This window comes from Tenrec ecaudatus, chromosome 9 (assembly GCF_050624435.1).
Source record: "Tenrec ecaudatus isolate mTenEca1 chromosome 9, mTenEca1.hap1, whole genome shotgun sequence".
Taxonomy (NCBI): Eukaryota; Metazoa; Chordata; class Mammalia; order Afrosoricida; family Tenrecidae; genus Tenrec; species Tenrec ecaudatus.
The window spans coordinates 127141181-127285359 of record NC_134538.1 but is presented as its reverse complement, the minus strand read 5'-3'; the positions used below and the strand labels follow the sequence as shown (position 1 = coordinate 127285359).

The following is a 144179-nucleotide window of genomic DNA, read 5'->3' as shown; positions in this document are numbered from 1 at the left end:
CTGGGAGGCTAGAGGGAAGGTGAGGTAGAAAGGGGGAACTGATTACAAGAATCTACATATAACTTCCTCCCTGGGGGATGGACAACAGAAAAGTGAGTGAAAGTAGATGTCGGACAGTGTAAGACATGACAAAATAATAATAAGTTATAAATTATCAAGGGTTCATGAGGGAGGAGGACTGGGAGAGTGGTAAAAATGAGGAGCTGATAACAAGGGCTCAAGTAAAAAGCAAATAGATTGAGAATGATGATGGCAAAAAATGTACAAATGTGCTTGACACACTAGATAGATGTATGGATTGTGATAAGAGTTGTAATAGTCCCCAATAAAATGATTTTTAAAAGTTACAGTCCAAAGGGCTCAAATAGAAAGTCAATGTTTAGAAAATGATGATGGCAACATATGTACAAATATGCTTGATACAATTGATGTATGGAATGTTATGAGAGCTGTAAGAGCCCCCAATAAAATGATTAAAAATTAAATTAAATGAAAACTTTTTTTAAAAGGAATAAAGCTCTGTCTTACACTGAATTTGTTTCTCTAGTCAATCTGGCCTCATGCAATCGCACACAACAGTCTACACAGGACAGGCATGAGAAAGTTGGGGGAAGATATTTATAGAACTATGTAACTCAGTTGGGAGTGGTAAGAGGGTTAATTATGATTATAAAAATGTGGAACTCTAATGTGGAGATTGGCCAATTTTGCCTTCATTGGTCAATGAGCCAACTCAAAAGCAAGAGGGTACATTTTTCTACTGTCACTAAAGTGGAGCTAGGGAAAAGGAGGGGGGGAAAAGAGGACATGGGTCAGGGGCAAACAGGGCACTAACCATCCATGGGAGGGTATTGTTTATGTCTCCATAGGAAAGGGAGAGAAGGACCAGATCTCAACCTGGTGCACCAAGACTTGAAGGCAACATAATGGCGTGAAGTAGCAAACCATCAGAGATGTCTGCGGGGCTGGCTCCAATCCCAGCTAGGTTGACCCGCTCCCCAGAAGACAGCGCTAAAGACCCACTCCCTAGAGGACAGTGCTGAAGATACAGTTTTGCGGGAGGGGCGGGTCTGCTCTGAGCACACAGGAGCAAACTAAGAGGGAAAGAGAGAAAGAGAGTGGACCGCAACCTTCCCCACCATGCCCTGAGGATGATATTGCTGCTCAGAGTAGCCAATTAACAGAGAGGACCATGAGACATGGCATCCCCTCACTGACCCATAACACTACAGGGAACAACACTGGAGACAGTGTAGGAATTGTGCCCAGTCTGATCCCCCCACACCAGGGTGTAACATAAAGGGAGTGAAACAGAGCAGCAACAGGAGCAAAGCAATGGAGTCCCTGGGGACTCCCCAAAATAGACTTTGGGGGCTTGGCTTGGCACCTCAACAGACTTGATTGGAAAATATTCATAAAGGTCAACAGACAGACCTGGGACTATTTATAGGCTCCTCCCCCCACCATCTCTATCTATATAAGATAGGCAAGATAAACAATCCTGAGGAGAAAACAATGGGACCAATGGTTCCAGCAGGACATGGGAGAGGAGGCAGAGATTGGAGAAAGAAAGTGGGGAACCAACAAACCCAGGGACGAAGGAACAAGTTATCTAAAATTGATGGTGAGGAGAGTGCAGAGTGCCTGGTGGGGTTTGATCAAGGGCAATGTAACAAAGAGGAATTACTCAGAGCCAAATGATGATTGAACATGAAAGTGGGACAAGAGGAAAGTAAAAGGAAGTAGTGGAAATAATTAGGAGACAAAGGACATTTATAGAGGTATAAATACAGTAATGTACATATGTAAAATATTTATATATAACAATAGTGACACAGATCTATGTACATATATTTATATGTTAAGTATTAAGGTAGCAGACTTGGGCCTCTACTCAAGCACTCCCTCAACCCAAGAACACTTTGTTCGAATACCTGGCATTCAGTGACACTCACCTTCTTGACGTGATCATGATCACTGAAGACAAAATGGGTGCATAAGCAAATGTGGTGAAGAAACCGGATGGTGCCTGGCTATTAAAAATATAGCACCTGTGGTCTTAAAGGCTTGAAGATAAACAAGTGGCCATTTGGCAGGGAAGCAACAAAGCCTACATGGAAGAAACACACCAGCCTGTGTGATCATGAGATGTCTACAGAATCAGGTATCAGGCATCCAGAAGACCCCAAACAAACAATCATATCAATGCAAATGAGGGGTGGTGGTGGAGTGGAGACTCAAAGCCCATCTGTAGACAATTGGACATCCTCTCACAGAAGGGTTACAAGGAAGGGTCCAACCAGCCAGCGTGCAGAATAGAACCACCAAAACTTACAGGTTTACTCTAGTTCTTTAATGCTTCACCCAATCCCCACTACCCCAGCTCTACCTTACAAATCCAGCTACACTGGAACATGTACACTGGTACAGCTAAGAGCTAGAAACACAGGGAATCCAGGACAGATAAACCCCTTAGGAACAGTAATGGGAGTAGCGATACCACGAGGGTAGGGGAAGATGTGAGGAGAAAGGGGGAACCGATTGCAATGATTGACATATAACCCCCCACCCAGGATGACAGACAACAGAAACATGGGTGAATGGAGAAAGCAGATGGTGTGAGATATGAAATAATAATAATTTATAATTTATCAAGGGTTCATGAGATGGGAGGGTGGGGGAAGGAGGGAAAAAATGAGAAGCTGATACCAAGGTCTCAAATAGAAAAAAAAATGTTTTGAAAAGGTTACGGTAACATATGCACAGGTGTGCATGACACATGGATGTATGATTGTTATAAAGGTTATAAGAGCCCCCAATAAAATGATTTTAAAAAACAAATAGAGCTAGGAATGAAGCTTGATCTTTGGACCCAAGATTCCTGTGCACTGAATGTCCTTGAACCTGGAGACACAGCCATGACCCCAGTGGAGTAGCGGTGGCAGAACCAAGGTACCGAGCAGAAGACAGAGAACTGGATCCGTGGCCCACAGAATGAGTAAAGCCGAGAGCCTTTGGGCAGAGGGCCCCCTTGCAGAGTGGAGTATCTTCAGGCACCTAATCGGCAATTCTAGGTTTGCTGACCCATACATAAGCTGAACATATTCCGACTTAGCCTTACGATGGAGTCGCAGTGCTAAAAGTGCTTCCTACTATTGCCGAAGCAGAGCAGAAATCAAGATGCCATGACTGAAAGGCCCAGGACCTGTCAGAGGCCCACCATGGGCATGGCTGTGAAGAGGCACCCCTAATTGAAGAACTCCGTCCAGAGCATTTCTGGTCATAGATTGTATATAATTTGTTAACTTCCCTAATAATGCACATGAACATGAGTACTGTCGATGATTTCTGGATAACCTTTGCAATGAACTATCAATTCCAGATGGAAAATAGTGTGGTGGGAGAGACAATAGTATCGGAATTGGTAAGATTTGAAGGTGGAGGCATGTCTGACCCCTGCCTTATAGGAATCGGCATTGGCTGATATCAAATTTTATTCTTGCCCCCACTGCTGATGTCATAGGAGGCCAGACGCTGTCCCCACATCCTGTTACGCCTAACCGGCAACCCACTTTGTGTGCTGAGAAAAGATATCAGAAAAGATACCCAAAAATGTCAAGTATGTGCTCACACGATCCATCCTATGTTGATTGGGTTCCAAAATTAATGGAGCAGAAAGAGACTGTGTCGCTGCAGGACCTGGTCCAGGTCACACCACAGCCACACTTTTAAGCCGTTCCACTGTGTGATAGAAAACGCTGGGAAGGTGAGTCAGAAACATGGCGAGATTCTAATCAGAGGAAACAGTTTAAACATTCAGGCTGTCATTGAACCTTGGTTACTCCCTCCCGACATCTTCTCCTCCAGCTGGACGCAGAGGCCCAAGCAAAACACACATGATGCTGGGGCCCCAGATAAGCACTTAAAGGTTATTTTGATCTGCACCAGCCCATTATTGTTCCAGCCAAAACCAGCCTCCCTGATAAAAATCTCAGATCTATTCCTCAGATATGAAGGAATGCATCTTAATGAACTCTCTGTTCTTTTCATTGCTCAAAGGATTTGAGGGCCTTGTTTATTTTGAAACAAGTAACTCCCTTCCTCCAACCACAAAGGCCGGCCCTCACAGGACAGCCTGACAGGAATCAGAGCTGCCATCGAGGGGCGGCTTGGCTGAACTCTTTGTGGCTGCCCTACACCCACCCTGGCCTTGTTGGTTTGCTTCCCTGTTTGTTAAGACAGGTTAGGCAGAGGGTGGACCAGACTTCTATGGAAGTCCAGAGCAGAGGCACAGGTGTCTCTAGCAGTGGGGACAGGTGCTGCTTCTAGAGAAAGTAGGAATTGAGAGGGGTCTTGAGGGACAAGTAGAAGCTGGTCAAGTATGTATCAGAATCATAATTAAAGAAAAGGACTCTGGTCATTTTATGCAGGCAGAGAATGCATGAAAGAACACCTGACAGACACGGTTTCTGGGAAGGACGCGAATACTGCGTGCCACTGACGTGATTCCGACTCAATGCAACCTTCAAGGACAGGGTTGACCCCATAGGTTTCCTAGGCTATAAGCTTCATAGGAGAAGAGCCGTGCTTTCTCAGTGGTTAAATGCTCGGTTGCTAGCAAAAAGGCCAGCAGTTCGAACCCACCAGCCGCACCATGGGAGACAGATGAGGCAGTCTGCTTCCATAAAGAGGTACAGCCTTGAGAAATCTGTGAGACCATGTTACTCTGTCCTGTAGGGTTTCTATGAGTCAGAACGAACTCGTTGGCGATGGAATCTTAACCAAAGCAGATTGGCAGGTCTCGCTCCCACGGAGCAGGGTAGGTTTCACACCATTGTGCCTTGCAGCTCGCAGCTCAGTGATCAACCCCTGCCACCAGGGGTGCTCATGGGAAGGCTAGACAGTAAAATTTGGAGAAATGATGCTCTCTAGGTGGTGTTGACATTACATGCTGTGGTGGTTACATAATCTGTTGTCAATTTGAGAGTATTTGGCATGAAGGGGTGGAGTTTAGCCTGTTAATCAGATTGCAGGTTGATGACCTCATTTGGTGGCACTAAGGAGATAAATAGCTCGCTGGAGGTGGGACACACGCTCACTCCCTGAGAGACATTACTGACAACAAGCCTGATGGAGCTACGCTGATGTAGCCAGAGTCCTGAGAGCTGGGCAGCCACATGGAGACCCACGCCAGCACTGAGATGCTTCTCCCGCCACTGGATCCACAAGACTTTCCACCCACTGGCCTGTGACCTTCCTGGACTCGGCATTATTGCATGGCTGTGTGAGTCTAAAGAGGAATTTATGGACTAGTATTGGATATATGGGCTAATATCAGACCATGGACTTGATCTGGACTGGGCTGAGCTGTTTTCTTAATGCACAATTACTTTTTATAGAAAGCTCTTTCCCATACACATATGAGTAGCCTTGGATTTGTTCCTCTAGTCCACCAGACTATCACACACACTGTCCCTGGAAATTTCATCCTTCTATCGCCACCCCTGCAGGGCTAGAAGACAGTCTTCCCTGCCTTGATTCTTTAGATCCTGAGATCCAGTGTCAACATCACAGATAGGTGCAGCTGACGGCCATGTCTAGGTTACCTGTCTTCATCTTAGCTGCCAGGACAGCTGGGAAATTCAGTATTGAGTCTTTTTCCACTTCTGTAAAGAAAGGAACGCACTGCCTCCCAACCTGGTGAAGAATATGGAACATACCATAGACTTCCAGGAAAATGAACAATGCCATCACGGAAGAAACACAGCCCGGCTGCTCTGTGGAAGGGAGGCTGGTCGGGCTGTGTCTCGCGTCCTGGTTGTCAGGAGGGACCAGTCCAGGAGAAGGACATCATGCCTGGGAAGGTGCGGGTCTGTGAAAAAGCAGCTCCGCCAAGAGCTGGATTGGCACGATGGCTACAACAACGGACTCAAACGTGCTTACGGCTTTAAGGGCATCTTGTTCGGTGTCACCTTATCTTATGTTGTACACAGAGGCCGCCGTGCCCTGATATACTAGGGTCCATGGGAATTGTCATGAACTTGGTGGCTCTGACTCAGGGCGACCCCTCGTCGAACCGTGCTCCGTGGGGTTTCATGGGCTGGTGTTTTAGGCGTAGACCAGGACCTTCTTTCAAGGCACCTCGGAGTGTAGTCAATCTTCCAGCCTTTCAGTCAGCAGTCAGAGGAGTTGACGCTGCCCTATCCGAGAACTTCCGGGGTGGAGGAAGGGGGCGGGTGGGGGTGGGAGGAAGTAGATGCTAAGGTAGTTATGCCGTCACGGTTTGGTAGACACAGGCACATCATCAGAGCTGCCCCTTTTTGTGCCCCGCAGAGTAGGAGCCATCTTCTCCAGAACACCCTGGCCGCGCCTCTCCACTTAGAGACCAAGTCATCGCTGTACCTTCTCCACATTAAGCAATTCGAGGCGCTCAGCAGAAGAAGTTCCCAGCTCACACGCCTTTTATTTTGTTCTGTTCCTCGAGCGTTTTCCCTTTCTTAGTCCGCAGTCTGTGTCCTTGCTCTTTCCTCTTCCTAAAATGCCCGTAGCGGCAGTTTGCACAATTGGTTTCTGGGTGACACGCACATGTCAACTGCAGTGCTTCCTGCTGCTCCGCTCTGTATCACCTTTTCCTGACGTTGGTGTGCTAGCTTAGGCTGGGCTCTCGGCAGCAATAGATCCGGAGCAGTATATGTAGAAGGGGGTTTCAAAAGGCTCGTGAGAAAATTCCATTACACTTTAATGTCATGCTTCCATTCACTGTCTGAAGTTCTTTCATATAGAGATTTATTCTCCACCACTTGTCCTAACGCACATGGGAGCAGGGTCAATGAAGGCTGCTGACTCAAAAGACTAAGGAAGCTGGTGAATCTCCAAACTGGCAGGTCAGGTGTCTGGCTCACGTCCCCAGAACCAAGGTCAGAAGACAATGAGTTGGATGCAGGTTTGAGAGAGAGGCAGCTTTGCTAGAAAATCCACATATATTGCATTCAGACTGCAAACCAAAAAATGAGGAGCTGATACCAAGGGCTCAAGGAGACAGAAAATGTTTTGAAAATGATGATGGCAACACATGTACAAATGTGCTTGACACAATGGATGGATGGATGGATGGATGGATGGATGGATGGATGGATGGATGGATGGATGGATTGTGATAAGAGCTTTATGAGCCCCCAATAAAATGATTTTAAAAATCTGTCATGCAAAAAATACCACCAGAAGCAATGATGGCAAGACTTGGTCTCATGCGTGTTGACTTCACAGGCTTATCAAAAGAGGCCAGTTCCTGCTTGGCAAAGTAGAAGGCCGCTGAAAAAAGAGGAAGACCGGTGACAGGACAGATTGACAAAATGGCGGCAAAAATGGGCTTAAGCATAACAAAAATTGGGAGGAGGGCGCAAGACTAGGCTGTGTTTCAAGTGGAGGAAGGCTTATTAACAATCTGAGATGTGCAGATACCACAATCTTGCTTGCTAAAAGTGGGGTGACTGGAAGCCCTGGCTGATGGGTGCAGCCAATATGCTTGTTGTGTGGGGCTGTCAAGGCAGCTCTGCCTCATGTTTAGCAAGTAAACCTTGGTGTCCACTTGGGTTGCTAACTACGAGAGGTTGGCAGTTCAATCCCCAACTGTTCTGTAGGAAGAAAATGAGGCTTTCTGCTCCCCTGAAGATTTAAAGCCTCAGAAAGCCAGGGGGCAGTTTCACCCTGGACTCTGGGTCACTGAGTTGGAATCAACTTGATGGAAGTAAGCTTGATTTTTTTGGTAATCTCTTTAATACGGAAGAGATCAGGGTCGGTTGTTGAAGGTGAAGAAAAGTCCACGAGAGCCAACATACCACCTTGAGAATGTCTCACTGAATTTTGAGAACATCTCAAGAAGAGATGTGATGTATTGAACAATAATGACCAGAGCTGACACGCTGTGGGAGGACATCAAGAACATCACATGTGAAGAAATAAAATAGTCATTAAAAAGAAAAGATCAAAGAGGATGTCAGAAAAGACTCTGAAACTTGCTCTTGATCATAGAGAAGCTACGGCACATGGAAGAACTAGCAAAGTGAAAGAGCTGAACAGAAAATGTCAAAGGCAAATTTCAAAAACAGAAAATGTCAAAGGCAAATAAGAACACAGTCAAATATTGCAGTGAAATGTGCAAAGACCTAGAGTTAAAAAACCAAAAGAGAAGAACACACTCAGCATCTTTTTTTTAGTTAATCATTTTATTAGGGGCTCATACAACTCTTATCACAATCCATACATACATCAATTGTGTAAAGCGCATTTGTACATTAGTTGTCCTCATCATTCTCAAAACATTTGTTCTCTACTTAAGTCCTTGGCATCAGCTCCTCATTTACCCCCCACCCTCCACCCTCCCTCATGAACCCTTGATAATTTATAAATTATTATTTGTCATATCTTACACTGTCTGATGTCTCCCTTGACCCACCTTTCTGTTGTCCATCTCCCAGGGAGGAGGTTATATGTAGATCCTTGTAATCGGTTCCCCCTTTCCACCCCACCCTCCCTTTACCCTCCCAGTATCACCACTCTCACCACTGGTCCTGAAGGGATCATCCACCCTGGATTCCCTGTGTTTCCAATTCCTATCTGGACCAGTGTACATCCTCTGGTCTAGCCAGATTTGTAAGGTAGAATTGGGATCATGATAGTGGGGGGTGGGTTGGGGGAGGAAGCACTTAGGAACTAGAGGAAAGTTGTATGTTTCATCATTGCTACGCTATACCATGACTGGCTCGTCTCCTCCCTGCGACCCTTCTGTAAGGGGGATGTCCATTTGCCTACCGATGGGTCTTGTGTCCCTACTCTGCACTCCCCTCATTCACAATTATTTGTTTTTTTGTTCTTTGACACCTGATACTTGATCCCTTCCACACCTCGTGATCACACAGGCTGGTGTGCTTCTTCCATGTGGGCTTTGTGCTTATTAGCCAGATGGCCACCTGTTTACTTTCAAGCCTTTAACACCTCAGATGCTACATCTTTTGATAGCCAGACACCATCACCTTTATTCACCACATTTTCTTATACATCCATTTGTCTTCAGTGATCGTATTGGGGAGGTGAGCACACAATGATATGATTTTTTTGTTCTTTGATGGATAATAACTGATCCCTTCAGCACCTTGTGATCACACAAGCTGGTGTGCTTCTTCCATGGAGGCTCCGTTGCTTCTGAGCCAGATAGCCACTTGTTCATCCTCAAGCTTTCAAGATCCCAGACACTATATACACTCAGCATATCCTATAGCTCAAAGAATTCAAGAAAAAATTCAAGCCTTGAGGTACAATATTCAAAGTCTCCCAGGGCAAAATATTGAACAATGCAGGAAACATTCTAAGAATATAGAAAGCATAGAGCATCACTGTACCCAGAAGAGCTACTTGATAGTCAATCATTTCAAGAGGTAGTATATAATCATTGACACTGAAGGAAGAAGTCCAAGCTGCACTAACAGCATTAACTAAAAACCAGGCTCCAGGAATTGATGGAATACCAATAGAAATGTTTCACAAGCTGATGAAATATTGGAAGCTCTCACTCCTCTGTGCCAAGAGATTTTAAAGACAACTATTTAGTCAACTGACTAGAAGAGATCCATATTTGTACCCATTCCAAAGATAGGTAATCCAAAAGAATGTGCAAATTATAGAACAATGCCTTTGATGTCAAATGCAAGTAAAATGTTGCTGAAGGTCATTCAACAACAGTGGCAGCAGTACATTGACAGGGAGCTGCCAGATTTCAGGTTGGATTCAGAAGAGGACATGGAACAAGGGATGTCATGGCTGATGCCAGATGGATCTTGGCTCAAAGGAGAGAATACCAGAAAGGTGTCTGACTAGGAAAAGGCTTTCAACGGCGTGGGTCATCACCAACTCGGAATAGCTTCGAGAATGGGGATTGCAGAACACTTCACTGTGCTCTCGAGGAACTTGTACTCGGTCAAGAGGCAGCTGTGTGAATAGAATACAGTTAAAATCAGCAAGTGGAGCTACAGGGTTGTATTCTCTCATCATACTCATCAATCTGTGTGCTGAACACATAATCAGGGAAACTGGCTTCTATGAAGAGGAATGCAGCATCAGGTTTGGAGGAAGGCTGATTAACAACCTTCAATATGCAGATATCACAATCTTGCTTACTGAAAGTGAGGAAACTTGCTGATAAAGATCAAGGTCTGCAACCTTCAGAATGGATTAAAACTCAATTTAAAGGAAGCCAAAATCTTTACAAGAAGGCCTAACAGATGACGTCATGATAAGTGGAGAAAAGACTGAAGTTGTCAAGGAGTTCATCTTACTCGGATCCACCATCAACACTCATGGAACCAACTGTCAAGAGATGAAATGACACATTGCGTTGGGTGAATCTGCTGCACAAGACTTGGAAAAGTAAGGAGGTTCCTTTGAGTATTAAGATGCTCCTGACTCAAGCTATTGAATTTCCCATCACTTCATACGCACGTGAAAGTTGGACATTGAATAAGACAGACCAAAGAAGAATCGAATCACAATGCTGGTGAAGAATCTTGAAAGTACCATTGACTGCCAAAAGAAACTTGGTCAGATTGCCTCTTGGAGGCAAGGGTGGTGAAAGTACTTTGGACATGTTGTCAGGAGCGACCAGTTCTGGAAAAGGCCATCATATTTGGTTAAGTACAGGAACAACCCTAAAGGAGAAAGACCCTCGTTGAAATGGATTAACACAGTGGCTACAACAATGGGCTCAAACATAAGATCAATTGTGAGTATGGCTGAGGACTGAGCTGTGTTTCTTTCTGTAACGCATACGGTCAGACCTGAATCCAAGGCACCTAATAGCAACAACTTCCAATACAAGTAAGGGTGCTGGTTCTGTTGGCAGAAGCGAGTCAATGGTTCCAAGAAATAAGACTTACAGGGTATGGTAGTTACATAATCTGTTGTCAATTTGAGAGGATTACGAATGAAGGGGTGGAGTTTAGTCTGTCAATCAAGTTGCAGCTTGATGGCCTCATTTGGAGACCCGAAGGAGAGAGATAGTTCTCTGGAGGCAGGGCACACTCACTCCCCGAGAAACATTGCAGTTGACAAGATACATGGAATTACATGAGTTCTTTGAGCTGGAGGAGATCCATGGAGACCCCTGCCAGTGCTGAGATTCTTACAATGCCATTGGATCCACAAGACTTCTTACACACTGGCCTGTGATCTTCCTGCATTCGGTGTCATTGCATATGTTTCATGAGTCTAAATAGGACTTTATAGATTGGTATCAGACATATGGGCTAATATCAGACTTATGGACTTGATATAGACTGGGCTGGGATGTTTTCTCAATATTCAATTGCCCTTGTATATAAAGCTCTTTCTTACACACATATGAGTGTCTATGAATTTATTTTTCTAGTCAACCCGTACTTACACACAGGGTTTAAGTGACAACTTTTAGGTCTTGGATACAATATTTGAGCCTGTGCCTGAAGTTCTGAATTAATCTCTTTCTCTATGTTGTCTAGTGAAATTAAGACCAACCAACCAGCTTCCTTATCACTCTCAACCTAACCAAAGTCGAGAAAAATATTAAATCACTCAGTGTCTTGTGTCTTACAAACATTTGACCCGGTGGTGGTGATATTTTATGTATTTCTATTTCCACCTCATGCCATGCTGATGTCCAGTAATCATTGGATCGAAAACCATGGGGTCAATGGTTCAAACCCACCAGCCTCGCCTTGGGAGAAAATTGAGGTTATATGCTCTTGTAAAGATGTATAGCCTTGAACTTGACTTGATGGCAGTGAGTTTAGCCTTCCTACTGGAGACAAACCCTTTAGCTACTTTAAGATAGCCACACATTAGAACAAATTCAGGAAACTCATTCTTATTAATTTGCTTCTCTACAACCATTCTTGATACCAAATGTCTTAGGCTGGGTTCTCTAGAGGAGCAAAACCAGTGAAATATATATATATATATATATATATATATATATATATATATATATATATATATATATATATATATATATATATATATATATATATATTCCCCTAGAGCCCACCGCCATAGAGTTGATTCTGATGCAGAGCAAACCTAATTGGGATTTCCGAGAATGTAAATCTTTAAACTTCCTCTGTCATGGAGTGACTAATGGGCTTAAACTACACACTTAGTGGTTGGTAGTCCAACACTTACCTGACAGCACTATGAAGGCTTTCATAAACAGACTTTACTTGAAGTCAAGTGCACAATGTCAAGGCTGGACCCCTACTTTCTTGAGTTCATCTTCTTGTGTTTTCTCCTCCTTCCCTTGCAGTCACACTTCACTGAGTTCAGGTTGAGTAGTCCTGAACCTCTGCATGAGGACCTCACCCAGCGTAAAATCCACCGGGTGCTCCCTGTCACGCTGCCCTACACACGCTAAAGGGATTAGGGCTTCGGATGGGCGAAGTGATTTGAAAGGCAACAAAGTCAAATATCCTACTATATAGGGTCTCATGGGGTGATTCTGGGGTGAAATGAAGCAGCAGCGAATTTCCCCATAGATGTGCTCATTTTGTTACAGTCTTTGGCTGGATCCAGGCTCACGTCTGCCTGGGATAGGTCAAGGAAGCCATCAGGAAGGAAGAAAACAAACAAACAGAACAGGTCATCTGAACTGACCTTACTATAGTTTCTGTTCCCACATCACGATGCCTATGAGAATGACAGGCTTGCATCCTGTAAGGTAGTTAAAGAGCTCGGGGGCTAACTGGGACATCTGGGGCTTCAAAGAGTTCTCTGTTATTGAGACAGGTTTGCTATTTGTCAAGAACCAAACATTTGCATTTATCTAGTGTATTAGTGTAGGTTGACCACAGAAACAAATTCATCAACATTCATGTGTGTAAGAGAGCACTTTATAACAAAGAGCAATTGTACATTAAGAAAACATCCCACACAGTTTGGATCAAGTCCATGAGGTCAATATTAGCCCCTAAACCCAATATTTGCCCATGAATTCCTCTTAAGACTATTGCAACACATGCAATGACGCCAAATGCAGGGAGATGACAGGCCAGAGGGTGGTAAGACTTGTGGATCAAGTAGTAATGGCACCATCTCAATGCTGGCAGGGGTCTCCAAGTGGCTCCTCCAGCTCCAGGACTCTACCATAGCTCCATATGTCTTGTCAGCAGAAATGTCTCATGGGGAGGGAGTGTGTGTCCCACCTCCAGTGAGTTATTTATCTCCTTAGCCCCTACAAATGAGGTCATCAAGCTGTGACCTGATTCATAGGCTAAACTCCACCCCTTCACTCTTAATAGTCTCAAGCTGACAACAGATTATGTAACTACCACATCTACTGTCATCCCCTACTAATGCAAATAACCATAATCCCCAGGTCCCAATGGTAAAACCAGTGATACAGATCTCATCTGCTATGGGTGATAGGGGATGGGTAGGGGGAGGGAGAAACAGTTCTTTCTTTTTTTAAAACTTTTAAAAATTTTATTGAGGCTCTTACAGCTCTTATAAAATCAATTGTATCAAGCACATTTGTACATATGTTGCCATCATCATTTCCAAAACATTTTCTTTCTACTTGAACCCTTGGTATCAGCTCCTCTTTTTCCCCCTCCATGCCCCCGCTCCTACCCTCATGAACCCTTGATAATTTATAAATTATTTTTATTTTCATATTTTACACCTTCTGTTGTTTCCCTTCACCCATGTTTCCGTTCTTTGTTCCCCCCACAAGTGGGGGATTGTACATCAATCATAGCAACCAGTTTCCCTTTGCTCCCCTTCTCCCCCACCTTTCCCCTTTCCTCGTGGTATTGATACTCTCATTATTGGTCTTGAAGGGTATCTACCCTGGATTCCTTGTGTAGAGAGTTCTTATCTGTACTAGTGTACATGCTCTGGTCTAGACAGATTTGTAGGATAGCACTGGGGTCATAAGGGGCTGGTGGTGTGGGGGAGGAAGCATTAAAGGATTAGAGGAGTGTTGTGTGTTTTGTCTTCCTAGCATTATTTAAAATGGATATTTAAAGATTGTAATGATTCAGACATCAACATAAGAAATGCAATAAAATGATTCTTATGACTTGAAATTTCTCTGAGGTGCTGAGTTAAGAATATCTGTTTCCAGTATTATGATTACTTCATAAATGTGTGGTCCAAGAAGAGGTCTTGCCTATAGCAACCAAATCAAATCAACAGTAGCGGAAGTTGACACAGCCTTTGTGTCAACACCTCCAAAAACCAAGTACTGTGACGATCTCATGGTCACAGAAGCCTAACAGTGTTGGTGCCATGCTGAACTGCACGGGCACCCGAGCCACTGCAAATCAGAGTCTCCATGGGTGCAATTCTTCTGAGTTGAAAGGCTTCTGGGGTGACTTCCATGATGTTTGAGCCAATAGTCTCAATTGTACCCTGGCACATAAGGGTGATCTGCATGTACTCAAAAAACCTCTGCTCTGTGCGATGCACAGACTGACCCGAAGCATGGCTTCAATAGACAGAAACCTGCCTTGATCAATACATTATGCAACATCTCAGAGTCAGTTAAATTATTAATAAGTTAAAACCCTTCCTAATGAAAAGGGGATTTAAAAAGATTATTCCCTACCTGCACCATAGTCCAAGATTCAAATATTGATCTCTGCCCTGGTAACTATTGGCCTATCTCTTAACAAAGTACTTATCCTCTTTGGTAAGAAGCTATGCCTGCACGAGCCACCAAACCAAACGTTTCTTACTCAGGGTTCTCTTAGCTATAAACCATTGATTTTTATATATTGGAGCCTTTGAACCCATCATTCCCTAGGACCCCCATATCCTCATGGCTTCTACCTTCACCTCCCTTGAGACGACTCACAGGTCAGCATCTCTATAAAGCCATCCCTGGCCACTAAGATAAAAATCACATTGACCACTTTCCCAATCTTACATTCCCGTTCACCTTCCCTGTTTTTCTCCATCTGACATGCTCTCAGTGCTACGCACTTATTTTGTTTATTCTTCCCCGAGAATGTAATTTCAATGAATTCCTTCTCTGCCATTATATCCCTGAGGCCTAGAACGGTGCCTGATACATCACAGATGCCCAGCAAATCTATGTTGAGGCAATATGAACAGTTCAATACAATCTATTATACTAGCGACTAACCATTATATTAATGACAATACTCCTATCTGCTCCATGGTGTCACACGGCAGCCATAGCTCAGGAGCTGTACAAGGTTTAAGGTGGAACTAACACTTGTGGGGTACCTGCAGCCTGACATTTTCAGCAGAAGCCAAGCACGTATCAGGTGGAGGCAACATGAGGGCCAGGACTCATTAATTTACTCAGGGAAGGCTTACCTTTCTGAACTTCGATGGCCTCAACTTTAAAATGTCCTGCCTCCTTATCAAAAATAAGACCCCCTTTCTGTCCTTCCCCAATTCTTATCCCGTCTATACTTCTTCTCCCTCTGCCCTCCTCTGTTGAAAAATCTGATCAACTAATCAAGACTAATTTGCACTTAAAAACTCATTGGCATCAAGTCCATGCCAACTCTTACGGACTCTATAGAACACAGAGCTGCCCCGTGGGTTTCCTAGACATTAACTTTTCATAGGAGTTTTATAAAAACTTCATCATTGAGTTGTAGGAGCTCCCAATAAAATGATTTTTAAAAACACTTAAGGAAACCAACCAACCAACAAAAACTCCCTCATTCCGCCAAGTAGACACTGGAGGTTTCGAATTGCTGACCTGGTGGGTCACAGCCCAACCGGCACCACTCTGCCACCAGAGCTTGTGTGGGTTAACGCGCCTGAATTTTTATTGTTTTTTTAAAAATGCTTTTTTTCATAGAGATTTTAGGAGATTCTAAGCCTTAATGTGAAAGAACACTTTCAAATAAAACAACGGAGGGAAGGCTTTTAGCTAGAGTGTAGAGGAGATGGTTAATTATTTGGGGAGCAGAGTTCTTTTTGGACCACCTTAAATTTGACTGAGAATGACTCAGGGGTGATGGCTACAGGCCCTGGTGAGTTCTTGGGATTAGCAGCCCAAGGAATAACCAATCTGCCACCAGGGCTCACCACCCCCACTTCACCCCGCCCCCCTACTGGGCCGGAGAATCATTGATTGGATTCTGTACTCAGCAAAATGTCCTGAGCACCTACTATGGACTCTGGGAACAGGAGGCTGAACCTTGTCACCCTACCTTTGCTATAGACACGTGCTTTCTAATGGGCTGCTAAAGTCCTGGCATTTACAGTCCATTATTTGTCTGTTGTAATGTCAAAAAACAAGACCCCAAGGAAAAGGTGCCCCTTTCCACCATCAGTAAACGCTCTTGCTGTCTCCAAACTGGTAGGCACTGTGTGTACAAACCTGAGTCATAGCATAGACATCATGAACCAGCAGAGATACACTGATGTGGTGTGAGTGGCCATACCAGGAGGGTGGAGGGCAGCGGGCGGAGAAAGGGGGAACCAATCACAAGGATCTACATATTACCCCCTCCCTGGGGTACCCACAGAAAAGTGGGTAAAAGGAGATGTTGGACAGTGTAAGACATGACAAAATAATAATAATTTATAAATTATCAAGGGTTCGTGAGGGAGAGGTGAGTGGGGAGGGAGGGGGGAAATGAAGAGCTGATACCAAGGACTCAAGTAGAAAGCAAATATTTTGAGAATGATGGGGCAATAAGTATACAAATGTGCTCGACACACGGACGGATGGATGGATTGTGATAAGAGTTGTACAAGCCCCCAGTAAAATGATTTTTAAAAAGAAGACGCGCTGATTAAAAATATACTTACGAGCTTCTCCATTCCCACCCTTTGTGTCATGTCAACATTCTCCTTGCCTCCCCCTCCTCTCCCGATATTTCTGCTGGGAGGAGCATGCTGTGGAGGTAGTGAGCCGTGGAAACCATCAAAACTGCCTCACTCTTCCTCTGTTGACATCCCATAGCATCTGGGTGTGGTGCTGGACTCAGGGAGGGGCTTTAGCACATTCTTGGCCCATCCAGGCCATACTGCAACAGAAATGCACCAGATTAGTTTTGAAATCCGTATCGCTGGCCTTTATAAATCTTATCAACAGGAGAGTTAGAGCCCAGTTTTTCTAAAACCTCCACTGAGAGAAAGGTTTTTGGGAGAAATACAATCCCTTTCTCTTCTTCAGCCGCTAAAACTTTGCTTATGGGAGAAATAATTTTTTTCTCTCTTTTTAAACTATGATACTTGCTGTCTATCAAGACCTTTTGACGGACCCACCAAAAGTGCCATGTTCACATAAACCAGTGGCCATGGCGTCTACTCCGACTCAGGATGGGCGGCGTCCCCCTGGTGAATGTCTTCACTCGACCAGCTGGGTGGTGGAACTGGAGGAGTAACAGAAGTACCAGCCCTGCCATCTCTCAGACCCTCCTTTGGACTTGGCAAGTGTTAGCAATCCTCCTCCCTGGAGATAATCTTCAGAAAAGCTTCTCCAGCATTGCTCACACCCGCAGGGCAACTCGGGACTCCACAGACTAAGTGGAAGAAGAAAATTTTTAGTCATAAAGTTTAATCATTAATTCAAAGCCAATTGGCATGTGACCTTGAGAGCCGGTCATGGAGGATAGCCTGGTCCATGGCAAACACCAGAAAAAGAGAGCCAGATCCTGATCAAGCCAATGGGAGGCACCCACGCTTGCGTTTTCCAGCAAATATGGTTTCTCCTGCATCAGGGGAAAAGATTCCCTCCACAGCCAGCCTGGCATTCCAGGTTAGCCCTGAGCTTGGGAAAACAACAGAGCAAGTTGACTTTGACTCATGGCGACCCCATGTGGGTCAGAGTAGAAGCATGCCCTCTTGGATTTTCCATGGCTTCACTGTTGAAAGCAGATCACCAACCCTTCCTTCTGAATCCCCTTTATGTGGAGGTGAATCTCTAACCTTTTAATTAGTAGCTGTTATGAATAGAAATATGCCCTCCCTCTCCCCATGCCTGCAGTTATAATCCCATTTGGGAACAGGTTGTCTTTGTTATGTTGCTGACATACGATTTGCATAAAGTGTATTTTGAGTCAATTTCTCTCTCTCTTTCTCTTTTTAATTATGACTAGACAATCAATAAGGAAGAGCAGAGGAGAATGGGTGTGTCTGAATCATGGTGTTGGCAAAGAATGTTGAAAGTAGCACTGAAAGAACCAAAAACAAATTTGTCTTGGAAGTACAGCCAGAATGCTCCTGAGAAGTGAGGATGGAGAGAGTTTGCTATCAGGAGAGACCAGTGTCTGGAAGAAGGACATCGTGAGGGGTAAAGTGTGGCTCAGTGACGAAGAGGACGACTCCAGGTGAGATGGACTGATAGAGTGGGGCAGCAAGGGGCTCGAGTATAGCAGGTGTGAGGATGCATCTATTGCCGCAGCTCTGCGATGAGTCAGAACTGACTCGACTGCACCTAGCAACAATGCCTAGGATAGCAATTTTTGTGGTCCATTTCATTTTTGACAACTTCTGATTTTCCTAGATTCGTACTTCATGAATTTTCATTCCGATTACTAATGAATTTTCATAGGTATTTCTTCTCCTTTTGAGTCATTCCTCGTCTGCAAATGATGGTCCTGAAAACATTGCTTTACTCACATCTCTGAGCGCAACTCTACTTTGAGGAGGCAGCTCTGCCCCAGTCGTGGCTCAGATGGTCATCCTTCGCCAGTATCTCAGACAATGTTGCACTGCTAGTCACTGGCAAACTTTGAAAGGATATAAGATCACCAGGTCCTTCTTCCTAGTCTCTCTGAGTCCAGATACTTCACTGAAACCATTTGAAATGCAGGTAGCATCGCTTCCAGGATCTCAGCAAAACTATGCCAAACTGACAAATGAGTGGTAGCGTTGATGATTATAATGATAACTGGGTAAAAGGTTGAAGTTGTCAAGGATTCACTTTACTTGGAAACCAAAAACACTTTACACACTTAATGCAATTCCTGTCCAAATCCCAGCACAGTTCTTCAAAGGAATGGACAAACTAACCAACAACTTTGGATGGAAAGGAAAGAAACCAGAGTAAAGAAAACACTATTAAAAAGCACAGCCGGAAGGGTCTCACTCTGATTTTAAAACATGTTTCGTAACCATGGTAATCAAACAGAGCCTGGTACTGACACAATGATAGACATGAAGACCAATGGAGTAGAATTGAGAACCAGAAATACAGCCAGGTACCTACCAACACCTGATTTTTGATAAAGGACTAAGACACATTAAGTGGGGGAGAGATGATAGCCTTTTCAATAAGTGGTGCCGGAAAAACTGGATCTCAACCTGCCAAAGAATGAAACAGGACCCAGACCTCACACCGTGTATGAAAATGAACTGAAGATGGATCAAAGACCTAAATCTAAACCGTAGAGGCATAATGACCATCATTGAAAACATGGAGACAATCTTAGGGGACCTAAACAAGGCACAAAGACACTCCCAAACATAACGGAAAATGTCCACACTATAGAAGATGAAATAGAGAACTGGGACCTTCTAAAAAATGTGATATTAAAGGAGTTAAAAGAGAACCCACAGATTTGGAAATAACATACTTGGCAATGATACAACAGGCAAAAGGCTAATTGAAAAAATCTATAGACAGCTGCAATCTTAATAGGAAAAATACAAATGGTCCAATAAAAAAATGGGCACGGGACATGAATGATTTACTACAGCAGCCACCCCAGTGACCCAGAGCCACATGAAGAAAGGCTTATGTTCATTATCAATCAGAGAAATACAAAGAACAATGAGATACTGCCTCACATGGGAACTTTCAGCAAACTTGAATAAAAACAAAAAATCATAAATGCTGGAGAGGATGTGGAGAGATCCGAGTGGGACTGTGGAATTGCTCCACGTTATGGAAATCAGCACGGAACTTCCTTTTTCCATAATAGCAAAAAGATGGAAACAACCCGGAACCCTGATTATAGACGAATGGGTCAACACAATGACGACTCTATCAAACATCGCAGGACATGAACAAAAGAGAGCAGTGTGCTTAGCCAAGCCCGTCAGTCTTATAAAGTTAAATATTTAGTGGCACCATGAGTACAAGGAAAAAATCACTGGAAAGAAACCTGGCATTTCACACCAAAGGGTAAGCCTTTGAAGACTACTACACGAGGCCAGGGCGGGGGAGGCAGAAGGAGGAGAGCCTAGAAAATTACTGAGGAGCAGAAGGAAGGAAAAACGCACCACGTTTACGGGAGGGTTGAAGCACCACTCTCCCACATTTGACTTGAAGAGACGGCTGTGCTACACAGAATATGCTTTTCTTTAAAGAAGAAAATACATACGCAAAGTTAAAATAAAAAAACCTCGACTGTGTGTGAAATATAGAAAGAACGGCTCTTTTATCGTAAGGTTTGGTTTCGCACAGCTGACGAATTGTGCAAAGAGGAATTGTGTGTGTGAGAGAGAGAATATGTATACCCCCGCTAGTTAGGAAAGAGACCAAAAGACTTTTTCATTCTTCACTCCACGTCTGCACAGAAACCACACATGCAAGGTCTCGGAGATCTCCTAGTTGAACGTCACCGTATTAGCCGGTCGTCATAGAGCTTCCTCTTAGGTTACTGTTTCCATCGCTATACTGTGCACATATGCCACGTCTACACTCAGAATGCCCTAGCTCTGGAAGCTGGGGCAAAGCGAACTAGGACGTTAGTAGGCCACTGGTAAGTACTCCCAGGATTTCCTGCGAGAAAACCAATCAGCCCACCTCTCACATGGTTCTCAGTTTGGCCCAGAGCTCCATGAGATTACACCCTGGTGAGGAGGTCAAGAGAGCCTGGTCTAAATGGCCTTGGACAAGCCCTGCTACAGGGAAAGTCTAGTGGGTTGTTAATAAGCCTTCCTCCTGCCCCGGGCTGTGTCCTTCTTCATGGAACCCAGCTTCTCTGATGATGTGCTCATCGGGCCGAGTCAACAAATATGGCGACAGCACACAACTCTGCCGCACACCTTTGCTGATTGCACACCATGCAGTGTGCCCTTGGTCTGTTTGCACAACTGCCTCTTGATCCATGGACAAGGTCTGCGTAAACACAAGGAAGTGCTCTGGAAATTCCCATTCTCCTCAAGGTTTTTCCTATTTTTTTAGGATCTACAGTCGGATGCCTTCCCATTGTCCATAAAAAACACAAGGAAGTATCTCCCTGCTAATTGGTTTGCACTATTTTTTCTTTGACAGGCTTCCATTTCCCACAGATTTCTACTTAAGAGTCTTGGATGTGAGGGCAATCTGGCTGCGACATCTGCACCCACTGATCGCCAGGGTTGATTGGGCTGATCTGGCTCGCTAGACGGGTGTCCCCTTCCTCCCTGGCCCCGCTCCACGTTTGTCCCTCCGCAAGCTGCGCACTTGTTGAAGAGCGCGACCTTCCCCGTAGAAGGAGAGCAAGCGTAAGTAACTGCGCTTGTCGGCCACAACCTGCTAACAAGCTCTGAGGCCCGTTTATAGGAGAATGTCGGTAGTCAAACTTCCAAGACTCCAGACACCTCCAAATCGGGCACTGCAGGTGGCAGTCTGCCTTTCTTTCTTTTTCTAAACGAATAAATAAATGTCTTTAGACCTCTGTAAGGGAGATTGTGTTATTATTTCCACTTTAAAGCAGGGAGAAACCCAGTTTTGGAGAGGTTCGGTTAAAAAACTGTGCAAATGGTATGCAAATGCAGAGTCAGAATGCAAACCAGCACCAGGAATATGGTACATCCCGTCCACCAGACTGCCTCGGGGTGGGGTGAGGCAGATGAAGACTTCCTGGCTCCAGGTCCCTCTGCTAGAAGGGGCAGAGCAGGGACTGGAACGCAGCCTTGCTGACATGAAAACACATGCCGCCCACTACAGCTCAGGTGGCCTTGCTCCTGAGATTGCTGGACGGTTTCATGCTATACTTTAGAAACACATTTAGACCCTGTCCTTTATTATTTCCCTCTTCTTTCTCCTCCTTTCTAGTCCTCCCTTCCTTCCTTGCTTTCTTCATTCCTTTCTGTCTGCCTTCCTTCCCCTTGGCCCTGCTGAGGCTTCCAGTCAGCCCCACCACTCGGAACCAGCAAAGGAGATCCAAGAGGCTACTCCACGCTGACATTCATTCATTTGAAGCAAAAGCTTAAGGGTAATTGTCACTCAGTTTGGAAGCCAGTTAATAAGAGAAAAATTACATGCTTATCTCAAGAAATGTCTATATGATTAATTAGCCCAGTTGTGACAAAGGGGCATTTTCCATTTTTATTATGATGAACCTCTTGACCAATTAGATTGTGTCATGTACTGCTTACTGGCTTAATTGCTTAATAATTTGACCACAGGCTTGGTGTGCACGTGGGTGCTCCAGTTTGCCAAATGACACCATTTAACCTTAGGTCAGCTCCTAGGAGTCAACAAGCACAAGAAGTGTCTGCAGTTGCCAACTAACTTTCAGTGAGGTCTGGTGGGTGTAGAGGCACCGGGGATTTCTAAACACCCCAAAAGTCTTACAAGGAAAGGGATTTACAGAAACCATATGTGCCTGAAAGACTTCAGAAGACGCATTCATGTTTACAGACCTTTCAGTATTTATTCTGTGTGTCTTTCTCCTATTCAAGTTCTAGCACGCCCTGGGACTCTTACCCTGATCCTCTCCTCTTCTCAAATGACCTACTCACCTTCCCAGTACCTTACGTCTAGTCTCATGCTAATCACTTCCAGATCCATGTCTCCAGGAAAAACTCTCAACTGATATTTCTAAGCGTCTCTCCAAAATCTTCACTTGGCAATCTCTCACAGATCTTAAGTTCGACGGAATTCGATTCCTTAGTCAAGTTCCATCCTTACTTCATTCTTGAGTTCTCCTCCTACACCCTACATTCAGCTTAGACCAAAAAGATGTCTTTTCAATCTCTACTTTTTGTTCCTACTGCTGTTGCCTTAGTCCATTATATCTGCATCGGTGCAGAAGGAGAACAGGTCTCTGAGAAAGAGTATTACAAGGAGACTTCCAAAAGTTCATGGGAAATTCCATTATCTTTTAATTCTCTTTTCCGTCAGTTTTCAGTCCTCCTGTAATTATTTCCTTCTCTTTCTCCCCCTATCATGATCTGCAGACTCCTGAAGGGCAAGAAGGTCATCCCACCATTCATACGGCTAGAGTACTTCCCCTGCTGTCACTGGAGCCTCCCTGTGTTCTCTGCGAGGATGGCGATCTGCTCTGGAAAAGGCATACAGTCTCAGAGACTCTACATCAAGTCATTCTGAGCTGGAACCGACTTGATAGCAGTAGGGCTGTATTTCCATTAGTGCCCCATCTACAGGATAAAGGTGAAATACATGGCCGGCATAAAAGGCCTTTCAAAATCTAGCCACAATTTAACCCTCTCTCCTTATTCCCTTCCATTCCTCTAAAATGCTCTGAAATTGTGGAGTTCCAGGGCTACAGTTTCCCAAACATGCCATGCTCCCATGGATCCCTGTGCCTTTGCACAAGGAGCAGTTTTTGCCAGAATCAACCTCCCGCTGCGTTGCAGTGTGGAAAATACCTAACATTCACCATCACACTTAGCTGGCAAACACCAGCTCAATGCCTCTGTCTCTAGAACAGCAGTTCTCAAGGGGGGGGCCGGGGGTGGAGGGGCGTTGTCGAAGGATGACCATCAGGAAACACATCAACATTTCACAGTATATAATTCCATATTGTTTTGTGATTACTCATTATGCTTTAATTATGTTTAATTTGTAACTGTGAAAACACATCCTGCATACAGGGCGCTAACCCACCCAAGGGGAGGGCATTGTTTCTATCTCCACAGGGAAAGAGGGACCAGACTTCAACCCGGTGCTCCAAGATGTGAATACAAGCATGAAGCAGGGAACCAGTGGAGAGGTCTGAGGGGCCGGCCCCAATCCCAACTACGTGGACAGCACCCCCTCCCCACAGAAGAATTCACTTCAAAGGACAGCACTGAAGCTACAGCTCAGGGAGAGGGACATGTCTGATCAGAGTACACAGGAGCAAATGAAGGAAGAGGAAGAGAGAGTGGAACACATCTTGGTCCGCCAAGTCCTGAGGACGATATTCCTGCACAGAGCAGCCAATGCACAGAGAGGACCATAGGGCCAGTCCCCACTATGAGACACTACGTACCTCACTGACCCATAGCACTTTCGGGGGACAACATTGGAGACACAATGCAGAAATTGTGCCTGATATGACCCCAGCACACCAGAGGTGAAACACTAAAGGCGTGCAACTGAATAGCAAGGGGAGCAGAGCAATGAAGTCCCCGGGGAATACCAAAAACTGGGACTCTGGGGTCAGGGCATGGCACTCCATCAGACCTGACTGGAAAACACTCCTAAATGTCAGCAAACAGACCTGGAACTATTTAGAGGCCTTTTTTTGCCATTGTTTTATTGTTGTGTCATTTTGTTTTCTTTTGTTGCTTTGTTTTGCTCTGTCTTGCTTTTGTACATATTATTATCTTTTCAGGTCTATCTTGATAAGGTAGGTGGGATAAATAATATGGATGAGAAAACAACAGGACCAACAGTTCCAGGGGGCACAGGAGAGAGGGAGGTGGGGGAAAGGAAGTGGTGTTAAACCAGGGACAAGGGAACAAGTGATCCAAAATCGATGGCAAGGAGGGTATAGGAGGCCTGTCAGAGCTTCATCAAGGACAATGTAACCAAGAGGAATTACTGAAACCAAATGAAGGCTGAACATGATAGTGGGACAAGAGGAAAGTAAAAGGAAATAGAGGAAAGAATTGGGAGGCAAAGGGCATTTATAGAGGTCTAAATACAGACATGTACATGTGCAAATATATTTATGTATGATGACAGGGAAATAAATCTATGTGCATATATTTATAAGTTTAGTATTAAGGTAGCAGATGGACAATGGGCCTCTACTCAAGTACTCCCTCAATGCAAGAACACTTTGCTCTATTAAACTGACATTCCATGATGCTCACCCTCCCTCCATAATCGTTGAAGACAAAGTGGGTGCGTAAGCAAATGTGGTGAAGAAAGCTGATGGTATCTGGCTATCAAAAGATATAGCATCTGGGGTCTTAAAGGCTTGAAGATAAACAAGAGGCCATCTAGCTGAGAAGCAACAAAGCCCACATGGAAGAAGCACACCAGCCTGTGTGATCACGTGGTTCAGAAGGGATCAGTTATCAGGAATCAAAGAACAAAAAATCATATCATTGGGTGCACACTTCCATGATATGATCACTGAGGACAAACGGGTGCATAAGCAAATGTGGCAAAGAAAGCTGATGGTGCCCGGCTATCAAAAGACATAGTGTCTGGGGTCTTAAAGGCTTGAAGGTGAACAAGCGGCTATCTTGCTCAGAAGCAACAAAGCCCACATGGAAGAAGCACACCAGCCTGTGCGATCACGAGGTGTCGAAGGGATCAGGTATAAAATATCATCGGAAAAAAAAATCTTACCATAGTGAATGAAGGGGGATGTGCAGAGTGGAGACCCAAAGCCCACTTGTTGGCCAATGGAGATCCCCTCCCAGAGGGGTCAACAGGAGGAGATGAGTCAGTCAGGGTGTGACGTAGCACCGATGAAGAATACAGCTTTCCTCCAGTTCCTAAATGCTTCCTTCCCCTACCCCCCAACTACCATGATTCGAATTCTACCTTGCAAGTCTGGATAGAGCAGAGGTTGTACACTGGTGTATATAGGAGATGGAGGCACAGGAAATCCAGGGTGGATGATACCTTCAGGACCAGGGGTGTGAGGGGCACTACTGGGAGTGTAGAGGGTGAGTGGTTTGGAAAGGGGAAACCGATTACAAGGATCTACATGTGACCTCCTCCCTGGGGGATGGACAACAGAAAAGGGGGTGAAGGGAGACGCCAGATAGGGCAAGATATGACAAAATAATAATCTATAAATTATCAACGGCTCATGAGGGATGGGGGAGCGGGGAGGGAGGGGAAAAAGAGGACCTGATGCAAAGGGCTTAAGTGGAGAGCAAATGCTTTGAAAATGACTAGGGCAAAGAATGTACAGATGTGCTTTACACATTGATGTATGTATATATATGGATTTTGATAAGAGTTGTATGAGTCCCTAATAAAATTTTTTTAAAGTAAAAAAGAAAGAGAGAGGTTGCAGATGGTTGTGGGACAGATGCCCCAAAGAGAAGGTCCTACAAACAGCTGACAAATCAATTCTATTGGATCATTGGCGCCAGGGCCACCAGGCAACTTAGACCAGACTGGACTTTGTATGTCCACTAGCACATGCAGATTATGAGACACCACCAGGGAATTCAAGCAAGAGAAACAGCCAATTTGGCCCTTTCAGTTATATCTCCTCAGACCAATGCACTTGCAGCCCACAGGGTGCAGCAGTGGACAAGCAACATCATTTTACTGTATTGTATACCCCCTCCGAGTGATGACATGATAGAGAATTAGATTGTTCAGTCAGTTCTTATCCAAAATGGGGGGGAGAGCAAGGCATGAGGGGCTGATTTACACGCCTTCATGACTGTGTGCTCACACTCAACATGAGGGAGGCAAAAGTAGGATTGCCACCTGATAGAGTCCTGAATTTGTCAGGAGAGCCTGGGGAAGAGGGTGGGGGTAGAAGGGGGAGCTGGGCCCACTGTACCGTCTTCCCCACATCCCTTGAAATTGATTTTTTTTCCCTGCTAGATGCTCTGGACCCAGGACCAGGGATGCAGCTCCAAGTTCCAGAAGCAGGGGTGATCCCTTAGCAAGAGACAGTAACTGTGCCCCTAAACCTGGATGCTAGAATTCACAAGGGGAGGATGGGAGCGGGCAAAACTGGGGTTGGTTGTGAATAGTACAATACTGTCTAGAGGTAGAGCTGGTGCACTAGTCTTGTCCATCTGGACCTCCAGCCAACAAGAATGGGAATGAATAGAGGGAGAAGCACTTGCTAGGTTGCTCTTGTGAGCAGCCATCCCTATTCTCCGTTTCCAAAATGGAAAGTTTGGGGAAAATAATAGACAAATGGAAGGAAGAAGAAATAATAGCTGAAGGTAAAGGGATGGATAAATGGGTTATGCAGTGGGCAGGAGAGCAGAATCTAATATGCTTATTTCTTTAGAGAGAGTCAGAGCAGGGGAATAATTTTCTGTCGGTTCTAGTATGAATGAGTTAATGGCTAGAGGAGCCAAAAAGTGGCCTGAGGTGTCGTTGGTTAAAATGGTCCTTCTAACCATATTCCTGCTTGCCATAACCACTTGGTGATAGATATACTGTAGAGTCTAGCCTCTGCACTTGTTTCTTTACTATTGTTTTTAGATCCCGTTTTGGAGGGGGTTCTCCACCACAGGACTGGGGTGGGATGCAGTTTAGACCCTACTGTAGGGTGGGGCTCAAGTCACCATCCTTTGTTTTCCCTGGGAGAATGGTCAGCTAAAAGACACAAATTACGTCTCCAGCAAACCCTGCCCTCTGTGACCTCTGTCTCCTGCCTGGGCTTTGGGAGAAGTAAGAACAGTTTCGGCTCCTGGCTCTGGACTCTGCACTGGCTCGCCTCCACCTGACCTTCGGATCTGGGAATGAACAGCCTCCACCACCACGTGGGGCATTTCCTGAACATTTTGTGAGAAGTTGCAGCGTATTGCAGAATCCAGGGGTGTGAGGGAATATATTTCAGAGTGGTTCTCAATCTTCCTGATGCCACGACCCTGTAATACAGTTCTTCATGCACCCCAACCATAACATTATTTTCGCTGTTACTTCATAACTGTAATTTTGCTACTATGATGGATTGGGCAACCCCTGTAAAAGGATCACTCGACCCCCCCACAGGTTGAGAACCACTGCTCAAGAGGGTGGGGGGAGGGGCTTGAAAATGGAGGCAGATACCTTAACTCTCCAACTCTTTGGGACTTGTCTGGTATTAATTCTTCTCAAAGAAATGATTGCCACGACTGTCTCTTTGTCCTTTCATGTATTTCAGCCCTTTGTAGAAGACCAACTGTCCATGAGTGGCTGGATTGACTTCTGTGTCCTCCACTCCCTCCATTGTGCTACGCTTCTGGCAATGCACTGGGGCCAGGCTGTTCTGACTCTGGCTCTGGAGCAGGATTTCAGATCAGGAAGTGAGAAATCTCTTACTTTATTTTTCTTGTTCAGCTGTGCTTCATATATCTGGTATCTCTTTCCTTTCCATATAAAGTTGTTGGTTCGTTTTTCCTTCTCTTTAATGACTGATACTAACAGGTGCTCAAATATTTGACGGATGGTTGGAGGATAAATTAACTAATCATCTAACAGATATGGCCTATTAATTCATTCAACAAACCTTTACTGATGATTATTATGTAACAGATTCTACACTAAGCACTGGAGATACAGTAATAACATAAGACAAAACTGTCTCTGTCTTCTTGGGTCTTACATTTTAGTAGCGGAATCAAGCATTTTAAAGAGAGGCACACACAAATAAATATATCAGGATCGGCCAGAAGGGAATACACTCGTGGTTTCCAGGTAGAATTCTTGACTTCCCTGTGGGACATCTGGGTATGAGCCTGGCCATTCAACTCTTACATAGTCACCCTCCATCACCCGTGCAGGCTTCTTCTGTGTTGCTAAGATGCTAAACAGGTTTCCGTGGAGATTTTAAACTAAAAAAGACTATAAAGAAAGGCAATCTACTTGTGAAAATCAGTCATGAAAACCTTATGTCTCACAACAGTCAGATCCACTGCTGGTCATGGCGATGGCACGGAAGCAGACAGTGTTTCATACCACATGGAGATGCATGTAAGAGTAATGACAATAAGCAAGATGTGGGCCCAACCGGAAATATGATTTCCATTGATCCCTCAACTAATTATTTCTGGTTCAATAAAAACCAAACTCAAAACTCACTGCCATTGAGTCAACTTGGATTCACCGCGACCCTGCAGGGCATGTTGGAACTGCTTCAGTGGGTTTCTGAGTCTGTAATTCTCTAAGTGAGTAGGAAACCTCACAGATAGGGTTATCATGACTTCAGCTCCTTATTATTTATAATAAGCCAACAAACATTTCTCGAGAACCTATTACACACCCAAGCACCAGCCTAGAATTTCAGAGCATTTTAATATTTATCACTGGCAACCCAAGAAACTTGCAACACTGCCAAGTACAGTCAGAAAGTTCTCCGATTCCTGATGCATTTAATTTTGAATTATTAATTGGTCAATGCATTCCTAAATTTCCATTGTTCCCATTTTTTTTTGTGACTCCAACATTCAGTGACACAGTTTGAGAGGCTTTGTGCTAGAGAATCTATAGGCACTATCTCATTTCACCCTCAAATATCCTTTGTGGTAGAGACTGCCGACAAATTCATTTCATAGGTGAGATGTGGAATGAGAGGGCAAGGAAAACAGAGAAGACAAGATCCTCAGCCCAAGTCACAGAACAAAATCTGGCTCAGAAACCAGGCAATGCAATTCTCGAAGTCTACCCATTCAAACCACAAGATTATACTGTCTACTCCTTACTTTGAAGAAATTTATATTTTACTTGACACCTTGGTAATAAAATGGAATGCGTACCAACAAATGAATAAATCAAAATATCTTCATCTGTCTTAAAAATTCATTAATATCTTCCATTTAAAGCATTTTATGAGCATTTTAAAAGTTATTAAGATAAAACCTCAAATATTACACAAAAATGCTTGAGCCCATATTAATATACATAATCAATGGAGAAGGGATAACTCTTCCTTACAGAAGAATTCCTATTGATGATTTGAGTAGAAAGAAGGGAAGTAGGAAATCACCATTAGAACCTCAGAGTAATAATTGTTGTAAACAAGGGCCCCCCGCTAAGTAGATGCTAAGTTAAAAGGCAAATGTTTGAGAAACAAGATGTTTGTATATATTCAAAGCATTTCCTCACCACCACTACCATCCCTACCTAATATAGTCATTACAAAGGAAAAACAATAATTATGTAGTGAAAAAGCTGGCATACACGGTCTTAACCAAATGGCAAAGGTTTAAAACATCAGTAACAAACATATCCACATACATCAAGTACCCCTGACACGATGCTCTGAGAAGGGGCATCGCCTCTGTGAAAGACTGTGCCATAGAGCAAGATATCCTTTTCTCTGCTCTAGGTTCCCCTTTATGATATCACATTATATTTAGTCTTCATTGTCTCCTTAAATCCCTCTTTTCTGTGACAATAATGCATAATCCCAATCTAATCAAGCTAAAACCTCAAACAAAAACCGAGGGGCATTCTGTACAGTATCCCGCAGCACATCTCAAGGGTCCTGAGGTCATGAAAGAAGAAAAGACAGAAACTGTCATGGATCAGATGAGACTACAGAGACACGATGGCTACACGTGTGTCATTCGGATGGGCTCCATCTCAACTTTCAAATGAGGGGAAAGATCAAGGAAATCCCAAGTGGGGGGCAGTCTACAAAAATCCTGAGATTCCTCAAACCTGCCCAGGCTATCACAAGGAACACCTGAGACTGTTACAGCCGAGAAGAGACTAAGAGCATGAGCACTAAATGTAGTGGGGCATCTTGATAAGACCCTAGGATAGAAAAAGGGGCTTTGGGTGAAGAAGAAGAAGAAGAAGAAGAAGAAGAAGAAGAAGAAGAAGAAGAAGAAGAAGAAGAAGAAGAAGAAGAAGAAGAAGAAGAAGAAGAAGAAGAAGAAGAAGAAGAAAGAAGAACTTTTAAGAAAATCTGATCTTTAAAACTCACTGCCAGTGAGTAAATTTGACTCATTGCAACCCTACAGGACAGAATAGAACTGTTCCTTATGGTTTCCAATGTTGCAAACAGTTACAGAACCAGACTGCTCTCTCTTCGTACAATGGAGCAGCTGTTGGATTTGGAACACCGGCCTTCCGGTTAACAGGTAAGTGGTTAATCACTGCACACCCTGGGTTCCTTGCATAAACTTTGTTGTTAGCGGCCATTGAGTCTGTTCTGACCCATAGGACCTCATGCCCAACAGAATGAAACACTCCCCAGTCCTGTGCCAGTCTCACAATTGTTCCTGGGCTTGAGCCCAGTGTCTCACTCACTCGCTGTGTCAGTCCTTCTCCTTGAAGGCCGTCCTATTTTTCACGGTCCCTCTGATTTACCAAGCATGATGTCCTTCTTTCGTTAGTAGTGCTATATGATTTATTAATCGAAACAAATGCACCATATGCATATAAGATGCTAATGATTGGGAAAATTAGTGTCAAGTACATGGATACTCTATCTTCTCAATCTCTCTGTGAACATAAAACCTTCAATAGGATATAGCTCTCATGCCTTTAATAAAAAAATAATATAAAAAGTAATATGTAAACAAAGCATTAGCAATAACCTAATAAAAACCATGACTTATAGTAATAGTTAAGCCCATTTAAAAGATTACTGAATCCAAGGGAAAGAAAAATCATTACATGTATCACATGCATTACATGTCTCTGCATGCTATCCATAGGCGAGGACTTTCCCCACTTCTGTCCTTTTCCTCCAAGCTCCAGTGGTGCAGAGCTTATGTGCTGAGTTCAAAACTACCAGCCAGCTCTTCTGGAGAAAGATGCGGCTTTCTACTCCTGTGGAGCGTTAGCATCTAGGGAACTCACGGGAGCAGCTCTATCCTGATCGATAAGGATCACTTGCTCTAAGTCAGCATTCACTCAGTGGCAGTTAGTTTGGTTTTTGATTTGGTCTCTTTCTTCAAAGACTCACGATGCTGCCTTCTTGCCTGAATCAGAGCCGATGTGATCAAACGTGCCTAAATGACTCTATAATTTTGGACCTGGCAGAAGACAGACAGACGTAGAAGATTTTGAGTTAATGGTCGAAGTGAGGTCTGACACTCTCAGGAGGGTATTGGTGTGCAAAGCTCTAAAAAAGAAGGAAAAATACTTTCGAAGCCAGATCTTTGTACCCATTTCAGGAGGCAGAAGAAGATGTGAGATGATGGACAGATTAAGATTCAGGCAAGTTTATTGTGGTTACATGGGCACTTTAATTATACTGTATTTCTTAGTGCTCCTTTGGAATGATAAATGATCAAAGCTATTATAAAGGTATAATTTTGTATTTAAGAACCAAGTAAGAGGGACAATGAAAAGAAAATGGGGGAGAAGGGGAGGAAGCATATTAGCTTTCAGTTACTTGATGTTTTCAGGTTGTGGATTTTTGTTGTTGTTAACATATATAGGAAGGTGTCTATCAAGGAAACGACTCACACAGTTGTAGAGGCAGGTCTGTGGGTCAGATGTCTTGTACAGCTGCATGGGCTGGTGAATCCAAGATTGGCAGGTCAGACAACATGCTTCTGGCTACAAAAGTGAATGAATCCAAAGTCAGCATGCTACTGATGACTCGTGGGATCGTTAGGCAATATGGCAAGGTTGGATACATTGAATGCATCAAAGATGGACAGGTAAGACAGCAGACTGCTAATGGCTCCCAGGTAATAAGCCAGGGGCTGTCTCAAGCCCAAGAACCTAGGTCAATGATCCAATGTAGGATCCAGATCCAGTAAAAAGCAAGGAAAACCTATAGAGATAGCAAGTAGAATAAGAGTTTTAGGGGTGAGGATTGGGGAGAGGAGTACAGTGGTGATGGTGGGGGAGGGGGGCTAAAAGGGAGCTGATGTCAAGAAGTTCAGGAAGGAAGAAAATATTTTGAAACTGATTGTGATAGCAGTTGTACAATACTGCTTGATGTGATTGAACTATGGAATGATATGATATCTGTATTAACTCCCAATAATATGTGTGTGTGTTTTGTTTTTTACATTTGTGTGTTTTTTTTAAGAAAGGAAACATTTCCACAGCCTCTACTTATATGGGAAGCAGGCCACACTCGCAAGGAGATCTCATCATGGGGAATTACTACGTCTTAATTGCCAAATGATGGAGGATCTTGACCTAGCCCAGCCAAGTTGACACAAAACCTTAACAATTATATATAACTATAGACAAATGATATATCAACATCAAGTCAACATTTTAATAGTTAATGAGATGACCATCTTTTTTTAATACAAAATCCTTAAAATCTAGTGTACATGAATAGGGCGGTCTAGTGAAATAACATGGGTGAGTGCATTAGGGAACTGGGCTTCAGGGAAAACTGCCCCCCTCCCCCGACACATCAGGAAGGTGATAGTCAAGTATTTGTTAACACTACCATGTAACCGGAAAGACTGAAAACAACTCAGAGAGCACTGTCCCCAAGGAAAATCTCCACCTTCTTTTTTTCTTCAAGAAAACTTCTAAAGCAGTGGTTCTGAACCGTCCTAATGCTGCAACCCTTTAATACAGTTTCTCATGCTGTGGGGACCCCCCAAGCATAAAGTTATTTTCGTTGCTACTTCATAACTGCAATTTTGCTACTGTAATGAATTGTAATGTAAATATCTGATTTGCAGGATATATTTTCATTGTTACAAGTTGAACATAATTAAAGCATAGTGATGAATCACAAAAACAATATGTAATTAAATATTGTGAAATATTTGTTTCTAACATCAAAGAAATGAAATGTCTTAAAGCAGACGTCCTCAAACTATGGCCTGGGGGCCACATGCAGCTCTCGGAGGACATTTATCCAGCCTGCCAGGTGGTTTTGCCCTGTTTGGTTTTTTTGACTTCAAAATAAGATATGTGCAGTGTGCATAGGAATTCGTTCATAGTCTTGTTTTTTTAACTACAGTCCGACCCTCAACGGGTCTGAGGGACAGTGAACTGGCCCCTGTTTAAAAAGTTTGAGGACCCCTGTCTCAAAGTGTGGTCAGTCTTCACGCCGGGCACTCGTCTATGGGCGGACCCGCCTGGAGACCATAGAGGAGCTGTGTCTTGTTTCCTAAGACCATCAGAAAACCCGTATTTCCGACGGTCTTAGGCGACTATGTGACCCAAGGGGGTCACGACCCACCCGTTGAGAACCCCTGTTGGGGCAATGGCTAATTGTTCAGTGGCTAACGCTAACCAAAAGTTTGGCTGGTTAAAGCCACCTAGTAGCAGTGGAGTCAGTAGGGTTGGTGTCACTCAGTGGAGTAATTTAGTGTCATCCTCTGCCGCCCCCGGCCCATCATCGACCTCCTCCTGTACCAGACTATGTAGATTCCTTAGTAATGTTGATCATCAAATTTTATCAATGAATCATTTGTGATGAATATCGTTGTAAATTGCTTAAATGCAACCTTTTCATATGCTTTGTAACATGTTCCTTGCACTGAATTACAACGTAATTCATTACAGCATTGTTAGTAAGCAAGACGAAGCCTTTAAATTTTTTCTCCTTTCCCTTAATTATTATTTCATTTTCAAAAAAGTTATTATAAAAGTTTATAAATACTTCAAATGTGCTACCATATTATAGTTAAAACACCAAAAGTTTTGATAAAATCAGTAAATATAAAAACACTGAAGGGACCAAAAACAACAGCTTGTAACTTGTGTAGATGAGACCACGTGATACGAAACACATTAAAGCTGTGTGATATTGACAGTTCTAAGGTGCATTAAAAGGTTCAAAAGCAATTTAGCATAGATGTTTAACGTTATAGGTATATTGACACATGTAAGCTGGGCTTACCAAAAAAAATAAAAGAAAGAAAACAAAAAGGTTTGGGTATTATAGCTAGCTACAAGGATATTTTTATAAAATAATAAATATACTTGAAACACTGGACAAAATTTTGATAGTCATTGGTGTCACCCCCTCTGACAGTGTCCCCCAGTGTGGGATGAACCCCTTGCATTCCCCTAGTGTGTTGAAGGCCATTAAGACTCAGTCTTGAAACGGCTGAGAATTCTCATGACCTATGTGTCAGTGTTTGCTGATTTCTTCTGTGACTTAATGCTTTGAACAGACTGTCGAAGAAGAAAGTATGCAAGGGCCGGAAAAACAGGTTGTTTAATTTTCTCAAGGATATCTGGCTTGGCAGAAGATAGAGTTGCTATGTGTATCAAATGTGCTTGCTTAACAATGAGATAGTTAAGTCCGGGTTGTTTCTGCATGGATAAAAGGAGTGTGTAGAATAAACTCGAGGCTTCAGTATTCACTGTTGCCCTCCCAATACTTTCCGTCTCTCTTTATTCCTTAATCCTCACTTCCCCATTCAGGACTGTTGGACTTGTCGTCTGGCTCTGACACTAGTGATGACACTGCCAGCAGCTAGCTGTGAGGACAAAGGACCTGCTTCTGTAAAGATTAGAGACCAGAAAACCTCTGGGTCACTTCAACTCTGTCACATTGGAGCTGCTACGAGTGGGAGATTCAGTCCAAGGCTCCCAGCAGCAACAGCCAATCTGACTGGAGTCAAGCATTCCCTGGAGGGTTACAGGTGTGTGGCAGAGGCCGACAAACTCTCTCAGCGATTCCAAAATACCATTCTACATGGCACGTGTGTGAGGCTGGGTTCACTAGAGAAACAAATCCAAAGATGCTCATCTATGTGTAAGAGAGAGCTTTAATGAAAGTGATTGTATATTAAGAAAACATCCCAGCCAAATACAGATCAAGTTCATATGTTCGATACGTGTCCATAAATTCCTCTTCAGACTCAGGCAGCACACACAATGATGCAAAATGCAGGAAGATCACAGGTCAGTGGATGCAGTCTTGTGGATCCACAAGGCTTTGCATCCACTGGCGGTGGAAGCATCTCCAGGGCTCTCACAGGTCTCAGTGTGGCTCCACATGGCTTGCCAAGAGGAAGATGAAAAGGACAGAGAGGAAGTTCCCTGATTCTCCATGAGAAGATGCCACCCACAAGGAGGCATCTTCAGGGAGTGACCTGACTGACAGGCTAGCCCCCACCCCTTCACTTATTGATCAAGTTGACATGAAATTATGCAACTTCCACAGCAGGTAGTCAGCAAATCATAGCCCCAGCGCCAAATAAGCCCACTCTTGTTTGTTAGCTCTCATTTCTAAAGCCTTTTAAAAAAGAACCAAAGGATTCTATTTTATGACAAGTGAAAAGTTAGGTAAAATTTCAATTTTAGCGCCTATAAATAATTTTATTGGCTCACTCACTTATGTATTGTCTATGGCTGCCTGTGGTGACGATCACAAGAGTTAAGTCTAAAATATTTGCTGTCTGATCTTTTACCAACAAAAAACAACTTTACCTTCCCCTGGGATAGGTAAGAACCTATACATCCTCCTGATAGCTATACCACTTTGTATCAAAAGACCTTTCTCAGAAGGACAAGACTTGTCTGTGTAGGTCACAGAGTCATAATTGAATGCCACTCTGCAGAAGCTCAGGGAGCCCATTCAGTGAATGAATCATCTAAGAGATCTGAAGAGTCTATCAGACAGGCAATCTCTGCACTGTGTGCTCATTCACTACATGGTGAGAAAACGTCTACTACCTAAGCATCACAGTGCCCTTTACACCGGTCAGTCAAGACAGAATCAACATTTTTGGGAGAAGCTACGTTTGAGTCTTTCTTCCACCCCCTCCTCTCCTGCTCCTGTCGTGCTGGCCCTCCCTCTCTCCTCTCTCTCTTTCTTCCTTCCTTTTCTTCATATCTAGCTTCTCCACAGTTCAAACTAATGAATGACCCACCTTCACCTGATAAAGATAACTTTAAGCGCTCTAAGATTCTGCAGACTATGAAACTTGGCAGGAACCAAGAAGAAGCAAGACGCTGATAAAGGAATTCGGTTTAACAAGCTGGTGAGCAATAATTTCTCACATCAGCAGGATCAGTTGAACTTAATCCTGAGCAGAGACTAAAATATTAATTGGAGAATACTATGTGTAAAAGGACAGATTTCTTTGTTTGTTTTTCTGGCAGTGCACAGTATTTTGAACATTCAATGGAAAGAAAATCTATCGTGGAAGAAGCGCAGCAGAATGCTCTCTTAGAAGCAAGGATGGCAAGACTTCAGCTCATGTCCTTGGGTCATGTTGTCAGGAGAGTCCAGTGCCTGGGGAAGGACAGCATGCTGGGCAAAGGAGAGGATCCACACTAAGGAGGAAGCCCACCAATGAGATGAACTTACAAAATTGGCCTCAACAGTGGGCCCCAACATAAGAGTTATGAAGATTGGTCGAGACTAGGGAGTTTCAATCTGCTATATGTGGGTTCTCTGAGTAGAAACCAATTTGATGGTGCCTAATAGTAAAATCAATAACATGATAGAAACACTAGTACACATGTTCACATTCTAAATGTGAGTGTGTAGGTGAGTTTGTAAATGCATTCGCAGACATGTGATCAGACATATATGTTACTGATAAAATAAGAGCAGCTACTATGTGCCAGGAATTCCACGAAGTAGTTCATACCAGGGTAAGTCAACAAACATAGCTATGAGATCACAGAAACCCTTGTGATAAACAAAAATATCAAAATGTGAATGTGCTGGGTCGAGGCATATTCTTCACCTGGGCCTATCTAGACACTTCGGAAGGGAGTGTTTCCTTCTCTCCAATTCTTCTTGGAGGAGTTCTGAACTCTTTGATTTACACGACATCAAAAGGACACTGTTGGCATCCTCAAAGGACTCATTGTGTTCCTTTTAAATGGTCGAGTCTGGGAAACAAAAAGGAGTTGGAAGAGGCACATTCAGTAATGTAGAGTGGCGAGGGCAAGGTGTCCCAATGAAATTCACACAGGACAGCCCGGCACCTCCCAAAGAATGAGCAAGTGCATTGTCCGGGATGGAAACTTACTTCGTCAACTTGCCTGGCCTTTCTTTCACCAATGCAGTTCACTAATGAGTTCAAGACTACCATTGGGCTCATCCAAATCATCGGCACACCCTTCTGAGCAGAATAACTAGTCCTAGGGAGCCGCTCTGTGGGGTCGTACCTTCTTTATTTTGGAAGACACTCCAATGAAGCGAGGATGAGCGTGTGCAGCCCCATGATTGCAGAGGCAGGGTTAAACAGGTTTTGTTCAGAATAAGCCTGTACACTTATAAACTGCATCCCTAGTGGCAGTACCTGTTCTTACACATCTGTATATGTGATTCGTGCTGCCTGCCATCAAGTCAGTTCCGACTTATAGCAATGCTTTAGGACATGGTAAACCCCTATAAGTTTTCAAGACTGCAATTCTTTTTTTTCTTTCTTGTCTTTCTTTTTTAAAAAAATAATTTTACTTAGAGCTCTTACCATGCTTATTACAATCCATACATCAATTGTATCGGGCATGTTTGTACATATGCTGCCATCATTCTTTTCTAGGCAGTTACTTAAAAAATTTTTTTGCTGTTTTATTTTGATTTTGTTTTTTAAAAATACTCAAACTCTTATCACAACCCATACATTCCTCCAATGTGTCAAGCACATTTGCACATAAGCCGCCATCATCATTTTCCCACTTGAGTCCTAGTATCAGCTCCCCATTTCTTTCCCCTGCCTCCCCCACCCACCCTCCCTTATGAACACTTGATAAGTTATAGATTATTTTTTCCATATCTTACATCATCCTCCATCACCCCTCACCCACTTTTCCATTATTTGTTCCCCTGGGAGGGGGGTTCTAATTTAATACTTGTGATCAATTCCCCCTTTCTCCCCCATCCTCCCCTAATCTTCCTGGTATCTCTACTCTCCTTGTTGGCCCTGAGGGGTTTATCTGTCCTGGATTCACTGTGTTTCGGGCTCTTATCTGTAGCAGTGTGCATGCTCTGGTCTAATCTGATTTGTAAGGTAGAAATGAGGTCATGATAGTGGGGTGAAGGAAGAACCAAAGAGCTAGGGGAAAATTGTGTGTTACATTGGTGCTATCCTGCAGCCTGACTGGCTCATCTCTTCCCTAGGATCCCTCTGTGAGGGGATGTCCAATTGTCTACAGATGGGCATTGGGTCTCTGCTCCATGCCCCCTCCCATTCACCTTGGTTATGGTTTTATACTGGGTCTTAGATACCTGATACCTGATCCCTTCAACACCTCGTGATCACACAGGCTGGTGTGCTTCTTCCACGTGGGCTTTGTTGCTTCTGAAGACTGAAATTCTTTATAGAATCAGAAAGCCTTATCTTTCTCCCCTGGAGCAGACCTGTGCTTTTGAACTGCTGGCCTTGCAGTTAGAAGTCCAACGAGTTACCACAAGGCCACCAGGGCTCCTCCTATTAATAGATACATACACAGCCTTATTTCATCCTCACAAATGTGGAGATATTTGTGTGGATTTTTTCTGTGATATTTGTTTTTTCTGTGCTACAAACGAGAGAGCCAAAAGCTTAGAGATGTTGACCTACGCAGAAGCTCAACAAATAAGTAGCAGAGCCGAGATTCTCATCTAGGTTTGTCCATGTCGTGGGGTGACCCGATGGAATGTATTCCTGTGCCACTCACACTCTCCCCGCACAGACCTCTGTTCACATTGGATGGTTTTCTCTTTTGTCTATCGGTGGGACAGATGGTTAATACATTAGCTGCGAACCAAAAGGTTCGAGGCTCGGGTCCACCCAGATGTACCTGGAAGATCGGCTGACTTCCAGAAAATAAGTCATTGAAAGCCACAGGCATGCAGTTCCATGCTGCCTACATGGGACTTTCATCACTGAGAATTGACTCAAGAGCTGTCTTTTTACATGCTTTTCTTTCAGAGGCATACAACCGTTCCCCCAGGGATCCCGAAGCATCTTGAGAACTTAGATATGAGCCAGAGAGGGGGTGATGATGTAAGCTTTGGATTGTTATAGCCAGAATAATGTGTGTGTGTGGGGGGGGTAGTGGGGTGGAGAGCAGGTTAATATTCAGCTATTGACAGACAAAATAAGATTTTCAATTTCTTCCCAGGACAATAGACTTGAAAGCCAAACTTTGTGAGTAGAGAAAAGGATTTTTCTTCTTTTTTTAAAAACAGTTTATTACCACTTCATCCATGTATCATACAATTCAGTGGCATATCACAATCAGTTGTAGAATATTTTCGTCTTCCTTGTACTTATTGTTCATGTAATTATTTTTCAATTGCGGAAAAAAATATACACAAGACATTCTCCCATTCAGCAATTTCTCTATGCATAATTGAATGCCATTGATTATACCCTCCGTGTTGTACAGCCATTATTGATATCCTGTTACAAAGGGTGCCACCATCATGAAAATGAACTCCACGCCTCCAAGCCAAAGCGCTTCCTCCTTCACCCAAGGTAACCATGGGTCAAGTTGGGTGTCCTTCTTGTTTAGTAGTTTCTTGATATAATATTCACCTATCATACACTTCCATAGTTAGATTGCTTTTAAAAAGTTGTATATACACAATCACAAACAATTCTAATGCTCCCTCCCTGCTCCCGCATCCATTGATTGCTCCCCAATTTCCCCTCACCCTCCCTAACCCCATTCCTGATAAATCCGTTATTGTCTCTGTGCATCCATTCCTTCTGTCCCTCATAAACTGGGAAACTTAGCCAAAACCAAAATGGAACAGAAAGATGAAAACGATTATGATAATGCTATAAAGATAAAAATAAAGAGTAAGAAAGAAAAGAGCATTGACAATATTTTAAAAGCCAGAAAAAAGGACCTTTCTAAGTTCTGTTAGCACCATTACCATATCAAGAGCCAGACCGGGAGGACGTGATGAGAGACCTTGTTATAGGTGAAGTCCAGGCAACACAGGAAAAAACCACCAGGTACGATTCATTCAGTTCTGGTTCCTGGTGACCCCATGTGTACCAAAATACAGCCTCCAATAGCTGGGTTGTTTTTGTTTTGGAGGGGGGGAGTAAATCACCAGGCTTTTCTTTGCAGGTGATCCTGGGTGAAAGAAATCTTCACCCTTTTGGTTAGCCACTGAGCACCATCTTCAGTCCCGGGGATTCTAACATCGAGTCTTATCTCAGTGGTTTGTGGACAGAAAACATCGTGAAAGAGGCAGGGAGAGAGTTGTGTCCCAATCATCCTTCTCTGTACCAGTGTCCTTGAGAAGGGTACTACTTTACCTTGATAAGGTAAAGGCAAGGCTTAAACCTGTGGGCTTCTGCTCCACGCTCTGCAGAGTGCTCTAGGAGGCACCGCCGTGCAGGCAGCTGGGCTGAAGTTTATTCCGAAGGAAGCATGGCTAGGCAAGAAGAGGGCCAGGCTTTAGTTCTGCTAAACCATGCTCAGTTGAGAGATGTGGGCAGTACAATAGAGACATGAGTTCAGAGTCTGACTGGGGAAATTACTAAAAAACCTTTTATGAAAGTAAGACTATGACTGAGACATCTTTAAAACTAGTGAAGGTCAAAATTGGGTTGAGGTGTTAGGGAAGAGAAAACAGACCTAACCGGACCAAGAGAGAAGACCAGACCCCCACATCAGCTAGAGACAGAATGTGTTCGAGTAGTGCCTCAGAAGGAGGACCTTCCAGCTCTCCACCTCCTCTCCTCTTATCCCAGCACCACAAGAGGAGGGTGGCAGAGGGATCATTGTCTCTAAAGAAATGGCATGTAAAGAGACTATCTGTGTTAGTCTGGGTAGACTAGAGAAACAAATTCATAGAGACACTCATATGTGTATTAGAAAGCTTTGTATACAAGAGCAATTAAATATTGAGAAAACATCCCAGCCCAGTTCAGATCAAGTCCGTACGTCGGATATTAGCCCCTATCTCTAATACCAATCTATAATGTCCTCCTCAGACTCATGAAACACATGCAATGACACGGAATGCAGGAAGATCACAGGTTAGTGGGTGGGAATTCTTGTGGATCCAGTGGCGGTGTAAGTATCTCAGTGCTAGCAGGGGTCTCTGCGTGGCTCCTCCAGCTCAGGGCACTAGCGTAGCTCCATGTTTCTTGTCAGCAAGCATGCCAAGCAGGGAGTGTGGGTGTGTCCCATCTCCAGCGAGCTATTTACCTCGTTAACCCCTCCAAATGAGGTCATCTAGCTGTGACCTGATTGATAGGCTAAACTCCACCCCTTCATTCTAAATACTCTCAAATTGATAATAGATTATGTAACTACCACAGAGCCTATTGTTGCAGCCACTGTGTCAATTCATCTTGTCTCAGGACTTCTTTTTTTTGCTGTCCCTCTACTTTACCAAGTCCTTTTTTCAGGGACTGTTCTCTCCTCATAGCATGTTCAAAGAACAGGAGACTAAGTCTGGCCATCCTTGCTGCTAAGGAGCCTTCTGGCTGTACTTATTTCAAGAGAGATTTGTTTGTTTGTTTGTTTGGCAGTCCACAATACTTTAAACTTTCTCTACCAGCACAGTAATTAAATTGTATCAATTCATCTTTCGTCTTCCTTGTTAGTTATCCAACTTTCACATTCATACGAGGTGACTGAAAATACAATGACTTGGGTAAGGCACATCTCAGTCTTCAGTGTGACATCCTTGCTTTTCAGCACTGTAAAGAGGCCTGGTGGAGTAGATTTACCCAATGCAATGTGTTGTCTGATCTGTTGACTGCTGCTTCCGTGAGCATTGATTGTGTATCTAAGCAAGATGAAATCCTTGAGAATGTCCATCTTCCCTCCATTTATCATGAGGTTGCGAGGATTTTAGTTTTCTATACATTGAATTGTAATCCATATTAAAGGCTGCAATCCTGGACCTTCATAAGCAAGTGATTCAAGTCCTCTTTGCTTTCAACCAGAAAGGTGGGATCATCTGCATATTGAAGGTTGTTCATAAGTCTTCCTCCAATCCTACCTCTCTCGTTCTCTCTTGTGCAGCCCGGCTTCTCTGGCTACCTGCTCAGCATGCCGACGGGATAAGTATGGAGACGAAAGGATGCAGCTCTGGTGCATACCTTTCCTACTTTTTAGCAAATAATAATATCAAATTGGGTGGCTTTGAGACTGGAATGCTTATGCGATAGTTTATTGTGCCAGCCTGGCCGATAAACACAAATGGGATTAATTGAAGGTCGGAGAGATAAATGGCTCAGTGAGCCTCGCCTTTCTTGTCTCTCACTCTTTAATCATCGGACCAGCGTGCGGTTGCCTTGCTTCTTCTGTGCCTCAATTTACAGGGTACACTACCTGTGGGACGCCTGGCCTGTGGACTGTGTCACTGTAAATTGAGGTCCCTTTAAGCCCACACGATTGGAATGTTCATCTCTGGAGCTGGGGACCGACAGTTGGGGACAGTTGGTGACCTGCCTTGCTGTTTGCTGCCTGGGTATATATAGCCCAGCTCTCTCTACGAAAGGGGACTTGCAACAGGCGGCTCTCAAGCCTTAAAGGACTGCTAGTGTCTCACAACTCTCTCAGGGGAGTGAGTTGCACTGAGCCATTTGTACTGCTTTATAATTTAACTGTTCATTTCTTGTATTATATATCTCTCTATCTGTATATAATGTAACAGTTCATTTCTTGTGTTATATATCTATCTTTATAAATATATATAGAAAATTACTAGCAACCTGGTTTTGTCTCTCTAGAGAACCCTGTCTAACACAGCTTAGAACAAAGCTTGCCAACATGCTACATGTTTGCTTTTATTGTTATTACTCTTTTGGGTGGTAGCTGTCATAGGCGTTATTGGCGTCTCCCGAGATGTGCACATTCCTTTGTCACTGTATAACCACTTAAATGGGACGAAGTTCACCCTCAGCTCCAGGAGTAGATTCCCAAACCCATAAGGTCATATGATCTCCCTCACCGCCATAGTGATTGGTACAAAGGCAGACCCAGATGTGAAGCCGATTCAAATGGAGTACAAGTTGGTACTTTTATTTGAAGGTCTGAGGAGACAGCAACACTCTTGAGCTCTCTGTCCCTTACCTAGTGTGGTAAGTGCTTTTGTGTCCTAAAACTACCACAGCTATTTTGCTGCATTGGTTGAACTATACAAGCAATGGACTTTTGACCCCTTTGCACACTTAAAGAACTTTCCTCCAGAGCCGAGAGAGGGGAAAACCGTCTCCTGGAGCCCAGGGCTCTGCAGGTGGACGTCTAGCCTCTAACACTGTGAGGAAGGACATTGCTGTTTGTTAAAGCCGTCCAGTTATGACATCTCTGTTACAGCCACAAAAATCTCAGACAGCACTTACTAACCAAAGCCTTGTTCACGGCAAAGTTCCTTTGTAGAGCTGAAAGGACAAACTAACAGGATCAAAACAGCTTTAGCGATTTAAGAGTTCTGCGAATGTTCAAAGAAGTCAACGGTGAAGTTAGGAGTTAATAAATCATGTGAATTAAATGGAGAAGATAATGAATTTGGGGTTAAGAGTGTATCTCTGAAAGGGCATGCAGAATTCACACTGGCTTGTCCTCTACTCTTGGCTGGCTTTCCTGCTGGGTTAGTCTGAATCAGAAAGATATCAACTTGAAACATTTAAAAATGTTCCTGGAACAAAAGAGAAAAGCCAGTAGGAATTCTGTTGCCAACTTTTTGAAAGTAGCACAATGCAGAGTTCACTGCAAAGAGTCAATCATTAATTAATATTAATGACTTTTGTTGAGAAATCTTCCCTGTTCACCATAGAGAATCATTCTGCTTTCCCTTTTATGCCTAAGTGCTCCTGATTGATGTATTCCAACCTTTGTGTTTCTAAAATTCTTATGCCAGGTGAAGAATGCACCAGGTTGGCACTGCTCGTCTGTTCAATCTTTTCACAATGAATTTGACGCACCTTCCATGGTTATCAATAGCGATGGTAGGACAAGCAGTCCTGAAACTTACAATGGGCTACATTACTCAAAACACTGTAAGTCTAACCAATCAAAAGATTGTAAGTCAACTCTGATTTTCTTCAGAAACAGTACTGTACTACCAGAGATTTGTTTGTAGCTCAACGGCTGATGCTACACGTCTTTATTTCTCAGAAACGACCCCCAATCCCCTGGGGTGACACAGAACAATGGCCATGAGAATGGCGGAGGAGTGGGCAGTGTTTGTTCTGTTGTGCACGGGGTTCAAGGAGTTGAAACCAACTTGATAGCAGCCAAGAAAAGCAAATAATCACAGGTCTATCTACAGCACAATACTATCCTTTTAATGTCTATGACCAATAAGGTCCAATAACCAAGAAGAAGGATTGTATTGACATAAGAGCTTCCATGGAGAATTGGAGGATCTCTGAGGGTACAATTAATTTGCTCTCGGCTGCTTACCAAACGGTTGGTGGTTAAACCCACCAGCTATACCACATGAGAAAAGTCTGGTGTTCTACTTCCATTTAATGATTAGAAGCAAGGAAACTTTGCGTTTTGATTCTACTTTGGAACACATGGGGTCGCCAAGAGTTGGAATCAACTCCATGGGGTTTAGTTCCGGGATGATGGAGAATTTGGGCAAGATGAGTAGAGAAATGTTAAGGAAACAGTTGGCGCATTCATGTTTGGGTTCAAAAAGCAGATTGATTACTGGGAAATCATCATGGCACAGAGGCAAAACCAAAACCAAACCAAAGTCATTAGTCAATTCTTACCCTATCTTTCTCCCTAGCATTGGTTGGTGGGTTTGAACTGCTGACCTGGCGGTGAGCGGTTCAAATCACAGCCCACAACGCCATCAGGACTCCACACGGAGGAAAGCAGAGCCCCAGCAATCAGTGGCAGGAGAGGGAACAAAGTCCATGCAGCTGAGAGTGACCCTTTTGACACTCTAGAGGAACTCAAATTGTGTTCCTTTTAAATTGTGTTTGGGGAACAAAAAGGAGCCTGGAGGGGCAAGATACGAGCTGCAGAGAGTAAGGTTTCCCAACAAAATCCTCAAAGGACAGCCCCTCCAACCCCTAAAGAATGAGGTGGTCCATTGGCCTGATGGGGGAAAATAGACTCAGAGTACCTTTCCCATCCTTTAGGTCACCAAGGCAACTTTCTGAAAAACTTCTTTCCAATAAGCCCCAATGAGAGTCCTGGGCCCTTCATTAAGATTGCCCCTTTGGGTCCCCCCACCCCGCCCCAAAGACACCCACTTGAGATGCAGGTTGGGTTTATTCCTGGGGGGATTTGCCAAAACCCCTTGAACATGTTTAAGATGTTTTGTTTGGAATAAACTGCCTGTGTGAATTGGAGCCGGCACAACAATACTTTCCCACTTACCTCCGGTGTTTCTTTTCTCCTTTGAGTCTATTGATCAAACCTTCTATCTTGAGGAACTGGAACCACAGGGCATCCAGGGCGGACGATCCCTTCAGGACCAGTGCTGAGAGTGGCTATACTGGGAAGGTGGAGGGAGGGTAGGGTGGAAAGGGAGAACCAATTACAAGGATCTAAATATAACCCCCTCCCTGGGGGATGGACAACAGAAAAGTGGGTGAAGGGAGACGTTGATGGTACAAGATATGACAAAATCATAAATTATCAAGAGTTCATGAGGGAGGGAGTGGGAAGGGAGGGGGAAGATGAAGAGCTGATACCAAAGGCTCAAGTAGAAAGCAAACATTTTGAGAATGATGATGGCAACAAATGTATAAATGTGCCTGACACAGTGGATGGATACATGGATTGTGATAAGAGTTGTATGAGCCTCCAATAAAATGATTATGTTTTTTTTCTATCTTGAATTCTTGAATGCTTTTTTAAATTGTAAATTGGGGGCAGGTTTACAGAGAAAAATCAGTTTTCCTTGAAATAATTCACACGTGTTTTGTTTCATGTCATCGTTGGTAACCCTTACTCTACATTTAACACCACTTATCCCACTTTCCCTCTGTGCTTCCAGTTTCGTGCCTCCTCTTTCTTACCCTTTCTGAAGTTTGTCCTTGGGCAAATGCTGTTCTTTTGATCTCAGAGGGGCCTTTATTCTAAAGAGCTCACACCTCCCTGGTGTTCACGCTATTGACCTATGGTTTGTATGAAAATTGAGCGACAGGGATGGATTCCGTCTCAGGATTGAAAGGAGACTAAGGGTGTGTTAGGTCGGGTGAACTAGAGAAACCAATTCATTGGCACTCATATATGTAGAAGAAAGAGCTTTATATCAAGAAGTAGTTGGATATAAGGAAAACATCTCAGCCCAGTCCAACTCAAGTCAAAAAGTCCAATACTAGTCCATAAGTTCAATTCTAGGTCATAAATCCCTATTCAGACTCATGAAGCCACATACAATGATGCAAGATCACAGGCTGGTGGGTACAAAGTCTTGGGACTCCAATGGCGGTGGGCACCTCTCCAGGTCTCACTCAGGTCTCAGCTTGGCTCGCCAGCATGAAAGTAAAGGCAGAGAGAGGAAGTCCCCAGGATCCTCCTTATGAGAAGGCCTTGCCCACCAGGAGGTACCATCCGGCTGTGGCTTGACTGACAGGCTAGATTCCACCCCTCCACTGTCTATCTTCAGGTTGACACGACATTTATAATGACCACAAAGGGCCCTAGTCTCTGGGGTTCTGCCAGTCTCCATCTGACCAGTAAGTCTGCTCCTTTGTGTGATTTTGAGTTTTGTGCCACCTTTTTCTTCCACTCTATCTAGAACTTCCTAAAATACTCTCTTTCTGAGCAATTGGTAGTACTAACCGGGAACCCAACATCTAGTTCTTGTGGTCCCAGGGTGGTGGAGGCTGAAGTTTGCATGATCCATTAGCCCATTGGACTAATAGCTTCCATATATCTTCTATTTGCTTCACTCTTCTTTGCTGCTGATGGAGAGAGATCATTAGTTTTCCCTTAGTTGCATGCTCACTAGCTTTTAAGACCCCAGTCACTATTCACCGAAGTATGATGGAGAACATTGTCTCTGTGGACTATATTATACCAAACCAATCTCCAAACTCAATGGCATCAAGTCAACACTGATTCACACGGACCCTGCAGGATGGGGTGGAACTGCTCCTGTGTGTTTCTGAGACTGAGAAGAAAGTCTTGTCTTTCTCCCTCAGACCTACTGTTGGTTTCAAACTACCGCCCTTTTGGATCGCAGCCCAGCTTGTAAGCACTGCGTCACCAGGGCTCCTTGTATTAGTTGACCAAAACTCTGATCCTGAGCACCCAGATCCAGTAACTCCCTCAAGGTGTTCTGGTATAGCTAAGCAGTTTTTATAGGCTCCCTGTATTTAACTTGTAATGACCTTTGATTGTTGCCAAGTAAGAACTGGGATGCTGGAAAAAGACTTTCATCCTATACAATTGGTGTGTCTTTTTAAAATAATGTGTAACCTTTGTATCAAATAGATAAAAATAGAACATGAAATGGCAAGGATAGAAAATAAATTGAGTCATTAGAGTAAAATTGGATTTACTAGCAAATCAATGTAAGATCAAGTAGAGAATTTGGGGATTTATGTGTTTGTTGACACATGCGATCTCTACCCAAATCAGATCAGTGTAAGTTCACAAATGAGTCTCAGAAATGGGAGGGAAGGAGTTTAAGTTTGCTCCAGGGTTAACCTTCACCTCACGGCGACCTTGGCACCAGCTCTTCCTCCTTCCAGAAGAAATTCTCCAAGAGCCCCAACTGATCACCAGATATACCACTCCTTCAGTCTGAAATTCTAGGATATAATCCCAGCACAAAACCCCACTGCCATCAAGTTGATTCTGGGTCATTGCAAACCCATAAGGCAGAGAAGAACTGCTCCCTGGATTTCCCAAGACTTTAACTGATGCAGGCAACCTCATCTTTCCCCCACAGAGCAGCTGGTGAGTTTGAACTCCCCATCTTGCTGTTAGCAGCCCATAAGTGCTCCTTCATAGCACCAAGAGCAGTTAACAAAGGGATGCAATGAAAAGAACAGTTTCCTCTAAAAAGTTCCCTTACAGCAGCATATAAGCTGAATTAGAGGATTCAGTAGTAATAGGAAAACACCCTAGAGAAATTAATGGTAATAGCACTTATTGAGCACAAATTAAATGTCCTAAAATAAATACATTTTCTTATTTAAATTAATCCTAAATTAGTCTTCCATTGTAGAGGCTATTTTTCCCATTGCACCTATAGGAATGTAAGGAGCAAGCGGCTGGCTGGGGTTCTCCCTTCTAGACAGTGGTTAGGAATCCAGCCCAGGGCAGCAGTGGCCTTCCTGGAGAGGGAAGGATAGAGCTGAGAGACATTACAGAGGAGGAGAGGATTTGCTGGCTTGACAAGGAAGTTAAGAATCAACCAAGGCTGATTTCATACCCTCATGCCAGGGTGAAAAGAGAGTGACACACACACCATTTGGAAACCTAGCATATGAACATTCAGGAAAGAAAGAGGTGGGTTTGAAAAACTTTAACATGAAGACTGTATTTTCAAAGAGGGAACGATATAATATGGCATACACTGAAAAGTTAAAATCCTCTGCTAATCCCTCTCTTAAATTACAGTGATAACTAACTACTTCTTTTGCATCCTTCCTTGAAAGTTTCTTTTATGCAAATATGGCCATCCCTTACCCACTGCGTTGGGCTGCTAACCTCAAGGTCAGCTGTTCAAATCCACCTGACTCTTCACAGGAGAAAGAAAAGGCTTTCTACTTCTGTAAAGATTTACAGCCTCAGAAATCCAAATGGGCAGTTCTACCCTGTCCTATAGGGTTGCTATGAGTTGGAATTGACTCAATGGCAGTGAGTTTGGTCTTTTTGGTGCAAGTATTTCGACCGTATTTACTAGGATTGTGTCTATAACATTTTGTGGCTACTGTTGATGTTTGCCAGTACAAACTATTACAGCGATGTAAACTCTTATATGAATTTTAAAACTTATTTATGAATTTGAATCTCTAAGAGAAATTCTTAGAAGTGAATTTCATCCTTCATTCCAAGCACTGGTAAAATAATATTTTTAACGATGTTTTAGATTTCAAATATTTTCAATAATTAAGTTAAAGTTAATTTTGTCTTTTCAGTGATTAAAGTTGTCTTACAGGTTTGACAAATATTTGGTTTATTTAAAATAATTTGAGCTAATGAACAACTGCCTGTAGAACACAGAGAGACTGCTATTCACTCTCCTTAGAATGGATCTTTTCAAATGTCTGCCTTGACAGAATGACATAAGAAGATTGTTGTACTATGGTTTCAAGGTGCAATTTGAAGTTTTAGATATTTTAAGTTGAAGGAGGTCTACACCCATTTAAAAGAAGCTTTCTTTTAAAATTTTATTATTGCTAAAGTGTATACAGCAAAACATACACCAGGTCAACAACTTCTACATGTACAATTTAACAACATGGAATTACAGTTGTAAAATGTTGTCATACTTCTTTTCTGGATTGTTCTTTCCCCCTGATCATGAGCTCACTGCCCACTAAGTCTTCTTCCTCACCTTTCAAGTTGCTATTATTGATGTGATCCCACAGGTAGTTAGTTCTTCACAAGAGCACAAGGTTAAAGGCAAACATTCTTTCTGAACTAAGATAACTTATTTTTCATCTAAAGAAGATTTCAAGGAATATTTTTGGTTTACAGTTTAAAGATTATCTTGGGGCAACCGTGTTACAGGTTGATCCAGCCTCCATGACCCAGAAAGTCTGGATTGTCTGAGAATTCAGAATTCTGTTTTGCATCTTTACCCCTTTTGATCAAGATTCTTCTATTGAGTCTCTGATCAAATGATAGGTCCTTCTGGTCTCGTGGAGGCAGTTAGCCATACATTTCATATCCTCGTCCTCTTCCAAATTCTCTTTCCTCCTATGATGCCTAAAAGCGGCATTCCTATAGGCATCTGTTGATCCAGAATCTGCATTTGAATGAGTAGAAAAGAGTATTTTTGCTGACTTTTCAATCATGATCATAGAAAGAATAAAGTTTTCTGAAGATGGAGGGTTCTGTTAGAAGTGACCCTAGACTAGGATGGGGGAGAACTGCCCCATTGGATTTCGGAGGCAATCTGAACTGCTGACTCTGTGGGTAGCAGCTCAATGTATAATCTTCTATGCCACCTGAGCTAGTTAGTTAGAAGTGGGACAAAAATAAGCCTTTGAAGCCAGAGGTAATGGCAGAAAGAGGAAGAGGAATTAGCTACAAAGAAACCGATGAAAAGGGAACTGAAAAAAATAAGAACAAAGGAGGAGAATTCCAGGAAGAAAGTGAAGTGTGACATGTTACATCAAAAGTAGGAAAAGGTTGGAAAGGAGTGATTTGATTTGGTAGAGAAATAAAAATGGATTAATTTAGTCTTATTATTATACATATGTTGGGATTCATGCGGATAATAATCTGTTGGACTTTTTTTTACTAGAAAATTTCACCTTGATGAGCTGAAAGAAAATACAGACAACTCTTCAAGTTCCCCAAAAGATGAAGTTAGTCTACCACCCAAATGTTCAAGAATGTTGACCATTAAGTGGGAGGTAACTTCAAAATGACCAGTCCACCCATTCCACTTCAGTGTACTCTGCACACCCATTATTTTATTGTAAGTCTCACCTTTTAAAGGAAGACTTGAGAAATGGGAAAGAAGCCAGAAAGGATGAGGACAAAGGGCTATTCTGTTATATTTAAGCATATACAATGCCATCTTTCATTCCAATCTTCTATAAGAAGTCTTATCAGACTACTACTACACATAATAAAATGAATGAACAAGAAGCAATAAAGAAAAGGTGACGTATGCTCGGCACGAGAGTCAGGAGCTCCAGGTGACTTTTTTTAGATGGTACAAAGTGTACTTCCTGTAAATGTTTCAGCATCACCTCCCACCCACCCTCTCATTCAACCCTCTCACCTTCATATGCACCTGAGAATGGCCTGTTGTTAGGTGTCCTTGAGTCAGGTGGGACTTGAACAGATCGTATGTACAACCGGACAAAACACTGCCTGCTCGGTGCCAGCCTCACAATTGGCCAGATCGCCCTGATTTAAACTCTTCCAATGCGTGTGTTTTTAAAAAATCATTTTATTGGGGGCTTGTGCCTTATACAATTGGTGTATGTATGGGTTGTGATAAGAGTTATATGAGCCCCTAATAAAATGATTTTTTAAAAAGAACTGTGTCTTAAGTCACTCCTGATCCTGAATTACTTCTTTAATATTGCTTCTCTAATAAGCCCCATATTGTGAGTATGGTCTGTGAGTTCTGTGTGACCCCTTCACCAAATTACTGAACTAACTCAGCAGAGTAATACAGAGTGCTATGGGAGGCATATCTAGAGCCAGAATTAGTAAAAACAAAACAAAAAAGATTGGCGAGTAGATGTCTTTTTCACCTCCACTTCATAGTAAAATTCCTGGGTGATTTTCTCTCTTCCCCTTTGTGAAGTTAGACAAGAAGACCGATGACCTTTGCTACTAGGCAACAATAATCGTCTCATTTATTAACTTCTCAATGAAGAAATAAAAAGTTCTGAAGGAGTCTTTGAAAAAGCCTGGGTCTATTAGAAAAAGCAGCATGGTTGGAAGTCAAGATAGAACAATTAATCTAGGAGAGTTGAAGTTTTGTTATTATCTCTATAACTAAGAGATTTACTGCTTGGGCAATTACTCCTTCTGCCCAAGTGTAGTCAATGAAGGCTAAAAGTGTACCTGCATTATGCCAGGAAACTGGTTTTGATTTATTCATCAGAACACTGGATGGTCAACTCAGAACATAATATTAAGTGAAATATTTAACTGAGTTCACTTTTTGTTATATACACTCATTCTCATAATTGAAAGGTCAATCTAGTTACAATATTAAATCTGTTAACTCTGCTCATTAACTTCTCATATTTCTTGGCTCTTGATAATCTGATGAACACTATGGGCCATCTCCTCTAAAAAAAAGTACCTACTTGCCCGTCACGCACGTCCATACACAGATGTTGTGCTTATTTCTGTTAACTTTTCATTGTGTATTGGATGGTTCACAGAGAATATCCATTTTCCATCGAACAATTCATACACATTTTGCTTCATGTCATTGACTGGATGCCCACAACCTTACATCATATAGCCGACTTCCCCCCTTTGCTTCCCATTTTTATTCCTCATTGAGCTAATGCTGCCCATTTGGGCTCAAAAAGTTGGTTATTATAAGGAGTAAATACCTCCAAGTATTAAAAAAAACAAGAACAACCCTCACTGCCATCAAGTCAATGTTGACTCTTAGTGGGATAGCTGGTGGATTTGAACTACTGACCCTGCAGAACAAAGCACACATGTAACCACTACATCACCAGGGCTCCTTCCCTAGTGTTGCTGTTTACCTTAAAGAACCATCTGGTTCTTGATGGAGAAGTCAGTCAGAGAGGTAAGTTCAATTTCTGGCTGAAGAAATATGAATCCTGGCGGTGTAGTGGTTATACATTGAGCTACTAATCTCAAGTTTGGAACCGCTAGCCCCTCCATGGAAGAAAGATGAAGCTTTCTGATCCTGTAGAGAGTTACAGTCTTGGACTCCTTGCACCTCTTCAGCTCCAAGCAAGGGCCAACCTGACTTAAGCTCTCCCGAGATGACCAAGCAGTCAGACGAAGACCTAGAGAAAACTAAGAACAAAGCAGAACCCACCGTAGCCATGCTTCCCAATTAGCTCTCGGCCCTGCAAGCTTTCAGGAAGGCCCTGGTCCTGGCCATGCAGGTGGAAGAGCAGGCCCGCAAAGATACCAGCAGGCAGAAACAGCCCCAAAGATGACGGCAAATACATTTGAACATAATGGAGGTTCCCCACAAACTTTCTGAAGCCCCCTTGTCTGTCTGTCTGTCTGTCTGTCTGTCTGTCACACAGCTTTTGCCTGCTCAGTTATTTACAGGGTTCAGCCTCCTTGACAGCAAGGACAAGGATCTGTTTGCAAGATCCCATCCCATGACCCATGGAGTTTTCCATCACCCCGACCTCCACCCCTCTTTCTGTACACTGACCCCAGTAACCACTACTAAACTTTGGTATCTATAAAAAAGTTACAGTCTTGGAAACCCAAGGGGCAGCTCTACCCTGTCCTACAGAGTTGCTGTGAGTCTGGATCTCCTCCGTGGCAGTGGGTTTGAGTCTGCAGAGCTATAAAGAGTGTCCTCAGGTATCCTACCAGTCTCTATCTGACGGGTAGCCCAGGTCATGTTTGTGATTTTGAGTTTTAGTTCACCTTTTTCTCTTATCTGTGTAATGTGACCCCTTTCCGAGAGTTGGTAGGGTGGTCGGCACCATCTAGTTCTTATCTCAGGGTGATGGATATTGGTGTTCACGGGGTCCATTAATCCATTAGGCTATTTGTTTCATTGTCTTTTATTTTCTTATTTTCTTTCGATTGCTCCAGATGAGGATCAAACGAGATGCCACTTGTGAGTTTTTAAGACCCAATTCACCAAAGTAGGGTGGACATTGTCTCTGTGGGACTATGCTATCCCAGTTGACTTTGATCCTGAGCAGCCAGGCCCATTACGTATTCCTACAAGGTATTTGATTATTTCAAAGAAGTTTTCATAACTCTGCCCCCGATACTCTCTGTCAGACATATCATGGGTATAGTCTCACTTTCCCTCCCACAGCTGGTCAGCCTGCACGTCTGTCTCTTCCTGCAGGTACCTTCAGGCCACCGGTAGTGCTGGGCTGTACTTACCTCTTGTGGCCTTTCTCTCTTGTACTCCTCACAGGATCTTCTGCCTCCATCACTTTCTTCCTGACCTCCCACGTAATGTATCTTGCCTCCCCTTTCACCCAGGCTAATAAGTGCCCACTCTGACATCTGATGCACAGATTTGGAATCTGACTGCCTCTTCAACTGCGTGAACCATTTCCTTGATAGATATACTCTCTGTATATAGACATAAGGTAAGCCCCATGAGTTTTGCTTCTCTAGAAAACCCAGTCTAAGAAAAGACATTTCGTATATTCATTGTCATTCCTTAACATTGTGTAATGATCCTTTGTGTGATTACAAACAATTTTGCAGAGCTTGAAAACTATTACTTCCAAAAGAGGGTAACACCACTTCCTAAGGATGCTGGAACAATCTGGGGGAGCTACAAAATCAGATAAGTGTTACCATCGACTCGATGCTAACTCATAGCAATCCTACAAGACAGGGTGCAATTGCCCATGTGGGCTTCTAAGTCTATCACTCTTTATGGGAATAGAAAGCCTCATTTTTCTCCTGCAGAGAAGCTGGTGGTCTCGAACTGCTGATCTTGAAATGAGCCTCCCAGCTCATAACCACTACGCCATCAGGGCAGACACCTACACTTTATCCTGGATCGTGGGCTACAGTACAAACGTTTTTCATTCTCTGCTGAGGGTGGCAGAGACAACACTGAGTTTTTGGTTTTGGTTTCCTGTGAAGAGGAGGTAGACCAAATAAGTTAGGGAACCTATGCTCTATACTGTCACCACACGTCTCCAGGAATAGCAAAATGGCACTTAGGTGACATTTAAAATTGACTTTGAGTGCTGAAGATTTTCTCCAAAGGTGCTTACTCCTAATCAATTTCAGGACAGATGAGAACCCATGCCTTCCAGTAGCAGGGATGAGCAGCAGCTGGGCCTGCCATGCAGTACTGGTGGGGATGTAAATGGGAACCCTTTGGGGAAATTATTTGGTCTCTTCATTTAAAATTAGATCTAGCTCCATCCTACCCTATCTTGTGATTCAGCATTTCAACTAGGGATTGACCAGAAAAATTAAAGCATATACACAAGAGACTTGCACAAAAAAATGTTTGCCATAGTTCTAAACTAGAAACAGCTCAAATTCTTCTCAGCACGAATCTTTATAAGCAACTCAAGGCATAGTCATACAATAAAATACTGTAGTCAACCATGGAAAGGAGCAGACAGCCCATAGACGGAGTGATGCATCGATCGGTTCCCACTTACAACGGGGCTTCGCTTGAACAATTTCATTATAAGTTGGTTCTGACACAAGTCAAATATCCCATTGGAATTATTTTTCATTAATGCCTTCCAGTCTCAGTATCTTCATGAATTTAATCTCTATTTGCCTTTGGGCATTGGAAGCATCGCATATGAATTTTAATGCATGCATTTAAAAATACACACATCATTTTAGAAATAACCCCAATGATGAAGAGGAGTTGGACAAAGTGTTCATTTTGTCTGTTGCAGTAATAACGCCACTGTGGACAGTTCGAGACAGTAGAAGTTGCAGTAATAGTAACTCCACGTGTGCTATGTCGGGACCATCAGAATTCTCTTTGGACTGGGAATCCATTTTCTAGTGAGAATAGTCTTTTCTCATTCTCCCCCTTACCATATTTCATGGCAACATCTCACTGCCTCCGGAACCTGTTTACTGATGTTAGCAAAGCGCCTTTCAGAGCCTGTCTTTCGGCACCTGCGAGAACTGCAGCTTGTCTTACCATGATCAGACGTTTTTGACCACGTCACTCTGCCTCAGTTTTCCTTTCTTCTTTAGTTTTTCTTTCCTCTTCAAGCCCCATTAAATCTCAGCCTGTGGATCCCCATTCTTTGAGATCTATGAGCTGTTCTGTATTAAGGACACCAAGTTCTAAATCAGCAGTCTTGCCAGGTGGACAATTTCCCCACACATCTCTTCAATCATATTATTCTGACCAAGTGCTTGGAGCACGTTCATATTTTTCCCCATATACTCAGCATGTTGTTTTCCATAACTTCCTTCCAGGAAGATCCAGTGTCCCAGGTGCACTGGTGATTTACAGTGCAGTTTGCTGTAACTCAAATACATCAGAAGTCAGGGTCTCCCTGTACATGAAACTCAAAAGTATGCGGTGAGAAATAAACTAGATACAAAGAGAACATATTGCATGGCCCATTTATATGAAGTTCTAGAACAAGACAAACACATTAAAAATGATAGGAATCAGAACAGAGGCTGCCTCGGGGGATTGGCCAGGATTAACTGAGAAAAGACATTAAATATTTTTCCAGGAGTATAGAAATGCCTTATATCTTGATGGCATGAGTGTTATATAATGTGGGAGGTAGAATAATAACTTCTAAAGATATACACACTTTTCCCATGGAACATATAAATGTGTTACCTTACATGGAAAGGGGGAGTTTCTCCAAGGTTAATGACATTGAAATAGGTTATTTGGGGTGATCTGGGTGGATTTGGACTTAATCATGAGTCTTTTAAAGTGCAGAAACTTACCTGACGATGGTCAGAGAAAGGAGTGTGAGGGTTAGAGGAAGGCATCAGAATCAAGACAACTAGGTTGTCTTTATAAGAAGTAGATTCTTCCGTAAGGCCGGAGGAAGGAACACAGCCCTGTCCATACCTTGATTTTATCCCAGTGAGATGCCTGTTGGGCTCCCCAAACTGTAAGATAATCCATTTGTGTTGATTTAAGCCACTAAGCATGTGATAATTAGCTACAATAGAAAAATAATTCACATGGGTATAGGCATTTTGTCAAAAAACTCATTGAAATGTATAATTAAGGTTATTGCTGATGTCAAATGTGAACCAGAAAGATGTCTGCTTGTGTTTTATTGATCATGCAAAGCCATTCAATTGTGTGTACTATAACCAACTGTGGGTGACATTAAGGAGAACGGGGATTCCAGAACACTTAACTGTGCTCAGGTGGAACCTATGCATAGGCCAAGAGGCAGTTGTTCAATGAGAACAAGGGATGCTGAATGGTTTGAACTTAAAAGTACATATTCAATCTCTATGCTGATCCAATAATCTAAGAAGCTGGACTGATGAAGAAAAACCAGGCTGCAGGATTGGAGGAAGTCTCCTAAAGAACCTGCAATATGCAGATGACACAATCTTGCTGGCTGGAAGCAAAGAGGACTTGAAATATTTACTGATATATAGCTTCTGGGGTCTTAAAGGCTTGAAGACAAACAAGTAGCCATCTAGCTCAAAATTACCAAAGCCCACGTGGAATAAGCTCACCAGCCTGTGTGATCATGAGTTGTCGATGGGATCAGATATCAGGCGTCAAAGACCCAGAACCAAAAATCATATCAATGTGAATGAGGATTCAGAGTGCAGACCCAAAGCCCATCTATAGGCAATTGGACATCCCCTTACAGAAGGCTCACAAGGAAGAGACAAGCCAGTCAGGGTGCAGTATAGCACTGATGAAACATACAACTTTCATCTAGTTCTTTTTTTTTCTTCAACCATTTTACTGGGTGCTCCTACAACTCTTATCACAATACATACATGCATCCATTGTGTCAGCACATTTACACATTTGTTGCCATCATCATTCTCATAATGTTTGCCTTCTACTTGAGTCCTTGGTATTAGCTCCTCATTTTTCCCCTCCCTCCCCACTCCTCCCTCATGAACCCTTGATAGTTTATAAATTATCATTATTTTTGTCATGTCTTCCACTGTCTGACATCTCCCTTCATCCACTTTTCTGTTGTGTTGTCTGTCCCTCAGGGAGGCAGTTATATGCAGATCCTTGAATCAGTTCCCCCTTTCTACCCCACCTACCCTCCACCCTCCCAGTATCGCCTCTCTCACCACTGGTTCTGAGTGGTTCATCTGTCCTGGATTAAAAATATGGAACACTTCACGAATTTGCGTGTCATCCTTGCACAGGGGCCAAGCTAATCTTCTCTGTATTGTTCCAATCTTACTAAACGTGCTGCCAAAATGAGCGCTCCTCTAGTTCTTTAACGCTTCCTCCCCCCACTATCATGATCCAAATTCTACCTTACAAATCTGGCTAGACCAGAGCGTGTACACTGGTACAGATAGGAACTGGAAACTCAGGGAATCCAGGACAGATAAACCACTCTGGACCAATAATAAGAGTAGCAATACCAGGAGGGTAAGAGGAAGTTTTGGGGAGAAAGGGGAATCTATCACAATGATCTACATATAACCCCCTCCCTAGGGGACAGACAATAGAAAAGTGGGTGAAGGGAGACATCAGTCAATGGAAGACATGAAAAAATAACAATAATTTATAAACTATCAAGGGTTTGTAAGGGAGGGAGCGTGGGAGAGGGAGGGGGGAAATGAAGAGCTGATACCAAGGGCTCAAGTAGAAAGGAAATGTTTTGAAAATGATGAAGGAAAATGTGCTTGACACAATGGATGGACGGATGGATTGTGATAAGAGCTGTATGAGCCCCCAATAAAATCATTTAAAAAATATTTAGTGATGAAGATAAAAAATTCTCACAACTGGACCAATAGACAACATTGTGATAAATGGGGAAGATTGAGGTTGCCCAGGATTTCATCTCACTTAGACATACAATCAGTGCTCGTGGAAGTGGCCATCAAGAAATCAAACAGCACACTGCATGACAAAAGGAAACTGCACAGGACCTCTGTCAGGTGTTCAGAAGAAAAGATGCCATGCCTAGGACCCAAACCTTGTTATTTCAATCTCCTTATATGCATGTGAAGGCAGACCAATGAATTAGGGAGACCAACGTAGAATTGATGACTTTGAATTATTTAGTATTTGTGAATTATGGTATTGGTGAAGAACATTTAATGTACCAGAAGAATGAATAAATCTGTCTTAAAATAAGTCCAGTACAGGAGGTAGGTAAAAGGAAACAGAGGAAACATCTAGGAAGTAAAGCTATGGAGAGAGGTATAAACATAGGTGGGTACATATGTAAATATATTAATTCATAAACAAAGAAGGTATTGGCCTGTGTACCTATATTTATATGGTAATACATTGAGGTAGTGGGCAGACTTTGGGTCTCTGCTCAAGCCCTCCCTCAACGCAAGAACACATTGTTCTAACAACCTGGGATTCTGTGATGCTCACCCTCCTGGCACAATCGATGAAGACAAAATGGGTGCACAAGTAAATGTGGTGAAGAAAACTGATGGTGCCCGTTATCAAAAGATATAGCATCTGGGGTCTTAAAGACCTGAAGTTAAACAAGTGGCTATCTAGCACATAAGCAACTAGCCCACATGGAAGAAGCATATCAGCTTGTGCGATCATGACGTATCAATGGGATCAGGTACCAGGCATCAGAAGACCCCCAAACAAATAAACAAACAAACCATATTATTGAGAACCAGGGGAGTTAGAGTGGAGACCCAAAGCCCGTCTGTAGACAATGGAACATCCCCTAACAGAAAGCTCTCACAGCAGAGATGAGTCAATAAAGGCTCAGTATAGCACCAATGAATCACACAATATTCCTCTGGTTCCTTGAGGCTTCCTCACTTCCCCCACCCCCCACTATCATGACCCCAGCCCTGTCTTTCAGCTCTGGCTAGACCGGAGCATGTACACTGGTAGAGATAAGAGCTCACAACACACGGAATTCATGTCAGAGAAACCCCTCAGGAACAGAAATGGGATTATTGATACCAGGAGGGTAGGGGGAAGGTGGGGAGAGAGGGGAGGAAAGGAGAAGGGATTGCAATGATCTACACAAAACAAAACCACACACATACACACATACCCCTAGGGGGAGGAACAACAGAAAATGTGGGGGAAGGGAGATAGCAGTTGCTGTAGGATGTGAAAATAATAATAATTTATAATTTATCAAGGGGTAACTAGGGTGGTGGGGAGGGGGAAAAGGAGCTGATACCAAGGGCTCAAATAGAAAGTAAATGCTTAGAAAAAATGATGGCAATATATGTACAAATATGCGTGATATAATTGATGTATGGATTGTTATAAGAGTTGTAAGAACCCCAATAAAATGATCTTAAAATTTTTTTTAATTTTTAAAAAGTAAGAAAGAACCACCAGAGGAGCTTGCACAAGAACCCAGCCTGAAGCGTGGAGAGAGCAGAAGGACCAGCAGCCACAGCACTGAAAGCCTGAAACAGAGCAGAGGAGCAGCGCACAGACCGTGAAACCATGAAACAGAGTGTGCCTCTTGGCCATGGAGATGTAAGACAGGGACCACATGGCTGAGATGCCAAGGACTCTGTAAAATAGACAGTATATAAGAGGAAGACGCTCAGTGAGATGGATCAACACAATGGTTGCAGCAAAGTGCTCAGACATAGCAATGATTGTGAGCATAGCACAGGACTGGGCAATGTTTTGTTCTGTTGGGTCGTTAAGAATTGGCACCAACTCAACAGTAATGAACCATAACAACATTCCAATACTCACTGCCATAGAGGCAAGTCAACTGCCCCTATCGATTTCTGAGACTGTAACTCTTTGAGGGAGTAGAAAACCTCGTCTTTCTTCCATGGAGCAGCTGGTGGTTTCAAACTGCTGACCTTGTGGTTAGCAGCCAATCACATAGCCCACTACACCACCAGGGCTCCAAGGAACCTGAGAGCAGAAACGGTAGAAACATGGACCTTGCTCAAGAGCCAATAAAGAGAGATAGCATTCATCTAAAGTAGTGCTTTAAATTTGGACTTCTAGCCTCTTAAACTGCTTGTTAAAGCCATTTACTTGTAGTGTCTCAGTCGCAGAAATCCTGTACCAGGTTATTATGAGTCAGAGTCAACTTGATGGCAGTGGATTTGATTTGGGGGCTGGGTTACTACTAAAAGGATGAAATAAGTCATGTCACAGCTAATTCAATTATACATGTAATTTATGTGTACGTGAAATTTTAAAATATAAGTTATGCTTATTTACAAAATAGAACTCTAGCTTTTTCCAAATTCTTTTTGGACCCATATTGCATTAAATATAATTCATTCATTTATCTGTCAAACAACAAATATTTATTGAGTGGCTGTTCTGTCATAGATTCATTATAAGTCCTAGGTAAAATAGTGCGCTTTCATTTGGATGAGAGTGAAATTATTAAGCAAATCATTGCAAAACTCGTGGTGCATTTTGAAACGGAAACAATGCTAGAGAAAAACAGGCACGATTAGAGAATATGGCACGTGGGAGTAGTTTAGAGTAGGAAATCAAGAGCTTTCTCTCTGAGGAAGTGATGCTAAGTTGAATCACAGCCAGACAGGATGGGAGGGAAAAGAACATTTTTAATCTACATAAGAAGTTGGCAATTTGGGCGACTGAAAAATGACAACAGTGGCCGAGGTTGAAAAAAACAACAATGAGAATGGGGCCCGAGGAGGCTGGAGTGTTGGGCCAGTGGGTATCCAGCAGGACTTTGGAAGCCTTTATCCAAGTGTAATCATAAGCTCCTGAAGAGTTTGAAAGAGGAACCACAAGTAAGGGTCTTTGTTGAGTGGTGAAGAAGAGACAGGAAGAGCTAAGAGCAGAAGAAGCCGCCATTGTGAGAGATGGTAGAGAGCCAGGCTGAGGGGTGAGAATCAGTAGGAAGACGAGGGGTGGCTTCCAGAGAGACCTTGGCTGTAGGTCCAGGAGAACTTGCCGATGGACTGGCTGGGATGTGGAAAGAGTTTGCAGGAGGAAGTAGAGTTTCCAGGGGTTATGTTCTTGATTGAAATGAAAAAAGACTAGGGATGAAGTAGACGGCGGGAGAAGAGATGAAGAGTTCAGAATTAGTTCATAATTCGGCGTGTCACATTTGAGATGTTGGGTAGGCGGTTAAAGGCCGGTGCTGGAAACAGCAGGTCAGGTATTAAAAATATCCATGTTGCTGGAACTGTCAGATGGAAAGCTCGGGAGCCAATGGGTTGATGCTAAGGGGATGAGGCAGGGGCACAGTTCAGGTAAGACCGTGAGAAGGGTGGCACAATTTGAAGGACATACTCAATGTCATTGAATTGTCTGTGCATAAATGGTTGAGCCCCTGTGTGCTCCGGTGTTGTTTCAGCACCAACACAAACACTAAAATAAAATAAATTGAAAATAAATCAAGACACACGTTACTGGAAGCCCGGGACTCTTGTTTAAAGTAAGACCATAGAAGGAGAGAAAAGGAGAAAGACCAAGACAGAAAGTTGGGAGAGGTTTAAAAAGAGAGAGAGAGAGTTCGAGGAAGACTTGGCAAGGATGTAGGAGGTGAGAAACTCAGTGAAATGTGGTAAAATGCCACCAGCATTTTGAGAAGACAGGATTTCAGGAAGAAGTAGTCAGCAGCGCCTGATGCTCAGAGGTTCAGTAAGATGAGAAGTTGGCTTTAGCAACATGGGACTGATTGCTCTTGGCAGTGGTGGGGACAGAAATTAGTATGCAAATAGAAGCCAGCTCCCTGGAGTTGGGAAAGCTTTCCTAAGAAGGACCTTTATCAACCAGATTTAATCCCTACACCACTCCTTTGCACCCAAGGACTGCCCCCCCCCCGCCCACCCCGACTCTTCTTGGGTTTCATCTGACCGTGTAATGCTGGTCGGTAAAATGGCAAGGCCCGCTGAGGTTTGTGAAGGGGGAATGTCCAGGGCACGTCTACCACACAATCTCTGCAAACCAGTGAAATTGCTCCACCGACACAAGTGTCACCAGTGCCCTCTTCTCACAAGGAACTGGAGGAAGGAAGCAGTTGGCCTCATCACTTCTGCTGGTCGGAGTCTCAAAGGTCAAGACCACATTGGAGGCTTTGCATTGTTGTAAAAGTTAATGAAAGTTAATTATTAAAGCCGACAGAAAGGTAATTTTCCCACTGCCTTACATAACCTATATATAGACAATCCGATGCATATGGATGCATTCCAGAACCTGTATATCTGAGTGGATGGAGACCGCCTCCCAGAAGCATTGGTGTGCTCTATCTCAAATATCTTCTACTGTTGCCGAAGGGTGTCGCGGAGCACGAATCAGGTAGGAATCAATTTTATGAGCCTTTTGCTCAAACGGGTTTCTATTTGAGAAGCCCTGGTGGCGTGGTGGTTTAAGCACTGGGTCACTCACAGAAAGGTCAGCATTTCAGACCCACCATCCGCTCTTCATAGAAAGATGGCAGTCTGATTCTGGAAAGACATAAAGCCTTGGACACCCTGGGGTGGGGGCAGTTCTACTCTGTCCTATAAGGTTGCTGGGAGCTGGAACCAACTCAACAGCCGTGGGTTTAGGTTTGCGTTTGGTTCCTATCTGTTGAAAACAGTGTACTTTCTGAAATCCACGCCTGTTTAAAATGATTAGTGGGGTCTTCTGTTTATCCCATGAGCATTAGTGTTTTAAACGATTCTACCAACAAAAGGCTACAATCTTACATCTGGAGCACTAACAACGTGAAGTAAATATTTGCACAGTCTTAAGTTTGACAAAATAAACAGTTATAAGGATTGTTAGGCTTAAACAGCTTTCAAGATAAGAGACTTTTGGCCTGATTTATGTATTCAAATGCTTTGAGTTCATCAATCAAACCTGCCTTCATAGTAGATCATGTGTCCTGAAGATAAAGGGGGGGGGGGAAGCAAGCTTTTTGGAAAGGGGAGAGTTTTTCAGGCAAGAAAAATCTTCTACTTGAATAACTTTAGGAAGGCCACCTGCTCCAGAAACGAGGGATTTCCCACCAGATTCCCCTGAAAACTCAGGATTAAGGGATAGGGGAAGGGAAGAAAGGGTGATACAAGCAGAAAATTATGGAGAGGGAAAAGCAAAGAGGAAAACTAGAGAAACAAAAATTGCATTAAAAAATCGTAGTGCACTCTATGCCACCAGTAATATTGGAGCATGCTGGGACCCAGGCCCTTAGACTACCAGTGCAAGCAACCTGGAACCTTGGCAGCACTAAGACAAGACACCACAATGCCCTTTAAATTGTATGTCATGAACAACTTATAAGTCACCGATCAAATAATAATGTTCTTTTCCAAGGTAAATTTGTCGTTCACAGAAACAGTAGTGAAAGTTGACCACGTAGAGCTTATTCCTGCTGAGAAATAATGATGCAACTCTTTGGTGTTCAGAAATAAGTAGTTTGTAGCAGTTTAGTCGCCTGCCTCCTTGGCCTAGATAAAGAATAAGTCAAGGATAGAGATCAATGAACAAAGTGTGAACCTCCTCAATACTCAATAAGAACATGAATCCACAGAGTAAGAATGGATTGTCTAATAAATCAAATAATAACTTAGTGCATCTTCCCTCCACCATGAAGGTCCTTGATTCTCCCAACAATAAGAATATAACTTCCACTGAGCTCTCTTGCACTTTGTGAAGAAATCCAGGAAAGAATAAGTTGACTCACTTCAAACAGATTGAGGTCCAGGTTATGCATGCTTATATATATATTGTGTGTGTGTGTGTGTGTGTGTGTGTTTAAGGTTTCAGTATGGGGTGGGGGATGTTCATTACCAAAGAAAAGGGCACTGGGGCTGTCAGCGGTGAGTCTGTCCTCTTGTCTATTTATCTGAGGAACCAGGACTGATAAGTCCCCCACGGCAATGTGCCAAAACCTAGCAGACAGAAGTAGGTAGTGGAAAGAGTCAGACTCACAGACCTGGCTTCAAGTTCAACTGTGAGACGTAGGAAGGCGATTTTACTTCTCCGGATGCCATGTCTTCATGTGGACAGGCATGATGATAATGCCTACTCCTCTACCTTGTCGGTGTTGACAGGTGCTATCAAGGAGATGTTGACTCATAGCAACCCCAGGAAACAGAGGCCCACAGTCCCTTAGGAGGCCTCTAATTCCAGTCCATGGTGCTTTCTTCCTACGACTTATTAACTCTACCAATCATTTTAGATACTCATCTGCTCTGTGCAGACTTTAAGCTTCAGAAATACACCACTTATTGTTGACCTAGATGGCAGTCCCCAGATTGCAAGTCAGTTCCATTCCTAAGTCTGCTTTTAAGTGAAATGTGTCCATAAGTTGGAGCAGTTAGATATGGTTCATAGCCAACACCAATTAATCAAATGTTTGTCTTAGCATGAAGCATAGAATGTACTTTTCTGAGCATCAAACAAACAAAAAACTACAGTAGCATTTCCAGATGCCCTAAAGCACCTTTGACATATGAATACATTAGGAAGAATAATGATGCTTTAGTGAACATTGCAAGGTAGCTCCCAATTGTTATTATAAACCTGAGTTAGGCTGGAGTTTCTAGAGAAATAGAATAAGTGACCCCAATAGATGTATAGTAAAGAAATTTACAGCCGCAGTGCAGCAGGTCCCTTCTAGCTGAGTCAGATGCTGACTGGAGGTCCTTCCCAGCTCAGGTGGCTGCCAGCACTGCAGAAACAGGAAGCCAGAAGAGGAGGCAGGAGGCAGGAGCACAACACAGGATGATGATAGGCTGGTGGAGGCAGAGTCAAGTGTACCCAACACCAGCAGACAACATGGCAGGGCACCAACCTCAAGCCCCAAGAAATCAGACACAAGATCCAGACCAAGAGGAAATAGAAAGAGAGCCAGTTCTCTTCTGTCTATGGAGATGTAAGAGAGGCCACATCCCCAAGGGGACACCATCAGGCTGTGACCTGCCCCTTACAGGTCTTACTACCTCAACACGGAGAATCCTGACCCGGCCAACTTGACACAAAACTTAACTATCACAAAATCATTGAATGTGCCTCAAATAATTAATGTCTACTGCCAGCGAGGCAATTTTGACCCATCGTGACCCTAGACAGAGTGGACAGGGCATCTTTGTCTGAAGGAGTGACTAGGGGCTTTGAATAGCTGACTTTTCACTTAGCGGTCAAAGGCTTACCTGACAGCACCAGGGCTCCTTCCAAATATTACAGTAGGCTTTATCGGGGTTGGTTTTTAACAACAGGTTATACATGATTTAAATGTTCATAACCCAGGGATTGCCTGTATTGTTGTCCACAGTTTAGTTCATTTCAACAAATTTATTTTTATCACTTAGCATGTTAGAGAAGCCATGCCAGAGGAGAGGGAAAAATGATTATGATTTGGGCCTTACTCTTGGGGAACTCACTCTTACAGGGGAGACAAAATTATAAACAAGACAATACAATGCAACACTAGACAGAAATATGTACAAGGAAATTATTAACTTCATCCAACAGCGGTCACAAAGGCTTTACGGTGCCTTTGTATCTCAGTTCCTGATCAACAACAGGCGACAAATGCTTAATAATAAGCCAAGGCATGAATTCATGGTCAGGGACAGGTGAGTGCTTCCCAGGATTAACTGGAATTTATCGACGGGAGGAGCGGAAAATGGATGGATAAGACAGTGAGTGGCAGCCATGTAAAGTTTGGATATGACGGCCTGTTTGTAAACTATAATTGCGAGAGAGGAGCTGGGGTAAAGTCAGTTACAGAACCAAGCCCACATCCAACTATAAAGGAGCATGTATGCCAGGCTAAGAAGGGGGTATTTTTGCAGGCCTTAGTGAACTACGGAACTTTAGTTACGTTCTGGAAGTTCATAAGATCAGCCTCCCGTTTTAGATAAGTAGATACCTAAAATGTTAGAATATTAAGGGGATGTAAAAGTCTTAGAAATAGAGAGCGGTGGTGACTACAACACTGTGAGTGTAATAATGTCACTGAATTATACCCTTAAATTATTGAAATTTAAATATTTGTTATATGTGTTTTATCACCATACATGTTTATAATTATGTTAAAATAAGCAGGGGTGAACATGAAAAATGGTAAACATGAGCTGAAGTCACAGACAAGTTGGCAGCCATAGAGTCTCCAGACAGGCTTAGTGTACTTTTGTCCTGTAGTTATAAATAGGGTCTAAACTGCTGTTATTAAGGGCCATCAAGTCAGCCTGAACCCCTGCCTGGTCCCGTGCCAAGCTCACACCAGTGTTATGTTTGAGCTTGTTGCTGTTGCCACTGTGCAAATCCACCTCAGTGAGGGGCTTCCTCTTGGTCACTAGCCTTCCACTTTACCAAGCACGACGTCCTTTTCCAGGGACCAGTCTCTCCTGATACTCGCCCAAAGTAGGTGATGAAGTGGCATCGTCCTCATTTCTAAGAAGCAGCTGGATGTACTTTTGCAAGACATATTTGTTGTTCTTCTGGCAGTCCGTGACACATACAACGTTCTTTGCCAACACCATAATTCAAATGCCTCTAGTCTCTTCACTCTTACTGATTCATTGGCCAACTTTCTTTCTTTCTTTTTAATCATTTTATTGGGGGCTCGTACAACTCTTATGACAATCCATACATCCATTCATTGTGTCAAGCACATTTGTACATTTGTTGCCATCATCATTCTCAAAACATTTCCTTTCTACTTGAGCCCTTGCTATCAACTCCTCATTTCCCCCCCTCCCTCCTTGCTCCCCCCTTCCTCGTGAACCCTTGATAATTTATAAATTATTATTATTTTGTCATGTCTTACACTGACCAGTGTCTCTCTTCACCCCCCTTTCTGTTGTCCACCCCCCAGGGAGGAGGTTATATGTAGATCCTTGTAATTGGTTCCCCCTTTCTATCCCACCCTCCCGGTATCGCCACTCTCACCACTGGTCCTGATGGGTTCATCTGTCCTGGATGCCCTGTGTTTCCAATTCCTATCTGTACCAGTGTACATCCTCTGGTCTAGCCAGATTTGTAAGGTAGAATTGGGATCATGACAGTGGGCAGGAGGAAACATTTAGGAACTAGAGGAAAGTTGTATGTTTCATCGTTGCTATCACTGCACCCTGACTGGCTCGTCTCCTCCCTGTGACCCTTCTGTAAGGGGATGTCCAGTTGCCTACAGATGGGCTTTGGGTCTCCACTCTGCACTCCCCCTCATTCACAATGCTATGATTTTTTGTTCTTTGATGCCTGATACCTGATCCTATTGACACCTTGTGATCACACAGGCTGGTGGCCTTACATACCTTCTATTCAGTCTTGACAGGAGCCTGCAGGGAGGGTAATGGCACCTTGTTTTACCATCAGGAGAACTTAGGCTTGAATTGCTTGCCCATGGCAATACACTTAAGCAGTGGCAAAGCAAGGACTAGAAAGTAGCCAATTCCACGTAACTGCCAAATTCTCCCTCCATTCTCTGCACCTTCTAACTAAAATAGATCTGAGTTTGTTTTCCATCTTACGGAAATGGAAATAGTAATAGAATTGATTTTAAAAATCAATATCGGAATTAATATTAAATTAACAACAAGTTAAATGCCTAGGAGATGTCATATGACAGTAAGTCACACAGACTTCTTGTATTAGCAATGCCAGACATACTTTATGTCCCTGCCCACAGTGGGCATGAACAGAGTTGTGTAGAGTATCTATGTTATCTCGTGGGGTAGGGGGAATTCGGATCTTTTCCTTTAGCTTCCTTGCCTTGGGACTCTGTGACAGCTGCCTCCACATCCTTAGGGTCCTCGGTGCTGCTCCACCACTTACAAACCCTTCCTACCCCTCAGCTTATCCCCTCTCTCTGCAGAAAGACTCTGGCTTCCAACGTTTCCTGGAAGCATTTATGAGGACACTGATAGAACTCTCAGGATTATGACTACCCCGAGCCCAAACCACTGTCATGGAATCGGCATCAGTCCAAGCAACATGATGTGATGCCGCTAGAATGGCTCCAGGGCTGCCATCTTTACAGAGGCTGAGCACCAGCCGTCCCCTCTACAGTGCCTCTCAGTGGGTTTGACCGGCTTACCGTTGGGCGTTTTCAGGTTCTAAATGATTGTGAATGCATTCATTTCTTCCAAAGAAATCCTCAGCTCAAGTATACATCTAGGATGCAGACTTCCTAATCAATTACCATGCCGTCTTTCAGGTGTGACGCAAGCCCACAGGAACCGCAGCATTTAAAAATCATTGCTTGCCCCAATCCTTGGCTCCTTCTGACCAATGTTCGTCAGTATCAGCCCTGAGACTCAACCCACCACTCAGTTACTCCTAATCACCAGCCCCGCTTCTGAGGTCCAGCAAAGGAGTCATGTTTGCAGCAGATTCTCAACGCGGCGGTGTGGTATTTTCAGCCACTCTTCTACAAAATGCTTCCTTAACTTGAATACCCAATTAGCCAGCACTGCGGCATAGAGGCCACCTGGAACCGGGGGAAGGCTGGGAAAGGCCTTTCTCCACACGGCTGGCTTCTCGTTTGAAACTTCCATTAATAAATGACAAAGGCTGAGATCACTGAAGAGCATCTGGGTTCACGGTAGTTGTTTCCCAAGAGAAAGACTAGAACACTGACCAGATCAATGTCAAGGAGCAGAAAGGTTTGGCTAGGAGACAGACACCTCTCAGTGGGGTGAGGCCGCCAGAGTGGAGATGCTCAGGTGGACTGGAGACTGGGCTTGAACTTCTGACTGAAGATGAGTGGGACTTGGGATGGATGGTCCTGACATGACCATCCCTAGAAATCTAAAAGTTATTGGAATCGTTAAGTTGAGAAAGTCACATTTCAGATATTAATCTCAGGATTAAATTTCAGCTCAGAAGAAGAAAAAAATAAACCAGACATAATAAGTAAACCAGAGTACAGACATATATATGCATATATATATGTATATGTATGCATGTTCATATACACATACACACATTAATTCATTAAAGCCTCAAAATAGAAAGAACACACCATAGGAAATGAAGTAGCAGTGGAAATGTCGAAAAATAAGAACACAGATGGGCTTCTCCATTTTCCTGAGTCAATTTCAATTCCCCCCCACCCCCAAATCACTAGCACTCTTAGGATACCGCAGAGACACTTAAATGGAGAAGATAAAATTGCATTTTTTTAAAGCACATATTAGCAAGGATGTAACAATTGAAACTAGAATTGCAATTGTAGAAACAAGTGCATGCATTCCAAGAGTTTCTGAGGGGAAAAGGCAACTTGTTCAGGTGAAAAATAAATTTAGCAAAATCTCTTTCCATTCCTAACTGCAGTAGGTCATCTTCAGGCATCTCAGGAATGATGGGATGGAGAGGGGCGCCGACTTATGGCGGCATCTGGAGCATCTCTTCAACAGAGGTGCCAAGAGAGCCGGCAGTTTGGGGCTCACTTGTGACACGCGAAATACGAGGCAGCACATGGTAGGAGCATGAATGGGAGTCAAGGAAAAAGAAAGCAAAAAGACTGGAGTGTGCCCTTCCAGCTCTCTCTCTCCAAATTCTGGAAAGATTTCTTAAATTGCCCCAATGCCTGCCCTTTGGGTCCCTTTTTTTTAAACATTGCTTGGATGCCTTCACACACACACACACACACACACACACACACACCCCACACCACCCCACCCAAATGCACTGCCATCAAATAGAGACCAGCTCATTGGGTTGCTGGAGGGCACAGCAGAACTGCCCCGTGGGTTTCCAAGGCTGTAAATCTTTACAGGGACAGCCACGCCTTTCTTCCACGGAGCCGCTGCTGGTTCCAACTACTGACCTTGTGGTAGTTGCAGGCCAGCCCTCAAAACCATCGGGCTTCCTGCTTGCGGGTTAGGAGGGGGCTTGGCCAGGTCCCTGTTGGGATGGGGAGAGCTCAGGCCTTGCCTCAGTTGGAAGCATGAGAGGCTCACTACAGAGCTAAGTTCTGGTTAGGAATGAATGACGTTGTTCTTTCTGCCATCCCTGTCAACGGTAAACCATTAACCAAGACGTAGCAGAGAAAACACACACACTAGCAAAAAGAAGAAAAAGAAATGCCATCGGGGTCTTTTATTCCTAACAGAATGGATGAGTTTGTGTAAAGTCACTGGTGAAAAAAGCAACAAGCAAACTCTTCTTGGTGTTGCTCAGGGCAACATCTGGGAGAAATCAAAATACTTGGTGCTCCTGTCTTCTTCCCCTGAGGTTGACTAGGTTGGAGGAGTCACAGGACGAAAAGTGACCTTGAAAGACACTCTGAAGAAACTTTGCCAGAGATCTAAAATGTCAGGAGTCATTGACATGAGTTGGATCTTATGTTAATGCCTCAACTATATTGCTGTTAGTTGGCAAAAAAAAAAAAAAAAAAAGACAGAGGGGAGAGGAGCCCGAAAAATCCCAGCCATTCATAAAAGTGGGCAAACCAAGTCCACATCATAAACAAGTTCTCTGACAATGAGAAGGGCTATATTGTTATTAGCGACCACTGAGTCAGCTCCAATCCACAGCCTAACAGAACGAAACGCCATCCTACAATGTCCTGCGCTTGAGCCCATTGCTGCAGCCACTGTGCCAGTCCCTCTCCTTGAGGACCCTCCTCTTTCTCGCTGGCTCATCGCTGAACGTGATGTCCTTCTCCAGGGAGTGGCCTCTACTGACAGCATGTTCAAATACGTAAGATGAAGTCTTGCCCTCCTTGCTTCTAAGAGCGCTGTGGTCATACTTCTTGTGAAGCAGATTGGTTTGTCCTTTCACTATTCTTCTCCAGCATGGTTCAAATCCCTCCATTCTTCTTCTCACAGCATAGGACACCTGGAACTTGGGGTGGGAGGGTGAAGGGGTAGATATGGTGGGCAGGGTGAGCAAGCAGCTGGGGGCGGGGAGGGTGTTGAGACTGCTCTGAAAGAACAATCAGTCCCTGTGAATCCAGGCGTCATAACAAAGTTCAGAAGGAGTCATCTTCTGAAGGTCAAGCCAGAGAGCGGTGCGCATGCAGAGGAAGTTAGGGGAGGCTGGGGAATGGAATTGGGGAGTGAGGTAGGTGGTCAGAGAGAGGTCAGGTAGAGCCAGCAGCGGGAAGCAGCCCCGGCTTCCTAGCTGTCATGGTCAACTCTGCAAACAGACTAAAAGTCCCTTGATCCCTGAGAAAGCTCCGAGTGGCGAGCGGCAATCTGGTATGAGATAATCTAACAACTGTGATTGAAGTCTGGCATTACGGGTGGTAGTCAGGAACCAAGATTTCTTTTTTTAAACCTAACAGCTGGCACTTTATAGCATACTTAATCTTACCTGGTGGCATAGTGTGTTACATGTTGGGCTACTCCCTGCAAGGCCAGCAGTCTGACGCCACCAGGTGCTCCCAGGGAGAACAATGCACCTTTCTACTCCTGTCGAGAGTCGCGGTCCTGGAAACGCACAGCGACATTCTACCCTGTCCTGCCCCAGATAGAGACGGTCGCTTTGCATCAGCATGGACTCGACGGCAGTGAGCTGGGTTTTCGTGAACAGTTCGTATGTTTCTCGTGCCAGCTCATATGGGTCACTAGAGAAACCACGTGCTTATAGAAGACATCCGAAAGGAAGTCTGAAAATGACAACTGTTGGTCGTGTGAAAGATTGCTTGGCTCTGATGGGAGGAGCGGGCTGCTGGAGTGTGGAAGAGTTTTCTCATTTGTAAGAAGAGGAATAATAGTCAATGCCCCCTACATTGTGATGCCTGAAGAATCATGTACATGAAAATGATTGTAATGTTTTGTAAAAATGGTGGTTTGAGTATCATAGGAACAGAACTGAGAATGGTTAAAGTTAAACATGTTGAGAAGACAAATGTTAACAGTTCAAGCTCACGACTGACTCCAGTGCACAATACTTTGAAAACATTCTCATTTACTCTTTACAATCATCTTGAAACTTGGGTATTATGATTCCAATTATCCCAGTTGAGGCTCAGAAGGCTTACGTCCCTGGCATATGACTCTTGTGAAAAGACCTCATCACGGGTGTCCAGCCAAGAGTTGTGGGAGGGCCACGGACAGTATCAGTACAGCATTGGGAGTGGTTGGCAAAGGGGCCCAGGAACTTTGGCTCTCTGAGCATCTTCCGCAGTGTCTCCCCCTCCTAAAGAGAGACTTCCCTTTCTGGAACGGAGGTGACTTGCTCTGGTCCTCGCATTGCGTTTGAAGTCCCTGTAGACTCCATGTGTTCATTTCACCCCAGAGCTGGTTCAGCGTCAACCTGGGCCATTTATTTCAGAACATAGTATTCGATTTAAAGCTATTTGTTCTCAAAATTTCTTTTCTATCTGTACTCATCAGGATTAACATTCCTGACACACATCCCTCGCCCCACCCCCGCTGCTGCCACCCCTCTTCCAAATTTTCTTTTGGGGAAAAAAGGTTCATATTTGGCTCTGAGGTCGCCAATGACGCGGTGCTGTGCACGTGAACATTTGTACTTAACCTTTTTGTTCGTTACAAACCCTCCCAATGTGGTTAGGCATGTTTCCATTTCAGAAAGCTTAGAGTTGGTCAGAGCGTACATTGCAAGATCTAGTCTCTAGCGTTGCTTTTTCGAAGTAATAAGAAGTTGTCTGGCAGAAGCACAATAATATAAAAAAGATCTCATCCAGAATGTGTTAAGTAACCAAGTAATATCTACTTCCTAGCATAAAGTTTCCTCCACGAAACGCTGTACACAGTAAGCGAAGATCCTACACGGGCAACAGCTTTGCGTTTCTAGAGTGAAAACACTTCACAAGAAATGACAAAGCTGCCCGTCATCGTCGCCACAGCCCACTTTGACACACAGCGACCCCATGGAGAACAGAACTGCCCCACCGGGTTTCCAGGGCTCTGATCTCAATGGGAGCCAGACATGGGGTCCTTCTGGAGAGCCTCGGGTGGGCTCGTGAGGCCCCTCTCCCAGGCAGCAGCCCTGTGTTAGCACTTCTGCTCCCAGGCCTCCTTCTTCCAAGGATCTGACAAGCACATTAGAACGGGCAGCTGTTCTGCTCAGCTGCCAAACTGTGGGGACTCTTCTAGGAAAAGGCAAAAAACTCAACAGTAAATGCCTTTTTGTGATAAGAAGAACTCCCTTTACAAGTCAAAAAGTGACTCACCGGTTAGTCAACTGAGTCCATGTATTATTCCTTCCTGAAAATCTTTCTATTAAAAAAAAAGAAAAAGAAAGAAATGTCAAATAAAATAAACCCTCCCGTTTGCTTTTGCAAAGGAGTTCCGTCCAGGTCATTGGAGTGAAAAAGTGATCCCGCTGTGGCAAAACACAATCCAGGTCCCTTAATCCGTCCTCTTTTGATCTCCAAAGGTAGTAACATTCAGTTCGGAGCTCACTCATCTGTAAATTGCATCACATTATCTCCAAGCGATTTAAGAAGCCAGCTCTGTTTGGTTTCAGGCATTTTAACCTGCCAAAGGCAAGAAGAGGGACTACTCACAATCTTCCCACTTGCCACTGCCACCAGAGGAAGCAAACATGATCGAACCCATTGGCAATCAATACATTGTGTCCAGGCCGGTGTACTCTAAAAATACATTTGGAGGAGAGCATAAGAAGAAACACAGGCATCATAAGACATTTCTGGAACATCTCAAAGACTCTTGTCGGTAAGGCACTTTTTAAAAAGATACTAACCTCGGGAGACACGAAGCAGTCTCCTAGCTTTGCACGCTCCTGAGCTCGCCCTCTTGGCTCGAGCCCCCAGCCTACACACTGCACTGGTTTCACACAGCGTCTTTTCCACTTGCCTTTCCAAGCCTCCCACTCCCTGCCACAGTGGGGAAGCCCTTCCACCCAGAAAGTCTAAGCGCTGGGACAGAGGCAGCTCTTGCACGGAGATGTCGCACAGTGTAAACTGTGTCTGACAAATGAGCTCTTTGACAGCAGAAGGCAAGCAGAACTTTCCTTATTTATTTATTTTTTATTTTTTTAGAACTTTCCTTTAAAAAAAAAAAATCCCCTGGTGGTGGCCAGGGAGGGATTGAATTCAGGAGGTGTTAGTGGGAGTGACAATGTCAATTACGTATTCATATTAAGATGCAAGAGTGTTTCTGCGCACCACACTCTTATAATGCTACAGAACATCTATATCAGAGTTTGCACAGGGGCTTCAAACAGTCCACGGAAAACCAGAATTTCAGGACAGTGGAATTTTTCCCTGAACTGTTCAAACAAAGCCGCTGCACTGAACCCTTTCCCCAGGCAGGCCCCTTCCGGTTTCCCACCCACCCGTAGGGCGCTAGCTGCGTGTCACTTAGTCGACTGATGTGTGGTTTTTCAATATTTCAGCTGCTCCTCCCAGAAGGCCAAGAGAATCGCCCTCTCTTTGTTTCCCATCGCATCGTGGTTGCCGGCATACAGGATAAAGGAATGGCTACTCAGTGACATTGTTTCTGGGATCAGTACAGGTCTGGTGGCTGTACTGCAAGGTAACTTTTTATAAAGTATTATGACGCTGTAAGCCACAGACCATAAAATTCACCCTTTTAAAGAGTGTTGATTGGGTATGTTCATAAGGTTATGCAAGTATCACTACCATCAAACATTTTCATGACCCTTCGCCCCAAACTCGGATGCATTAGCAGTCACTCCCCCCCTCCCCCCAGTTTTACGCCCCCTTTTGTGGCTTGTTGTGGTCTTAGGGATTCACTCGTTCTGCCCGTTCCCTCTATGCGGATTTTCTGTTGGGTTTCTTTCTCCTGGGCCGTTCATTGGCAGCGTCTACCCGTACTGCCCTCCTTTGTGTGGACACTTAATATTTTGTTAAAGGGATGCTGCTTATTCATGCATCAATCGATGGATGGTTTTCCAATCATTTGTGAGTTTCTGCTGGCTCGTGTGGAGCTTTTTAAGGAGCTAACAAACCTTTTCCTGGGGGCTGCGATGTTGGCCATCCCCACCAGCAGTAAATGAGTTCTAATTTCTCCACATCCTCGCAAATACTTGTCATACTTGGCCTTGTTATTAAGAGCCATCCTCCTAGGACCTAGTGGGACGCCCAAATGACACTAGGCTTTGGGCTGCTCACCACAAGGTAGGTGGTTCAAATCCACCAGGCTTTCTGCAAGAGGAAGATGTGGCTTCTTGCTCCCTTAAAGACTGAGCTCAGGAATCCTGTGTAGGGTGGATGTGAGTTAGAATCAACTCCATGACAGTGGGTTTGGGTTGAGGGTTGGAGTCGAGAGATATTTCATTGTGATGTTTTATTTCTATTTCCCTAAGGAATAATGGTGTTGTTTGCCTATCTATTGCCAAGCTGTAAACATTCTTTATCAAAATTGATTTGCAAGTATTTTCTCCCACGCTGTGGGTGATTTTTCTACCTTCTTGACAGTTCCCTGAGGTATAGTTGCTGTACATTGGGCAGCGATTCACGTGGTCAGCAGTTTGAAGCCACCAGCGGTGCCACAGGAGAAAGACGGGGCTGTGCCCGCGTGTAAACAGCTAGTCTCAGAAGCCCACAGGGCTCCCTGTGAGGCAGCACTGACTCAATGGCAGTGAGTGTGGGTTGGTTTGGACAGTGCCCTTTGGGGTGCCTATGTTTTTAACTTTGATGAAGCCCAGTTGATCTATTTTGTTCTTTGGTTGTGCATGGTTTAGCTGGCAAATTAAGAAGCCATTGCTTACTTCGAAGTCACATGGACTTATATCTATATTTTCTTCTAAGGGTTTTCTTGTTCTTGTTCCCGCCTTTATGCCTTTGATCCATTTTGGGGGTAACAAGACACCAAGTACTTCCGGCCGATCTTGAAGACATAAAGAACCTGAAGAGGCCTTCTCCAATACTCCTTGCTTGTGTCACGACAGGTCTAGCGTTTGCGCTGCTGGTCACCATCCCCCCCAGCTATGGATTGTATGCGGCCTTTTTCCCGGTCATAGTCTACTTCTTCTTGGGCACTTCTCGGCATATCTCTGTGGGTAAGTGAGTTATTGGGCTGAACGAAGCTCACCGTGATTTTTCTTGACGAAGTCCATCAGTCACTAATTGGACACAGCCCAGGGGGAGAGTCCTACATTTCCTGTAGGAATTAGGACTGGGGTCTGGGGAATGGGGCAGAGGGGTATCCTCACATTATGGCTGAAAGACAATTAGCCTTCAACAAAGCGTAGATTGACCGCGTTTATCCTTGGATGCTACTTAGGTCCATTTCCAGTTCTGAGTATGATGGTGGGAGCGGTCGTTGTGAAAGTGGTCCCAGACACCGGTGGGGAGGCTCTGATGAGCGCGAATAACTCGGAGAGTAATGGGATAGCACCGGACGACCAGCAGAAGGTGATGGTGGCTGCAACAGTGACGATCCTTTCTGGAATCATCCAGGTGCGCTCCTTCTCGCGAAACCGGGCTTTCCGGGCTGCTTGTCCTGACGGGTACACCTTTGCCTAGGGTTTCTCTCCCTCCTGCCAGACCTCCCGCACTCTCTTTTGCTGGTTGGTTTCCCTCCTTTGCACTGCCATGGAGCCAACGCTGTCCCATAGCGACCCCCCTGCAGTGTCCCAGCCCGCACTAGCCAAAGCATTTAAGGAGGTTGCTCTGACCACCACAGGTTCCACCCCGCCCTCCAGGGTCTCTATGAGGTGGAATCAGCTGGATGGCAGTGGATTAAAATGAAGTGGCTTCCAAACACTAGTGGGAAAATTCCAGCATCTCTTTGTTCCATTTTTCCATGAACTTTTTCTGAAGGCCCCCTTGTGTAGGCGATTCGTAGTGACAGCGGCAGCTTTGAATACTTTTCTCTAATCCTTTAGAGACTGTGACTGAAATGAAAGGGGTGGATAGGTTGCACTTGGAAATGTGCACATCAAAGACGTAGGGGAAGCGGGCAAGGGCAGCGGAGGGACCTACCACTTGACTCCCAAGCCATACAGACACTTCAGTGTGGCCTAGTTTGTGGCTAGTGATATGCTTGTATAAGAGTTTTAAAAACCCAATAAGATATTATTGTATAAGACAGTTGCCTAAAGAGGCGGAAAGTTCATTTCTACCCGGTGGTATTTCCTATTGACAAACAATGTAGCTACTTCTTTAGGATGTCTTTCTGGACCTAGTGCTTTGTGTGCCCATAGCTCCAGGAGCAATTCATGATGCATGAGCGGAAAGACTCGCCAGGTAGTGGATGGTGAAAGTATCCAGCTCTCTTTATTGCAAAACACCAATGCTATGGGGGGAAAACCACCTTCGTCTCCCAGTTAAAGCTGAACATTTCTGATGTCCAGAGTCCACTTAGGACATCTAGAGCACACAGTTAGATAACATACACGCAAGTTGGGCAACTTGTTGGAAGGGGTATGAATGGGCAGCAGCTAGAAAGCATAACAGGAGCAAACACCAAGGAGTTGATGCGAGATAAGATTCTGCTTTGAAGGCTTATGAATGAGTCGTCTAGAGATTCTGCAGAAAGGGAAAGGAGGCTGTTGACGTCTCATGGACACCCTAGTCTAGTTCTTACTCAACACTCTGTAACCTTTCAAGAACTCCCCATCAGGCTCTAGGAGGCTGGCCACCTGCTTCCGCAAGGCACAGAGCAGTCGGCTGACCCCTTACATTGTAAATCATGTAACTTGCTGATCCTGGGTTTGGCTAGAGCGTTCTCCTAAGCGAGGCCTTTGTCCTTCTCTCTGCAGTTGCTCATGGGGGTTCTACAGGTCGGATTTGTGGTGATCTACCTTTCTGATTCCCTGATCAGCGGCTTCACCACAGCGGCCGCGGTTCACGTGCTGGTCTCCCAGCTCAAATTTATGCTGCAGTTGACTGTTCCAGCACACAGTGATCCGTTTTCCATTTTCAAAGTAAGTATTTATTGCTCTTAAAAAAATACTGAAATCATGAAACTCGCTGCTTTTGTTTCCAGAGACCTTTGTTTGAATGCCTTTGCTATGGGGCTTACCTAGAACTTGCGAGAAATCAAGGGGTTGAGCAACATATTCACATTGAGGAAAAGTAAGGAGCAAAGAGAACGGTACTGACAAGCAACCACATCTACCACACAGCCAGCTTTAGCAATAGTAATTAAACGCCACCGCTACTGAGCTCTGACTCAAAAGTATTTCCAAAATATATGAAAAACTAATATTTTGTCCCGCTGTTTTAACATTTTTTCCATTTGAAAACTTGGATAAATTGTGCTACTTGAGTTATACTGTTTCCCTATGCCTCAAAAGTGTGCCCTGGTGGTAGAGGAATAGGCAACACATTGAGCTGCTAATCACGAGGTCAGCTGTTCAAACCTACCAGTTGCTTTGAGAGAGAAAGATGGGCTGTCTGCTCCTACAAAAATTTAAAGTCTCCGAAACCCCAGAGGCAGTTCTGCTCTGTCCAATGGGGCCACTATGGTCAGAATCCACCCCATGGCAGCGAGGTTTTCTTTCAGAATCAAGAAACAGGCCTTGTTATTTTAGAATAGAGGTTCTTCTAAACCTTGTACAAGTCTTTGCTTATAAAACAAGAGAAAGCAGTGATTGGCTTATTTCACTCAGCATAATATCCTAAGTTCCATCCATCCTGCAGCATACCAGGGGGTATCTATAAAAAACTAGAATTGTACTAGGCAGAACAAAGCTTTCTTAGTATGAATTTTTCCCACCAGACAAGCATCAAGCAAGCAACTGTCTTTGAGTTAGTGCACCCAGTGGTGTCACCTGGGAAGATTCTCTCTGGTCACAGTGAATTTTTTCATAAAAGCAGTTTCGCTCAAACCTTGTTTTTTTGTGATGGCCAATTTAAGAGAACAGTGTGCAGCTGTGACATTTGGTTTCCTGCTCAGGAAAAAATGTCACAGAAACTGTTGTGATGTTGAACACCACTTACAAGGACAGTGCTATGGGAAAACTCAAGTGTACCAGTGGTTTCCTCATTTCAAGAACAGTGAAATGCTAACTGACCACAAACCTTGTTCTGGACGTCTGTCACCTTCCTGAACTGATGAAAATGTTGACCTGTAGTGCTTTTGGAGTTCATTCCACCAGGTCAGACTGTCCATCAAGCTTTCTATTTAGAGATTCCGAAAAGATTGCACAACAGTGTGCGACAAAAAAAGCCCAGATGTGTGGCAGACAAGGGACTGGTTTTTCCACCACGACAATGCACCTGCCCATGCAGCCATCTCAGTGCGCCAGATTTTGGCAAAAAAACATGTCTCTCGCACCTTACTTACCTGACCTCACTCCGTGTGACTTCTTCTTGTTTCCTCGAATGAAGAGGGACATGAAAGGACAGCAATTTGATGACATAGAAGAGGTAAAGGGAAAAACGAGGGAGGTGCTGTCAGCCATCCAAACAGATGAGTCTGAAACATGTTTCCAAGAATGGACTGGCAGATTTGACAAATATATTAGGTGTAATGGAGAGTACTTTGAAGGTGATACGGTTGCTTTGTAAAAAAAAATAAAAATTGAAATACCTAGCTTTGAAAGAAAACATCTGGTTTCTGGGGAGGTACCTCCCCATATATCAAGACTATTTCTCCTAATGGCAGAGTAGTGTAGTACTGTATATAAGTATACCACATTTTGTTGATACATTCACTTGTTGAAAGGCATTTAGGTTGCTTCCTCCTTGGGGATACGTTAATGTTAAGATGAACGTGGGTGTGCAAATGTAAATACAGTAGCGGGTCTTGCCTCAGTCAGACAATGCCCTGCCGAGCAGGTAGTGTGCATAGCACTGACACCACAGGGTCTCTGGGCATCTGAGAGAGCTTGTTTCAAACTAGAAGCAACACTCCCTGGGCCCTTCCAGAGCTGCCCCAGAAACAGTGTGTCCCAAGAGCAAACTGGGAGCCACTGGGATATGGGAGCCACTGGTTTCTTAAAGTCAGACTGTGCACAGGGCAGTGAGGCCAGAGAGCCTTTCCGGAGGCGACAAGGAGTGCCAGCTAAGAAGTGTGCAGGGTCTGCACTTCCGAACGGACAGGGGTGAAGGGAGGCAGGCTAAGGAAGGACTATAAAGGTCAGAGGTTATTCCCTGGACAGAGAAGGAGGGACTGTTGTGAAATAAAGGAATGCCTTGTTTATGTAGGGCTGTATCATACCAAATACTGCACGCGAGCCATTTAAACCAGCGGAGAGTTATTCTCTCACAGCGTGGGAGGCTACACCCCTGAATTCAGGGAGCTGGCTCGAGGGGAAGGGTGGCTCTCTCTAGCGCAGAAGGGAGGCCCTTGTTTCTCTGAGCTGCTGCTGCTGCTGCTGCTGCTGGGCCTTCTTCATGTGGCTTGCCATCTCTCTTCCCGCATCTCTGCTTACTCCATTGCTTACTTAATATCTTTTATATCTCAAAAGAAATGGACTCAAGCAACATGTATGTAAAACTTCAATAATTGTCAGGGGTTACAGAGGAAGTAAGCCTCCGGTGAACTCCTTCTGTCCACCGTTTGAGGGATGGGAGGAAAGCGGTTACTAAGCAGATGCCTTGGAGAGACAGTATAGAAAGTCCACGGCCTAAGTCTGACTTCAACAGCCAAGACATCGCCAGTTGACCCCCGCTCAGGTGCATGCTGGACCAGATCTGGTTGTCAACATTTTCTGTATTTGGGGTTGTTTTTTGTTCATATTAGGGTGTACCTCAGAGGTGTTATGTCATTGGAGGTCACCCTCTTGAAGTTATGTCATATGTCATTCTGGGTTTTTTTCATCTATGAAACCCAGGACTGATAAATAGCAAGTAGAATAGGGTTTCAGGGGACAGTGGGGTGCAGTGGTTGTCAGGGTGTGTGGCCATTAAAGGGAGATGATTTCAAGGAGTCCAGGAAGAAAAAGAATGTTTGGAAACTGATTGTGGTAGCAACTGTACAATTCTGCTTGACGTGATTGAACTCTGGAAGCATATATGTATTAACTCCCAATTAATAATAAATTGTTTTTTTTAAACATCAAAAATTTAACAACAAAAAGACAGATGATAGGCAAAAGTCTTGAGGAGATATTTCACCAAAGATATCTTCCCAAAATATGGTATATATGTATTCAAATGGTCACCAAACACATGTTCACTGTCATTAGCCATCAGAGCGAGGCAAATCAAAACCATGATGGATGCCATTTTACTCCCTCTAGTAATCTCTACATTCAAATCAGGCCTGCCATCCTCAAGTCAATTCAGACTCATGGTGACACTACCAGACAGAATGGAGCTACTCCCGAGGGTTACCAAGGCTGTAAAGCTTTATGGGAGCAGAAAAACTCATATTTCTAGCATGGAGCAGCTGGTGGACTTGAACTGCCAACCTTGCAGTCAATAGCTGAATGAGGAACCTACTATGCTCCAAGGGCGCCTTCTACAATGGCTAAGATTAAAATAGCAACAAGAAAAGAACCAAAATGCATGTTAGTGAGGATGTGGAAGAATCAGAACCCGTAACCACTGCTGACAAGAATGCAATATGGTACTGCCATTGTGTGGCAATTTCTCAAAAAAAAAAATAAACAAAACTAAAAATAGAACCAACCCAAGACCGAGTAATTCCTCTCCTGGACATACATCAAAAAGACTTGAAAGCAAAGACCCCAAAGAATACTTGAACACCAACGTTCACTGCAACATTAACAGTCGCCCAACGATGACAGCAACCTAAATGGCCACCATCAAATGAATGGATAAACAAAATGACCACGACTCAGCCAGGAGGAGAAATAAAGATATACGCTTTATTTGATATATGCTACAGATGAATAGAGCTTGAAAATCATTATGCTGAGTGAAATAAGGCAATCACAAAAGGGCAAGGATTGTATGACCTCACATAAAAATAAAAGGCAAATGTGTAGGGACCAAAGTTTATTGGTGAATACATCATCATTGTACCGATAAACAAAAACAACATCACGATAAGAGGAGAACAGTTTAAAGTTGTGAAGGAGTTCATTGTTTTTATTAGTAAATAATTTTATTGGGGGGCTTTTACAGCTCTTATAACAATCCATACATCAATTGTATCAAACACACTTGGACCTATGTTGCCATCATCATTTTCAAAACATTGTCTTTCTGCTTGAGCGAAGGATTTCATTTCACTTGGATCCACAATCAAAGCCCATGGAAGCAGCGGTCAAGAGATCAGGTGAAGGCAGTGTTGTTTGTACTGGGCAGGTAGGCGTCAAGACGGCTTTAAAGAGTTAAAGAACAGAGGAGTCACTTTGCGGACTAAGGTGCATCTACCCCAAGCCATGGTACTTCCAATCCCCTCACATGCTGGACGATGAACAAGGAAGACAAAGGAAAACTGATGCGTTTGAATTGTGTTTGGGCCAAGAATACTGAAAGAACAAACAAATCTGTGGTTGGCAGAAGTACAGCCCGAATGCTCCTTAGAAGTGAGGATGGCAAGACTTCATTTCATGGATTTTAACAGACATGCTCTCCAGAGTTGAGAGTTCCTAGAGAAGGACATGACGCTTAGGGAAGTGGAAGGTCAGCCGAAGGAGCGCTGGGGAGATACACCCACCCACCGCACACCTCCGTTAGATGGATAGATACCGTGCGGGCAGCAATGTGCTCAAAAATAACAATTTTGAGACTGGAGCAAGATCGGGTCATGCTTCCCTCTCTTGTACAAAGGTCACGATGAATGAGAGTCCACCGCACTGACGGCAACAGAGGAGGAAGGGGGAGCGGGCAGGGAGGTAAGAGGGATAGGCAAATCATCACCAATTTAGGGTAGGATTGCACAATTGTGATTATTATGATTATGTCAAGAATTATGCACCGTGAAAATTGTGTGATACATACACTCAGAACGATGTCAAAATTCTTTTTTTTTTTTTTTTTTTGGTAAATGACACAAATAGACTTTTTTTTCCTCCACCACTCCATAAAGACAAAGTAGTTGTTCGTGCCAAAATTCTTCAAAGGTCTGCTGGGGCTACTTCAGGGGACTTGGTTCCTGGGGTTGACGGTGTGGGTGGTGGTTTCGTGTGAGTGGCCTAGTGTGCCCAGTGCTCGCTCTCTCCTCGCTCATGGTGGCATCGTGAGTCTTGCGTTGGGCTGTTCACTGCAAGCTCAGCCGTTGGAAACCACCAGCTGGTCTGAGAGAGGAGGCGGCTTTCTACACCCAGAAACAGTGAGGGTCTCAGAAAGCAGGAGGGGCAGTTCTCCTCTGTTTGATAGGATGGCTCTGACTTGGAGGGGACTCGGTGGCAGGGAGTTGGAATGGAAAGTCTTGGTGAGTTCACCATGGAACGCTTGAGTCTCAAAGCTTGCGAATAGATATCTGAACCGCAGTAGTTGGTCCCTATTGAACTGGAGCATCAGAGGAAGGAGGAGCGTCGGAAGCAGGAGGTGAATGTGGAATGTGTGGCTAAATGCCTCTCCTCTGTCATGAGACCAGACGACCTGGTTACCTGGTTACCATTCCTGACTACTTTGATCCAAGTGTCCATTTACGAATCCTCATCAAAAGGAGTGAAATGCAGAACAGAATTTAAAAGTATCATAGACTCTAGATCCGGAACGGGAAACCATTTTTCTGTCAAGGGCAATTTGGACATTGAGAACATCATTTGAGGGCCATGCCGGTCAAACTTTTAATGAGCTTGCCTCTAATGTGACAGCTCCAACTGCTCCTCTGGGGGGAGTCTTGTGACGTTCGATGGTCTTGATGGTCCGTGGGCCTTAGGCAGCATGTGGTTCGGATGTTCCCCACCTGCTCTAGGTCTTTTAGAGGCATGGAGGGTGAATGAAACCCTCAAATGATTCTCCCGAGATGATCCGTAAACCTTACACCAAGTTTCTCTTAAAGTCGTCTTAAACACAAACAACAGTTCAGCTTAGCTAGTGAAAAATAATCTACCGTTAGCATTATGATTTTTTTAATTGTGAATTGGACGACGGTTTACAGAGCAAATCATCCATCTTACGTTCAATAATTCATACACGTTTTCTTTCAACTCATTCGGTGCAGTCACCTCAGTGTACCATCGCTTATTCCACTTCCTCCTTGCGCTTCCTGTTTGTTTCTCCTTCTTTCCGAACCCTCCGAGCTTTGGCCGAGCGTGAATGGTTGCTTATGCTAACCCGGGGCTAAGTTCAGTTCCTGATATGATTGAGATCCACAGATTGGGGGATTCCAACAGTCTCTATCCAACCAGTAAGCCCCTTTCTGCTGTTGCGTTTCTGTCCCACGTTCCCCTCCAATTCGATCAGAGTCCTTCTAAGGTGATCCGTTTCTGGGCAGTTGGCAGCAGGGCAGGCACCAGCTAGTTCTGGTCTCAGAATGGTGGGGACGGGTGTATTTGTCATCCTTGAGGCCATTTTCCCATTTTTATCACTCTTCTCTGAACAGAGAGAGACCAAGAGTTGCAGGTCAGGTGGCCGATCGGGAGCTTTGAAGACCCAGTCACTACTCACCAAAGTAGGAGGCAGAAAAGCTCAAGCGTTACGCCTGTTAGGGAAATATCTCCGTGCGATCAAATGAACAACAGCAACTAGAAAGACTCGATAGGAGCCTTAGGGAGCACTTGGAAAGGGGGGACAAGGGGGGTTGTCCAACTGCAAGAATGTAATCAATATCACGACCGTGTATGCATGGCAACTGTTGAAATGGTGTATGTTTCGCTATGTATAGTCTCAGCAACCACAAAAATAAATCAAATTTAGAAGAAGACAAAAGGCAAGATGAGCTGATCCTGTCACATGAACATAGCAAGGAAAATCCATACCCAAATGGGATTTCCACTATCTCCATGGAGGCTAGGATTTCCAACATGTGTGGAAGGGGGACACGGGTCAATCCGTAACGATGGCCAGGGACACCAACAAGCAGAAGACCAGTTGAAAAAATGGAAATAAATGACTACCCAATAAACCTTGGCATTTGCCTCAAAAATTTCCAGCAAAAATGCCAGAAACCTCCTAAACCAGGGTGGCAGCCACACTACCCTTAAGGTTGTTGTTGTTAATTGCCACTAAGTCAATCACCACCACACGATGAACTTAATTTGGAAGATTCACTGTTGAGCATTATCGCAAGATCCAGCCTCCACTGGGAGACAGGTATGCTGCTCCTGAGGTGGCGTGGCTGGGAAGCAAACCCAGTCTCTCTCACGGACGTTGAGAAGTCTACTGCTGACCCACTACTGCCCAGTGGCGTACTTCACCTCCTCGTCTTTCCGTGCTACTCTCCGCAGTGTCGCATTCATGACAGGCATGATTGTTCAATAGTCTGTTTGTGCTACACCATTCCTGTCTACCGGTGCCACCACGTCGTCTTACATGCTCATTTTCATCCATGTGCAGAGAAGTAAGTCTGGCGTCTAAATCTTGCATTCATATAGGGCTTGCGTGTTGGTTTTTGTTTTCGTTTTGTTTTTTTGTCTTTATCGTTCTAGGTTCTCCAGTCCATATTCTCACAAATAGAGAAGACTAATATTGCGGACCTGGTGACATCCCTGATTATTCTGTTGATTGTATTTGTGGTTAAAGAAATCAATCAGCGCTACAAAGCCAAACTTCCGGTGCCCATTCCGATTGAACTCATCATGGTAACGGACTATCTACTCACTTTTCTCTGGGAGCTCCTTAGCCTAGCGTGCCTCTGTTGTCAGTCCTTCACCCTTGGCTGAGGGGTCATCTCCACAAGTTCTAGATACACGGCATAGTCACTCCGCATGTAACAGCATCCTTTGAAGCCTTTGGGTTTCTCTTTCCACGTAAGACGTGCATGGTGCAGAGACCATGGCCTCTGAGAAGGGTAATAGGCCACTGGGAATCACATCTGTGCTTCTCCACGAGGCCGAGGTGCGTTCGAATTGCCTCAAGAGCACAGCAACATAAAAACCTGTGGCCTTGAGCTGTCTCTGCCTCCCGGAGACACCTTCACGGTGTTTTCCAGGGCCAATTTCTTGGAAGCAGGTCTCCAGGCCTTTATTCTGAGGTGCCTCTTGGTCGCTTTGAGAAGCCAACCTTTCCAGTCACCACTGAGCACGAGAATGCTTTGCATCATCCTGGCACTCCAGAATGGCCTGGGGACTTTGGGGAAAGCCTTGGCTGGGAGCTCCATCGTTAATGGCTTCTAGGGATGGGATGTGGGACTGGTAGGGGCTCAGAGTCACTCCCGATTCCATCTCTGATTTCTAACTCGGGCACTTTTACAACTTTGCAGACAGTGATCGCCACAGGTGTGTCCTATGGTTTTGACTTCAAAACCAGGTTCAATGTGACTGTCGTTGGGGATATGCCAAGTGGGTAAGTGAGTCTTTCATGGTGGCATCGCTAAGTACTCAGCAGAGGTTGCTGACCCAGTGGTAGGGAGTGAGCCGCAAGAACCCATGGCCGAACTATCTGGGCCCTCCCCACCCCCCAGTGCTTGCGGAAGCTTCCCTCCTGGGCTGGGACAGGACATGGGGAAGGTAAGCACCCCTAGTTCTGGAGATCAGAAAGTTTCTCCGTGGAGGACCTTGCCCCCCAGGCAGGGAGGGAGCAAGCACTCACCCGCAAGAGAAAATGAGCGAAAGTAGAAGAGCAGACAGCACAAACCCCTTCCTCCTGTCAAGAAACGCCCAGAGCAAGCAGATTTCCAGGTGTGGGAGTAAGTCACCATAAACACTCAGTGTTTGGGGTTACTGGAGCCAATTCTGAGCGGCTCAAAAGCAGCTGTGAAGCCGCTCGAGCCATCCAGAAAGGCACATGCCGTCCTTTCTCAGGATCTGCTCAAAACAAAGCGCTGCCCGGGGTCGGCTGGCCCCCCAAGGGAGGGCGGGGGTTCCACGGGACTGGACCATGCATCTCATTGCTTTCACAGACTTGGGAAGGGAGATTCAGTTTTCCCTCTTTTTCCTCTCCCTGCCCTCTCTGGCTGTAGAAAGCATTGCTTTTTCTAATTTGCTTGCCACGGAAAGGTTGCTTTCCTATTTAACAGAGAGAGAGAGAGAGAGAGAGAGAGAGAGAGAGAGAGAGAGAGAGAGAGAGAGAGAGACTCCCTCCACCACCCTCCACTCTCCATTTATAATCCCAGAAACCAGCATCTGTATTGTGTATTAAAACTTACCACCATCAAGTCGGCTTTGATTCACAGCAACCTAGAGGACAAGGAGAAACGACTCCCCTGGGCCTGTCGCTCTTTACAGGGGTAGACAGCCTCATTGGTCTCCTGTGGAGCAGCTGGTGGTTTCAAACTGCTGACCGTGTGGTTAGCAGCCCAACCTGAAACCCGCTCTACTTTTTACGAGGTTGATGTTCAAATACCCAAATTATTTTTAAAACATGTGCAAGTGGGCTTCAAAAAGTTTGTGGGAAAGTGGGATTTTCCCATGAACATTTTGGAACCCTCTCGTATATATTTTAAGAGAAAATAGGGGGGTTTCAATCACCAGATCTTCACGTCTTTAATGGATGCAAACCAGCCCTATTCATTTAAAGGATTTTTATGTGGCAATTAGGCTGAAGTTTAAAGGCAACTTTCAAGTAATTCCACTTTAAACGTCTTAGGAGCCATAGACAAAAAGGGGGAAGAAAGAGTACATAGATGTATACTGAAAGTGTATACAGAAGAGTGTGTTTTGTTTTGTTTTTGTCAGAAGCGTTTTTGAAAGAAAAGATATACCTGGGCATCACCGAGTACAGTTCGGAGCCCTTATGTAGTAAATACACATTTAAATGTCAGGAGACCTCTTTCTACCAGGCGTGGAGGGCAGGGAGTGTAGCTCACGTTTCTGAAGCTTTCTGCTCCACAGCGTCAGGGTTGCCTGGTAGGTGAGCAGCATGTTCTAGAAACAAGAGTCCTTGAGATGTGAGCCTGACTGACTTCCTGACCTTGAGCAAAACTATGCAACTCCGTGACTCCAGGTCCCTGGCAGTCCATGGGGTTAAACATCATGGCTAGACGGAGAGGATTCTGATAAGGATGCAGTGTGGTTATGTATGAGACCTGCTTACAGCAGTCGCTACCCTACCATCAATGTTTGGCTCTGTGACTCCTATTGCTAATTTGGTACCTAAATTAGGGACTACACCTGTTTTATTTCCTCGTGGATGACTGACTGGGCATTTCACATTTCTGATCACTGCAAATAGAGTGTAACGGAAGGTAGTGGCTTTTAGTCTTTCCTGATCAGTGGTTTGAACGCACCCTACCACTCTGGGAGAAAGTTGAGGCAGTGAACTTCCATAAAGATTACAGTCTTGAAAGCCTTTTTTAAGAGAGAGAGCGATTACAGTCTTGGAACCCTCGGATACTGTAGGGCCACTGGAATGTGAACAGACTGCATAGCAAAGCTTCTGTTTGTTTATTTGATAATCTAGTGCTCGTGTGCGCGTCTGGCCTGAGACCTTGGTTGGTGAAGTTACACACAGTGAACTAGAAGATGGCAAAGGGAGCCAAGTTTTGAAAGGAAACACGAAGGAGAGACTCGGGCTCCTATTGATCACTAACCGGCGCACTGCGTTTTATAGTGTGCAAATAGCCTTTGCCGTCTTCACTTGATTTGGCCCACGCACAAAATGACAGAGAACAAGCTTTACAATGCGGAAACTGGCTCAGGAAGGAGCAAAGGCAGAGCCCGGGAGAAAAGCCACCAGACTGTAAATCTGCCCCTAATCACCGTCTATGGTACTTTGAGGCCAAAAAAAAAAAAAAAAAGAGTCATCGTAGCAAGCTACTGGTCGGTGTGGTATAAAATGCAAAAGTTCATTGTATCACCGTTTTCAGATTTAGTCAGAACAAAAATCCCAAGCTAGCCTTCTGATTTCTGGTGGTAGATGCTGCTGGCCTGCCATGGAGTGGATTTCAACTCATAGCAACCTACAGGACAGAGGAGAAGTGTCCTCAGAGGACAGGCAGGGGCAGATAGCCAAGTGTGCCCTCCCGTGGGCTCACACTGGCAACCGTTCCGTGGGCAGCCAGGCACCTCACCCGTGCGCCGCCAGAACTCTTTGGGCCGGTTGTACTGCTTCAGAATCAGAGCTGATATTTTATTAGTAGATAACTTCCCAGAACTTGGAGGAATTCAGAACAAGGTGAGAGAATTCCACTGGCCCTCTTCTAATAAACCTTACGTCAGAGGGAGACCTTTAGAGAAGCTAAGCATCTGTGTTGGTGTTGGGTGTTTGAGTTTTCGATATCTGTACTCCTGTCGTACAAGGCGGGAGAGGGAAGAGGCTTTCTACAGGGAACGTTCTCCCCTGTCCTGTAGGGTCACTCTGAGTCAGAATCAACTCGATGGCAGTGAGTTTGGCTTGGGTTGTGAGGCATAGACAGAGAAATAGTCTCTCTGAGTTGGAAGTCCCTCTGGCACTCGGTCACTGGAACCCCGTCTTCATCAGAGTCACTACTGGCTCCACACGGGACCGAGTCCAAGGCCCATCTGTTTGCCAGGGGGTTTCCACAGAAAGTTGTTGTTTCCTAGAGACTTTCCTGCTTGCCTTGTCTCCAAATTGTGTTTGCTAAAAGAACCTTCAAGCTTGGATAACCGCTAGACGGGTTGTGGATAATGCTTTACAACCCAATGTAACAACACAAGTGGAACTATAGGTCTTTTTCCCGAAACTTGTGGGGACATAAGTGTACATTCTAGTGTGGCCACGCTTAGATTTGCTTCTACCACTGGCCTGGATTTACAGTTGTGCATCCAATTCAGGCAGTATTGCATTTCAACAATAAGGTAGCAAATTCCAAAGTTTTCAGTGGGGCTAAATTCTGACAAGTGACATTCCAAAGGGAGGCACAGCGTGCCCTAGATTTCGCTCATCATCCAACAATCACCTTCCGTATCCCGAGGAGAGGGTCTGCCCCTGGGCACAGGATGGCGGCTTACGTTGTCCCAGTCCCTGCTCCATGTTTGTGAGCAGAGTAAAGGCAGGGTGTGTGGAATCCTCGGGAGAAGCTGGAGAAGCACAGAGCACATCCCCAACCCCAACTTGACGGCCAAGGGAGACTTCTGAACAGAAGGGTGCGGGATGGAACAAGCAAAAGGAATGACGTAGTAGACGGTTCCAAAGCACAAGAAAGGCACTTTCAAGAAAGCAAAAGGAGCTTGGTCTGACTGGAGCGCAAACGTGAGAGAGGATAGCAATGAAATTGGACAGGGAGCTTTGAGTTTCCTATGAGCAAATAGATGCCATGGAAGAAAGATAAGCATGTTGGTGACCGTCTGCTTGCTTGATTTCTATTTTAGGTTTCAGGCCCCTATTACACCTGATGTGGGGATTTTCCAACAGACCATAGGAGACAGCTTCGCCATCGCCATCGTTGGCTTTGCGGTGGCCTTTTCGGTTGCCAGTGTCTATTCTCTCAAATACGATTACCCGATTGATGGCAATCAGGCAAGTATACAGCCGGCACTGGGTCTAATCGGGCAACTTGAAGTACTATTTGGTGTACCTCTATCAGCAAACCTCACCGCCACCCGACTGTTCTCCCTCCAGGAGTTAATAGCTTTGGGCTTGAGCAACATACTCACTGGGTCCTTCAGAGGATTTGCATCCAGTACAGCGCTCTCCAGATCAGGGGTTCAGGAGAGTACAGGCGGCAAAACACAGGTACTTCGTGGTCTGGGTCATGTGGGCCACCCCAGTACCCGTACCTGGGGACCTGAGCAAGGGGAAATGACAGTTTTAGAATGAGATGTCTTTTCCTCCTCCTCCTCCTCCACAGATTGCCGGCCTTCTCAGTGCCATCATCGTGCTGATTGTCATTCTTGCCATTGGGTTTCTGCTGGAACCACTACAAAAGGTAGCACCCTTCTTCGTTTATTTCATTTGGAGGGTCGGGAGGGAATCACATCTCTCGCCTTTGGGTAATGAGCCAATGATCCTATCCTGATTCTTAAACTCTGCAGACCATTTGCCGCTGGTCTGGCTGTCCCTAACTAAGGACACCCTGGATGTGTCAGAGAAGAGCGGTGTTCCACCGGGTTTTCCATGACTGGTTTGTCAGAGAAGAGCGGTGTTCCACCGGGTTTTCCATGACTGGTTTGTCAGAAAAGAGCGGTGTTCCACCGGGTTTTCCATGACTGGTTTGTCAGAAGACCCCCAGGGCTTTCTTCGGAGGTGTTCCTGGACAGGCCTGAACCTTCCACCTCTCGATTAGCAGCCAAGCAGGCTAGCAATTTGCCCCACTCAAGGACTCCTTGAGCTCTGGAAACACAATGGACCCTCGGGACAATGAGGTCACTACAACGCTCCAGAACTCTTCATCGTCAATACCCAATGGGTCAAAAATATTTATTTTCCCTTGGGCAACATTTTATGAATGTTAGGAATGCAGACATCCAAACTACCTTATCTACCTGCTCTTTCCGTGTCCGTAGTTCCACGTGTAATTGATGTTTCAACAAGAAGGCATCCTGGCACGGTAGTGAAGCCTGGTGAAGATGCTCCTAAAGGTTGAGGCAATCTCCTTCTCTATCTACTGCAGGGCACGGTGCTGCCAGCCACACCGCCCATCCTCAGGAACATGCCCTCCCGTTCCCAGCTCCTGGTCTGACTCCAAGACCAACGCTGCCAGATCGCAGAAGGGGAGCAGGCCTTGCACCTGCCTCTCATGTTCCTCTGCCCATCTCTCCTCCACCGTAACATGTCAGAGATTAGTCTTATGCTCTGTGGAATGTCTGTAGCCCTGGGATGAAAGAATCATTCCAACAGATCCTGGAAAACCTAGCACTTCCAGGAAACCAACCCAAACTCCTTACCAACTAGTCAGTTCCAACTCAAGGTGATGTAGCATCACGGGGTGGGATCAAACCAGCAACCTTTCGATGAGTCAGGAAAAGCAAGCCATTTGCATCACCCAGGGCCTCTTCTGGGAAACCAGCCTGTGGAAACCATGCTCAGAGGCGCCTGAGGCAGTTCATGGGCACTGGCTCTGGAAGCCTGCAGGCCTAATTTGAGTCCTGACTGAACTTTGGGCAAAGTATTTCACCTTTCTGAACCTCAGGTTCCTGCTTTGTAAGAGAGAAAGAGTTGTATCAACCTCACAGAGTTGCTATGAAAATTAAATGAGGGGAGGCTTGTGGAGTCCTTACCCAGGGCTTGGCACTTGGTACACCCTTGGCTAGTCCTGGCCACTACGCTTTGTATCATTCTTCTCATTATCCAAATAGTCCATTGCCATTCTGGTTGCATGGGATGCAGAGATAGGACCGGGAACACCAATTGCTAGTTGTTAGTAAGGCCCTTTGTCCTAGTGGGTTGGTCACTGAAATCTGACAGAGCCCAGATCTGTGGACTGCCAGTGGGGTCACTCCAGAAGAGCCTCACGGGTGCTCTTCAGGGGCGCAGAGTTCTGTTTGCCAAACATGTGTGTTCTCTGTACATTAAACTACTGATTTCAAGACGGACGGCATTAAAGGAGTCAGCAGGTCATCACCAGTGGAAGAGAAGAACGTGCCTCACGAAAGAGAATAAGCACAAGTTGCATGTGTGCATGCGCACACACACACACACACACACACACACGCTCCCCTTACTTAGAGAAGAACCACATAGAGAGGCTCGGAGCACTATTGCCCAGGTGCGCTGGGCACCTGTGCAGCCCACGTCCATTTAGAAAGGTAAATGAAACCATTTCTGTTGACAATCCTAGCTCCCTCCGAAATAAGCCACACACCCGAGGACATTCCCCGTGGGGTTCATCAAAATCTCTTCCACAAAAGATCCAGGTGGTGAGCTCTCGTGAGACCCTCATGTCAGAAAGGTCTTCATTTCCACTAAAGAACTGCTTTGCTTCGTTTTAGCATACGAGCCGGCATAGCCCACAATGGCAGCCACTTGGTGCCTACGAAGCCTCAGCAGCGTTGTGAGCACATTCTTCCTAGTTCAGCCTTCCCATCAGTTACTAGAGGCCTGGTGAAATGAGCCTCCTCTTCCCTTCGAAGGTTGCTCGCCGCTCTTTCGTCCTGTTTTCAGTTGTGTGTTTTCTTGTAAGTTGGTTCCAGTGGTTTTTCTATGGAGTGCTGCCCAAGGGGAAATAATGCTGAGAGACAAGGGAAAGTATGCGTCTCTTCTAACAGTGTTGTTTGGCATGCTTCATAAGGATAGGAGGAGTCCTGGAGATGAGGTGGTTATGTGGAGGTCCGCTAACTGCAAGGCACTTCAAACCCGCCCGCTGCCCTATGGGAGAAAGACGAGGCTGTCCATTCCAGGAGAGCTGTACAGTCTCGGTGACCCAAGGAGCAGTCCTGCTCTGCCCTGTAGGGTCCACCATGCATTGGGATGGACTCAATGCCAGAGGGTTTTCCCTACCCCTCGTCCTCCTCCTCCTCCTCCTCCTTTCTCTCTTCCTCCTCTTCTTCCTCCTTTCCCTCCTCTTCCTCTTCTTCTCCTCCTCCTCTTCTTCCTCATTTCTTCTCCTCCTCCTTCTCATTCCTCTTCCTCCTTTCTGTGCATTTGGAAGGAGCCCTGGAGGTACAGTGGTGAAGTGCTCTCCTGTTAACTGAAAACTTGGCTGTTCAAACCCACTGGCCACTCTGGGGGAGAGGAGACCTGGCTGTCACCTAGGAAACTCTGGGGGACAGTCTCTTCTGCACACATAGGGTCACCAGCAGCTGGCAACTGACAACAAGACATGTGCGTGTGGAAACACCTGCTGGACCACAAACTGCAGGATGAGCCATCCCTGTCCGGCCAAAGGCGTCTCAGCAGACGGGCCGGCAGTCGGCTCCCGGAGAGGGCACAGCCCTGAAACCCAGCGCCGCAGTTCTGCTCGGCACCCATGGCATCGCCAGGAGTTAGAACCCGCTCCTGCTGGGGGGATGTGCTTAGGCATTTAACCACAGAGATTGCAAGGCTACATCCGGAAAGCAAATGAGGCAGCTTGATGGCTGTTCTTTGTAAAGGTTTGGATTTCGATCCCAGAACTGCATGCTCCTCCGGTGGTTGCTCACAAAAGCCCCCCTGCCCCCACCTCGACGGTGCTTGGGAGGGGCTGCCCTCCTCCAGCCCAACGCTGAGCGTCGCCGCCAAAGCATCTGGAGGCAGAGCCACGAAAGGCAGGTTCGCCACCACCATTGTGCGGGGAACGAAGTCAGCCACGGGGACAGGCCAGAGTCCGCCCCAGCTCTCCAAGTGCCTTGGTTGGGCCTCTGTACACCGGAAAAGGGTGTGTCCTGTGATAGGCTTTGGGGCCCTTTAAAGGCCTCACTTATCTATGGCCTTCACCTTTGCTTCTAGGTGGCTGATCGGCTAACTCAAAGTACCTCTGGTGTTTATGTGTTTTACAGTCCGTCCTGGCAGCTCTAGCCCTTGGGAACTTAAAGGGAATGCTGATGCAGTTCGCTGAGATAGGAAGGCTCTGGAAAAAGGATAAGTACGATTGTGTAAGTAGAGGCCATCGCATCTTGACGAGAGACGTCAGGACGGCATCTCACCGCGGGTTTAGCATGCTGGCCGCATGGGCAGCCAGGTGTCTGATGGAGGCGGTCTTCGTTCGTCTCGTGGCTGGCTGCCCTTCAGCTGCGTGCTTCTTGTGATCATACCCGGGGGTTCCATTAAAAGATGAGCTACCTGTACATCCAGAACTTTCTTCCATCAGCCCCCCAGTCTGTGTTGGCATTTTGTGTGGCACAGAGATGCTCGCTGGGAATTTGGGCGTTGGCATTGCTGTGTTCTCCACAAAAGATTAGGGTCATTTCCAGAGAAGCTGTGAAAAACATAAATGCTAAGCATTCCTTTTTAAAGAAAAGCCCTTTACAAAGGGCTCCCCACCTTTCTCCCAGCCTGCCTGGCCGTGAGAGTCTGAGTCTAGACCTCTATCAGGGTCAAAGTCTGGCGTATAAAAATGCTGTGGGCACGCCTCGCAGCACTTCACACGCAGAAAGTCAGAGGTTAACCTTGGCTTACACTTGTTCCCCATCGATGATCCCTAGAGATCAGACTGTCCAATGTGGCAGGCTCCAAGTAAAAGAGAACCCCCACACCAAACCCTCAGCCTCCAGCCAAGTCCGACCCACAGCTAGCCTGTAGGCGAGCGGCGCATCTTCATGGAAGCAGATGGCGGACGCTCTCTCCCACGGAAACTGCCCACCGCTGGGTTAGCAACTGAGCACCAGGATTCTCTTTCTAGACATTGCAGCCCCTGATTGGACGAATGGGTCTAGAGGAAGAGTAGCGGGGACAACTGAGGCAGGGCGGGTGAGAAGAAGTGCATGATCCCCAGAAACACCATCCCCACAACCGCACCCCATCATCCCCCACGACCGCACTGCACATGTAGAAATTGCTACATCAAGTGTTTTGCTCTCGGGATTCCCCGACAGCAGCAAGAAAAGAGGAAATGTGAACGTGGTTCCTCTGATTGGCTAGTCTTCATGTGCAGCGGCTGGTCTGGAATTCACCCTGTGACAGACAGACACAGCCACTTCTTTAACTGGACCAGGCTTGGGATGTGACATGAATACATGAGGTGGAGCCATTGATAGGGATGCTGTCTCCACAGCTCGGAGTCGGAGGCAGGTCCCTTCTCTGGTGCACTTGGCTCACTGGCCCTGAAAGGCCAGGCTTTCTCATCGCTCTGGACTGAGCCATGGTACGTCCATCAAAGTGAATGGCAGTGTGTGTGTGTGTGTGTGTGCTTTTCCCTCCAGTGCGTCTGGATCGTGACCTTCATCTCTGCCGTTGTGCTGGGACTGGGTTTGGGCCTGGCAGCTAGCGTTGCCTTTCAACTCCTCACCATCGTCTTCCGGACCCAATTGTGAGTGCCTGCGGTTGCCCCACGGCTTCACAGGCCTGGGCCTGCGGGGGGGGAGGGGAGCGGGAGATTGTCACTGGCGATTGGGAAAGTCATTTGGGTCACAGGTTTTCATGAGACTGGCCATTACAGTCTACCTCTCTTACCTCAGGGCCTACATTGAAACAGCATGACCTGGCTTTAGAAAACCTGGACAGGTAGCAGGCCTGTTGTTGGTCCGCTTTCTACTTTGACACCAGTTCAAAGAAGTCATATGAGTCTTGGTGTCTGTTTGGCCAGCTGTAAACCAGATGTAACTCTATTCAAGGAGGGTCTAATGTCTTTCTTGACCTTTGACCTGTTAGACATGAGAATGTATCCCCACCTTAAGAGCATGGAGCTGGAGTAGAGACCTTCTCAGGGGTTCTTGTCCTAAAACCTCACGAAGGAAGGAAGGAAGGAAAATGATAGACAAGTAGACAAACAGAAATGTGCTTATCGACAAATAGATGGCTGTTGTTGAGTGAGCTCCCAAACCTGGCGACCTTATGTATAATGGAAGTAAACATTGCCTGACTTTTTTTTTTAATCATCTTACTGGGGGCTCTTATATCGCTTTTAACAATCCATACCTCAATTGTATCAAGCATATTTGTACATATGTTGCCATCATCATTTTCTAAACATTTACTTTCTATTTGAGCCCTTGGTATCAGCTCTTTTTTCCCCCTCAACTCCCTTCCACCCTCATGACCCCTTGATAAAAGATGAATTATTATTTTCCTATCTTACACCGCCTGCTGTCCCCCTGCCCCCACGTTTCTGTTGTTGGTCCCCCTGCCACTGCCTGATCTGGCATCAGTCTCACAATCACCTGCCTGCACCATTCTACTCTTCTCTCTCACCTGGCCCTCTGTGTCACCAACCATGGTGGCCTCCTCCAGTGATTCAACTCTTTGAAAACAAGAAAATAGGCCAGTGCTCTGTTTTGATCCATCAGGTTTTCCTTCCCTAATTGTCAAATGTAGATTGCCAGGCCTTTCTTCCTGGTCTGTCTTCATCTAGAAGCTCTGCTGACACCTGTCCATTGTGAATGATGCTGCTGACATTTGAAATATCAGTGGCATAGTGTCCACCCTCCAAGCCCCACACAAGCCACCACAGTAGGACAAATGGGCAGATGATTTTTGAAAATTCTACAAAAAGACACCTTGATTTTTAACAGACAACTCATCCAAGAATCTCTGGAGTTTTAAATCTCTGCTGTAATATCACCACCAAGTGGCCACTCTGCCTCTGTTGGTTTACATGGTGCATCCGACACAAAAGGCTCCTTGGGCATTTAAGATTGTCAACTGAGGTGACTTCATCATAGTTAAAGTCCATCTTCACCACTCTTGGCTTGAACTCCTCACTTGTTCTCTCCCAGTCTGCAAGTCCGAATTCAGGGTGCCAGCTGAATTCAGGGGGAGGCTTTCTCTCTGGGTTGGTTCTGAAGAAGGTCCACGTCCCTTTGGTTTCTGCTCCCCGGCTCCTTAGAGAGCTGTGTGGCTGGCCGTCTCCCTCGCCCCTCCTGTCTCCTTCCCCTCCGCTCTGCTCGCTCGCGGCACCCCAGAGTACATGTTTATGGAAGTGCTCCTGCATGCTTCTGTTCATTCAGAGTGGCACACCTCTCTCTCCTGGGGACATAGCAAACCCTGGGGCAAACTGAGTGCTCCGAGGCAAAAGCCATCTCCCTTGCCCGTGTTCTCATCCAGAAAACTGCACCGCCTTCCCTCACCCCAGAGCTGCCATCCTCAGAGCCAAGATGGCAAAGGTCCAGGGGTGTGTTTTTTAAACAGGGCCGGTTTTAGGAGCTGGGTGGGAAGACACAAAGGAGAGCCTCACAAGGTGCGTGCCCGTGTGCCCTCTGCTGGCATGACTCCCCAGCCTTTCCCATCCTGGTGGCAGAGCCTCCCTCGAGAGGCCCGGGAATGCATCAGGGTTAGTTTACAGGCCTCTCAAAGGCACAGACCTGACTCCATTGGTGTTGGTTTTCTCAACAGTCCGAAATGCAGCAGCCTGGCGAATGTGGGAAGGAGCAACATCTATAAGAATAAAAAAGATTACAATGACGTAAGGAAGTTTCGATGTTCCCTCTTGGACCGGCTAAGTGGCGTGAATGGGCACCAGCTCATCTTTTTGTTCTCTGCCTTGCAGATGTACGAGCCGGAAGGAGTGCGAATCTTCAGATGTCCGTCGCCCATCTATTTTGCAAACATTAATTTCTTTAAGCAGAAACTGATTGATGCTGTAAGGTTTGGACATTGTGTGCATGGGAGAGAGAGAGAGTTAGTTCTTTGAAAGCCAGGAAAAACAATGTTGCTCTTTAACATGCAGGTCACCGGCTTCGCAGATGTCAGTCAGTCAGGGTACTGCCAGGGTTTTCCTGTTCCACGTCCCAAGCAGCTCAGACCAATCAAGGGTCTGTTGGTGGGTGGGGAATAAGTCTTTTCCTGTGAGGTCCAAGATAAGAGTTGGCTTTTACCAACTGCTGTTGTAACGATACTTACGCAGTTTGGGGATGCTGGCTTTGAGAGAAGAGCACATCCTACTGACGGTCTGAGGGCACCAATTTCAGGAACGCCAAAGGAGCATTTTGCATTGGAAGGCATCGTTGGAGAGATTCGAGATAGCAGTTAGGAATGAATATTTACCACCAAATAACTAGAAGCACTGAGTGCCCCTGGCTAACTGGGGATAACAAGAAAATGCGGAGCAAATGCTTGGCACTCATCCTAAGAACAGGCCTTGGGGTCTGCTCCATAGAGCTTTGGCCTTAAATCCTAACGACTAGAATTTGGCATGCACCGGCTTGCTTTCTAAAGCGGACTTTGCCCTCGGGCCCCAGAGTGCACCTTTCTACAAAGTCAGATCACACTGCGGAACATCTGATTTCACATATCACCCTTTTTACTAAGCCTCAGACCGTGCCACCTGACCACGGAGTTCATAAAAGATGTCCCCTCCAACTGTGTTACCTTGACTTTCATGTCACAAAAGAGCCGTTTCATGTGACAAACAGCCGATCTTATCATCGGGATAGGAAGCAGAGAGGACGTTACATTCACATTTAGAAAAAGCTACAAAAGATTCACTACAGCCTATTACAATTCTAAGTTCATTATCATTTTATGTTTTTTCACTTGCTGCCAGACTAGGATTGCGATGAATTAGTGAAATGGATGTTGCAAGTACTAATCTTTTGATTATGCAATTTGACCCATGTTTATTGCTCCTTAAGAATGTTTGTTTTGTAAAAGAAGAAACAGAGTGACTCCCAAATCTAGAGTTAAAATTATGAAAGCAAAGCATACAACAGCATTATAAAATAAACTCCTAAAATTTTAATATAGTAGAAATTATACAGAAGCAGACTGCTAATAGATGCCATCCTTATCAGCAAAGAGAAAACAGATAAAATAAACTCTCCTAAGACTTGTGTTTGCCAAAAATGCAAGCAGATGTAGAATTGACAGTGTAACACAGATGGATAGTTTGCCAGTGAATCTTAGGCTGCACACGGAAAGGCTTTAGGCTGTTGATAACCACACATGAAACAAGCAGATCAGAATTCCGACACAACTGTCATTAAACCACTTTCAACTTTAATACAAGTAGGAGTATTTTCCTAATCACTCAGCCCATTCTGGTTAAAATTATTAAAATTATGCTATATACAGAGCAGAACATCCGGTCCCATTGTAACACAAGAAATGGCCTTTTCAGATCGGCTTTAACCCACTTCGGATTCTACGCAAGCGCAATAAAGCTTTGAAGAAAATCCGAAAGCTGCAGAAGAAAGGCCTGCTACAGGTGACACCGGTAAGTTGCTCGGTCCCACTTCTGTGCATTACGACTAGCTCAGTTCGTGTCTAGCTCCTGTTTGCTGTGTTTCCTTAAATGAAACTCCATGTCACTCGGGCACCTCTTGTGTCATCTCATGTCAATATTGCTAACTGGTGCGCTTGAGTTTCCTGACAATTTGTATTCTCCTGGCAAAGGTACCAACGAAAAACGTCGGCAACCCCATTGCTTGAACCAGTGGATCTGTGCTTCAGAAACTCAGTGGCTGCCGTTGACATATGCAATTTTTCCCCTTGGCCCCTTAGCATGCCTCCTCTCTCCTTCTACAGAAAGGGTTCATATGCACCGTGGATGACGTGAAAGATTCTGACGAGGAGCTGGATAATAATCAGATCGAAGAACTGGATCAGCCGATCAACACGGCCGACCTGCCCTTCCAGATAGACTGGAATAGTGCTCTTCCACTCAACATTGCGGTTCCCACAGTCAGCCTCCACAGCCTCATTCTCGACTTCTCGGCAGTGTCGTTTCTGGACATCTCTTCAATGAGGGGTCTCAAAACGGTGATTTCTTTACTCTTTATGAAAACAACTGACCAGGGGCTACATATTTTCAAACATTGTACTTGTAGAAGGATGCTCCCTTCGGTAACATAAAGTTAATTAGAAGGAGATTATTATCTAGAGTATTATGTTGTGGGGGAGGGGGTTAGGGAGGGAATGGGGTGTCCAATGAGCTCTTTCAAATTGCACTGCCCATGGGACTGCACCTCATTTTGAAGCACCCCTAACTATGATCCTCGGGGGTGTTGAACCTGCTGGTAGACAACAGACCTACCATTCCTACCAAATTTCAGTTCTGTGATGTCTTCAAATTCTTATGGAAATTGTATCTAAACTAACCTGATATTAGAAAAACAATGGAAAGGTTCTGGGGAAGAATAGAATAGTTTCACCTTCATCCATTATAAGCAGATGAAATTTCACTTGGCTATTCAGTAATCTGTGTCCAAATAAAATAAGAAGAGGAGAGAGGAGGAGGAGGAGGAGGAGGAGGAGGAGGAGGAGGAGGAGGAGGAGGAGGAGGAGGAGGAGGAGGAGGAGGAGGAGAAGGAGGAGGAGGAAGAGGAGGAGGAGGAGGAGGAGGAAGAGGAGGAGGAGGAGGAGGAGGAGGGAAAGGAGGAGGAGGAGGAGGAGGAGGAGGAGGAGGAGGAGGAGGAGGAGGAGGAGGGACAGACAAAACAAGTAGATGAATAACAAAATTGACGTCTCACTTGAGAGATAAGCAGGGTTGAAACAGTCAGGCTTGGTTTCCATAGCCTTGTTAACACCCCTAAAAGGGTTTTCCAAAGAAACTCAGAGGGAAAGAATAGTTCCAAAAGGCCACACTTGTCTCTCGTTGTATGGATTCCTACCAAAATTTCCCGAGGTAAAGAGCTAAACTAACAACTACTAAGGATGGGTGACTCGATCTAAAATTATAAGATGGGATTAATTTAGTTTCTGAAAAGCATTTCTTAGCATCACATCATTCTCAAAACTGCTTTATCCTTTTTGTTTATTTGAGCTGAAGAGGGGAAATGCATGCCTACATGACTACATTCTCAAGATGCGCTCTCTCTCTCTCTCTCTCTCTCTCTCTCTCTCTCTCTCTCTCTCTCTCTCTCTATGTTTTGATCATAGCAGTATAGCACAAAAGATACAAATTCTGATTTGTGTTTCTTTAAAGTCATAATTCAGTGTCTAGCAGAAGTTCTACAAGGTTACTATTAATGATGAGAAGGGAATTAATGAGCCTCTAACTTGGTCAACAGTACAAGCTACTTTTTTGTACTTTATATGACCTTACTGACATCTCTACTGTTTTGGGTTTGTTTTATCCTAGAGACCAAGAAAAGGGATTCAGATACATTGATGCTAAACATATCTGGTCATTTTGTATGAAAACATGAGATAATTTCTGAGCCTTGGGTTTTGTTATTGTTTTATTTTGTCTGTAAATCTCTTGTCTAGATCACCCTAAAGAGTTCCTACTTTAAAGATTAAATCAAAGTTTATTTGTGAGTTTGAGATAAAACATTTTCCTATCATATTTCCCTACAGAACTCAAATATTAAGAAGGGAAAAATAGAAACACACAGGGAGGGTGTGGAATGAGCAATGTTTCACTGAGGGGATTGCAATTAATGCGATGAAACAAAGGTGTATGGGTTGTGGAATGGAGAAGTGACCTGCTCTGTAAATTACAATGAAACGCTTTGGGAAAACGTGGACTTTAGCGTCTTACTGAGAAAAGACTACGTCCTTTCCGTTTCTTGCTGCCGTAGAGCCTTGCCTTTCCACATCAGTACTGCTGTTACGACCTCGTGAAGACGTAGCATGGCACTACAAAGGGACAGAGCACACATAAGCTATAGTCATGACAGGTTACTTTATGTTGCTGACAAGTAAAACCGTTCCCTAAGGAAGATGTGCCTCCTTTTGAACAGATTTTGCAAGAATTTATCAGGATCCAGGTGGATGTGTACATTGTAGGAAGTGATGGTAAGTTGTTTTACTTTTATGTTCTGACGATCATTTCAGGATCACTGTCCATTTGAGATCTTTTGTTCAGTACCATGGAAACAGATCGCCTCAAAGCGACCCTTCTTTCAACAGAAGGGGAAACTGCCAGTCCCGAGTCTTCCTCACGGCTGTTACATTTGGTCCCCTAGTCTACGCCGATACTGCACCCAAATGCACTGCTCTTCCTGAGTCCAGCTTTTACATGCATGTGACGGGACTGAAAATACCGGGCCCGGGCACACCCTGGGCCTAAAAGTAACATCTTTGCTCTTAAGCACTGTGAGAGGACCTTTGAGACAGATTGGTCTAATATAATACGGTACTTGATATTTTGACCCCTGCTGGGCATTATTTTAAGAATTAGGGAAAAGAGGGTGGACAGGGGCTGGGGGTTAATCCCCGCCCTCAAAAAGCTCAGGCGAAATGTCATTAAAAGAAAAGGGGATTTTTTTTCCCCCATGAATTTTTGAAAAGCCTCCTCATATGACGTTTTTCCTTTCAGTACCAGAGTGATAGAGATAGATTTTATCTTCCTTGAGGCCAAGACTCATATCTAATTTATCTTTTGGCTCTTTCCATTTCCCAGCCAAGGGCTGCAGCTAGCAGGTACACAGTGACCCTGGTTGAGTCATCCTCAGAGATGATTGCAACGGTGAGGTGAGCTGCCAGGGAGAGGTTTGCTGATGGAGCCTCTTCCCTTTGGGGAAAGAGACCACAGAGAAGTAACTAATAAATAACAAGTTTGACCACCAAGAATCCGAGTGCGTCTCCGGTTCATCCATACGTGTCCCATTTTGGCGGAGTCCCCATTTTTAATAACAAGTCAAACTCAATGCTTCAAATGAATAAAAAGAGATTAACACACCAAATCCCTGACAAAGGAGGCCTCCACCCCTTCCCCCTTAGGAGCTACTCAAGTTTTTCTCATTTGGACTTGTTCCTTTTCCTTTATAAGGGCATTAAATCTGTGTTTTTATTAGAAAGATGTCCTTTGGTTCCAGAGGACCCGGTACAGAGAGACTGTCCTTGGACTACTGCAGCCCACAAATACTTAACCGACCGTGAAATCGATATTTGTAAAAGAAATGAAAATCGTGAGCCTCAGAGAGAAATTGGCAGCCAGTTACTTCTTCTTAAATGTTATTCTGCCTTTTCTCTTCAGACGATTTCATCGAGAAGCTCACTCGGTGTGAATTTTTCGATGACGAAGTCAATGATTCCATATTTTTCTTAACCATCCATGATGCGGTGTTGCATATTTTGATGAAGAAAGATGATAGCACTTCAAAATTCAGTCCCAGTCAGGTACGAGTTCTGGGGGGCCTTGCACATTTGTGCAGTCCTCTGGATTTCTTAAAATTCCCTTTGCTTTTCAACAACAACTTGTTTCCTAACCCACAATTCCACTCTGTTTACCTCAGGAGAAAGAAAAGAATTGTAACTTTACTGTCAATACTAACGGAAGCCTGCGCAACCGGGAATGTCGGGTAAGATTCATCAGCATCCTCTACCGAGACACAACAAAAGCAGCCTGGAAAGAGCAAGGCCTCTTCCCAGGAACGTGCTGCAGGAAGCCCAATGCTCCTCCCTCGTGGGAGCCAATCCCATGGGGGCTTGGGGAGAAAACTGGAGTAACAAAAGGGTGGGGGGAGTATTGCTCAATCTATAGTCAGATAGCACAGAATGTATGTATGCATGCATGTATATTTTTTTCATGTGTATATATATATACATATACACATGTATATATACATATATATAACACTCTTTTCCAGCTTATAATTATCCATGAAGCAGGAAAGGTATTACTATTTCCATTTGCTGATGAGTTAGTGACAGAGCTGAGAAGTCCATGTCCATCTTCCAGCTCCCAGGCACACCAGAAGGCCTTAGCCTAGTGCCTCGTCCAGTAACGCATGTCGACTTCCTTCCCCTTCCTCCCCTTCCCTCCTAGAATGAGAGGCCAAGTCATTACTTACCCAGATTGCTTATTAGAGTCTAGCACGTTCATTGAGAAATATTCCATCCTGTAAGGCAATGTCTCTAACTTGGAAGAAGCAGGATCACAGTCAAAAGGGGCCACGCTGCTATTGGCCAGGCATGTGATAGGCGCATTACATTACATTCATCTTCTTAGTCGGTACAATAGTATACAAAGACAGCCGCTTCATTTTGCAAGTAAGAAAATGAAGACACAGATCCACAGAGGCCAATTTGCTTAAGCCCACACACTAAGCGACATCAACAAGAGTTGAGCCAACATCTGTCTCATACCAAGACCTATGCTCCATCCATTCTCCTTATACCACCTGTAACCTTTGGTCAAAGATGAATGAAATCGGGGTCCTAATAATTGAACCTCAAAACTGTCTCCCTAGTAGGGGATGTGGCTGGCGGCGTTTCTTTGTCAGCTGACTGAAAAACCAAACTCACTATGATCCATTCCAGATCACAGGGTCACTGCCGATCAAGTAGGATGGCTCTGAGGCTGTACAAATTGACCAAAAGCAGACTGCTTCTTCTCCTTCCATGTCGCAACTGGTGGGCTCGAACCAATGATGTTGGGGGTTTGCAGCCCAATGCCTAACACTATGCCACCAGGACTCCTCTCAGCTCAAGAAAGGACCAAAAGGAACAGCAGGAGGCACGTCAATCCTACAGGAAGAGAGGCCTCCCTCAATCCCAGCTATCGGAGCTGGGACCGCTTCCATCAAAGACATTCCAAAACGTGACATAAATTTGAGAGGAAAGAAGAGCCTTGGGAAGCCCCACTGTTTCCCATGGCCAGTCGCCACGGCAACCCAACGCTGGCTCCATCGTGCCTGGGCGCCCGTTAGGGACCTCCGAACAGAACTGCGCTCTCGGGTCGCTGGGAGTCCAACTGCCACATTTCGGGCCATGAAGCAGAACAACATTTACATCTGGGGTCAAAGCAGAGGTTTAGGGTCAATTGTTTGAACAGAATTTGAAGTTAGTGTGATCTTGTATCTGTTTCATCTATTAGAGAGAGAGAGAGAGAAAGTTTAACCACAGCCATTTGCCTTAGAGGAACAGGAAGAGCTCCAGGTGTATAGACCACTGGTGGTGATGCGGGCAGATGCTAAGTGTCAGAGGCACCTGGTCACCTCACACAGGCCCTTGGAGTTACTTGTGTGGCTCCTGAAACCAACGCAAAGAAGTAACTTGCTACAACAGAGTGTGTTGTTATTTTGGTTATGTTAAATGAGCCCTTTAAAAGACAGTAAAACCACCACATGTGCAGAATCACATGAAGTGGGGTAGCCAAGGGACAAAAGAAGATACTCAGTCAACAAAAAGCAGATAAAATATGGCCAGAGGAGTCTGGTGAATTCTGGCTCTAATTCAACGGGGGACCAGATTTACTCGTTTTGAATACACTGATTACTGAGAAAGGTACGACTTAACCAGTATTTTACCTTCTCATTTGGTCTCCTTCCAGGTGCCCGTGGAAACACAGTTCTAAGCAACAGCCAATCAAGCGCTCTTCAAACGACCGCCGTAGAAAGAACTTTGTCTCCAGAGAAGTTATTGATACGTTCATACGTTGTATGAAGACTATTTTTATTTCATGGAATTATGTTTCAAACTTTGGAACGAGATTGTTCTAGCGGGGTGTATTTTTTTCACATATCTAGTATAAAATTATGTAAATACTCTTCATTTTAATCTTGCAGACCTGCCAAAGAGAGGGGGAGTTTTGTGTAGGTGTATTTTTGTAGCAGATTTCCAGCCAACTCACTACCTTCGTGCCGGCAGTGCCTGTACTCACGCCGCTGCTGTCCATCTTGTCACGGCTACAGTTCCTATGAAGGCATCTTCATTAAAAAAAAAATGTCGTACAGCATACATGTCCTGTTTTATTGCTTTTTTTGTATATAGTGTCATTTTAATCGAAAGAAAATAATGAAACAAGGGATGTGTGCGGTACTGCAGAGAAAGCCGTGGCTCTGGGGTAGGCACTGGGGACCTCCCACAGGCAGGCTCAGCCACACTGAGTAGGAAGCATCTGGTCTGTGGGGCTTGCAGCTCGGGGCCAGGATCCCCCCCCACCACCACGACAGCCGCCGGCTGTGCCTCACCTTCTGTGCCAGTTGAGTCCAGTTTGTCACGTATCCACGCCACGCAGCCCACTGTAGATATCAGAAATTCCAATTGTTTTTCAAAGCAGTTTCAGTATTTTCAATATATATGTTGGGATTTAGTCATGGTTCGTGGCCAGGAAAGGTTCAGCACCTCCCACACACGGACGATGGTCCACCTCCCGTCCTTGACATCTCTGTACTTTGTGGGTCCAATCAGACAGCAACTTTACGATGTTCATTACCACCATGTCATGGCAGGTCTCCACATCTTTGCCGACTTTGCCGACGCCGTGGCTGATCGGGGGCAGCTGAGAGGAGCAATTGATTAGAGATACAAATTCATTGTTGTTTTGGGGGAATCTTTGTATTCAACCTGGAGTCCTTGGACCCTGGAAAGGTATTGCAGCTGCTCTGAGAGGTCCATGGGGTACGTGGCCCGAAGAGATGGTATTCTTTACACAGGTCTTGGCTGTCGGCGAGGTGCCCCCATACAACTCGCGGGCTGTCATGGCAGTAACCGTGGCCTTGGCAGGGTTAGGAGCTGCCCTGGCGTGATCTTTGGTGTGATGTCCTTGACTGACACCTGCAGCTGCTGCCTGGCAACCTCAGGCACCATAGGAAGAATGCCAGCAGGCAGCTGCTGGGGACTGAGGTAAGGCATCCTAACCTCGTCTTCCTTATGACTCCTTCCATTTTCATCTGCTGAGTCAGGCTCAGAAAAGGTTACTTTCCCTCCATCCCCTGGTCTCTTTTTTGGTGTCTTCTCCTGATCTGAGGGCAGGTTTGGCGGGCTGAGCCTGTGGGACTTTGAAGCCCAGGATCTCCAGCACGGTCTCAGCTGCGTTGCGTTTGGCCACCTTCGCCTTGGTGCCTGCTCCTTCGGCGGCCTGGTTTCCGACCTTCACCTGCATCACAGGCCGTGGCAGGCCTTGCTCGCTCGCTCGCTCACTCACTAGTTGAGCAGCCTCTGGGCCAGTCTGCCGATTGGATTCATGCCCTGGCCAGACTCTGGGCCTGTGGGCAGTTTGGCTGTTATGGGTTTTGTTTCCTTTTTTATGCTAGAATTCACCTGCTCCGCGGTCGGGAGAGGAGGCAGCTTCTTCCGCTCCTTGACAACAGCGACAGCAGCCTTTTTCTCTGAAATCTTCACAAAACTCTTCATGTGGGGCGGGCCACTCTCCCGGGCGACCTCAAACTCCACAGGCAAGTTCCATTAAATACTTGACTTATTTCAGGTGTTTTGAGATTCTCTTCTTCTGACTCTCTTCCATTCACCTCCAGCCTCTCGGGAAGGGGCTCATGCTGCAGGATCCTCCATGCTTCAGCAGCTGCAGTGTGTTTTGCAGCCTGCCTCGTTCGTTCTTCCTTCTCCATTAAATTGCCGTCCTCCACAGAAAGTTCAACTTGATAAAGGTCGAACCGAAAATGGGTAGAAATACCTCGGGGATAAGCGCCTCCTCTCATGTTGTAGTTATAGGTGGACTGGTTTTTTTTTCCAAGTTTCATGCACAGTACTTTTCTATTCATTAACTCTTTTTCTTTAATCATTTTTATTAGGGGCTCATAAAGCTCTTATCACAATCCATACATACATCAATTGTGTAAAACACAGTTGTTACTTCATTGCCCTCATCATTCTCAAAACATTTGCTCTCCACCTAAGCCCCTGGCATCAGCTCATTTTCCCCTCCCTCATGAGCCCTTGATAATTTATAAATTATTATTTTGTCATATCTTGCCCTGTCCAACGTCTCCCTTCACCCACTTTTCTGTTGTCCGTCCCCCAAGGAGGAGGTGACATGTAGATCCTTGTAATCAGTTCCCCCTTTCCAACCCACCCTCCCTCTACCTCCCAGTCTCACCACTCACACCACTGTCCTGAAGGGATCATCCACTCTAGATTCCCTGTGTTTCCAGTTCCTATCTGTACCAGTGTACATGCCTGGTCTAGCCAGATTTATAAGGTAAAATTGGGATCATGATAGTGGGGGAGGAGGAAGCATTTAGAAACTAGAGAAAAGTTGTATGTTTCATCATTGCTACATCGCATCCTAACTGATTTGTCTTCTCCCCGAGACCCTTCTTAAGGGGATACCCACTGGCCTACAAATGGGCCTTGGGTCTACACTCTACACTCTCCCCCCTCATTCACTATTATATGATTTTTTGTTCTGATGATGTCTGATACCTGATCCCTTTGACACCTCATGATCGCACAGGCTGGTATGCTTCTTCCATGTGGGCTTTGTTGCTTCTGAGCTAGATGGCTGCTTGTTTACCTCAAGCCTTTAAGACCCCAGAGGCTATATCTTTTGATAGCTGGGCACCATCAGCTTTCTTTGCCACATTTGCTTATGCACCCATTTGTCTTCAGTGATCGTATCATGGAGGTGAGCACACAATGATATGACTTTTTGTTCTTTGATGCCTGTTAACTGATCCCTTCGGCACCTCATGATCACACAGGCTGGTGTGCTTCTTCCATGTGGGCTTTGTTGTTTTTAAGCTAGATGGCCACTTGTTTACCTTCAAGCCTTTAAGACCCAGAGGCTATATCTTTTGATAGGTGGGCACCACCAGCTTTCTTCACCACATTTGCTTATTCACCTGCTTTGTCTTCGGTGGTTGTGTCGGGAAGGTGAGCATCGTAGAAACATGCACAGTGCACTTAGCTGCACAGTAAAAGTTAAGCTTTCTGCCTGCTGCCCTGCGTGCGGTCCTGGGTGGCGGTGGTGAACAGAGAAAGGAAGAAGTTAGAGGGAGAGGAGGATGGAAGGAGGGAGGGAAGAGGCGGAGTGACAGTGCAAGGGACAGGCACCGCCGGTATGGGGGTCAAGGGAGGGGAAGCTGACTGAGACACAGTGGAAGCCGCTGAAGAGCTGTTCCTATTGCGTTTCTTGTTAGCCATCTGGAAACGGTTTGTTTGTGGATTCTCTCTGAAAGCATGCTTCAGGAGCATCTCCTGACAAACCCTATGCAATGAAACGTCTGGGCCCAAATTCGATATATTCCTCACTCCAGCTTCTTGAAGTGGACAATCTTTAGCCATGATCCAAATGCTCTATCTATAACTGGTCTTAGATTCACATACTTAATTGCTCCCTCTTCAGATGAAACTTGGATAAGCCAGTGAAGCTATAGGAATCCTGGTGTTGTAGTGGGCTATGCATTGACCTGCTAACCATCAGGTCAGCAGTTCGAAACTACCAGCTGCTCCATGGGAGAAAGAGGAGGCTTTCTACTCCTGTGAAGAATTAGTCTCAGAACCCCACAGGGGCAGTGCTACCCTTTCTGATGGGGCCGCTCTGAGTCAGAATCAACCCAATGGCAGTTTGGTTTTTCTTTTTTTTTAATCATTTTATTGGGGATTCATACAGCTCTTTTCACAATACATACATACATACATACATACATTGTGTCAAGCACATTTATACATTTACTGCCATCATCATTCTCAAAACATTCTCTTTCTACTTGAGCCTTTGGTACCAACTCATTATTCCCCTCCCTCTCCCACCCTCCCTCCCCCATGAACCCTTGATAAATTATTTTTTCATGTCTTATACCTACTTTTCTGTTGTCTGTCCCCCAGAGAAGGAGTTATATGTAGATCATTGTGATCATTTCCCCCTTCTCTCCCACCTTCCCCTTTCCCTCCTGGTGTCTCTACTCTCATTATTGGTCCTGAAGGGTTTATCAGTCCTGCATTCCGTTTCCAGCTCTTATCTGTACCCGTAAACATGCACTGGTCTAGCTGGATTGGCAAGGTAGAACTGGGATCATGATAGTGGGTGGGGGGGGGGGCATGAAAGAGCTCGAGGAAAGTTGTATGGTTCATCAGTGCTATACTGCACCTTGACTGGCTGTCTCCTCCCCATGACCCTTCTGTAAGGGGATGTCCAGTGTGAGGTTGGTTTTTCATGGAGCTATAAAATCAAAAGCAAGGGGAGGAGTGAATAGAGGGGAAGCAGCATAGGTACGCCATGTTTGGATTCTCCGGGAAGCAAACCAGTATTAGGAGAAAATATACTTTTTTCCTTCGCTATTTTGTCATTCTTTGTCACTCCAGGGCAGAGTAGCAGCACCGGAGCTCCACCGTGTCACCAGAGATTCAGCAGACAGAGGCTTCTCTTTTGTTCACCAGCACATTCTTTGCTTCATGCTAATTATAAATTGACCATAGCACCAACAGAAAACGATTCAATACCATCTCGTAAACATTATTTCTTAAAGGGGGGGTGTAGGTGAACTACCGTAGACCCCACCTCTAAACCTTTATTGTCAAAGAACCCTCTATCTCGTGGGTCTACTGGGAGGGATTGTCTGTTGGACTTAAGATCAAATGCAGAAAGGAAAAATAGACTTATTTAATCATCTTAATGAAGAACTAGAGCAGTGTTTCCCCCCCGTGGGCAACACTGCCACCTGCAGGATTGCAGCAAATACACAGCTACACTGTGTTCTGAAGCTACGCTGAATGGACTGGCAGTGGCTGCAGCCAGGGGCTTGGCACAGGAACAATTTCGAGGATGGCCCAGGACTGTGAAGTGCTCCAGTCTATGTATGGTGCATGGGTTCGCTATGGGTCAGTGCCGACGAGATGGCACCTAACAATACACTTTGCGCTGGCCTATCGGCTACCATACTAATTGCCAGGTTTTGTTGTTTCTTTTTTCTTTCTGGAAAGCGGCAGGCCCATTAAATTTAGGAACCTCAAAAGTTTGAGAATCAGCACTTTTTATAACAGGGCTTCTTAGAACCTTTTGAATGGTGGCCACCTTATAGTTTCGTGCATCCTATAGACTTTGGGAGGATGTGGAAATAGCACATCCATCTACACAGAATGTCCTTTAAAGCTCGGTGCCCAGCTCTTCCTCTATAAAGGGTGCGGTGTGGAAATGGACCCCAACAGTCTCTTCAATGGCTCCGCTTAGCTTTAGCACAGGCAGTCTTCTGTAAGACTGCCACTGATGCCTGCCTTTTCCTCTCCATTTTTCCCACCAAGCAAAACGTGAAACCGGAATGAGCACTCCACTTTCTCTGCCCACATCAACATGCAGGCAGCCACTCAGAGGCTGACTGATCACACCCGTCCAGTTTCCCTCCAAACACACACCTGGGCCTGCTTTTACCTTGCAGCAAATACGGAAATTGACTAGGACAAAAACTGGGTCTCTGATGTAGGAAGAAGGTAAGACACTGCCTTGGAAAATAAAAATAAAGCTACAAAGCCCAGAGCATGGTTGACAGGGAAATGATACGCAAAGGTGCAATTGGGAGGTAGGTTGGGAAGAAACTTATGAAAGTTTAGCACATGAGTAATTTTATCCTTAAAAAAATCGTATTCTAATAATTCCTTAAAAATGTGACACATACCTTTGCTTAAGTAATATAACTTGGCAATTAAAAATGCAAATGAAATGTTTTACACTCGACTCACTCTCCCACTAACTTACTCACTCACTCACTCTCACTCACTCACTCTCACTCACTTACTCTCACTCACTCACTCACTCACTCACTCTCTCCCTCACTCACTCACTCACTCTCTCACTCACTCTCACTCACTCTCTCTCTCATTCACTCACTCACTCACACTCACGCTCACTCACTCACTCTCTCACACACTCACTCTCCCACTTACCCACTCACTCACTCTCTCACTCACTCTCTCACTCACTCACTCACTCTCTCACTCACTCACTCTCACTCACTCACTATCCCACTAACTTACTCACTCTCACTCACTCAAAGAAAAAAAAATTTTTTAAAGAAATGTTTTACACTCAAGCCTGACCCTACACTGTGTGAACAAGAATACCTGTATTAATTGATAAATTTTGTTATCTCCACATGGCATCAACGTATCTCCCCCCTCCTCAGCTCTACCAGTACCTCCCCCACCTCAGCTGATGCCAAGTCCACCTTCCTGCACTCTACACCTCACCTCTAAACTGTCAGGAAATCTTACTGACTTGCCTTAACATATGAGGGAGCTTTCAATATTCGTGAACAAGCAGTATCAGACGGCAATGGGATTTTCCCATGAGCCTTTTTAAGCCCCTTCATCTAGCTAGAATGCACTTCTTTCTCAACAGCTTGTATGAGGCACCAGGATTATTCCCACTTTTTCAGAAAAGCAAGCTAAAGCAAAGCCTGAAAGATACAAGTACAGTTACCATGGTCACAGTTATGGTTACAAGGGGGAAGAGCCCAAATTCCTTCCAGACCAGTGTTCTCAGCCTTCCTCACTCAGGCCGCCACCCCTTCAGGGTGACCCCCAACCGTAACATTATTTTCATTACTACTTCATCACTGTCAGTTGGCTACTCTTATGAATCAGGCAACCCCTGTGAAAGGGTCATTCCACCCCTAAAGGGGTCGGGACCCACAGGTTGAGAACTATTGATCTAGACAGTCTAACTCCAGAGTTCAAGGTTATTGACATTACTTCCCAAAAGAAATTAAAGTCTGTCTAAATACTGATCTACTACGGTTTCATCCGTTCAGTTCCTGGACCTAACTACACCACACCCAGGTACATGATAGCTGTCTACAGGTATGTTCCAATGTCACCCAGGAACTAGTTAGCAGGATACAGTAGACCCAGAAGAGCTATTAGCAAATAGATTCCTGCTCCAATACAAAATTTAACACTTCTCTTTCATTGTGCATTTTTATCTGTGTTGCTAATTATCTTTTTTAATGTAATCGTTTTTCCCCCTAGTCACTGTACTTTGACAAAGATACTTAAGAATTTAAGCTAGAACGTAAGCTCTTGAAGCTCCTTGGCTTTTAATGTTCCCACATCTAACATAGGTGTTTCACTAAGCATACAGTCACCACTCGGTGACCCATCTGGCAGGTCTTGTGTAGATTAGCAGCATCCCCCTCTTGTATCTTGGCCTTCAGGTCCCTCTGACCCATCAGCGCCAGGGCTGAGCCTCTGGCTCAGAACCACACGACAGCTTCCCACGCCCATCCCACACGGCCTTTTGTGGCCGCCCCACTCCCTCGGCTCCTTACCCCGCAAGGCTTACTGGTCTGGTCTCACTCCTTCAGAAATCCTGTCCTTCAAACATGCCAAGTGTAATCCACTTCAAAGTCTTTGTACCAGCTGGGCCATCAGTTCAAAAAGGTGACTTGTTGATGACATGACTTTCATCCACTTCAAAACTCTGTTCAATCGACACCGGTCCAATGGAGCCTTCTCCCCTGGACACCTAGCAATTTTATCGTATTTGTAACATGACATAAATTTAATGTTCATTGATGGTCTCTTGAGAATGGTGCATGATTAACTGCTTAGAACATGTCACCTAAGGAGTTGACTTTTTCTCAGGATAGTGATGTGATTTTGTGCATGATGGCACTGTATTTTGAAATGTCGATTTTTTCCCCCCTTGGTTTCTGGACCACAAAATAAATAGATTACAATACCAAACCAGTAAGGAAAAATAAATATGCTTCCAATCAGAACAAACCCTTTGGATACAATTGTGAATCTTCTATTAACATCAATACAGAAACTTGTTGGCTAATCAACTTGAGAATTTCTGGTTTGGGTTCTGGTACTTGTGTGTGTCCATGTACTCACAGTATACGGCTATCTCAAAAGGGTGAAAGAAACTGCTCCAGTCCTTCAGGACAAAGTTTTATGCGGCTTAGCAAATAGTAACTTATTTTAAGCTTTAATATTATGTTCAAATACTTTTTCCTTTTATCTTTCAGAGTACCTAATTAGAACTTACACAACAGTTTTGAACAAAGAGTTTTCAATGGCAATATGGGTGTATACTACTGTTTCTTCAATGGCAATATGGGTGCATACTACTGTTTCTTCAATGGCAATATGGGTGTATACTACTGTTTCCTGTGTCTTGATGCTGATCCATCTACAACTGCTACATTGCACTCTGAACACATATGCCAAAACAATACACTCAACTTGAGGGTTGTAATATTCAAGCCGGGGATCTAATTTCCTGTAGAAGGTTGAAGCAACATAATGGAAAATCCTGTGTTCTCCCAAGTGTCACCATGAGGTAAAAATTCATTTAGGCAAAAACAGTATTTATGCTTCCATTTTATTGTTTTTAAGAATTAAACTGCCACCTCAGTAGTCTTAAGAGCAATATAATGAAACATACATACATTGAATTTAGACTTATGTCCATCATAGCTTCAAAGGCTTCCCTGAAATAAGGCTGGAATTCACATCTTCTTCCGTAGAAACACTAACAGTGATTTTGTTATCCTTCTACCCACCCACCCTCATTGAAGCAAAAACTCAATTCGAGTCTGACGCCATTTTCAACTTTTGTCTGCTATGGACCCCTGCATTACATAGACCTCTCAAACCTAACGGGGAACAAATTGTCTTCTTTCAAGTCTCTGTCTCTTGAAATGTGGGCTTTTGTCGAGATACTTACTGGGTTTCTTGTCTAATACACAGGGTGTGAAGGGGTTCCACACCACTTATAGTCCTAGTGGATTTCAAAATCACAAGAGAGCTCTCTTCATTGTTGAGGGTCTTGTGTGAATTTGGCTATTTCCTTATTTCACGACACAGAGCCTGGTATTGGATTTCCAGCAGTACTGTTTTAACAGCTCCCAAACAGGGGCATGAAAGAGAACCATGTTTGCACCAGTCCAAGTACCTACAGTAACATGACAGCATTCCCCACCATCATTTCACACTGTCTCACTCCCATGCTTCTAACAACTAGGACTCACTAGAAATATGGCATTTACATTGAATTCTCGAGTTGCTAGGTAGGAAAAACCACTTTTTTAAAAAGTGAATTGGTTATGTTGGGATAGTCAAAGGTTGAAATGACCACTGATATTATTTCTAACATCGGCTCTAAGCTCTGAGATCGATGCCTTTGCATCTGATGACTGGAGATGGGGATTTGCTTTGCCTGTGCCTGACGCAGGAAAACGCTAAATTAGCCATCAGGTGACCCTTGGCTAACAAGCACTCTCTAAATGTATACACTACGAACTATCTCATAAATGAAAGCTGCATCCTATACATTTCATGTTTATGTTGTGCACCATTTTAGGAGGGAAAAATCCTTCACAGGGGTTTAGTCCAAGGATATATAACAATATCCCAAGAGTATCAATTTATACGTGAGTTCTGTATAAACCGTTAAGTGGTTACCTTAGCTGGATATTAAAAAGTCCCTACAATGCAAACGCTGACTCTGAAGGCACCGTATAAAGCACTGAAATTCACAATTTAGTCAGAACTTCTCTCCAATACAAAATCACCTGGCAGTCTTCACCAGTAGCGTCATTCTAAAACAGTCCAAGTTTAGATTGCTCCAACCAAGCTTCAGGAAATCATAATTTAAGTTTTCAAGTTAAAGGAAAAATCCCGTATCATACAGTAATGAGACCTGAGCAAATGCAAGTTTGTGATTACAAGAATGTCTTTCATTAACATACCAATTCCCCGTGGTATTTTAATTTTACTTGAAACCCAATAAACAAGCCACTTGAGCACAGGATCAAATTCTACCATGAAGAGAGGAACTGTCTCAAGCCTCTTCAGTCGGTTTAGATTCTAACAATGAGCAGAGCAGGGCACACTGCACCCAGAGACCGCTTAAACAGCTCACGTGACTTGTGATGAATCACGCCACTCAAACCATTCAAGGGCAAACCTGAATGAGCGTACCATCCCCTACCAACTTGGAGCTTATAGAATCAGGTACTTTGTCTGTATTCTTCCAAATATTCAGCAATGATCTTTAATGTCACAAACAGAAATATATCTTGGCTCTAGAACCCTTAGGTGCTCGGGCGTTCCTGAGGCTGCCTAAAAATGAAAAGGCATCCAAGCGAAGCGCATCATATACTTCCTACACCTTATTGTTCCAGTGCCTGCCATGTGAGATCATTTTCTGCCATTGGACTGCCTGCCTTCCAGAATTTTATTGTGACTTTAAGAAATTAGTGGTAAAACGTAAGGCTTTAAAAAAACAGTATGTGGCTGCACTTAAATTCACATAAAAAGTAGCATTTTTACAACCATATTGAAATTTAATCCATTTACACAGGTTAACAAAATGTATCACAAGAAAAACTAAAGATTGGGTTTAACAAAAGCAATACTTCTGAAAGTGGAACAATGAAAAATAAAATTTCCCCCCCCAGGAAATAATATTACAACTGGTCACCTCTGGGTCCATTTACCACACTAAGAGAACAAAGTTGTTAAAACGTAGCTGCGCTCAAGTGAGCCACTTATCTGCACTACAGTATTGTACTTTGAAATCAGGCCCCAGGTCAAGGCTTAAAACCATCTTGAGAACAAGACCCTAAAGTATTTTACAGCCCCCTCTGTGAGAGGTGCTTCTCCTTCCCCAAGCAGTCAAAGCTTAATTAAAGGATGACTATGTCTAAGTTGCCCCCCCCCACCCCCCCGCATCACCTCTTCAGTTCACAATACTACTATCACTGGTAATAAGGTCTGTATCGCGTCTGGTCTGGATGATGCGGTCCAGGAAGTGGGGTCTGAGAAGGCGGCCCCTGCATGCGTGGAGGCGGTGGCGGCCCTCTTGGTGCAGGCCACATCCCAGGACTCATTCCCCCTGGCTGGGTAAATGGAGGGCTCAGAGTTCCTTGATCTTCAGTGAACTGCGGTAGAGAGTTAGGGTTGTAATGGTGAGGAGGGGGGGCACTGACAGGTGGGCCACCATGCTGAGGTGGGGGAGGTCCTGGAGGAGGATGATTCATATAAGGTGGCATCTGGGCAATAATATGTCCAGGGGGAGGGGTGATTGGTGGCGGAGCAGAGGTCATTGGTGGAGGTGGAGCTTGGCTGTACACCAAGTGAGGAGTACCTGCAGCCTGGGGAGGGTGGGGTATGGGATGGCTTATCGGTGGTGGAGGAGGTGGAGGGGGTGCATAATGTTGCTGTGGAGGCATAATATGATGAGGGTGCGAGACCACTGGCTGACCCTGATACTCAGGATGATGGTGAGCAGGTGCTGGGGCAGGAGGTGGTGGTTCTCTAGCACCTGAATTTGAGTCATCCTGAATAGGGACAGTTATTAAATTGCTGTGTTTCCTTGTTGAGATACGAAAGGTTTCCTGACCGACAGACCGAGGTGGAGGAGGAGCCATGGGCAATTCTGCTGGAGGAGCACGGAGGTCGTCGTGCGGCTGACTGTAGTGCTCGTGTGGCACGTGCTGCAAAGCAGGCGGCGGCATCAGGATGTGCGGCTTTGGTGGGATATGGCTCAGATGATGCTTCTCTGGAGGCATGATGAAGCGGTCAGGAATGTCAGCTGGAGGCGGGGCAATAGGAGGATGGACGTTTTCGAGGGAAGCACGAGGAACAGGCTTGCCCGCTCTCATGTGGCGATGGTTGATATGTGCCTGTAAGTCTCTCTGAGACAAGTACGTTCTCTTGCACCCTTGAACAATGCTACACATGAAGAGAGAACCTCGTGTACACTGCTCAATTCGCTGCACAGGATCACTACAACTACATTAGAAGGGAGAGAAAAATTGGGATTTACTCAAAACAGAACATAAAAATAATACACTTCATCTCAAAGACACGCCTACTTTTAAAAGTTGACTGTGTAAAATACAGCAGAAGTTCACAGTTGAAAATATTTACTGTGAATACATCTTTAATCTTCATTTTATCACGTGCCAGCTATAAACATCAGCATTTCTATCAACCTCAAATTTCACTACAAAAATGACAAGGACTTATCAAATAGTACATTTTTAAGAGAGACTTTATTCTTCCTAAGACCCAGAATCTAGCCTATATTCTCAAATAATTCTGTGTTGCCTCCATCCGTGTAATATCCAGGAAGGACAGGCCAGACAGCCTATCACTTACAATGACAGAATTCAGAGTTGCACAGTATTTAATGAACTGCATGATTTGTGGAGCAACACTACTATGTGGGAAACACGATGTAGAAGGTACTATAAGAAATACAAAGATGCTCAAGATCATAATAGTAAGGGTAAATTTTTAATAGAGACATTTTAAATTCAAACCTTGACTAGTAAGAGGCTCTTAGGACTCAATCTTTCTCAATTTTCTGGCAGGTTTACTACTAAAATATATTACTCCTTCCCAAATAGTGAGCACTGACTTTAAGTTATCCTTCCTTGATGACTCAATATAAGACTATAATATTCCATATTTCACTATGTGTAATCCACTCTTTAGCGTCTGCCTGATACAGTGGCAAGAGGCCTCAACCGGGAATCGGACAAGCAGCGTGTCGTGTGGGTCTGTAACCTTGGAGAAGTCATTCACGCCCTGGGTTTTCACTTCCATCTCTAATATAAAGTTGTTAAAATGTCTACTCGACCTGACTCACATCTATTTCTCCTTTCCTAAAACAGTATCTTTAAGAAGAAACGGAACAATGAAAATGGCACTATGAGTCCCTTGGTAAAGTACTATAATACGTCAAGCCATCTGAAGTCACATCAAACGGCTCCACGCTATTGATCGGGTGGAGACCGTTGTTTCTAGAAGCCTGGCATTTCCCACTGACACTAGCTAGCCTTCTCTTTAGCCACGGTTTGGCCCACGCCTCATTTTTAACTTCTCTAATTCACGGGTAAGTCAAGAACCATGATCATTTTAATAGGATGCGGTATCATTTCTTTCGGGTGATACTTTAGAGCAATAGTATACAATATTTAAAATCAGCATTGCCATGGCTACTGTGGGGAGATTTTTGTTTTTCTTTTCATTTTCTGATTTGGAGCTGGTAATGCAGATAGACTTATGTTTAAAAGCAGATATAGGTCATAACAAAAAATGCTTACTGCAGTTATATATATATATAGTCTTGAAAACAAGATTTCCTCCAAGTATGAACATTGCAGCACTATATAAAAAGAGTAAGATCTTTCAGTGCCCTCTGCATAGTACTTTCATATCGAAAATCTATCTAAAATCCATTGTCCCATTGAAATAATCAAGTTCACCATATAAAGTTAATGTACACTGTCTTAGAAAATCAGTCATTAGTCGCTTCTCAGACTTTTAGCTAAGAGCAAGTGTAGAAAATTAGTCACTAAGAAAAGACACCAAAAGTAAGCGAATATGCACTTTTAATTTCATAACACCTCTGAAGGATAACTCTAGGTGGGGAAGTATTCATGAAACTCACAGGATAGATTTTTAAAGAATTTTTAAAATTTTCAACGGAATGTTACTTTAAAAGGGTATTTCAATGCATCAAGAAAATTAGTTGTTAAAATAAGAAGGGAGAGAAAATTAGTTGCTAGGAGTCACTGCCACTGAGTCAGCGCCAATTCACAGCAATTCTATGGTTAACAGGCTGTCAATAAAGCATCCCTTTCTAGCCCACTGATGCTGACTTTCCTATGCCACAATGAGGGTCACCCTTGACAGCCGCCCACAGAGCAGGTCAGCAGGATTCTAGTCAGCCTACAGCTGTTCAAAACCAGTCTCTCAAAACTTCTGTCAAGCCTTTCCAGGGGCCACATTCACATACAAAGGGTCTAATTATTTCCAGATCCTGCAAGAGCATCCAAAAAACACCGCTATCAACCAATCCCTCTAGCTCTTCATGACTTGGATGAATCTATACCAGGTGGTGTTTTAAGATACTCAAGATATAATAATCAGATAAAAAGGTAACAAATAATAGCTTACATTTAATTTACACAGTGTTTGCTATATGCTGGGTAATGTGTGTGTGGATATTTCAATTTGGAAAACTCATGTATGTCCATCTGGAATGCTTCTGCAGGATCCAGAACAAACTAGCCCTATCTATGGAGACCTTGTGGCACAGTGGCTAAGCACTTACCTGCTAGCCACGTCCGTGGTCAAACCTGCTAGCCACTCCACAGAGGAAAGATTTAACATTCAGCTTCTCTGTAGGTATAACCTTGGAGACCCTATGGGCCAACTCTATTCTACGTAAGTCAGCTTCTCTGCAGGTATAGCTGTGGGAACCCTATGGGCCAATGGAAGTCAGAACTGACTCAACAGCAATATTTAATCCTATTAATAACCTCGGGAGGTATTATTATTACCCCATTTTCAAGATGAAGAAACCAAATGTCACATAGATAATAAAGTGTTTTTACTCTTAATCACTCAATCACCCTGTAGTGCCCTGTCAAAAAAGTAAAATAATTGCTTTGGGTGGTAACACAATGATGACAAATAAATAATTTTGACCAATCTACCTTGCTCAAACATGAGCACTGATTACACAGTTAATACCTGTCTCTAGTTTATGTGAGATTACAAATCACTCTAGCATGAACTTTATTATTTAACAGTGTAATAATGATCTTACCCTGGACACATCTTATCTCCTTTTTTTTCATGTAAAATAGCACAGTCATAGCAAAACACATGTTTGCATGGAATCTGTAAACAGAGACATATCAGTTAGACATATTAGAACTTAAAATTTTCCCCAAAGAAGTAACTAGAAGTATACTGACCTACACACAGAAGACCCTTGAGAACTTTTTTTTAATCATTTTATTTGGGGCTTATACAACTTTTATAATCCATACATCCATCTATTGTTGTCAAGCACATTTGTACATTTGTTGCCATCACCATTCTCAAAACATTTGCTTTCTACCTGAGCCCTTGGTATCAGCTCTTTTCCCCTCCCTCTCTGCCCTTCCCTGCCTCATGAACCCTTGATAATTTATAAGTTATTGTTATTCTGTCATGTCTTACACTATCCGATGTTTCCCGTCACCAACTTTTCTGTTGTCCATCCCCCAGGGAGGAGGTTATATATAGAATCTTGTAATCGATTCCCCCTTTCCACCCTACCTTCCCTCCACCCTCCCGGTATCACCACTCTCAGCACTGGTCCTGAAGGAGTCATCTGTCCTGGATTCCCTGTGTTTCCAGTTCTTATCTATACCAGTGTGCATCTTCTGGTCTAGCCACATTTTTAAGGTAGAATAATTGGGATAATGATAGTGGGTGGGGAGGAAGCATTTAGGAACTAGAGGAAAGTTGTATGTTTCATTGTTGCTATACTGCACCCTGGCTGCCTCGTCTCCTCCCTTGAGAACTCAATGAAATTGTATTATCAATAAATGAACACTTACTAAATACTAATACTATAAATGAATAACCTCTTTTAGTCATAAAGACCTTTGAGACTCTGCTGAAAAGTTTTAGTGTTTTTTATCAAAACTGTTTATTTGCATATTATTTCTGAAGTGTAAATCTAAAAATTTTATCCATAGGGCACACAGGTTAAAAGCTCCTGAGGAGGAGTTCTCTGTTTTATCTTACTTTGTTCCTCCTGAAATTATTCAAAGCAGACAAGTAGCAAATATTGCCTATATTTAATTTCAGTAGCATTTTACCCTACTTTTCTTAAGCTAATGAGCCAAAAAACTGAAAAGAAACCAGAACACAGTAAAATGCTAAAACAGCAGTAAGTACTATATTCCAGCATGACTACTTTCCTGATATACAAAGAAAAAACACCTCCCATCATCCCCATTCTACCATTCACAGATATTACTATTTAAATTTTTTTCAAACAAATACGAAACTATCTTTCCTTAAGAAAAGAAAAATCATACTTACTGTAAAACTACAGTTAAACCATAAAAATCAACTAAACCCAGCTAATGAGTCAATTCCAACCGGTGGCAGCCCCACAGGGCGGAGCAGAACTGGGCCTGAGGGGCTCCAAGCCTGTCGTAGTTAAAGGAGCAGACAGCCTCGGCTTTCTCCCACACAGTGGCTGCTTAGTTTGAATCCATCCAGGAGATTACAGTGTAATGCTTAACCCTGTGCTACCAGGGCTCCTAAAAATACAGTCTGTAATGATTATAGTTCCATTTCCAAAAAGCATACACACTATCCAGTGTTTATGTCAAGGGTTATGGCCTTCAAAAATTAACAACTAATTTCATTCTGTTAAGGCAAGGACAATTATGCTTTTCCTTAACAAATTAAAAGTGTTCAATGTAAGCTAACAAGTATCTAGCAGGCGAAAGCAATTATTTTGTTTTGAGAACTGGTGTTATTCTTTTACAAGCCACGCAAAAACATTCCTTGGTTATTTCCTACTTACTTCCAAGAAAGTCTGACCGGGCATTTCTCTGGCTCGCGAGCTGCTACGAGCTAGAATCAACCCACTGGCGCCCAATAAGAGCAACAGAACAGTGACGAGCCAACAATGATGAACCTATCTACCAAGGCTTCAGGATCTGCCCTCGGAGCAAAAGCAAGGTTTCGTAGTTACACTTACCATTCGCCCATAGATTTTAATAGGCAATCCACATTTGTCACAGAAATGAACCGGTGTATCATCCTTTTCACCTAAGATGTTTATCTGTGGAAACGAGTTAACATTGCCTTTCAGTGCAATTACAGTTTACATAAAGTGGTTAGTATTTTATAAAAGTGGGTAAAACAAGTAGCAATATGGTTTCTTGGTATTATCTATAAATAGCCCCCACCATTAGCTATACGGCCACTGGCTGTTGGTTTAAAGTAGTCATTACTGGTTGCTGATTTCATTTAAACCTTATTCAAATTCTTTTTAAGAGTAGAGAGAGGGCATTAGTAAACAAACAGTTTGTGTGTTGAAACGCATAGCGCTAACAAACGTTCATACTAGACCTTCTTTAGACATTCTACAAATTGTTCTAAAAAGTCTTAATGTTTATAGTTATACCTGAAAGTCCCAAAATAGGTGACCAGGAAATCTTCGCTGGTTTCCAAAGTGCTCTCCCCCTTTACAGTCATACCGTTCTTCTTCGTTATAATCAAATCCTTCTGAGAAAAAGAAAGTGTTCCTCATTAACTTCCCAAATCTCAAATTACATTACGGAGGTGACACAGGTCTGTTCACTGAACAGCCTGCTTGACTCCCTTTCAAAGCTCTTCTGAGAACAAGTACTCAAGACTAGTTTAAAACGTCAATTAAAAGTATCTGGGCCCCAACCTACTCAGATCTCTTCAGAACTGAAAACATTGCAGAATGGAGACTGACAATCACTCAACACATGGACTGGTGGGAGAGCTGGGAGCAGACTCCCAAACAAGGGTTCTTCTTACCAACTGACCAGGATGCCCCTAATATAAGACATTACTGCTTCCCATCAGGGATGCTGTGCGAAGTTTGAAAATGGCCACCATTTTTTCTATTTAAAAAAATATGATAGCTTGCTTCCTTGTGGGCTTTTGTTTTGTGTGTGTGTGTGTGTGTTCTGTCTGGTTGCTGATTGGCTTATGGCTATTGATGATATTATAGGGTTGTGAATTTGTCATATTACTACCGCCAAACTACACCTGAGTAGTACAAAACTCAGGCACAGGCAGACGGGACCTGGACTCCTACTTAACTCTCGCCCCAGTTCAAGAACAGTTCGTTTCGATAACATGGCCCTGCACGATACTCACCTTCACGCAATGCTCAATGAAGGTAAGAGTGCTACACCAAAGCAGATGGAGCCTGGCTATCAATCGGAATGAAGGTAAAGAGTGCTACACCAAAGCAGATGGTGCCTGGCTATCAATCGGAATAGTGTCTGGGATCTTAAAGACTTGTTTGTATTCAAACAAGTAGCCATCTAAGTGAGGAGTCAAATAAGTAAGTCTACACTGAAGAAGCACACCAGCTTGTGGGATACAAAGGTGACAATTACAAAATCTGAATATGGTGAAGGGAAAAGTATCAGAGCTAAAATTACGAACACCCAATTTGTAGAAGGCTATGGAGGGCAGTGCGAGCCCCAAACTCACCTGCAGAGGATCTCATCAGACTGAGCTGCTGGCTGATCCCCACTAACCACAGGCAAGAGCCTTGAAGAGCCTTGTTGTCAGGCAGAGACCACTATAATCCTGATGACGCTGGATCAAACTCAAGACCTGTCCAGATGACCTCCCTAGAGACCCGACCTGAGTTGGTTCTGGGTGCAAGTATCTCTTACTTGTTCCATGACAGAAATTCCTTCCCTGGCTTTGGGAAGGTTGACGAAGGTCTCTTCTTTTTAAGTCATTATATGCCTTTTGGTCTATGTACTATTATTTCTTCCATACCATCCTATTTTGATTTTGGTTTTTATTGTTTCTCTTGGGCTCCTCAGTTTGTGGCCTTTAGGAGGAGTATATGCATGGTGCTACTAACTGATGGGGGCTGACAGGGCATGCCAGGTGGGGACTGGATGGGTAACAGGGCGGGAGTGGGGATTTCAGGAGTGGGAAATGAAGGCAGGAGGGGGCAGGGAGCACTAGAACTGACTATGATTGCACATGTCATTTTAAGGCAATTTTTACCCGGGGTAGTATTTAAAATTGATAGAGTAATGATTGTAAAATTGTCCTTGGTATGATTGAAAGATTGAATTGTATGCTATGTAAATTATGTGCCAATAAACTGTTAAAAAAAAAAAAAGGAGTTGGCACCAAATCGACGGCAGTAAGTTTGGTTTGTTTTCTGTATTGCATCTGAATTTGTAATTATCTCAAAACAAATGGCCTTCTTAGGGAAAATTCTGAAAGAACTGAGGTTTGTATTTTGTTTGCTTATCACCAGAAAAGTGTGAAACCCAAAGTTTCCTATGTGCTGGCTGGTGGTTTTGAACTGCTGACCTTGCGCTTAGAAGCCCAACACATAACTACCATGCCACCAGAACTCCCAATGAATAGTATCAGTGGGCACTAAATCAATCTCAGTTGAATTAAAAATAAACTTCTTAAAGGTGGTCTCATGCTGCCAGTCATTTTATTACAAAATAATGAAACAAAGAATATTTGGTTGTGTTTTTATGACTAATTAAAGGTGTCTTCTTCAGTCCCCAAATGAGCCCAATTTTAGAAACAACATACCAATACCTAGTTGATTCTTTCAAATAAAACTTCTCGCTGCTTTATCATCAAGAGCCTAGCGTCATATCAGATCTCAGTATGTCTTCCACCACACAACATACACATTAATATCACCGAACAGAAGACAATGACCCAATGAGGTCAATCTCCCTGGCCTACTTTGAAAAGTTTCTAGAAATCCTCCCTCATACAAAACAAACAACCAGAAGCCGTGTGATGAGGATTCCAGATAGAACCCAATCACCTACAGTTGCGGAGACAAATCTATACCTCCAAGGTGCCAGGCTTCTCATGACTCTCTTGGCCAAAGAGCTGGTAAACAGATTACCCAAAGCATATGAGTTTTAACTTTACCCAGATGATTAAATGACAGGGGCAAGTCAAAAGGTATTGCTACATGGGTTCTACTTCATACGTGCAAAATTTTCCAAGCAAAACATGCTTAAGGCTGTCTCTGTGGCCAGTGGATAGCTGTAGAAAAGTTCTCTCAATACACTTCTTAGTCTCGTTCCAAAAAAAAGCCAAATACCATCAAATCCATTCCAACTCACAGTAACTCTTTATAAGGATTCTGAGTGTAAATCTTAACGGGAGTAGGCAGTCTCCTCTTTACCCCAAGAAGTGGCTGGGTGAGTTTGAACTGCTAGCAGCCTAATATGCTCGCCTGACAGGCCCATCAGAAGCAGGAAGAGTGAATCTCTGGACCATCAAGAAAGAAGAGCCACAGTGGAAGGTATGCAAGATCCCTGTCTGAAGTAGCGATGGCAACAGCAGGGAGACAGAACAGAGGAGCAGCGACAGGACTATGAGGCAGTGAGGCAAAGAAGGCAGCTTTCCTGGCACACAGATGGGCACAGGAGCACAGGACGAAGAGGTTGAGGACCACAGACTTGGCTGCGGCTGAGGAGATGGGTTTCCAAGGACCAAAGACTGTATCCTTATGTTTTGTACCCCTGGCTTGAGGTAGCCTGTTACTGTCTGTGGGCTCTGGGTGGCCACTGAGGTGGATTATCAAACCCAACAGAGGAATGCCATGGGAGGGTAGAGAGTAACAGAGAAGCAAACCGTAGAGACATGTCTGACCCTCTGCCTTGTGACAATCAGCCTTGGGCTGGTGCGGAGCTGGACTCTCTCTGCCCCTTGGTATAGGCCAAAGGAGGTCAGACGCGGTGTCCTTATTTTCTCAATCCTCCTAGGGGTATTTTTCTAAACACATCATGCTAATTAAAATGTCCGGCAGCATGTAAAGAATCTGATGCAGGGGCCTTTCTTGGGGAACTGTGTGTTATTTGATCATACAATCTGACTGAATAGGGGAGAGCAGCCACAGGAGACACTGAAGTGAGTCAGTGCAGGTGTGCTCTAACAGAATGTTACAAAAACAGCCAGAGTGTGATCAGTCTCATGCTACAGGATGAGATAGGAAAACAGGGAAGGCCTCTTTCACAAAGTCATGAAATCCGGAAATCACAAAGGGAAAAAAAGGCCAGCTAACTCACAGAACCTTCAAGCATCTCCATAAAAAATGTTATATACAAAATTCAAAAAACAAAAGGGGAATATGTAAAGTCAACTACCACTGAAGAATCCGGACGCCGGGTGTGTCAGAGCAGACCTGTGCTCCCAGGTTTGCAATGGCTGCCTTGTGTGAAGTAGCTCCCAAGGCCTTTCTTCCAGGCACCGCTGAATGTGTTCAAATCTCTAGCCGTTCAGTTACTAGCTAAGGGCGTGAACCATTTGTACAACTCAAGGACCCAGAAAGTACATGAAAAAGGCCTGGGTTTATTAATTTACAAACAGCTCATAAACCCAGAGGAAAATGGATAACCAAAAATAAAACTGAGCAATGAGTATGAAATGGGAGAGTCAGAAAAAGTAGCAAGCAAGACTCTGAAACGATAACTCAACCACAGTAATAAAAACCTTAACAGCAACCATCAAATGTTTAAAAGAAGTATGAACAAATACTTTTAAAGAGCAATCTGACAAGAGCTACTTCTAACACGCAAAATTACACATCAAGTTCTAAAATGCCCTAATTCACATGCAAATTTTGCAGAGTATACAAGCTAAGAAATATGTAAAGGATACTTAGAAGCCCAAATGACTCCCCCCAAATGCTAAAAAACCTACAACAATAGTGACCTAGGACTCACTGCTTGGAGAGACAAAGGCTGAACAGGTGGGAGAGGGAGAGTGGAAATCTACTCACAAACATAAGAGGGGGAACCCCCTAAAAAAAGGAATCACCCCCACCCTGCCCCTAAGTTATGTATTGAAATTTTTTTACAAAACAACCTTATGACCTTCAAAGCACTCTCTATTACACTTAATACATTTATCAAATCTGTGATTCCATTTTTGGAAACATTTTTCAAACTCATCTGTTTGGATGGCTGAATGCACCTCCCTCATTTTTTTTCCTCACCTCTTCCACATCATTAAATTGCTGTCCTTTCAAGTCCCTCTGCATTCACAGAAACAAAGTGAGGTCATGTGAGTAAGGTGCATGGGGTAAGAAAGGCATGCTGTGTTTGTTTTTTCCCCCAAAAACTGGCACACTGAGATGGCTGCATGAACAGGTGCATTGTTGTGGTGGCAAAACCAGTGCCCCCGTCTGCCATGAATCAGGCCTTCTATGTTGCACACTGTTACACAATCTTTTCAGAACCTCTAAATAGAAAGATTGATCAACAGTCTGACGTGGTGGAATGAACTCCAAATGCACTGTCCCCCTCATCTCCAAAAAGCAAATGAGCAGCGTCTTGATCTCTGATTGCACTTGAGGAGTTTTTAGGCGAGGTGATGAGTGTCTTCCCCTGGCTTGGTTGATGTTTGCTTGTGGGGTCATAGGAATAGCACCATGTTTCGGCACCAGTAATGACCTCTGGGTCACTTTGGAGCTGTTCTTTCAGAGCACAGCATGATTCCACTCAACCCTCTTTGCCCTTGTCAGTCAGAACCCAAGGCACAAATTTTTCAGCAAGCTCCAAGATAGCCGAGAAACTCCCCAGTTCTTCAACGGTCTGTCATCGCTGTTGTCGGTCTTCAAATACAAGTGCCTGGATTGTGTCGACATTTTCGTCCACTTGGGAAGTTGACGGAAGTCCAGAGTGAGGTTTGTCATCAATCAACATTTCACCTTTTCAGAAAAAAGAAAACCACTTGTACACTTGAGTTTTTCCCATAGTGCTGTCCTTGTAAGATGTGTTCAACATCACAACAGTTTCTGTGGCATTTTCCCCTAGCAAAACACAAAATTTCACAGCTGCACGCTGTTCTCTTAAATTGGCCATCACAAAAAACAAGGTTTGGGTGAAACTGCTTTTATGAAAAAATTCAGTCACCAGAGAAAACCTTCCGAGGAAACACCACTGGGCGCACTAATTCAGAGCAAGTTGCTCTATGTTCATAAAATGCGTAATACAAAATCTCTGCCCAGCCCAGCTTTCCCCCCCACCTTTTTTGGGAGGGGGTACCCTATCGTATATAGGCTTGGCAAGTGTATTAATGTGCATGTGTACATTTACCTTTGCTGCAGTGCAGCAAGCAGGAGGCAGAGTTAGGAATGCTTCTCCAGCCTAACCAAGGACCTGGAGGCAAAGAACTGCTAAACCCCAGGGCTCAGAACCATACTCTCTGAAGACACCAAAGTCAACTGCATCACATACGTCACAAAGACAATGTTCTATTTCCATCTGTGGTGAGTAGCGACTGGAACTTAAAAGCTCCAGGGAGCAGTCATCGAAAGGTGTTAACCATTGGTCTCTTCTTGTCCAAAGTAAAGAAGAGTAATGAAAATTGTCAGACATATAGAAACCATTAATCCAGTAACTGATGGAACAAGTGCACATCAGTCACTACATCCCTGAGACTAGAAGAACTCTGGCTGGCGGCTGGCTACCACTATCACCTATGAAAAGCAAGGCCTGGATAGAGTTGGAGAAAAAGGTGGAACAGAACTCAAAATCATCAGAGGCCTGGCTTACTGGTCAGCTAGAGACTGGTGGAAGACCCCATGGCTACGGCCCTCAGTCACACTTCAAGTCTGAAACTGAATGCACCCCCATGTTAGAATAATCAAATTTAAAGTCAAAGGGCAACACTTACCCACTGACAAAGTTCAGAGGGCTAGGAAAGGAGGATCGGTAAGAGGAAACAATGGAAGTGATTCAATGAAGGCACAGCAATGGATGCACTGGAGCAAACTGTTTAACTTGTTGAATGTAAACCTGATGAACTACGCTGTAAACCTTCACCCAATTCACAACAAAACATTTAGAAAAATAAAATATAAAAGCATAAATTCATTTTACACAACAGACAACAATGAAAATCAATAAGCAAAATGTTCAGCCTAAGAAAATAGTAAAATAAAAGAATAAAGCAATGATGTGCTGGTAAATTTTAACAACTAAATCTCTAAAGTATACTTCCACTACAGATGGTGGTTGATATTTTCATAGGTTAGTGAATATGAGTTGAAAGTGAAACAACAAAAATGTCAGAATTTAACCATTTGTCAGTGAGATGACTGTCTTATTTACTGAGTCACATACAAGTTCCAAATGCTGGTAGAACAATGCATCTACAGAATGACATACTGTAAAGCTATTTTTGTAAAATAAAATGCATTTGTCAGTAGTGACTGACAGGGTCAGGAAGGCCTGGTGATGCTGGTGGTTAGGCATGGGGCAGTCCCAGGGAGGAAGAGGAGTCTGTGTATTCCTGGAAAAGTTTAGAGTTTTGCAAACTCTACAAATGGAATCAACTCAACAGCAGTGGGTTTGGGGATGTAGCAAAATCTCAAATGTATGTTCCATGGGGGGGGGGGAGCAATTATACATAAAAAAGTAATATTTCTGTATTTTAAAACTTTAGAAAAAATTAGCTGTGGGGATAAACTATGGAGAGGAGAGTAATTAATGTTATGTCTTTCTGTAGAACTGTTTAGATCTTTTAAAAAACTAATGAGCAATGTTATTTTCAACAACAAAAAAGAAATTTAGCCAAAACCATCCCTCCAGAGAGAATAGTACAACATGCAAAAGTGAGAAGCCCAACAAAAAGATGAGCAGAGGCTCAGTAAGACCACATGAAACGTTTGGAGGCATCTGACTCAACACAAAGGCTGCAGCCCTGTTAAGTAACTGACCTCCATCACCAGTGGGCGTCTTTGCAGGCATCCTGTTGACAGGCCTCGGAGCTCGGGGTGCAGTCTTGGCTTTGTTCGCCGCTTGCTTGGAGATAAGCTTTATGGGAATTCGTCTGCGCACATCAAGACCACCCAACGATCCAGAGCTGTTAGTGCCTTGTAACTCATTATCTATGTAAAAAACAAACAACGAAGTTGTCATTTCTTTTAGCTTTGCTTTTGTAAGATTATTCTGCCATCAATAGGAAAGCAATATACTGTAAATACTCTTGTATAAGCTGTTTTTCCAGCACATTTTTAATGCAGTTTTTGTGGTAAAATTAGGTGCGTCGGCTGATATTGGGGTTGGCTTATACTCGAGTATATACGGTACTTTGAACATGTTATACTATCAGGAGGCACCAATCCCTGGAAAAGGACATCACACGCAGAAAAGTGGAGGGCCGGGAATAAAGAGGACCTTCAACAAGATGGACAATGGCCAGAAGCACAGTAACCACTGTGAGGATTGTGCCACCAGACAGACAGTGTTTCATCCTGTTGAATGAGTCAAAAGTGATTCATGGGCTCCTAAAAACAATCTCTATGTCTGTTCATAAAGCAATATAAAGTCAGCAATCAGTAAACATGCTACACTGAATGTACATCAGGACAAACAATACAAGCAGAAGTGCAAAAAGAGTGACAACGGCGAAATTAAATGGCATTAGTTTTCAGGAAGGTAATTACTCCCTTACATGTTACATAGCTTTTCTAAAAAGCATATAGTAGCAAAAACGATACCATTTAATATTAAAAATATGCAGACAGTGGGCTGTACATTCTAGAGAGACACATGTAACTAAGTTACTCTTGTCAACATTCTAATAAAAAGTTACAGTTTAGGAGGATACAAGATTTCCGTTACATTCAATTATTCTAGATAACTGGTGTTTTCTAGTTCCTAAAATTCCCTGCTTATGTATCATGAAATAAACTATTAACTCATGCTCTGTGAATAGCACTATTTCATAGAATTTACTCCATTTAAAAGCTAAAGAGCCACCTGTTTCCAAATATATGACGATATTATAATCCAGAAAATATTTAATTCGGGTATGTAAAAAATTATAACAGAAATGGTTCAACTCTACCTAAGGACAAAAAAGAAAACATCCTAAAGTAGAAAATGCAAATCATTTTTAATTAGTGCAATGTTCTCAGCATGGTGAGTTATCGAGCAAGGCTACTATCTACACCTTGGGAAATAACCGCTCAAAACTCAGGACCAGACTGACCTAAAATCTGTCACCTCCATTTGGAAGCAGTAAACTAGTGCCATGGAACCCCAACAAACACAAGCAAACCCAATGCCATCGAGTAAATTCCAGTTCCTAGCCACACTCCATTGGGTTTCTGAGGCTGTAACTCTTTATGGGAGCAGAGCCTTGTCTTTCTCTCGTGGAGCAGCTGGTCAGTTTGAACTGTCAACCTGGAAGTTAGTAGTCCAATGTTTACCCAACAGTGCCACCGGGGCTCCTTAAGGAACTCCAAGATTATAATTTTTAGACACATGTAAAATTCACGTTCATTTCTGAACAATATATGGAACAAAATTCAGAACAGGTCCTTCATGATTAACTTAAAATGTCTTGACACCTACTTTCTACTATTTTACATGAACTGATCCAAAAAAAATAATGAAAAAGAGATTGTATGTGGATAGCTAAAACATCTTTGTTAGGATAATCCCAACCAACTTGACTCACTTGTAACAACAATTCATTACCAGCCTAACAAGTTGACCAATATATTTCTTCTTATTGCTTATGGCTGTAACAGTATTTAGAAGCGATGTAATAAGCAAAATGTAGAAATGGCAAAATAACTTTCCTGCTCAAAAGCCATGTGACTTCCTAATACAGCTTTTAAAAGAAGGTTGAAAACAATTAACAGCCCAGTGCTGCCCTTCAGCTAGCCACAGGACGCCTGGTGTTTGCGAGCGCTGAGAACGCCTCCACTCCACTGCTGCAGGTCCTTCTCACACGCCCTGTTCTGCTGCTGCTGGCATAGCGAGCACTCGGGTCGAGAACCTGCAGTCCCTAACGCCTTAGCTTGCCGCAGACTCCCCAAACCAAACTCACTGCCTTCTAGTTAATTCCAACTCATAACTAAAGGACACAGTAGGACTGCTCCTAAGTAGATTTTTCTGGGCAGTAGAAAGCCTCATCCTGCTTCCACAGAGTGGCTGGGGTTTCAAACCTCACGATCCGCAGTCCAAGGCAAAATCCACTCTCCGGTATTGCTCTGGGAGCCTTTTGCTTTACTGAGAATCTGGACATAGCCATATGTTATATGCAAAATTTCACCATAAAGTACAGTTTCCTTTTGAATCTACTATCTAAACATATAAAGCTCAGAACAAGGAGGTTTGTTACTCTTAACAACAAGATCCCCAAGTTCTGTTTGTACAGAACTGCACAAACATTGGTGTTCCTTAGAGCCTGGTTCTAGAACCTTTCCTGTACTTGCTCTCAAGTAAAACACACATCGCCATGCCTAAAAACATTACTGTTAAGGTGCTGATTTTCAAATACAAAGGTGCTTCAAAAAGTTCGTGGAAAAATTCCATTACATTTCAATTCCATTTTCCACAAAACTTTGAAGCCTCTCATTTATCTTGCCTCATCACCAACAGAGTATCTCAAATTATCTGTTTGATAGCTCATCTCCCCTTAAGCCATTGATTGAATGGTGCCCCCCAAATATACCCACTTTATTGGGCCATGCTTCTCAGTGGCCTAGCAGTTATGTGATGATGTGATCAGGTCACAATCCTGATGCCACGTGAGGAGAGTTTCCCTGGGGTGAGGCCTGCATCATCTTTTATCTTGCGAAAAGGAAAAGGCAATAGAAAAGAAGGGGGGTGGGCGCTGACAATGAGGAAAGAAGAGCAAGAAGCTGAATGCATGGGGGAAAATTGATGCCTGGACACAAGTAGATATCCAATGGAAACCAGATCTAAAGATGCAGAAAGGAGACAAGGAACTTTCCCTACAACTGGTGCCCTGAATTTGGACTCCTAGCCTCTTAAATTGTGAGAGAATAAATCTTTTGATTAAGCCACCCATTTGTGGCATGTCTGTTTCAGCACCACTAGATACATAGAAATGTAACCTTGTATGTCTCACTCTACAACCCATCTAAGTAGTCTGAAAACAAATGCTTGTGACCAAATTTCTCCTCCTAAAAATGTTTTTCTTCAATTTAATAGTAGACACTATTATCTACCCACCACTTTAACCAGAAACCCAGACATTTCTTCTTTCTTTTCACACACCTCTACACCATCAGCATCTATCACTGAGTGTCACCTCCATAACGTTTACTAGCTACACGCACTTCTAACTCGTAGGGACTCTTTAAGACAGAACAGAACTGCTCCTTAGGATTTCAGAGACTGAGTCTCTACAGACATGGGCAGCCTCATCTTTCTCTCACTAAACAGCTGGTGCATTTGAACTGGTGATGTTGTGATCAGCAGCCCAACCACTGCTTAAGCCACCAGGGCTCCTTAAATGGCTGCATGTTGCAACTGAAAATAAGTCAAATATTTACTGAGGTCTTCAAGGCCCTGCATGACCTGACTCTCGCCTTCCTGTTCAATTTCATCCTATGGCTCTTAACCTGCTAGCCAATTAGGCTGTAGTCAACTGGCCTTCTCTGTTTTCCTTACCTCAGAATCCTTGAAAGAATTCTTCTCATCTATCAGATTTGAGCTTTCCAGAAAGACTTTCCCTGACCACTCTTTACCATTACTGACACATCACCCTTTCACTTTCATCAACACACAATTTGTAACCATTTTAAGTGGTTTTTCAACGCTTCACTAACTTCTCCACTAGAACTTCCAGTAACCTCCACGAGAACTGCTACTGTCTTGTTTGCCAGCCCAACACGAGGGCTAAAAAATAGAAACTCCAGTGTGTGTTACAATACTTGGTTATTGCGGGCATACATCCCAATTACTTTCTAGACAGGAAAAGTCGTTTTCCCTGTGACACGATTAACATAACTGTATGGACCACCTTCTAACCTACAGCACACTTTAATATCTACAAACCACGAAAAGCAGACGCCAAAGCAAACACATACAGACAACAAAGGGGTGGAGCCAGTCTTACTTGGGGAAAGCATGCGAATGCCTTGCTTTTTGCGCTCTCCTTAGTAATGTGCCCAAACGACCAATGAGGACCTCAGTCAAAGCGCGGGACATGCTTTGGGCTTAGAGAAGCTGCTCCGTGTATGATTCCACACGCTATTATCCGACTCCTCTCTCCAACTCTCGCTCAAAGAAACAGAGGCAATAACGACACAAAGTGGCCACCGCGACTCCCGCCCAGAGCCAAGGGAGACAGCAGGACATCTCCGACCCACTCTCGCGCATCCACTTCCAGCCGGAGCGGAGAGCGCAGCGAGGATTCCCCGCGTGGACACGGAAATCGAGCCGCCAGTCCGCACCACGCAGGACAGAGGCCGGACTGGAAGAGTGGGAAAGCCCGCGCGCGTGCCCGCCGTCCCGGCTGGGCGCCGACTGGAACCAGAGGGGCCCCCGGCTGTGCCGGCACTGAGGCTGGAGCTACCGCACCGGAGGGTAGGCCGGGAAGCGGCAGGCCCTAGCCGGGTCCGGAGAGAGGTCGGGGAGATTTCTTTCTCACCGCCACAACCAAATGCTTTGGGGCGAGCGTAGCCCCCCCTACGCCCGCTGGGCGACCGGTCCCAGGCCGGCCAAGGGGGCATGGGACCGGGACCCCCACTGCCTCCGCCTCCTTACCAGTGTGATCCATGATTCGGCTCGCAGAGCACAGTGGGAGCGGAAGCCGACCGCGCCGGAGTCGCCGGGGGCGCGTGCGCACTACCTTCCGGAGCCGGAAGGCGGAAGTGCGACCGAGGCGCCGAGCGCTGTCCTCCGAGGAGCGCGGCTCTTTTCTCTCTCCTTGCTATCCCCGCTCCGAGGGGGAATTCGAGCAGTTTGAGCAACAGGAGGAAGAGCGAGTCCGCGGGGGACACAGCAATAGTGTGCTTATGTGTTTCAAGAGAAAGTCGCCTGTAACGGTGTTAAGGCCACAGGGAAGGCGGGTGCGGTGGTAGCCGCAACCCCGATCTCCGGGCTTGGGGGCGGGGGGCGTCTGACGCCCCTGCGGAGCGTTGCCTTGTGGGACTTGTAGTGCTCAGGACCCCGGAACCGGCCCGGCCTACTGCGCAGGCTTAGCCGTTGGGCTGGCCCCACCCCGGCGGGTGGAGTAACGGTTTAGAAGCCCCCAGGGTCTGCGAGCTCGGGCTCCTCGGGCGCAGGGGCAAGTGTCAACGTCGGCGCTCGGGAGGAGGTCGCCCGGGGATTCCCGAGCCAGAGGAAAAGACTTTCTCATTGTCTACATGTTGCTTTGTCGCAACGCGCCACGGAGACCCACGCTAGAGCAGCCTTGGTGCATGCCCAGGTTCCCACCGCTTTAAGTTTCTCACTGTGGAAACACATCTACATCATGCTTGACTACCGCTCGCTTGCTCGAGAAGACGCCCGTGGCGCTAGGGCTCCTAGGAATGTCTCTCGGCCGGCGGGGCGAACGCCGCGCAGCCACCCCTTGGTCCCAGGGGCGAGCAATAATGTGCACCGGGGCGAGGTGAAAGGCAGGGTTTGGCGGGAAGGGAAAGGTGCAAAAGAAAAGGCCTGCAATGACCATGACCGAGCGAGAGTTACCACAATAGGCGATACCTAGTTCCAGTTCTTGGTCCCAAGGGTTTGTGGTTGCGGCTGCTTTCATCTTCCTCAGCCCAAACAAAAGGAAAGTGCCCAAAGGTGGCGGTGCCTGGGACCCCCGGCGCAGTCGTCGCCCCTCGGACTTGGCTCATTTGTGTCCACTCCTTTCGCCGGCGCTTTACACTTGATGCACTCGGATGAGTAGAAAGGAACACAATTAGTGAAAACCACAAGCTCGGGAATCAGGGGATTTGAGTTCTATTCTTGTCGTCCCTTGGTGACGACATCGTTACCTTGTGTTGTTCACGCTTTCAGTGCCGGCGCCCCATGATCAAGAACAGATGTATTTTATATGACCTCTTCGAGCAGTGTTTCCTGTGAACTGAACTCCGACGAAAGTGTGGGCAGCAGTGTGTTGTAGCTGCATGGTTATGCAATGATGGCTTTGAATAATACTTGGATGAGCCTACCGTTTTATTTGGGGATGGTTTTGCTAGGATCTTTTAAAAAGTCTTTCCCACTGTATCTGCAGTTTCATAAAATATTTCTTCGGTACATTCACAACTAAGAATATTTGTGACTCAAAATTACCCCTGCTTTTGTTACAATAAAAGTACTGGATTATCAAATGGCTTTCAAGGTGCTTGCCCGTTCCTGGGACTGCTTTTGTTGAGTGGAGTGAGGGAGGCTTAAAATCTCTTCTATCCTTTGTATCCCATTTCTCCAGTCAGTTCTGCTGACTGCTGACATGGCCCAACCCTTGTCGCAATTGGAAGTGTAAAAGGAGAGTCATTTTCGATTAGGAAGTGGTTTGTGCCTTCTGATTTCGTGTCATTAGCTTATTAGCTAACTTTCAGATCAATGTAAACCCAAGTTCAACAAGCCATGATTGGGCATAGAATGTTGGTATCCATGTCAGCTGATATTAATATTTAAAAACTTAAGCTATAGTTTCAAACTATCTTAGACATTTCAATCAGTGAGTCAAAAGTTTCTACAGCTGAGGGAAGGGAGAGCGGGGAGGGAGGGGGGAAAAAAAAAGAGGACCTGATGCAAAGGGCTTGAGTGGAGAGCAAATGCTTTGAGAATGATTGGGGCAGGGAATGTGCAGATGTGCTTTATACAATTGATGTATGTATATGTATGGATTGTGATAAGAGTTGTATGAGCCCCTAATAAAATGTTTAATAAAAAAAAGTTTCTACAGCATTTTATGGCAGGTGGAGTTATGAAAATTAATTTCCTGGGGGAAGAGTCACTATTTTAGATTTCCTGCAGCTAAAATGTTAAACATGTATTGCATTATTTTATTTATTATTGGCATCTGTGACTTTCAGGCATTGCATCAATATCTCTGTATCCATTTTCTTCTTCCCTGTAGTTGCCTTGATTTTTCTAAAGTAGCAGTGTGACAGATTAGTTTCATCTCTGTCTGAACTAAGTAAAACTGTACAAAGATTATATTTTATTACTGCCCTCTAGTATTCATTTTTTTATTACCAGGGTGCTCTCATCAGTCAGTTTCTTCACTGAAAGCCGATGTAATAGGTATTGAAATAGCAGAATACTGGTCTGAGGTTTATACCATGGAAGCCATAGTAACAGGCAATCTGAAGCACTGAAGGTACGCATTTTCATCACACTGGCCTCTGGATAAGCGAGTGTTTTCAAAGCTAATGTCCCTTTGGCCTTTCGTCTGCATACAGCAAGCTATGATCCGCCGGAATTATGATCAGAGAGCATATTTTTCTAAGAGCTTATTTCAGACTCCTCACTACGAACTCTAAAGCAAATCAGACTCACTGCCATCAGGTTAATGTAGCTCTTGGTGAACTAACCGGTCAGAGTAGGCTGTGGCTCTTTATTGACAAAGCTCATCCCGCTCCATGGAGTCCGTAGTTCTGACAGCCCACCTTTGGGTCAGCAGCGAAGCACTACATTACTGAGCCATCAGGTCTACCTCAGTACTAACCAGTTAGCTGTCTGTCAACAAGTCAATTCCCAATCATGGCAATCCATGTCGAGTAGAAAACTACAGGTATCCAACGGCTGATTTTTCAGAAGTAGATCACCAGAGTTTTCTTCGGAGGCATCTCTAGATGGAATTGAACCTACAGCTTTTCAGTTTGCAACTGAGTGCATCAACCATTTGCACTCCCCAGGGCCTGCCCTCAATACTAGTTCAGGAGAAGAGCCTCCGTCTGACTGGTCTTTTAAGCTGTATTATACGGCTGCAGGGAGAGTGCTTTAAAAAAACAATACAAAACTGGTAGCACCGCGGCTAAGCACTTGGCTGCTAGGTGAAAAGCTGGTCGTTCCAAAGCTGCTCGCCACCTTGTGGGGAGCGATGGAATAGCCTGCTGCCGTACAGACTGCATCCTGTGGGACAGGCCACCCTGTCTTGGCGGCTGGCTGTGAGACCAATTCAGCTCCTTGGCTGTGGTTTGGGACTTTACAAGGCAAGGGCTGTATAAATAACGGCACCTTTCTCAAGGATTACACAGACTAGCACTTGACACAAAAAATTACATAGAATTCTGGTCAAAGTCTTTCGAAGGATTGCAGTCCCTACTACAGTCAGAAACCATCATTGGAAGGGAAGGAAGGTAGGCAGGCTTTACTCATACAAAAAGATTTGAGCTGAGCCTGGATGAATGAATAGAATTTGGAGAAGTAGAGAGCAATGAAATAGTTATGTAAAATGGGGACAAGCAAGGGCATAAACACAAGAATTATTTTCAACTTAGTTTTATTGGCCTATAGTTCACACATCATACAATTTAATCATTCAAGCATATTAAGACTTGTGCAGTCATCACCACAGTCAATTCCAGGACATTTTCCACTCTTACTTGTTAGCTTCTCATTTCCCACCAGGCTTGCCTCCCATATCCTTAGATACTTATAAATCTAGCTATTGTTTCTATAGATTTACATATCCTGAATTTCATATGCAGAAAGCCATAGGAAATAGAAACAGGAAGCAAATAAAAACCCAACAACAATGACAAAACAAGAAAGCCTCAATTTAAAAGAAAGAAAATATTGAGAATGGTGAGGGCTATGAATATTTAAGTGTGCTTTGCACAATTGATGTATGTGTGGATTGTGATAAGAATTGTATGAGCCCCAGTAAAATGATTTTTAAAAAGAAAATATTAAAAACTGAACAACTTTAAAATAGGTCAAAAGGGGGATCAAATGATAAGGTGTTACATTTTAATATAACTCTATCTGCCATAATCGACTTTATAATACTCTGATATCAAGACTATTCACATTCCTGGACTGGGGTCAGACTAGGGTCATTCACCCAAGGCTTAATCCAACTGAGGACTCTGTGATAGTTGGGTTTATTGTGCCAACTAGGTCAATCAGAACTTTTGGACAGAGTTTGATCAGCTCCCAGCCTGACCCTTCCTTGTGGGCATGACCTTCGCATGAAGATGCTGAGAACTCTCTCTGCTTCACATTCCTGATGACAAACCACATGGAACCACACTGCTGGCAGCCAGAGCCTTGGAAATGCTTTCACCACCACTGGAGCCACAATATTGTCCACCCACAGGCCTGTGATCTTCCTGCATTTGGCATCATTGCATTTGTTTGAGTCTGAAGAGGAATGTATAAACGAGTATCGGACACATAGACTAATATTGGATTTATGGACTTGATCTGGTCAGGGCTAGAATGTTTTTTTAATATACAATTACTCTTGGAAATAAAACTCTCTCTTACACACACACTAGTGTCTCTGAATTTGTAGCTCTAGCCAACCTGGACTAACAGATGGATTTGGGGCATCCACTCTCATCCATTGCCTTCTGCAAATTCACAATTTAAGCTCTGGTACTGTTCCCGCCTTCTGTTTGGATTTTATTATTTACAATCTGTGGATCACACAGGTTGCCGTGCTTCTTCCATGTGGACTTAGTTGACACCACACTTAGATGGCTACTTGTTTGAAGACAACCTTTAAGATCCCAGATGCTATTGTTCCTCAAGGCCAGGCGCCATCTCGTTTCTTCACCACACTGTGTTATAGTACTCATAACTTCAGTGACCTTTTCATGAGAGTGAGTGTCCAACAGGACCATGTCATAAGTAATTATTCTCAGAATACAACTAGAATTGAGGATGAGCCCCAAAACCTCTCATGTATCTATGGCATATATCTATGGTTCGCTATAGAGACATCATTATCATTTTGTGCTACAGAACATGATAAATCCTCCCCCTGGAACATAAGGTACTTCTATTGACAGTGTCATTAATTTAGTCAATGGTATAGAGTTTAAAACACTGTTGAGAAAAGGAAATCATACAGGTATAGTCTGACTTTTCAGACCAAAATAAATGAGTTGTTGACTTGTACAGATTAAATACTTAAATGATTGGACACTATTTCCACAAATAATGGGAGTTCAAAAGAATAAAACTTTTAATAACATTCATTCACAGCACCATGCCCACCAGACTAATACATAAACATGGGAATTGTTGTGGCTTATATAAAGCACAGTGAGCAGCTTGATTTGTACTTGATCCATGTTTGAAGTGTTGGCTGAGGTTATGTCTCAACTTAACTGGGCTATGATTCTCAGTAGTTTGGTAGTAATATAATGATGCAATTTGGCAGTTATATAAAATAAAGAAATCATCTGCCATGATATAATCAGCCAATCCACTTGAAGAGGAGTTTCCTTGGGGTGGTGGCCGGTGTCAAGTATAACAGATATCTTCCAAAGCTCTCTTCTTTGTTCTGGATCCTGCATCTGGCTTGTCATCATCTGACCTCTGGTTCTTGAAATGTGTCAGCCTTTGGGGTACTTGAGCGAGTAGCCGTCTGACCTGCTGATCTTGAATTCATCAGTCCTTGAAACTATGTGCACCGAGAGAAGCCTAGTGCATGGCCCAGACTTAGGCTTGCTGGAACTGTGTGGACTATTTCCTTCAGATAAATATCACTCTTGCCCCTCTCGCTCTCATCATGGGGTTTGTTTCTTTACAGAATGCAGCCTAAGAGAGCACTAAACATTTCAAGGTTAGATTGTAGAGAACCTTAAGGAAGGAAATAGAGTATATAGGGGAAATGGGGTACCAATAATAATGAATATATGAATAAAGAAACTGTCGTAAAGTTGATTGCTGATTGTAGTGATTATTTAATATGTTTAAATCATTCAATTGTTTGGTATTTTAATTATATGTCAGTAAAACTGTTTAAAAGTTTTTAAGTTAAAAAAAGTTTTTAAGTACAGTAGTACAAACCCAATTTGTTTAATTCATAACATAGCACAGCAAGATATATTCAAAAACAATGAGCAAATTTTCAAGGAAAAAATGAATACTGCTAACTCTCTAGAACAATTGGGCAAGAAGCTGGAGGCATCTTTGATGTTCAGTATGCCAGGCAGCAAGTATGAATGGACTGTTAAAGAAGATCTGATTGAGAGAAATTACGTAACACTTGGTGATTGGAATGCAAAAGTGGGGGGATGGGGAAGAAGGAATGGTAATTGTAAAATATGGTCGTGATGGAAACAAAGCTGGATATCACATGATAGAATTTTGCAAGATGATGTGTAAGTAGCAAATACCTGCTTTTTTTTTAAACAACACAAAAGGTAAGTATATGCATGGACTTCTCCAGATGGAACACCCAGGAATCAAATTGACTACATCTGTGGGAAGACACCATGGAGAACCCCAATGTCAGCAACTAAAACCAGGCCAGGGGCTGGCTGTGGAACAGACCATCAATTGCTCAAATGTAAGTTTAGATGAAAGCTGTGGGAAATTAAAGCAAGTCCATGAGCGCCAAAATATGACCTGGAGTTTATCCCACCTGGATTTTCAGAACAGCTCAAGAATATTTTCTTTGCATTGAACATTAATGACAGAAGAGGTGATGAGCTGTGGGGGGACATCAGGAACATCATTCATGAAGAAATAGAAAAGGCATTAAAAGGGCAAAAAAGAAAGGAAAGACCAAAGTGGATGTCAGAAGCGACTCTGAAACTTGCTCCTGATCATATAGCGTAGCTCAGGGAAACGGGAGAAGGATGTACTCAACGAGCTGGAGATTTCCAAGGGCAGCTCAAGGAGAAAATGTCGAATGTTATAATAAAATGTGCAAGGCCCCAGAGTCAGAAAACCAAAAAAGGAAGCACACACTCAGCATAGCTTAAGCAGAAAGGACTCTAAATAAAACCTCAAGTCTCAAATTGCAATACTGAAAGATTATATAGGTAAAATATCGGATGACGCAGAAAGTATCAAAAGAAGATAGAAAGAATACACCGAGGGGAAAAAAAAGAATATGCAGAGTCACGGTACCAAAAAAGAAGTAGTCAAAAAAGAAGTAGTCAAAAAAGAAGTAGTCAAAAAAGAAGTAGTCAACATTCCTTCATTTGATGAAGAACCAATGATGCTGAAGGTTGAAGTCCAAGCTGCATTAAAGCACAGCCAAAAACAAATTGAAAAGTTTCAACATGCCAGGAAATTCGGAAGACAGCTCTTGGCCCACTGAAAGAGCTCCATATCTGTACCCAGTCCAAAGAAAGGTGACCCAACAGAATGCTTGAATTGTAGAAGAACACCGTTATTTTTACATGCAAGTAAATTTTTGCTGAAAATTGCCCAACAACAGTTGCAACAGTACATTGACGGAGCTGCCAGAGGTTCAGGCTGGATTAAGAGGATATGGAACAAGGGATATCATTGCTGATATCAGTTGGATCTTGCAGAAAGATGTTCACTTGTGTTTTATCGATTATGCAAAGGCATTCAACTGTGTGGGCCATAATAAACAGTGGGTAATTTTGAGAAGGGCATACTGCATGGCTTAAAATTAGGAAAGATATGTGGCAGGGTTGTGTCCTCTTTTTTCTATTTTTATTATATATGCTGAGCAAATTATCAGAGAAGATGGGTTATACGAAGAAGAATATGCCATCAGGATTTAGAGGAAAGCTTATTAAAACTGGCAATACTCAAATGACACAGTCTTGCTTACTGAAACTGAGGAAGACTTGAAGTACTTACTAATGAAGATCAAATATGACTGCCTTCAGTGTGGATTACAATTCAGTGTAAAGAAAGCCAAAACCCACACAACTGAACCAATATATAACAATGATAAATGGACAAAAGATAGTCTTGCTTAGATCCACAATCACTGCTCATAGAACCAGCAGTCGAGATCAAACGATGCATTGCATTAGATAAATCTGCTGCGCCAGACCTCTTTAAAGTGTTGAAAAGCATTTTACTTTGAGGACTAAGGTGTGCCTGACCCAAGCCATGGTATTTCCT

At 44.2% G+C, this 144179-nt stretch overlaps 2 protein-coding genes, 1 non-coding gene and 1 pseudogene across 6 annotated transcripts; 1 reads left to right on the top strand and 3 right to left on the bottom strand.

Annotated features, from left to right (window-relative positions):
* Positions 1-58222: 58222 nt before the first annotated feature.
* Positions 58223-58329, bottom strand: LOC142457484 (U6 spliceosomal RNA). The gene has a single exon (XR_012786212.1). It is a non-coding gene; the product is annotated as a U6 spliceosomal RNA (small nuclear RNA).
* Positions 58330-74483: 16154 nt separating this feature from the next.
* SLC26A3 (solute carrier family 26 member 3) lies at positions 74484-106492 on the top strand. The gene is made up of 20 exons (XM_075557668.1): positions 74484-74614; positions 75297-75436; positions 76815-76925; positions 77150-77325; positions 78630-78794; positions 86328-86480; positions 87101-87183; positions 91110-91257; positions 91360-91473; positions 91589-91666; positions 95154-95249; positions 96516-96622; positions 98644-98713; positions 98798-98890; positions 100367-100462; positions 100774-101007; positions 102933-102987; positions 104171-104313; positions 104430-104495; positions 106469-106492. Exons 1-20 carry the CDS (start codon positions 74484-74486, stop codon positions 106490-106492), a joined length of 2283 nt encoding a protein of 760 aa, XP_075413783.1.
* A 763-nt stretch (positions 106493-107255) lies between these two features.
* On the bottom strand, positions 107256-108617 carry LOC142456145 (double-stranded RNA-binding protein Staufen homolog 1 pseudogene; annotated as a pseudogene).
* A 6556-nt stretch (positions 108618-115173) lies between these two features.
* On the bottom strand, positions 115174-137133 carry CBLL1 (Cbl proto-oncogene like 1). Of its 4 annotated transcripts, none has more exons than XM_075558552.1 (6): positions 136878-137133; positions 131126-131296; positions 123815-123912; positions 123386-123469; positions 121445-121518; positions 115174-118614 (listed from the first exon to the last, which is right to left on the bottom strand). In XM_075558552.1, the coding sequence occupies exons 1-6, from the start codon at positions 136924-136926 to the stop codon at positions 117579-117581; spliced, it is 1512 nt and encodes a 503-aa protein (XP_075414667.1). In that variant the 5' UTR covers positions 136927-137133; the 3' UTR covers positions 115174-117578. The 4 variants fall into 4 exon arrangements, with proteins under 4 accessions (XP_075414667.1, XP_075414666.1, XP_075414668.1 ...); XM_075558551.1 differs by having other exon boundaries at positions 123815-123915; positions 136878-137127; XM_075558553.1 differs by lacking the exon at positions 136878-137133 and adding an exon at positions 135939-136092 and having other exon boundaries at positions 123815-123915.
* Positions 137134-144179: the final 7046 nt, after the last annotated feature.

Excerpts from the sequence above, each read along its gene's own strand:
- CBLL1 (XM_075558551.1), bottom strand. The coding sequence starts at position 136,926 with ATGAAAGCAGCCGCAACCACAAACCCTTGGGACCAAGAACTGGAACTA. Across the intron at positions 131,297-136,877 it reads GGACCAAGAACTGGAACTAG|ATAATGAGTTACAAGGCACT; the intron begins GTATCGCCTATT and ends TTTTTTACATAG. Across the intron at positions 123,916-131,125 it reads GACGCCCACTGGTGATGGAG|AAGGATTTGATTATAACGAA; the intron begins GTCAGTTACTTA and ends TCTTTTTCTCAG.
- SLC26A3 (XM_075557668.1), top strand. The coding sequence starts at position 74,484 with ATGATCGAACCCATTGGCAATCAATACATTGTGTCCAGGCCGGTGTAC. Across the intron at positions 95,250-96,515 it reads AAAAGGATAAGTACGATTGT|TGCGTCTGGATCGTGACCTT; the intron begins GTAAGTAGAGGC and ends TTTTCCCTCCAG. Across the intron at positions 101,008-102,932 it reads CAATGAGGGGTCTCAAAACG|ATTTTGCAAGAATTTATCAG; the intron begins GTGATTTCTTTA and ends CCTTTTGAACAG.